Genomic DNA, 144,179 nt, shown 5'->3' with positions numbered 1-144,179 from the left:
AACAACTATTTCGAATGCCTCATACGGTTAGTTTGTATGTATCTCTTCAATATTGAAGTTATTTCATGTAAATAGTAATGCCAATACCACATGAAAAAGAAATGGGTCCTTTTCGAACACTTTTTGCTGAAATTGAATCAAATAGTTGTTTCATCAATGAAGAATACTGTGAAACCTGTGTAAGTTGACCACTCGCGGTGCAGTACTTTGGTGGTCAACTTAGACAGGTGGTCAATTTATAAGGGGCGGTAATGATTTTTTTTTTTTTTTTTTTTTTTTGTCATTTCTTGCACCATGTATTCATTTTTTGAGTTATTCACCCTTATTCTTTCTGTTCAACTCACTTTCACTGTTTAACATTATTGAAAGTGAAACAATAATTAAAAATACTATTCAAATAATTTTGTTATTTTTTCCTTGTTTTCAACTATATTAGACACTGTAGTTTTAGAAATTCCATATGTGCCGGGTAATTTTCTCTGGCTATCTCCATTTTCAATTAATTTTAATATAATATTTCATAATTTTTATTAATCTGAAGTTCAACTAACTTTCTTTTTCAAGCCTTTTTTGTACAACTTGTAGGACAAAACATAATAAGCGCGACTCTCCCGATTCGTAAAGGCAAAATTAAAATGTTCTATCTCTTAATCCAGCAGAACCATCTTGCACCAGAAGCATATAACTTTACTCATTAGCAGGCCCAGATCTGCGTACCCGCAGTGCGAGGGGCCCGCGTCCTCAAAGAAGGGTCTAACGGCCCTAGAAATTGAAGAAAAAGTAGAAAAAAAAACTAGCACTAAGACTTATTCACTTTACAAATAGACACTGCTGGTCACTAGGGAGAGGTCCTACATATTTTGTTGCAGGGGGCCCCAAAATGTATAGATCTAGGCCTGCTCTTTTTAGCACAATTCCTGTGTTGCCACCTTATATTGCAACTGAAAGAAAAGTCTTTGAACTTTTCTACTGACTCCTATTTTCATTGAACAAAGTACAAAAAGCTATCTCAAATAGAACAACAAATGAAAAACAAGTTTGGAGAATAAAGAGCAGCATAAGCTTTATGCTGCTGTTAAGTTAGTAAAATGCTAGTTTGTCATCAAAGCATTAAAAAACATTTTTGGAAAGCTATCAAAAAAAGAAATAATAATAAATAAATAAATAAATAATAAAATAAAATAATTTGCTGAAGGAAGTTTAAAAAAATAAACCAAGTGGTCAACTTACAAAGGGTTTTTTAAAATACTCCAAACCAAATTTGGCATACATTAGTGGTCAAGATAGACAGGTGGTCAAGATAGAGAGGTGATCAAGTTACAGAGGTTTTCCTTCATTATATGAGAGAGGACTAATTCCATTCCTGAGACAAAAGCGGTCAACATAGACAGGTGGTCAACTTACAAGGATGGTCAACTTTACAGTTTTTACTATATGGAGCTAAAGTTTTTTTTAGAAGAGAAATTCTTCGATCATGAAAATTTCAGCAAATATGATACAGAATTTAAAAAGGATGGAAATACTTGAAATAAAGTGAATAACTGTGATTTTTAATTGAAAAATATGATGTATAGTGGAGTATCGTGAGACGAGATTGCCTTGAATGTAGCGATTTTTTTTTCATAGTTTTTATAAAAAATGAAACATTTTTAGCATCAATTCTACAAGTTTCTGCATCGAAAATACCTATAGTAACATTATACTTGTTAAAGTTTGTAAAACTCACATAAAGCGATATTATTCGCTGTGTGTCTGAACTTGGTTTAAAGAACAAATGTAGAAATGCTTTTGTTATAAGTGCTATGTAAAGCTTATTTATAAACCGCAATCAATGTCTAAAATTCAATTTTAATGTCGAAAAATATAAGACGTTATGATTTTAACAGTAAACAATTCGAACTAGTATGTTGTGGCCATTACGAAACTTTCTTCTGTATTTTTCTTTTTCTTTTTTTTTTTTCTGATCCCTCCCCATGCTTGACGAGGAAGCAATATTCCCAACAAAAACAAAATTACACATGCAAAAACTTGACGACTATCCCAATGTCTGAATTATTGCAAAAGCAAAGCAAAGAGCGAAAATTGAAAGTTATTTTAAAAGCCTTGCTTGAATTAATTATAAATATTTTATTTGTTAGCAAACATAAGATGGCAACAGTTAAAAATTTTAAATCATTGAGATAATGTTTCCTATCATTTCCATACAATTAAAATCACGAGAAATACGCAGACGACAATCTATTACGATTTATCTTTCTTATTGTTGCATTAATAAAAATATTTTTATTCGCAAAAAAAAAAAAAAAAATCAACACCTCTTGGAGCGATCGGCGTCAAAATTGAACCAAAGAATGTTTACATATGGATTCACATATATTCCAAATTTCAACCAGAACGTAGCATTACTTCTTGAGATAGGGCACTCAAAATGGAAAAAAAGAACGGGTGATTGCGCTACCCCCTTTTTAGCTGTTGACACAAAAATAAAATCAGTTCTTATACCCACTAAGGGCTACTTGCCGATAAATTTTTCTTTCATTCCGTTCATTATTTCTTGAGATACAGTAGTCACAATTGACGACAAAAAACGTTCTATAGCTCAACCCCCGTTTGAGTTATTGACACCAAAATTGAATCAGCACCTGTTCCTGTTAGTACCAACATATGGACCAAATTTTGTGTGATTCCGCCAGTTACTTCCTGAGAAATAGCAAGCACGCGTAACTCAAAAAACGTCCCATTGCTCCACCCCCCTTGGAGGAATTCGCGCCAAAAACTAATGGGCACAAGTTCACATAGGGGCACATATGTGTACTAAATTTCGTTCGATTTCATTCGGTAGTTTTTGTTGTAGAGCGGCCACAAAAAACTGGTCACACACAGACGTGACACACATACATACACACACACACACATACATACATACACACACACACACATACACACACATACACACACACACACAGACAGACAGACATTTTCCAAAAATGGTCGAAATGGACTCAGCACACCTCAAAACGTTCGAATCCGTCAAAATTCGAAATTCGAAAATTTGCACGAATCCAATACTTTCTTCTATATATTAGATATAGAAGAAAGTAATGATGTTTTTACTTTCTTCTATATCTCATATATAGAAGAAAGTATTGGATTCGTGCAAATTTTCGAATTTCGAATTTTGACGGATTCGAACGTTTTGAGGTGTGCTGAGTCCATTTCGACCATTTTTGGAAAATGTCTGTCTGTCTGTGTGTGTGTGTATGTATGTGTGTGTGTGTGTGTGTGTGTGTGTGTTTGTATGTGTGTCACGTCTGTGTGTGACCAGTTTTTTGTGGCCGCTCTACAACAAAAACTACCGCATGAAATCGAACGAAATTTAGTACACATATGTGCCCCTATGTGAACTTGTGCCCATTGGTTTTTGGCGCGAATTCCTCCAAGGGGGGTGGAGCAATGGGACGTTTTTTGAGTTACGCGTGATTGCCATTCCTCAGGAAGTTACTGGCGGAATCAAACAAAATTTGGTCCATATGTTGGTATTAACAGGAACAGGTGCTGATTCAATTTTGGTGTCAATAACTCAAACGGGGGTTGAGCTATAGAACGTTTTTTGTCGTCAATTGTGACTGCTGTATCTCAAGAAATAATGAACGGAATGAAAGAAAAATTTATCGGCAAGTAGCCCTTAGTGGGTATAAAAGCTGATTTTATTTTGGTGTCAATAGCTAACTAGTATGTTGTGGCCATCACGAAACTTTCTTCTATATTTTTCCTTTTTCTGATCCCTCCCCATGCTTGACGAGGAAGCAATATTCCTAACAAGAACAAAATTACACATGCAAAAACTTGACGATCATCCCAATGTCTGAATTATTGTAAAAACAAAACAAAGTGCGAAAATTGAAAGTTACTTTAAAAGCCTTACTTGAATTAATTACAAATATTTTATTTATTAACAAACATAAGACGGCAACAGTTAAAAATTTTAAATCATTGAGATAATATTTCTGATCATTTCCATACAATTAAAATCACGAGAAATACGCAGACGAGAATCTATTACGATTTATCTTTCTTATTGTTGCATTAATAAAACTATTTTTATTCGCAAAAAAAAAAAAAAAAAAAAAAAAATCAACACCTCTTGGAGCGATTGGCGTCAAAATTGAACCAAAGCCTGTTTACATATGGATTCACATATATTCCAAATTTCAACCAGAACGTAGCATTACTTCTTGAGATAGGGCACTCAAAATGGAAAAAAAGAACGGGTGATTGCGCTACCCCCTTTTTAGCTGTTGACACAAAAATAAAATCAGTTCTTATACCCACTAAGGGCTACTTGCCGATAAATTTTTCTTTCATTCCGTTCATTATTTCTTGAGATACAGCAGTCACAATTGACGACAAAAAACGTTCTATAGCTCAACCCCCGTTTGAGTTGTTGACACCAAAATTGAATCAGCACCTGTTCCTGTTAATACCAACATATGGACCAAATTTGTTTGATTCCGCCAGTTACTTCCTGAGGAATAGCAAGCACGCGTAACTCGAAAAACGTCCCATTGCTCCACCCCCCTTGGAGGAATTCGCGCCAAAAACTAATGGGCACAAGTTCACATAGGGGCACATACGTGTACTAAATTTCGTTCGATTTCATGCGGTAGTTTTTGTTGTAGAGCGGCCACAAAAAACTGGTCACACACAGACGTGACACACATACACACACACACACACACATACACACACACATACAGACAGACAGACATTTTCCAAAAATGGTCGAAATGGACTCATCACACCTCAAAACGTTCGAATCCGTCAAAATTCGAAATTCGAAAATTTGCACGAATCCAATACTTTCTTCTATATATTAGATATAGAAGAAAGTAAAAAAGGGGTAGCGCTATCGCCCGTTTTTTTTTTTTCCATTGTGAGTGCCCTATCTCAAGAAGTAATGCTACGTTCTGGTTGAAATTTGGAATATATGTGAATCCATATGTAAACAGGCTTTGGTTCAATTTTGACGCCGATCGCTCCAAGAGGTGTTGATTTTTTTTTTTTTTTTTTTGCGAATAAAAATATTTTTATTAATGCAACAATAAGAAAGATAAATCGTAATAGATTGTCGTCTGCGTATTTCTCGTGATTTTAATTGTATGGAAATGATCGGAAATATTATCTCAATGATTTAAAATTTTTAACTGTTGCCATCTTATGTTTGTTAACAAATAAAATATTTGTAATTAATTCAAGCAAGGCTTTTAAAATAACTTTCAGTTTTTGCATGTGTAATTTTGTTTTTGTTGGGAATATTGCTTCCTCGTCAAGCATGGGGAAGGATCAGAAAAAAAAAGAAAAATATAGAAGAAAGTTTCGTAATGGCCACAACATACTAGTTTTTATTAGCGTAAGACTGGGTTTTGATCTAGGGTCATGCGATGACCCCCAAGCGTCCTAACGTAAGCTTAGGAAGCGCGCGTTCTCCCGGGTACTTAAAAGCATGAAAGAAAATAAGTATATGATTTCTCGATTACAACACTCAAAAACTGCAGTTAATCTTAATATCTGTATATTTACGTTAACTCTAAAGCAGCCAATAAAATTTAAATGAAAAATTTCAGGGAAAAAGAAATAGTATATGCGGTATAGTGTGTAAAAGCTGTTTGTACAAAGCTGTATCCCACCCATTTCTTCTCTCCAATTTTTAACTTAAATTTAATTGGCTGATTCAGAACTAATCTCAATTTAAAGGTATTAAGATTATTTACAATTTGTGAATTGTAATCAAGAAATTATATACTAATTTTATTTCATATTTTTAATGCGAAGCGAGCTAACAGAAATAGTACTTAGAATTTAAAAAACAGTTTCGTACATTTTATTTTAGTTTTTAATATAACTGTAAGTTTGCTTGATTCCACAAACTTTTCCCATCTCCATCAAAAAAAAAGAGAATTTCGTTGAGTTAAGAAATGTTTTTTGTAGTTTGCGTGGTTTCTATTTGATCCTTCCCTGGTTTTCAGATACTCTTAGGGACTTTCTTTCTTCTTTTTATTGCAAAAATATTATCAGTGAATTTAGCAAAGGGCATTAATAACGTGAGAAAAGGTTTAATTTCACTTAATGTTAGTTTTCGTTGAGAATAATTACATTGAAAAAAAAATCTTCTGTCTTCTCTTACAGATGCATAAAGTTAGAGACACTCTTGCAAATCCCTGCTTCTATCGATGGATATTTTTCAACTGGTTTGGCGTGAATACAGAACCTTTGCATAGATATAAATCTTCTACAGTGTGTTGGAGAACCATTTTCGTAAAACAAAAAACCGAGCAAGTATGATTGCATTTCCAAATCACTTCAACTTTTTAACTTCTGATGATATAGTTTTAATTTATAAGTGTTATAAAAGATTTTTTTTCTTCTTTACCAGTATTATATTTCATTATAATCATTCTAAACCAGCGTTGGAAACGGCGATTCTGTACCTCAATCAGTTCACCATATTCACACGAATTTTTACCACGAATTGATTATCTAGCCCACAAAGTAATATAATTCTATGAAAGAAATATTTGACAAGATTATTAATTTTTTATGTATACCTTTTTGAAAAAAAAAAAAAAAAACTAGTACAGATACAGCAAAGAAATTTATTGCATAACAGTCTACCACCATTGCGCTATTTTTCGACATTGCTCCCTGATTTTCCAAGCATTTGTCATAGCGTGGTACAGATTCTTGTATATCTATTTGTAGATGAGGTATACAAAATAGTAGAACGCCTGTGGGTAACCATAGGGTAACATGTTCTTAGAGCTCATCATTGAGGCTGTGCCATCGACGGCCAAGGAACGATTGTTCAAAATCGTCCCAGGCCAAAGCCCTGGAATAGTTCTCATTGTTGTCTACCCAGGGGGCAACTTTCTACGTATAGGTCGTCGCTAAAAAGAAGAATGGGCGTATCTCACTTTTAAGCATTTTGCAGAAAACCGATTTAAAGATTTTCAGTTTATTATATCGCTTGAGAACCGCCACCAGTGTGAGGGACTGTAACTTTTTTACTGTTTATTGTAGAGATACTCCCATTGGACATATAATAAAATCGACTTTGGATACTTCGGTGGTGGTTTGGACATTTCAGTTTCGGTTCGGCAAAAAAAATTTCGATTTTTTTGAGTTACGCCCATTTGTTATTTTAGCAAACGAGGTATACAAAAACCTGTACCACGCTATGACAAATGCTTGGAAAATCACGGGAACAATGTCGAAAAATAGCATAAGGGTGGTAGATTTTTGTCTAATAAATTTCTTTACTCCGTCTGTAGGATTCTTTTTTTACAGTGAACTAACTCTCTCTATTCTGAACACTCATGGGACCGAACAAAAGTGTTTAGATTATAGGGGTGTTCATTATAGAGGGAGGCTGGATAATGCATGTACATGTATTAAATATTGAGTCAATAAACTATGTTCAGTACTCTGCCTGGTGAGATATACCAGTTACAGATTTAGAGGAATTTTGGATTGTTGGTTAGTGCAATGTCTAATTCAACTCAGTAGGACCTCTTGCATTTATTTATTTCATTGTAATTTGGAAAGTTTTACACAACATTCAACCATAAAACATTGCAGCATAGCTATCGGTGCAATACCTGGGGGAAAAGTGGTATTTTAATCTTTTTTTGCACTTTGTATTTAAATGAAAATGTTTCCGGGTGATTCTCAGCCCCATTTTGCTTGCAGGTAATCATACTTCAAAGGTCTTGAATACTACTTGATACAATGGTTGGATTCTTGAAAAATATGTTATTGGCAGAAACTTCAGGCTCCTCTCTCTCTCTCTCTCTCACACACACACACACATATTACTAAGCTGAATGATTTTATGTGATGCAGTAAATATCCAGGAAAATATTTTTTATTATCGGGAATGTATTTCGGGCTTTCCAATTTTATTCATAGGAATTCTCGAGCACCGATTGTGAACTTGTTCAGTACATAGAGAGGTAATAACTGAAGGGGGTTAAAAATAGCATTCATAATACTGGGGTGTTCATATTATAGGGCGTTCAGAGTACAGGGAGGTCAGCCTATGGAGTTTCGCCGGGACTATCAAAATGTGTTCAGAATATTGGGGTGTTCACATTAGGGAGTGTTCAGATAGAGAGTGTCCGCTGTATTTCAAAACGGTACTTACTTTTAAAACTTGCCTCATATAGATAAAAAGCATTACGGTAAGATATTTAACTCTTACATTGTTATTTCGTTGTGATGTTAACGATCGTCTCAAGCTCAATTTCTTAAACTTGAGGAGACCGTTTCTAAGCCACGTACGCCTTTATTACATGAAAAATATAAGAAACACTCTTTAAACAGAAACAAGCAAATTCAATTTTTGTAAAGTCTTTTTCATCCAAGTCTTTGAACGAGTTACATAGCTGATTTATATACGGACTCTTTTAATGCTTAGTTTTTAAGTAATTGTTTTTAAATTGTCTTTTATTAGGGCAGCCGTAACAGTACCCTGTCTCTCATTGGTCCCTCCGTCACGAGTGATGGTGGCTGCTATATTGATGAGTATTTGGGCGACTGGTCTTCTTCAACATCTGTTACAGATTTGCGCCCTCCAGAAAGACTCATTGAAAATTTCAAGAATGGTCTTTTCAAAGTTTCCTTATTAAATGTAAATAGAAAGAAATTTTTTGTAAAAAAATAATTTTTAATGAAAAAAAGTAGCTCATTAGTTTATATCTTCAATTTAAGTGTTTAATATGTAATATGGTGAACTTCTCGCTGGTTTGGAAGAATACTTTTTAGCTACTGGCGTGAAGATGTACTCGGTTACACGTGTGCGTTTACTGTATATATTTTTTTTGGGGGGGGGGGGGGTAAGGGGGTAGATTTTGCGGCGTTTGATTCAATGGGGAAAATATTAAGTGAAGTTTGAACAAAAGATAAATGAAAAGCAAAGTGAATAAATGTTTTAGACATGTGCTTCGTTGGCAATAAGAACGCAGTTTACGATGCATCAGTTGAAAGCTGAGCTGTATCAGAAATCTGAGTCGTCACCAGGTTATTTGCATTTGTGCTACGTTACGAATCTTCAGTAAATCATTTAACTCTTCATTAATTTCTCATCTTGCCTGGAGATATTAATGCACTGTCACGAAATTTACCAAATGGCCAACTTGGCCACTAATTTTGTCACCAGCCTTTCGTATGTAAATGCTCAATAAAAATAAATGGACTGTATAAATTTAATTTTTCTGACAGCATTGATTGAAATGCCAGAAAAATGATCTGTTTTCACAGTAGAGAGTGCCCGAGTCAATGCAAATAAAAGCGTACCATTCAAGCTAGCTTTTGTGGAAGCGGTCATGAGCAGTTCCACCAAACATCAGGGGCGCTCCGATGGGAGGTCGCTGTGAAATCTTAAAATTTCCCTATTCGTTTTTTTTTTAGATGATTCAGCAAATTGGAGACATAACTGCAATATTGGAATTATTGAATGCCCAGTAGTACCTATTCGTTAGATATGTGTTCATACCCGTATTTTATCATTCGGCAAAATTTGGAATTCCATTCGACGAGTTGAGAATGTCCGCCCTTACAAAAATTTACTTTTGGGGCTCCTTTGACACAGGCACCTCCCGAAAAATTTCCTTATTTAACAAGTTTTTTCAGATGATTCGGAAAATTTGGAAACATAATTGCTACATTGGAATTTTTAAATGCCCAATGGCACCTATTCATTAGATGTACTCATGTGTTCATACCCGTATTTTATCGTTCGGCAAAATTTGGAGTTCCATTCGACAAGTTGAGACTTTCATCCCTAACAAAAATGTAAGTCCTGGCCGCTATTGTGTATGCATGCATGAGTTAAACCCGCATATAATTTCAAACATACACTACTAGTTGACGGGCTCCTACAATTAGCACAGAACTTTAGCAAATAAAAATTAGTCATTGAAATGATGCATTCTTGTTCTTATTAAACGGAGGAGTCGTTATTATTGTTATTTTTTTAACTATGAACTCATCGCATGTTTTTAGGAACAACCATTTTATGCGCCACTAGAAGATGGCAGCGCAGAAGGCTTGGAGTATGAGCTCATCAATACGCTAACAGAAAAGCTTAACTTCAGGTTTGTTAATAAAATTATAAGCATTTATTTGTCCTTTTTTGAAGTTTATCAAACTTGAACCGTGATCCCTCTCGACCCTCTTACGCTTGCACGAGATTAATGTTGCCAATATTGGCAGATTAAAAAAATTATATCACATGAAAGTTGGCGACCAGTTCTAACTTTTCAATGGGGTTGTTTCCTTCAGTCAAAAGTAGTACTTTTAGTCACTGAAATTGATAGAATAAGCAAAAAAAAAAAAAAAAAAAACCATGAACCCAGAAAATTCTTTCATTTTCCCAACAGTAATTTTTTAATTATTTTTTTAAAATGTTCGATTTTTCAAACAAGGCGTGGTCTTGATGACGTCACAAATGATGCTCTTTGGCGCATCTTTATACCGCGTTTCCACGTTATGATAATCAAGAAGCGAATTAAAATTGCGCTCTATGCTTGCTATCAACCATATCGTTGCCAATACGTGAGTAAAGATGCGAATTAAATATTTTGCTCTGTGAATGGCAACACAGAATGGCATTTCATCATTTGTGATGTCATCGGCATGAAATGTAAACAATAAAAACGCACCGATTTAAGTAATTTTTTAAAAATGTTAAACTTAAGCAAATTATTTAAAAAAATAGCTAGATCGTATGTTTTTAAGCATGTTCTTTCAGAAAAAAATACTTTTAAAATTTCGGAAATGTTTCCGGAGAATAACGCCCCCCCCCCCCCGCAATCCCAACAATAGCACTGCTTAAGTAGTAACGAAAATAGTGAAGAATAAAGAAATTATAAAGATTACAAAAAAAAAACTGGGTCAAAGAAATCGTATGAAATACCGTTACAAGGAATACCAATGCAATGATATAAATTTTTAGTCTCGATTTAATTTCTATTACATTGCTTGAGTTCAGTTCAAGAGAAATTTCCCTTTACAACAAACAAAATTTGCGGTCTCATGAAGCTCATTGTAACGTGTTTTCACTATTTCTTTGCTCGGGTTTTCTAAAATGTTAATGGTTCATGTGCCTTAATATAAAGTATTTTCAAATTGTACTCATTTGTCTTTGAATACTATTTCAGAATTCAAGTCGCAGAAAATGTTGATGAAGAATTTGGAAGAAAACTGCCTAATGGTACTTGGACTGGATTCATCGGCCTTATAACTTCAGGGGTACTTTCTTTTAAATAGTGCATTCTACGCATATCAAGTTTTTATTATACTCGTTTAATATCAACGATTCAACGTATTACTTGTGTTCACTTAATTTTTATTCAGGTTTTGAAAATCTGTAGTTTTTATTTGATAAATTTCATGTAAAAAAGTTTTACAAGCCTTATGTATTATTCTTATTATATGATTCAAACTCATAACATTTTATTATGCTAGGAGTCTCAGCTTGTTAGCTCTCACCAAACTCTTAAGATTGTTTCGCAATTTTATTTGATTACCCTAGTGCTTCTTAATCATCGGCCTATTTAGTTACATGCGAGCTATGAAGCTGACCCATGTGGTCCGTTTCTTTGTGCACTGTTACAAAACGAGAATCACAATTAGTCACAATGTAGCAAATTTGAACCCCACTGTTCAGAAATTAGTTTCTAGAAAATGAATGTAGCTTCGTGTTAATACCATAAGTATCAAGTAAGTATTACGAAAATTATTGATTTGTAATTTTATTTCCTTTTCCTAACAATGTAGAAAAATTTAAATAATAAAAAATATATGTATGTTCTTCGGGGCCAGCGTGAGTTTCTACCCTTTACCCGCTACCCTAAAAATTTTGAAATGACGGGTCTGGTACGGTCTTCGAGAAAAAAGGGGTTGGGCAATGGGCACCACTGCCGGGACTGACTTAGCCAATGGAACTTTGTCTTGCTCATTGTATTGCTTTCAAGGCACGGATTGGAGTCAATTAAGTAACGCATCATAAAAGTTTTCCAAATTCATTCTTCGAGTAAACTTCGAAGTAAAAAGTTCATTCCTACCAAATAATAAAGTTACATACGTGTAGCTTCGTTTTCTTTCCAGAAAACCATCTTCAGCATTGCAACCCTTTCCATCAGCAACAGAAGGATGCAAGCAGTCGACTTCAGCTCCCCCTACCTTTTCGGTAAGATGGCATTCGCGGTTTTAAATCCCGCCTTGGAAAGCAGAAAGTACGTCCTCATAAAGCCCTTGTCTCCACCGGTAAGTGAGAAGAATTTTTAACCTTTACGCAAATGGCTGTACAGACTACTGTAAGAGGAACATTGATTTCAGGCCGTGGTAGCCTGATCGGTAGGGCATTGGACTCGGGGCCGGAGGGGCTCGGGTTCGATCCCCGCTGGTCGAAGACCCACCGTCGTCATTAAAGGGGACTGGGCGACGTTAAATATGCTCGTGGTCTCAATGTCCTCCAAGTGAAACGATACCTCTGGGGGTGCTAGTACCAGGTAGCTATTAGCTCTTGGACTAGTTCTAAATTCTCATTAACTGTTCGATCCGGTGATGGTGCTGCCATCTATCGGTATATAAAATAATTGGAGGCAAGGCACTTAGTATGCAGTCCTCGACATAAATACAGTTGTAGTCAGTTGTGACTCTTGAATAGAATAGAATAGAACATTGATTTCAAACACTCTGGGAATCAAATCTTCTATTAAAGAAATAACAACAGTGTAAAATACGGTATCTACTTTTCTGGTGGTGAAGGTGTTTAGTGCTAGTTAAGGAATTGGATTTCGTTTGAATTACGATTGGAAACAAAATTTCAGCTTAAACTTTTATGAAACTTTTCTAAAGGTCTTTGCAAAGAAGCGTTGCTGTGGCTGATCAATTGTACTTAAGCCAACGCAAAAAATGTTAAACTGTTAAAAAATAAATAAAATCTGCACTCTAGACGTACATGGGTCGTAACTAGCATGTATTGCTTTAATCGGAGTCTCAATTATTCAATTTTTTTTTTTTTAATGTTTTTAATTTTTGCTGGAATATAAGTACAAAAGCTAGGTGTAAACAAGTTATAAGTTACTTAAACACAGCTTTTGTAGTTCAGCCGGCGAAAACACAATGTTAAAAAAATTCGATCGAGATCCTGTAATCCTGACCAGTTCAGTGTTTGCTAATCAGGTACAGTTCTTTAGCTGTGGGACAAGAAGAAGCAAGCAAAGCACCTTTACTATTCTATTCGTTTCAAAACGTCTATCTAAAAATCTCAAAGATTTGTCATGAATTAACTTTACATAACATTCTTGAGGGGAATTCATTTCATGTGCCATTGTAAACATTGTTGTGTCCAGGATGTAATTCATTTCAAGTTCCATTGAAAACTATAATGTTTGCAAAATTTCATTCATTTCAATAATAATTATAGACTCCTTGAAGTTTCCGAGGCGTCATTATATCGCACCCTGGCAAGGATACCAACACAAAAAATTTTGGGGAAACGTTAATTATTGATTTAAAATCTAAATGTAATGACCTTTCTTGCCACAAAACTCGCACAAAGTTAGATTTCATAACTGGTGCGTGGTGGCGTCAAAACGATATGACCAATAGAGACGCATTATGAAAATTTAAATATCTAGAAGTAATTTTTTTGAACTTTAAGTATGCATTACTAATCTAGACAGAAGAAAATAACCAATGAACATCTCGTCATAGTGGTTTTGAGCGTATTGTAATGTTTGAGACTAAATTGTTTAAAACAACTGTTGAGACCTTGCCGGGGTACGATATGTCAACAAGTCAAAAGTTGTAATGAATGCACCTATTTTATATCATACAGTTCTGACCTAATCACCTAATGTAGCGTTTTTTAAACCGCTGATCTAGTGGAACAACCTTTAGAAAACCTTGACCGATCCTACGACTTTTACCTATCCACATTCTTAAGATGTGCTTTTTTAGTAGTAATAAAATGTATAGTAATCCCCTGATAAAAATCGTAATAATAACAAATTAGACAAAATTTTGTAAGATCTTTTTCTACGTTAATGAAATAGTTTTAGTATATAGAACCAATAATTTTGTTTTTGATCGTTGAATGCAGTCAGTTCTGATTTCATTTGTCACAAGGTAATTTTTTTTGTAACACTAAACTGAATCATGTGATTATGTTTTTATAATTTTCAGCGGTTTTCTCAATCGTTTATTTGCTTATGTTGTTATCTCAGTAATTACTTATCTTGAGATTTCAATGTTAGATGATTTTTTTTTTAATTTTACAATACTTATGGTCTATGCAGTTTTTCAGGGCGTAGAATGAAGTATTCTGTGACCACCTTCCACAATGCACACACACACAACTATCCATGAAAGAGATTTAGAACTATTATATTTATATTTGGTTTATTAGTCGCTGCTAAAATATTTGCAACATTATTAAGTAGGTACAAGAAATGTTTAACGTTATTTTCACTTGTATTTCTTGTCTTAACTGAAAGTTTAATAGTTTCAAGAATACTTGTTAGGCTGTAGCCTTTTATCTTATGATTACATCCAGAAATATCAAGCAAAGCTTTGCTCAAATTATCTATGTTGCAGAAATCTTCTTGAAACATTTGTCTCTTTTCTGCATATGTCAATACATATACCTCAAGGGGATACAACACTGTCCATTTTTTCCAAAATGACATTACAGTGTTAAAATCAGCTTTACTCATATTTCCTAGAGGCATAGAGCTTTATGTCCAAAACTAGTTTCTAATTAATGGATATATAGAGTATTTTAAAAGAACACCAAGTCCACTTTCACTTAGAGGGATACAAAACCATGTGGTTAAAACAACTATTCCTGTTAAGATATGAAAATGGATATAGTGTTGTATCCCTCCGAGGTACAGATTTAAAATTCCAATTTCTTAAACTACTACTTTCTAAACTAATGGCTTGTTGAATTCACACATTTGTAGGTATGGACTGGTCTAGTATCGACTTTTTTAGCATGTACTTGTACACTGTACTTGATAACTCATTCGCTTCCTTGCAAAAGTGGTGTCCGTAGATCCTACAATGTCTGGTTCCTGTTTCGGACACTCGGACAACAAGGTAAACCATTTTCTGATGTTTTCAGTTCTTTTAATCACTTAAAGCATTTGCCTATGTCTAAAGCAGACGAACGTTATACTCGCGTGCCGGCAAGTTTGCAGATGCCCGTATCTGAGACGGGCATTCTTGTATCTCGCGTTACTTATTTCTAACGCCCGTCCGATTTCCGTTGTAGTAAAAATTACAGTTGACTTTATATAGTGGACTAGATCAACACCGCAAGTCAACCTCTGCGACATGGCTATCACGCGAATTTTTCACGAGTAACTTATTTTAGGGCTGACGCGAATTCAAGGCCCGCAACATGAAAATTTTCAGAAGAGAATCGCGGACCTTTGTTATTGGAAACAGGAGCGTGAACAAGAGGGGGGGGGGGACATTATTCTTGATCTTAACGTCACAGGCTGCCATGCGTTTGCTAATACATTGTATCGATGTCAACAGCATGCGTACTAGAGACTTCAGGGTGATCGGAAACAGTAAGATGGATGTTTTCTAAATGACAGAACTTCCACATGTGTTTGATGGCATAGCTGAATTTCTCTATCCGCTTTTTTACAGGGTCTTAAGCAAAATATTTCTAAATAAGCCACATCATCTGCTGAAAAGTCTTTTGCCGGAATATTTGTCCTCATTTGAGCTTTGTAGAAAGGAGCACCAAGCATTGGTAACATCTCTGTTTCTAATTACCTCGTCCTTTTAGGAACACCAAGTCCTGCTCCAGCAAGATTAAGCATTCGTATCTTCATCGGCAGTTGGTGGTTCTTTATCATGGTGATCCTGTGGAGTTACGCGGGTACTTTGACTTCCTTCATGACTTATCCTGGCCGAAGGCAGACTGTCGACACGGTCTCCAAACTTCAGAGGTCTCTGAATTCACGTACCTTTCGTTATGGCACCATCAAAGGGACTACCTACGAAAACTTTCTAATGGTAAATTTCTTTTTCACCTGTGTTATTGATAACAAGACGCCTTAACCAGGAATGAAACTCAGTACTTAAATACAAGAGTTCATTTATTCATTTGTGAAACCTTTTTGATTTATATTCTGTTTATAACGAAGCAAAACCAGTTTCATGGTTCGTTAAATATATTAAACTTGATTTTCTTATTTTGATCTTGTGCAAACATAATAATACTCTTGTAAACTAAGAAAAATATTGTCGACTGTTTTGGACTAAATGTTGGAGGTATATGAAAGCACAAAATGTACATCAAAAATTTGCATTCGGAAGAAAACTTTGGACGGTCCGCCGTCTTGTATGACTAGAATCTATCAAGAAATTTTTATGACGACCAACTGTCCAACTGTTGTGAAAGTTTCCTCCTGCGATGCAAATACTTTGGATCCGTTCGAGTTTAGCAATCGCGTATTGCACTAGCTCATATTATTATTTGTAATATTATGTCTAAATTCATAGTACCCACGTTTGTGCGGAACAATTCAAGTGTAATACGTTTGAGCATAAATGAAAGGAATGCAGTAGACACTTGATTCAAGAACACATTCATCAACATTATAAATTTGCAAGTTACAAGAGAAGAATAATCTGACTGAAAATTTAAGTGTTGATACAGTGCCGAATTCACACAAATGCGAGCACATCACAATGAATTTTTAGTTTTTCTTTGTGTCAGGGGGGCTCCTAGCAATAGTGACATTTGCTATATGGTAAATCCTGATCTGCACTGATAAAAAGTTTTTTTTTTTTTTTTTTAGCTCCGAAAACGCGTATGAAACATTTTTCAATGTTCGCTATAACAATGTACGTTTTTCTAGCACATTGAAATGTAAGTTCAAAATTGATATTTGTCTTTCCTCAGGGAGAAATGTCAGAGATGGATCCAGTGTTCGGAAAGAGACTCTTGGAGAATCCCGAATACCTGGTCCACGGCGTACCCGAGGGCATGGATCTCGTGCTGAAGGGGGGATACGCTTTCGTCTATTTGAGATTCGTGCTCAAGTGGTACGCTGCCGTCATGGGCGTGGAGCGCTTTCGACAGTCAAAGAATGTATTCCTCACCGAAGCCATTGGCATCGCACTCCAGAAATGCCATCCTTGCAAGATGAGTTTTGACCACATGTAAGTTATTAATTTTTTGTGTTTTTGTGTTGCAAAGTATTTACTTCTGATTATGTGTAGTAATTTATGTCTACGATATTGCCGTCTTGTCATCTAACTTTTTTTGAAAAGTAACGGGGATATCAGAAAATAGATGGGCGGAAGAGGGAAAGTTGTAGCTATTTTGTACGAAGGAATAGAAATTATCTGATCCAGGCAGAAAAGCTGTAAATAATAGCTACTATTTGTGCGTGTATTTATGAAGTTTAGGGAATTATCCTTCAGCTCTCTCCCTGCCCCCAGCCACCCGTCAAAAGACAAAAGTAGTACAAATATATGAGATCAGTCTTAGTGGTACAAAAGTTGAAACCAGGGTATAGAGAGTGTAAATCTTGATTTTACAGCTTTACTTTTATTTTTACCTTAAAATTGCCTGATCCTGCATTCGATTTTGTTTTTTGAAACGGAAGGCGGATTTCCATTTGGCATTTATTTTTTATATGCCATGAAATTGATAGCCATTTGTAAAGGAATACCTAATAAGTAGGTTCGAAACACTTAAGCCTTAAAACTATGAAAAATAATATACTTGACGTTTTCGCTTTACAAAGCTGAAAACTCCTTTTAAAGAGGGCACAAACATGCCATCGTAGTCTGTAAGACATATCATAGTTGTTACAATATCCTATCATAACTGACTTAACCTTCGAGGGATGGCTTCACTAGCAGTCTCCACTTCCACCATTCGGAAACGAAAACGGAGAAGATGGAAATTGTCTCGAGTTTCTAATACCTATGGAAAACTGCTTTACAACTACTGTGCAAAGTTTGAAGAAAAAAATCCATCCACAGAACGCAAAGTAAATTAGCAAGAAGGTTTTTAAAAGGATCTTTGACAAAAAAAAAAAAAAAAAAAAAAAATCAGGCTTAACAACGGTTCTGCGATTCTTTATGATTTCGTTCTTCTATCTCATACAAAAAAAAAAGAAGTAGCAGGCTAAAAACAACGGTTTTGCCATTCTTTATAATTTGGTTCCTCTATCTCATACAAAAAAAAATCAGGCTATAAACAACGGTTATGCCATTCTTTATAATTTCGTTCCTCTATCTCGTACAAAAAAAAAAAAAAAAAAAATCAGGCTAAAAACAACGTTTTGCCATTCTTTATTATTTGTTTCCTTTATCTCATACAAAAAAAATCAGGTTAAAACAACGGTTCTGCCATTCTTTATGATTTGGTTCCTCTATCTCTATCTCATACAAAAAAAAAAACTTTTACGATCAGCAGTGTAGACAATGTACTGCAAAGAAATGAAGAAAATAATAAAATCTACAAATTACACGAGTCTTTTCTTTACAATCTTAAAATACCGTTCTCTGTAGAAATATAATGCTATTGATAGAATGGTCTTTGCTAGGGATACTAAAGATGTTCTTTTTGATTAGTCAAAACTGATGCAAGTTTTAGGATGATGTTTTTCTTTTTGATAAGTCCCGCATACTAAAAGGCTATATTTTACCTCCGTGGTAAAAAGCTTTTTTAAAATTTAGTGCAACAAAAGAATTTGTATTAGTTTCTTCTTTTTCTTGGATTTTATCTTCAGGAAAGTAAAAGCGAATAGGACGGCAATGTTTTTCCGTCCACTCTATTATTGAAAGTATTTTTGATTGATGAAACTTTCTGAAAATACACGCTGTCTTTCAGTTGCTCTTTTTTCTGTTGTTCAATTGCAATATTTTTCTCGTATTTTTACTCTGAAATATGAAAGACATAGGCCAATTTTAACAATTTAGCGTGAAATTTCTCTTTGAAAAAAACTATTTTAAAATGAAAACCTTTGTGCACAATTTAATTCGTGCTTAATATTTATACTGATTCGCTGCTTGCTTTTTTAAATCGCAATATGCCACTGTGAATGACCATGTCCAACTCTTTTGTTTCTTCTGTGACCTGTCTAGCATTTTATACACTTCACTCAGCGGTTCCCAACCTTTTTAGTTGTGCGGACCAGTATTTTCGTAGAAAACACTGTTGCGGCCCACTAACTACTATATATTACTTGCACAGCCTAAATGTACTTTCTGGTAGGGGTGGGGAGAGGGTATCATCTGCTCATAACTGTCTTGCCAGTTCAACAACAGAGAAGCACTTTTAACTTGAAGCTAATACTAGTTTCTTCGGCAATTTTTTCAACGAAGTTTCCTATTCATTAGGTTCATCTTCAATTATAGGGGAAAGTTTCTAAGAAGTACCAAAAACCTTAAAGTTCCTTATTGGCTATATGAGACAGGGAGAGCTTTTAAGTGACATTACATCTAACAAGTGAATTTTCCCAAAAAAAAGGAAATTAAGACCCAAAGATTTTTTTCAATTTAGATTCTTGACCAGTGTCTACGGCCCAGTTACACGCTGTTTGCGGCTCACTTCTGGGCCGCGGCCCATGGGTTGGGAATTGCTGTGTTATTTTATATCGGGATTTTATAGATGTTTTTATTCATAACTGTTGCACACTCCATAATGCACAAAACGTGACAGAATCAGAGTGCATAGTGCGGTTCTGATAAGTTATGCTATGACCTTGAAAATGTTTACCTCTTTTCTTGGTAATGGGAAGAGTAATTATTGCTGAGTTGAGTTTGGTTACTTTCGCAGGAGTTTTGCAAACGTTTTCCAACTCAAATCTGCGCCAATAATATACTTCCCTTTTTCACTAAACATCGCAAAAGCAAGTAGAGTTAACTGGGGTAACAATGGCCAACAAAGAGATTGTCTATACTGTGGTGCTTTTTGATTGTGGATTAACATGGAATTAATATGAAAAGCCACAATCAAGAAGCAAAACACGCTACTTCCCCAAGACAGACAGAGCAAAAAAGCATCGTTTAGCACCAAGATGGCGAACATGTCGACGGTTCAGGGCTTTATCTCCGACTACTCACCACTTTTTTATTTTTAAGACTTAGGTTTCACCCTTAGAGCAGGAATTAGTAAATGGATGGAGCCAGTCCAATCATTGGCTTAGAAAAAGCTGAGATGAAGACTCCAAGTCACGTGACTTAACGGAGACGAATAGCTGACACGGTTTGCGTGAAACTAGCGAAAGAAAGCCGATTTCTTCCAATGCTTTGGTTTATAATCTATCGCGTGACTTGGGGTCTATATGTTTCAAAAAAGAAAGTCTTCACTCCCTCTATTTTATCTCTTCTCAATGGGTTCACCGTTTCCCCCTGCGGACGTCCGCATGACTGGGAGTGGAGGTCGAAAGTAGTCCGCGATTGAGGGGTTTTACGTCGGGGAAGGCCCTGCTCTTGGCATTATTAGACTCAATGGGTACCGGACCCTAGGGTGGTTTAAAAATACATGTAAAAAAAGTTTCCTCTAGATAACAGGAAACCCCTCAATATTTTTAGACTTGTGGATAGAAATACACTGGAAGAATTTTAGCTCCTATTTCAACGAAAATCCCCACCCCGGAACTTCATCGGTGTGGGGAGAGGGGTTAAAAAATTCATTGAACTGAAAAAAAAATGCTATATATTATAATATACACAAGTAATATGAATATATACATTGCAACAAAATAATTATTTGCAAAAAAAAAAAAAAAACTGGGGAAATGAAATGTTTCTAAATTTGTGACATTTTCTATGCTACGCTAATGTTAAATTGAGGGATCATTGAAAACCCTCTTAAAAATTGAGTAAGAAGCTAAAACTTTTACAGCACAATACTATTAGTAAGTCTAAAGTAAATAGAGGGTGTCCTGGACTCTAGCTGAAAAAAATTTTTTTTGAACCACCCTACCGGATTCCGTTCGAATAATCAAAAATTTAGATAATTGGATTTTTCCGGAAAAAAAGGTTTATTTATTAAAAACTGCATATATATATATATATATATATATATATATATATATATATATATATATATATATATATATATATATATATATATATATATATATATAGATATATATATATAGATATACTGAGAATGGTAGAGAAAACTGTTTAAAGGAGCTGAGTTGTGAACTTATGTATTGAAAGCGCCTGACGACGGAAGGCAGCCAGTAAATAGAACTGCATCATGGGCAGTGGCGGATTTACTAGGGGAGCAGTGGGGGCGACCGCCCCCTGCGTGACCGTTATTTTCTAAAACCAATAATATAGAATTGAAGGAATTACTAGCAATCACTACTAATTTCAATCAAGTACATTCCACAAATTTGCTTTAAATTATAGACAGTTAGTGTAGTCGAGGATGGACAGCGTTACCCACTTTTTTGTTTGAACCTAAGCTCGCTCGTCCCCCCTTTTTTGAACGTTAAAAATTTTCGTATTTTTGTATGTGTCTTCCAACATTTTTCATCCATGGACTACACTATACTGGTATGATAATACATTGCTATGACTTAGAACAGTGGTTTCCAACCCTGGAGTAATAGCCCCACAGGGGAGATTTGACACTTTAAGGGGCGATATGATCGTGAGGGGCGATTTGTATTTAAAAGACAGGATAAAGGGGGGACAGTTAACTCCCTGCCCCTCTACATGACGGGTATGGGGGAGGAATGTCTTTTACGGTTTTCAACCGCCACCCCCTTTAATAGACTGTAAATCCTCAACTGACTGAGATGCAAACCAATATTGAGCTATGGAAACACACGAGTTAGTGCTTCCAGGATGATGTCAGAATCAGTCGTTTTCCCCACGTTTCAGCCAAGACGCAGCAAAACTAAAAGAGCAAAGAGATGGTCCAACCATCGCCACTTCTTAAGACCCTGGCCTACACCAGTATCGCGGAGGGAAGGACAATAGCGCTCCTGACAGAATCATTGTTTTGCGTATCGCAGTACGCCTCTATCTTATATGTTTTTTCTGAAATCCTGAAAGCAATTCGGATAATCAGTGATTCGGATAGTCGGATTCAGATTATTGGAGTTATACTGTACTACGACATTCCCACAATTTAACTCAGTGCCAATTGAGTTTCTTTATTAAAGCTTGACCACGGAGAGATGGCGCGTGAACGAACCACTTCATTTTGCAATAGGTAGGATCCACGAGAGCTCGAAGCTTTACTGCTTGTGCGTTCTTGCCGATTCTACCTTTTACAAAATGAAGTGCTCTAGTTTCGCTTCCAGCTCATCCGCCTTCTCTCCGTGGTCAAGCTTTACCCCAAAAAGAAGTAAACATTGCCAAGATCATGGCTTTTGCCTATTAGAGCCACGCTATACATTTTACAACTAAGTGCAGTTTTGTGATTTTCTTTTTCCTCCTTCAAGTGTAAATCGGCTGGAGGAAGCCGGGGTGTTTGGCAAGTGGTATGACGATGCCATCATCAAAGCAAGGATCCGCGCTGCGCCATCTCACTTGCTGAGAGTCAGACCGCTGTCCTTGAATGACCTCCAAGGAGCATTTTACTTTCTGGGCATCTGCCTCAGCGCAGCGGCTGTCATTTTAGGAGTGGAAATAGTTTCCTATGTTGTCTTTTGTTTTAGAAAGAAATATTCTAAGAAGAAGAAACACAGTGATAAAACATGGAAACATCATCCGAAAAATAAGTTTTTTAGAACAACTGCCATGCGTTAAAGAAATCTCCAGTTGTATAGCATATCGATAACATAAAGGTATTTATTTATTATCAAAGATGGTTGAAATCAAAGAGGTTCTTGCAAACAAAATCACTTTTATGGCTAAAGCCTTCACAAGGGGACATTGTGAACTAGCATTCATGTTCAACAAATTAAAAATATATATATGCATGTATTTTCTTACGTATTATCCGCGGCGGCGTATAATCCGCAGGTCCTAAAATCCGGTCTGAAGAAAAAAAAATCTTCGTATAATCCGCGGAGGAGTATAATTCGCGTGTAATACGATGTTAAAAAATATATAGTTTTGATTTAACATACAATTTCAGCAACTAAATTAAAAATGTGAAGCAGTTATAACTTTTTAGGAAAATCTAAATTAATCTAAAAAATAATGATGTCTTCTTGAAATTATTCTGATTACAGTACCCTAATTAATTAAAGACAAAGTCAAGACAAAAGTGCAAACGGTCTAACCTTGTGCAAATGCAGGCTTCGGCCTTAACTGTATGTTGTTTATTCTACAAAGCCTGAATCGCCTTAGAGGAATATTCAAGTTATGTAAAATAAACAACGTATAGGCAGCGAAAGAAAATTCAAGCTATGTAAAATAAACAGCACACAAGCAGCGAACCGGTCTCTATTGAGGTTCAATGCGCTGTTGTTGAGAAAAAAAATAGATGATCCGCGGCAGGTTATAACCCGCACCTCATTAACTTTACACTAAAATAATCCACGTTATGCACGCAGAAAAATACGGTTTAACTATATCGCCAGGTAAATTATTTAAAATTATACCCCAAAAAAAGTATGAAACACGTGAAACAATGTACAGGTGTGTGAAAATAATAACATTAATTTCAGCTTAATGTGATCACTTTGTGACTCAATTGTTGGGGTAATCCACGTTATGCACGCAGAAAAATACGGTTTAACTACATCGCCAGGTAAATTATTTAAAATTATACCCACGCGCGAAAAAAAGTATGAAACACGTGAAACAGTGTACAGGTGTGTTAAAATAATATTAATTTCAGCTTAATGTGATCACTTTGTGACTCAATTGTTGGGGGTAACAATAAGCGAATCACGTAATTAGATATTCCTGTTTAAGCCAGACATACTGATTTTCAAAATAAAATTGCACAAAAACTCATTTTTATACACTGCTTACTGCTCTTTTTGTCTTATTTCCATCATTGTAAAATATTGTATAAAGTATTTATGATATTAAAAAAACATCAATTGTGAGTTGTCTCAAACACAACTTTTTTAAAAGCTCATTAATAAATGTTTCGTGATTAATGTACCTCTTTTTTGGGTTTACCGAAGTGGTTTTGTACTCCACATTTCAACACTTTGAATGCTTTTTCCATTTCAGCATTTCAGCATTTATAGGAAAGGGCTTAGCATCAAGGCTTCTAGCTTGAAGTTCAGAATGTTTTCCCGAAATTAAAAGACCGTTCTCATTAATGATTCAAGATAAAATATAAAGAGCATAATTTTCTGGTTTTCCAACAATCAGGCTCCCGGTAACAGTACTTACCCCTAATTATCAAAGCAAACAGTTCAAGCTGATGGAAGCCTTGCTTTTTTTATTGTTTACAAAATACCTGTCATAAAAGAATTAATTACTTTGAAAAGTTGAATCAACTTGCAAGCTTTAAAGTGGCATAGTTTTATTTTCAACTTGCTTTCATCAGAAACTCCTAAATATTTAATCAATGCTAAGAAATGTACTATACGTTATTCAGGAATACTTTTATTCTTGAACGTACCCTGATAAGAATTACAAGCATTTCATCAAGCACAACAGCATTTGAAAATAGTATTTTTTTTAAATACTTTTTTAATTGTTCCTCTTACAATGATTTAAAATCTTGACATTTTAGTGAAATGTATTTGTAGACATCGTCACAGGAGCGTCCTGGTGGGAGATCATGGAAGTTTACCCTGACCTCTCAAGAATGTTCTTATTTAGCAACTTTTGTCTGACGATTTGGCAAAATAATATCATTACGTATTCAACGGATTTTGTCAGACAGACGATTCGGCAAAATTATCATCATTCGGGAAAACTTAGAGTTCCATTCGTCAAACTGGCAGTTTCTACCCTCCAAAAAATTTTACTGAGGGTCGTCCCTGTTCCTTACGTCAGTAAAATATGTCCACGTGAAGGTTTAAGTTTTTCATTTAAATTTCAAAACACTTTCATCACCTAATAGCTACATTTTATTTTTCATATCGATGTATTTTTTTTCTGGTGATGGAGACGGAAAAAAACAGCTCGACTCGTGCGGATTTTCAGCCGTCACTAACCTACTAAAAAACCATCATCTGTAAAACTTCTTGTTTCTGCTCTTTTTCACTAACTTCTTCGAGTGCTTTCGTAGCCCGAAAATCCTTCTCGCTATTTTCTTTTGGTAGTTATATTTCTTGTGTTTCTTGATAGCAAACAAAATGGTGGTGAAAACAATTTCTAGCAACTCATACACTGTTAGAAGGGAGAATCCCAACCAGACGCCGCTGTAACCGCCTAGATAACTAAATAACTCCATCGTCTAGAAAAAAACAGAAAGAAATGCGTTAAGAAAGTAGTTGAATGTAATATGAACGTTTAAAGCAATTACATTTTCTCTGCGCATGCGCAAAAGATAGCAATTTATAACTTTCATAATCTAAACTCCAACTAGATTTTCCAACTCACAATAAAATTTCAGTTAAATATCTTAAAAACTCAAAACATTATCAGCGTTCTAATAAGCTGTATTTGAATACCTCTTGGGCAGACTATGAATCGTGAGGGATCGCTCACAAATAATCCGTTTTTATCATGAATCACACTGAGCGATTGCAAGAAATTGTTGCAAACTTGCGAACGACCCCTAACGAGTCGTCGCCTATCCAAGATCTCTTCAAATTCGGCTCATTATATCGCTGATAACTTTCTGAATTTTAAAGATATTGAACTGGAATTTTATTATGAGTTGGAGAATCTAGTTTGGGTTTGGATTATAAAAATTATAAATTGCTATCTTTCGGGCATGCGCAGAGAAAAGACAGTTGCTTTAAATGTTATATTTTTATCAGGTTTTCAATATTTTACTTTCAAATTTCAATATTATGCTTCTTTTGTGTGCTATCAAGTTTTCTGAAAGTTTCGTAAGCTTTGACGGAAAATTTTATGTGTTATAAGCCATAACACTTCAAATAAAATTCGTAGTTCCGTGAGAAATTCTTATATCTTCATGAATATCAGTGATAATTCTCGAAAGAACGTAAAATAATTGTACATAGTAAGGTAACTATTTTTTGAAATTTACAGCTTATTCTGAGCTATTTACGATGAACGATGATTAAAAAACCTTTTTGTTTTCCTCAATTTGTTGCTGGTCCCCTAAATGCGTGAGTGATACAACTTTTAATGAAAAAAAAAACGGCTGGAACATACGTTTTATGTGACAAAAGTTACAAAGCAATTGGTTTTTTATTTCTCTAGAAATCTTTAAAAATGTGAGTTTTTGAAAGTGTACCAATACTTTTGGTTACATAGTGTATAATACATTTTCGTTTGTCAAAATTGTCTTCAGATGTCTTTAATTGCATACCAAAACTTTAAGAACTCAGTTTAGAAATATCAGCCATTTCTTAAATAGTTATTGTCAAAGAAAAACATGAGACAAAAAGATTTCGTAACCGTGGAACGTTTTTACTCCATAACAATTACTTTAATAGCAGACGATAAATAACCTTGAATTTAAACAAAACATTCTGTCAAAATCGTTTGGTTTTTATTAATATTTATTAATGTTTGTACACTTTTTAGTTACTAGATTATTAAACAACAAACGTCAAAGATATCTCCACGTAAAAATTGTATAAATAGTCAAGTCGCTTTTATGAAGTAATTATATTACATTAATTGACTTCCTAAACCCCAAAAACTGCAGCTCAAAACTAAAAATAAATTTGTACGCACGCCCGTTGCGAAAAACGTAGTGTGAAACAAAATGGCCGTTATTTTTGATGACCTGTAAAATTATTTCTCGTTGGATTCAACATGTCTACCCGAGATATTCTCACATTAGAACACCTAGAGATCAAGATTCTGAAGAGAAAATCTCTGGACCTAAAAAATTTTACGGGATTACATTTGGGGGCCTGGAATATAACATGGAACCACAACATGGGAGATCAAATGAACATAGCAAATTGGAGAGAAATTCATTATCCATTACTTGAAAATATACAGGCGAACCAAATGACCTTTTAATTTTCTAATACGGGCAAGACCGTGCGGGTACCGCTAGTATAAAATATAACACCTGCTTAAAATATCGCGACTGGGCATTGCGGTAATGATGGTTTGGTATGTAAAAAGAGGAGGAAAGGAACTAAGAGATCCACTGATGCTTGATCAGACCCTGATAATATGAGCAAAGTTTTAAAACGATTTGATTATTAAAAATGTTTTTCGTTTTGTAAAGGGGTCGTTTCCGAAATTTGAAAAGTTTCTTTTTTTTTTTTTTTCTAAAAGAGCATGCTTAAAAACATAGGATTTAACCATTTTTTAAGTAATTCGACGAAGTTTAAGATTTTTAACAATTGAACGGTGCAGTTTTATTGTTTACGCTTCTGCACATGATATCACAAATGATGAAATGCCGCTCATTGATGCCATTAGCACAGAGCTCAATATTTAATTCGCATCTTTACTCATGTGTACTGGCAACGATATGGTTGATAGCAATCGTAGAGCGTAATAGTATTTAATTCGCTTCTAGATTAGTATAACGTGGAAACACGGTAGACAGCAAGCGTAAGCATTCATCGCGTCAGTGGAGATGCGCCAAAGTACATCATTTGTGACATAAAGATCACGCCTTATTTTCAAAATCGGGCATTTAAAAAAAATAGTTAACATTTAAGCGTTGGAAAAATGAAAATTTTTCTCGCTCCTTTTTTTCTTTTTTTGCTTTTAAAGTGATAGAACTTGAAGAGATTTTATTATGAACTAGCTGCGTTGCCCGGCTTTGCTCGGTCCACCTTGAAAATAAAAATTGTGTCAAGTGACGTATATTCAACAATCAGGTGCAAAAAATAAGTAAAAAAAAAACATCATGATTTCCTTTCTAAACAATGAAGACTGATATTAAAATACTTTTAAGAAATTAAATCCAGAAAGATGGATTCAAAATTCCGTAACCATGGAAACACAAAATAAAATAAGTTTGAGGAATTAAAATGCGAAAGAAAATGGTTCACAATTTGAATGGAATCGAGATTTCTGAAACTTGATTTAAAAAGGCTTGTAACTTTTTTTTCCTTTTGAGATAAAAGCTTATTTTCGACCATAGATCAAGCTAATTCTGGAGTAAAAAAAGTCGCTTTTTCCAATGGCGTCAAAAAGAAAGCTGTGGGACAACTCCTTCACTTTTTATTGATTTATTTAATGAAGAAAGTAGTACCTAAATTTCAGCTAAGCCTAAAAAAATTCGAGCTAAAAACGCAAATAACTCCCGCTGTGATAAAGTTAGAGCATTGAAACAAATAGCGTAGAACGCGAAAATTCTACCCTTTCGAACGATATGTAATATTAATATGTGAAAGTAATTTTTACCCCCATATTCGGGAATTTATGTGAAAATTGGGCCTAAATTGGAATAAAAAAAGAATTACTCATTGAATTTTTTTCGAACCGGTCTGCAAACCTTCTCAGGACTTAAAGAAACAAACTGTGAAAATTTCAGCAAAATCGGCCGGGTAGTTCTCGAGTTTTGCGAGTTCAAACAAACAGACGCTTTTTGGAGACTTCATTTTATACTATGTAGAGAAGTGCTAGTAACTTTTCTTTTTGTGTGTGTGTTCAGTATGGGGATTACTTTTGTGATATTGGAAATTAATTTTGTGATACACCTTGAGAAAATAATATAGCAAAAGAAAAATATATTAGATTCTTTTTTCTATATTTTTTGAAATCATTAACCAATTTCAAAATATTTATTGAATGGATTTTATTCGGATTTGTGGTTTCTAATGACTGATTTTCTAATTCCAAAATGTTCAGCAAGTGTATATATTTTTTAATTATTGTGTTTTGAGTTGTGTTTATTGTAGTAAACTACCGAAATCATAGCAGTATAACTGTCATAATATCATCGTTTGAAATTTTCAGTCTTTTTTCATTCTAGAATTTTTGTAGAAATTTTAGCGAGGAAAGAGCTAAACCGATCTCATTGGCTTATAAATGAACGTATGTTGTTATTAATGCGTGAACATCAATTTGATTTATAAAAATGAACACAAGACTCATTCAAGAATATACTAAGATTGTCTTACATCATACTTCGGAATGTGCCTGTATATCTTGTGCTCCAGTGTTGAATAGTAGACTCGTAGCAAAGCTAAGTTGTGCCTAAGGAAGAAAATGTATTCAATAAATCTCTAAACTTATTTATCGGGAAAAAAATTAAAGTTCTGAACAACTTACATTTTGTCTTTCCAACTTCTACTTGGGTTTGTATGTATATTGTGCTGGAACTGAAAAACATTACGAACATTAAGGCGGCGAGAAAAAAAGTTTTTTTTTAATATGCAGGTTGTAACAGTACAGCGTTTACAGACTTTCAGGGCAGATCGAGTACACCTAGGCGATGGAAAATCACATAGCAATGCATGGTCGGAAACGCTTTCCTGACGCGATAGTGACGACACAAAGCACAAGAAACAGGGCACGAATAAGAGCAGAAAACATGTTATTATTTAAAAAACAGAAAAAATGCTGGTGCACACAATTGTAGATGTTGTTACGTAAACCGAAGCATCAGATGACGATGCATGCGCACACGCGGTTTTTGTTGCCGCGCTTGCTTTGACGTTCGATCTTCAATGCGCCGGAGATGTGGGGCATGCTTCACGGTCCGGGGTCGTAATTTCGAACACCTACTTTGATGACGATACCTGTCTCCTTCACGATCTTTTTTCTCAGTTTTTTGCTGTATTAAGAATAAAAATCATGTTTTCTTCTCCTATTCGTGTCGTCTTTTTGGTGATTTGTGTCGTCCCTATCGCGTAATTAAAGCGTTTCCGACCATGCATTGCTATGTGATTTCCCATCGTCTAAGTGCACTCTATCTGCCCTGAAAGTCTATAAATGCTGTACTGTTACACCCTGTATACTTTTTTATGTAAGCGTTCTTTTTTACAAATAATCTTTTAGAGTTTTCTCATATCTTTTGCACGTAGTTTACGTACCATTGCGCGACTATTCCACATTAGGGCACAGTAAAAAAAATAATAATAATGTATAGGGTCTGGTGGGGGAAAGTGGTCAATGGGGTAAAGTGGTCATACGTTAAATAAATGGCTATAGCTTGGAAATAAATGTTCGAATGAATGTGAAAATTTTATTTTACGATAAGGCAGTTAGAAACTACATTTTGAATACAAAATTTCACAGCTGGCAAAATTTTATTTGATAAAATAAAATATTTTTTGTGAATATGAAAAATTTCAAAATCTAAACACCTCTATTAACTTTCTTGGAAAAATTTGTTTGTTTGAATTATGAACAGATTGACTGCACAGGAAGCTTCCTACATGTCTCAAGAACTCTTACTCATTAGCAGTTATCTGAATCTATATTGGTTATTTTTTTAGAACAATTTAAGTAAAATGGGGTAAAGTGGTCATAAAATTAGGCTTAACGAATATTGTCCTTCCAACGTCACTTAATCTTTAAGTATGAGGCAGACATGAATTAAATATTAATTTCACTTAATATGTATTGTTTTTACAGTAAATAGGGTTAAATATACGAGTATATGCGTATGCATACGCATATACTCGTGTAGGCACGTATAATATACGTATTCACATAAATGCACCAATAAACGCGTAGTATATGGGTATTTGCAAGTATTTTTTGTCTATAAAGATATACATTCGACTATACACGTACTATATACTCGCTTATAGTCGTATATATACGAACACTTATATACTCAGGTGGACACGTGTATGCGCGTACGTACTCGAAACTAGAGTAGACACTTACACACAAGCATATGATATACATGTATACAGGGTGAGTTTAAATACTTGAGCAAATTCTTAAAAGATGTAAGAGGGGAGTAGAAGAAGCAAGAATCATAAGAAACATATGGTTACAAACACAACGCTGAAGCGCTACATGCACGCAAAGTCAGAACCTGATGGATGCAAAAAAGGTCACAAATTTATTACACCAAGACAATTTACACAGCATTTTAGGTGTTAAGAAAGTGTTAAAGAGATTGATGAAATTTATGGCCGGCTGCTGTAATACATGCGTCGCAATCACAAAGCACTCTCTGTTGCAATAATGAGACCTTTTGAAAAACTTTCATCAGTCGCTGTGCCTTTGTTGCAATGCGTGTATTAGAGCTACTACAGGGTCGTAACTTTAACATCTGCTCTAAATATTTCTTAAAAACTGAAATGTTGGTTAAAATCATCCTTTTTTTTTTCCAATGGGGCTGTATAAGAGTCCCACCTGAAGAGGCGTCTGGACCATAAGCAGACCTAGTGCGCTCCCTTACAATGCATCAGTATTTCATGTGCCACCATTAAGGCGCTGATGCATGACACAGTAGTTTTTTTGATGCCCAGTTTCCACCAGGGGGAGGCACCTGGGCTCTTTTTGATGCGAAATTGCACTAGGAATTTAATTTTGCTTAGGGAACTCCAAGCCAAACGAATACCCTAGGGATCTTTTACATGCCGCATAATCATACGACATGGGCGCTGATGATTTTCCGCATCTCGAAAATCCACCGACCAGCATCCTGAGGTCAGAACCCGGGTTCACAGACGTACAAGGCCAGCGCCTAACCATCACGCCACCAGCCGGTCAGGTAAAATCATCTTTGTGTAACAAATTTGTAACCTGTTTTAACAATCCATCAGTTTCTGACTTACTGTGCATGTAGCGCGTTAGCGACCGTAAGTTCATTATGATCCTTTGCTTCGTATCGTCCCTTCTCACACCCCTTTGATTTTTGCCCCAGAGCTTGCATTCACTCTGTAAACATACATGTGTATTAGAGGGGAAAAACCCGTTGTATGCATACATGTACTGATATACACCCAAATGTACGTATATACGTCTATACTGGTACATAATCGTGTTTACACGTAAACATATGTGTATACTCGTTGCTCCCATAATGTATGTACGTGAGTAGGGATGTACAAACATGCACTGGATGTATTCTCGAAATAACTCGTGTGTACCCGTATGTATACTTATATATGCGGATATATGTCTACTATACACGCATATACTTAGGTATGCATCTATATACTCGAGATACAAGTGCATACACGCATATGATGTTTGTTTATACGCGTATAAACACGTGTAGACACGTATACTGTAGGTAATCACGTATACATGCTTATATATACCCGCGTATACTCGTGCATATACTTGTAATTATAAAAATAACCGAAATAAACAAATATTACGGTTATTTGTAATAGTTATGCATCTATTTTTAACAATGACCACTTTACCCCATGCTATGACCATTTCCCCCCCCCCTGGGGTAAAGTGGTCATAAGTACATAGGGAAATGAAATTGTTATAAAACTACTTAAATCAATATTTTTTTTCCTGAAATTCTATGTATTGTGCCTCTTTAATAATGCAATGTAAAATAACTACAAAAAAAGTTGAAGTGCTAAAGAAGTTATTGTATTTAATATCCACCTAAGTTGAAAACCTACGATTTTATGACCACTTTACCCCACCAGACCCCTACTCAATGAATATTTCATTGAAAAACATCGAAAACCACTCCATATTCGTAAAATACATTAAATTTCCTCAAAAGTTAGGATGAAGAATTTCCTTCTCTTGCCCCCCCCCCCCCTTGTCTCCAATAGGGTCGTTTCCATAACTTTAAAAGAGTTTTTTTTTTCTGAAAGCGCATTCTTGAAAACATAGGATTTGACCATTTTAAAAATAACTTGACAAAGTTTTATTATCTTTTAACAATTATTTTAATCGGGGCACAGATTCAATTTCATTTTTTCGCTTCGCACATGGCATCAGAAGTGATGAAATACCATTCACTGATGCCATTAGCGAAGGGAGCAATATTTAGTCCGCTTCTTTACTCACATGTAGTGGGCAACGATATGGTTGATAGCAAGCGTGGCAACGATATGCTTGATAGCAAGCGTGGCAACGATATGGTTGATAATGGGCAAGTCATCTCGGTGATAGGAACAGGGATCCCTTGGAGAGTGATATGGTTGATAACAAGCGTAGAGCGCAATATTTAATTCGCTTCTTAATTATCATAATCTGGAAACGCTGTAGACAGGAAGCGTAAGCATTCAGCTCACCAGCGGAGTAGCGCGCAAAAGTTCATTACTTGTGACGCGCCTTATTTGAAAAATCGGACACTTAAAAAAGTTAATTATAAATTAAACGTTTTGAAAATAAAAGTTTTTTCTCGCTCCATTTTTTCCCCATTTTTTTTTTTCTTTTTTCTTTCTTTTTTTTTTTTTTTTTTTTTTGCTCATTCTTTCAACTACAGTGACTAAAAGTAGTTATTTTGACTGATGGAAACAACCCCTTTGACCTGCCTTGAATAAACCACCGATGGAAATATGAGGATAGTCTGATACCAGAACTGAGAAAAATTTGAAATCAAGAGAAAAAGACTTCCAAACCGAAATGTCTGACAAGTTTCAAATATCGGTAAAATATTATGATTTGACTATTTGTTTTTTTTTTAATTAATGATTGAGTGTTAACCCCCCCCCCCCCCCACCTTCCCCTCCATTGATAGCATATGGCGTTAATGAACACTGCCTGTGGTACCGTAGTTTGAGATAATAAGCATATAAAAATGTTTGCATTGAAAGGACAAAATGGGTCGTTTCTAAAAATTTAAAAGTAATTTTTTTTTCTGAAAGAGCATGCTTAAAAACATAGGATTTGACCATGTTTTAAATAATTTGACAAAGTTTAATATTTTTATCAATCTTTTTTAATTGGTGCGCACATTGAAAATCATTTTTACACTTCTGCACATGACATCCCAAGTGATGAAATGCCGTTCACTGATGACATTAGCGCACAGCGCAAATTATTATAAACTGGCAACGCGGCTGACAGCAAAGCGTAAACATTTAGCGCGGCAATGCAGTATCGCGCCAAAGTACATCACTTGTAACGTCATAAAGACCAAACTGCAGTCCTCGGATGGAATGACTGAACTGGCGGTGTATTTCATGTACAGTAGAACCTCCCTTAAGGGACACCTCTATTTAAGGGACATTTTTTCAGGTCCCAGTCCATTTGAATTGGGACCTCCGTGTATTTGCTTCTAATTAAGGGACACTCTATTTAAGGGACAATCACAGAGAAAAAAATTATGTACAAGTGCGTAAGAATTCCAGTAAATGAATTTACTGGAGTTCAAGTTTCACTTTTCCTCTAAAAATTAATTGAGGAGAGTTTAACATATGTAAACGAAGCAAGTATATATTGTAAAAGTCTTGCTGAAAGTTTCATGCACAATTTGCGCATCAAGATATTTATTCAGGTAAGCTCAGGGCCAAAGGAGAAGGCATAGAAACTGACTAGTTTTTTTTATAAATACTGAAATGTGAACACTAATTGTAATTCACAATGTCTTGCATTGTAATTTACATGACATGATGAAGCAAATTCATGCAATGAATCATTTCAAAATAAATGCTTTATGCTGCAAAACTTAGGACTTACCAAATTTTTGACACAATAATAAGTAATAAGATCTTAAAAGCTCAAAAAATTCAATAATTGTGAATTTTACTTAGTTGTGTATGAAAAATACATAGTATTTAATCTTAAATAGTAATAGGTTAATAGTTTAAGTTCATAAAAAAAATTATGCTGAGTTAACACATTGCATGTATAAACTAAAATACCTCCGAAGAAGGGACACCTTTATTTATGGGACAAAATGTTTGGTCCCATTAGTGTCCCTTATTGAGAGGTTCTACTGTATTACCTTGCCTTACTTACAAAATCGGACTTTTAAAAAATTAAATTAAGAAAAATAACTGTTGGGGAAAAGAAGTGTTTCTGTCTCCATAGTTTTTTTTTTTTTTTGCTTATTCTGTCAATTTCAGTGACTAAAAGTACTAGTACTTTTGACTGAAGGAAATAACCTCGTTACCGAGATCTATATGATCTCCGCTTTCTCTATATATTTTCCTTTGTACTTGAAATAAAATAAATCCTAACTTTTTATATGGTCTCTAGATCCCTAAAGTTGCATTCAAAAAAAGCACAATTATTAAAAAACGATTACAAAAAAAAAAAAAAAAAACATTTGGAGAAACCAGCTCAATTTTTTAGGGTTTTGCTGAAAATGAAGTGAGAATATATCGCCCTACAAAAGAAAGCACGGATTATAATGTAAAGCAAAAAATAAATAAATAAATAATTAAATGAATAAGTAAATAAATAAAACAGTATACATTTTTTTTTCTTAGCGGTTGAAAAGTGTTACTCTTTGATGAGTAAAAACACTCTACAAAAGCTCCTAAAATTCGAGAAAAAAAAATTAATATAGTAAGCCGTTTTATGGCCCCTGAAAATCAGGAGTGTAAAGTGGTACGAGTCATCGACCTTGATTTCCATTTTAATCACCCCCGAATGAATGTTGAGGTTTTTTTTTTTTTTTTTTTCGACTCAACCACACGTGGATAAGTGCCTAAGAACGTATAGTTACGCGAAATATCCATTTTGACGATTCCCGAGTTAATTACAACGAGTTTTCTCGTGACATCTGTATGTACGTATGTATGTATGTCGCATAACTCAAGAATGGTATGTCCTAGAGAGTTGAAATTGTTACGCAGACTCCTAGTGGGGTCTAGTTGTGCACCTTCCTTTTTGGTTGCATTCCGGTGTTTCTAAAGGGGTCTTTTACCCTCTTTTGGGGATAAATCATCGTTAATTTCGATGTAAACTCAAGTATTGTTATAATTTGGCGGACACTTGGCAATATATAGCCACTCTTTAGGTCGCCAAGTTTTGTCGCCAACTTGGCGACAAATTTGGCGATTTTTTTAAAAAAAAAATCTGATTTTAATTTGGCTACTGTTGGTGATATTTAGAGAATAAACTATTGAATCACATTAAAATTGCCAGTAATGGGGAAATGGCATTAAATTAGGGTAAAAGGAAGTCATGTGACTCCCACATCAGCTCGATTTTTTATCGCTTCAAAGCTTTGATATCGTAAATCTGCATCTTATTTGACCATTTTTGCTAATGAATAGGACTAACGGTTGAGAAGATAGAGATGTTGCTGCTTAAACAGGGCCACACTCTTCTTCAATTAAAATTCATTTGATAATGAAGAAAGGTTAAAAAAAAGTATAAAATACAAACAAATTTAACTTACAAGTTCTCTTTCAATCAGAATATTGCTGCCAATGGATGCCGTAAAAGTTGTATCCCTAAAAATAATCACATTGTAACCGTCAATGATTCAGAAAAACTGAAAGAGAGGGAAAAAATTTTGAGATTTGAACCAATTTTAAACGTGTGACGTGATTCAAGATAATGTCCTAGGTAGGCTTGCATTAAATTTTTTTTTCTAAATCATGCTATACAGCAGCACCTACCAGGGCTTCTAGTACTGTCTCTTGCTCCAAAACAGAGGAGAGGTTCCCCTACCATGTGTACTGGTTATATCCAAATTTTTAATTTTGCCCCTTACATCCCCTTTGCTTCTCAGTGCCTCATTTGTATCAGTTGTAATAGGTAGAATCAACCAGAAAGCACCGAGTGGTAAGATGCGGGATCTCGCAGATCCTATCTTTTACAACAAACAACCTACAGAGAAATCTCGCTTATACACCGCCTCTTTTATGTGTCTTTTTCACTAATATACGATGATTTTCTGTGGTCCCAGCACATTTTATAGGTAAATACTGATAGTTTTATTCGTTTACTAGTGGTACCCGCACGGCTTTGCCCGTAGTAGAAAATTAAAAAGTCATTTGGCTCGCTTGTATATTTACAAATAATGGATGATGAATTTCTCGCCAATTTGCTACATTCATTTTCTTGCCCATGTTACGGTTCCACGTTATGACAGTTCCGTAATTTATTTGTCCACGTTGTGAAAATTTGCTCAGTAAGTTTTTTTTAAAAATTGGTATAGAAAAAAAACAAAATCAAATTTTCAAAAAATCGCTTCGAGGTGCACACCTCATGCTACAAACTAACTTTGTGCCAAATTTCATGAAAATCGGCCAAACGGTCTAGGCGATATGCGCGTCACAGACATCCAGACAGACAGGCAGAAATCCAGATATCTCCCGACAGACTTTCAGCTTTATTATTAGTAACTAGTGACACCCGCATGGCTTTGCCCGTAGTAGAAAATTAAAAGGTTTGGTTCGCCTGTATATTTACAAATAATGTATGATGAATTTCTCTCCAATTTGCTTGCCCATGTTACGGTTCTACGTTATGATAACTTGGTAATTTACTCGTCCATCTTATGATAATTTTGCTCATGAAAATGTTCTTAAAATTGGAATAGAAAAAGAACAAAATCGAATTTTCGAAAAATCGCTTCGAGGTGCACACCCCCATACTACAAACTAATTATGTGCCAAATTTCATGAAAATCGGTCGAACGGTCTAGGCGCTATGCGCGTCACAGAGATCCTGATACACAGACAGATATTCGGACAGAGAGACTTTTAGCTTTATGATTTCACTTATGAGTTGATATTTTTATCATAACATAAAATATTTTCTCTCTTTTTTGTAAACGTTTTTAGAATAAAATTTTACCAAATAAACCACCTTCGCCGCATAGAATGGAAAGTTTCTTTATGATGCAAGTAAAACTCTTCACGCTTACGCCATTTCTTTTTTCTACATTTCTTATTCTTCCAGGTTTTTACAGTTTAGCCGTTCAGTTAGCAACCTTTTACGAAAGCGTTATTCAAGTTCTGTTTCTCAACTGGGAAAATATGTAGTACTGTTTACGATGAAGAAATTTGAAGGAAACCTTTAACGACTAAAAAAATATCGTCAAATCATATGAAAGCTTAAAAAACCTTAAAGATTATATTTGCAATTTTATTGAGCTAATAAAATTATAAACCAATAAAGAACCATTAGGAATGCTCTTTCCCTTTGTTTGCATTCATATTGGTTCTTTATTGGTTTTTAATTTTCCCATTGGTGTTTGGTTAATCCTGTTTTGAATTTTTAAGCTGTTTGCTTATCACGCTCATGGCGTTTGTCAGATGTCTTTTCATCCATGATCATTTCTTTTGCACTGAAAAAGGCGTTCCTTGTAACGCCGAAACACGTGTCTGCAATAATCTGCAATTTGTGCTTTTTGATGTTGTTTTCCTTTATTTTACTTTTCATGTACAAAAGTATTTTTTAACTTATCAATCTAAAGGTTTTTTTTTTTTTTTGGTTGAACATTACAATAAAATTCTTTTACCTGCAGGGCAACCCACAAATACTTCTGCAATAATCCTTCGTATTCGCTTCTTCTCTCTCAGCACAGTCTTTGTTCTCTGTTAAGTGAAATTAGAAGCATTATTTCAAAATACATGGTGTTGATTTTGTTGAAGAAAATGTCTCTACTTTTAACTGGACGTAGTTTCACAAAAATACAAGCTTTCTTCTGTCCTTCAGTATTTTAATTTTGAAATAATATCTAAAAAGCTTGAAAAATTGAAAAAATAATAATAATGTACCTTTTGTAATTAATTCTGGTTTGTAAGGAAGCTCATCGAAAAACAAACTCAAATTTTTGGTGATGAAGCTGCAGCGCTGCTGTTGGTAATATTGAGAGCAACCCACTGTACACATCTAAAATGTAAAAAAAAAATAATAATAATTAATTTGAATTTTGACATCTTGAATTCAAATTATGTTTTTCGCAATCACGAGTGTGTGTATGTAGGCGTGTGTCTTTGTGTGTGGGGGGTATGTGTGTTTGTGTGTAGGGGTATGTGTATGCGTGTGTAGGCCTGTGTGTTCTTGTCTGTGCGCTAGCATAAGTGTGTGGGTAGTTGTGTGTATGAATGTGTGTGTGTGGGGGGTTATGTGTAGGCATATGTGTTTGTGTCTGTGTGCAGGCATGAATGTGTGGGTAGTTGTGTGTATGTGTTTGTGTGTGCGTGCGTGTGTGTGTGTGTAGTTGTGTGTGTATGCGCGTGTGCGTAGGACATGGATGCAACCTGGAGACGGCTTTCGCTCTAGGAGCAGCATCGTGAGGAGCCCGTCGACGGTAATGGTGCGGAGGGTGGCGGTGGGAAAAATCAAAAGACGCCAAAAACATTCAAGTGAAAACAATAAGCAATCGTGATTGCTGAAAAAAAAAGGAGATAAGCTAAAAATCTATATTGTCAGAGACATTAAGTTTTTCATGAAATGATTTTAAAAAATGAGGAAACATGTAAATATATTGGACAGGTATAAAAAGTACTTTGCTGTGGTTTCTATCCTCTTAAACTCTTCTTAAAATTATTGGGAAAAAATACTGTTGTAAAATAATATTCGCCGTAAAAATACATTGTTTTATAACGAATGACCAATGAAGGTCAAATTAAAATTTTCGTGAAATTTAGAAACATAAATGTAGCACAATAATATCTCAACTTCGGATACCGATGGGGAAAACACTCATTATTTCAGAGCAGTGAAAAGTGCTCTTTTGCGAAGAAATGATGAGTCAATAAACAAATAAATAAATCAATAAATTAATTAATGCATGAGAACAAATAAATGAGTGAATTAAAAAGTTAATGAAAAAGTTAGTGATTTAGGAAAACAGTTAAGATCCAATCATAAATAATAATATTAACTAAAGTACTGCACTGAACATCGTAGTCTTAATACGTATATGAAAAGTTTATTGATAATGCACGTTTATTAGTATTAGCGAGTTTTTGTGGCACTAACTCATAACATTTTTATTCCTTTATTCTATGCCTGCAAAGAAATTTTAAAATAGGGAAAGATTTCAGTTTCCAGTAATTAAAAAAAAAAAACATTTTTAATTTATTGGAAAATATATGTTTTATTTAACAGACGCGCAAAAAATCTCAATGTGATTGTAATATAAATTTTTAATTGTTTAAATTTCTAAATAAGTTTTACATTGATAAATTATCTTTAGAGTCATTTATTTTTAACTGCAATCAGCTATTTTTGAGAGCGTAGTTGAAGTATGGCTAGATAGGGGGAGCTGAAAACTAAAAATATATTTCTATGTCACTTTGCTCCATTATTTCACTTTACCTCAGATTTCCTTAGATATATTTTTATTTATTTATTCATTCTATTTTTTTCAACAAAAAATTTTGCAATATGCAATTCCGTTTCCGTTTTGATAGGGCAAAAATGAAAAAAATTCCAAGCATTATAAAGAAACCATAATGAAGTCATACTTCTTGTTGAACACATTTTAACTTTATTTGGTCCCTTTATTTATTTTTCGATTACTTTATTTTGAAAAATGTTATTGCTTCTGGAGAAATAAATTTTTTTAAAACGAAAGTATTGAAACGCACTCTCACCCTCGAAGTGAGCCTTCTCTTATATCTTGCCTGCCATGGCAGTTTGAAGTAGTCTGTACAGTTGGTATTATACGGAAGAGGTAACAGCAGCACAGTGGACTGTAAATAAATCAACAGATTGGTTTAATTCCTTCGCGTTAAGTTTCGTAGACTGTAATGGCACTTAGTTTCACGAAAGTGAAGAAATTTTGCGAATTTTACATGCACAGAACAGACAAAAATCGCGAAGTTTAAATTTTCGCGGTTACGACGGGCTTGCGAAAATTAAAGCCCCTCGAAAACAAGTGATTTTACAGTACATAGGGACTGTCCATAAAGGATGCCATACTTTTTTTCACCTTTTCCCGTTGTTCCAAAGCCTCACACTTTTCCATACCCCTTCCCCTTGTCACATGTCACGCTATTTTTTATTAACCTATTCTGATAAAAAAATGCGTGATGTCCCATTTCTTGTTACCCCCTCCATCCCCCTTGTCACAAACTGTCACAATTTCAGAAACCCCTTCCCTCCCCCTCAAAATAAGGCATCATTTGAAAATAGCCCCATCTTTGACCAAAGACATGATTTCTTCCAATACGTTTGATTGTAAGTTTGTTTTCAATCTACTTTTTAAAAGTACAGAAGTACAGCATGTTTATAAAACCTTGCACTGATAAATAAAATGTAAATAAAAATGCTACTTCTGATTTAAATATAAACCTTTTCTTTTATTAGTTTGACTCTTAGAGAAGGAATTAGTAGTGGAGGGAGTAAGTTCATTCATTGACTTAGCAAAAGCTGTGGCGAAGACGTAAAGTCATGTGACTCAACAACAACGAATAGCTGACATGTTTTGCGAGAAACTAGCGAACGAAACCTGATTTCTTCCAATGCTCTGCTTTGAAATCTGTCACGTGACTTAGGCCGTTTGTTTCACGAATGAAAGTCTTCACTTCCTTCATTTTATCTCTTCTCAATGATTTGATCCTTGTTTCCAAAGGATTTTTTCAAGCGAGGTAAGAATTAAAATAAAAATTAATCACGTATATCCCCCCTTCCAAAGTCTTATGTATTTCTCTCAGCTCATAGGGCCTGTGAATGTTTGCATGAAATTGCAAAGCTGAAGGGATCTCCTTCAGCTTTACAATTTCAGATCCAGTTTGCAGGAAAATAAAACATGAATAAAAAATCAGAAATACATCAAGACTAAAACAGATCCAGGAGATATATATACCTTCTGGTGCATCTAAATTTTATATATTTAATGATTTATTTCATCTTTTTTTGGGTTTTTTTTTCATTTTAATATAATTATTAGTTTTGTTTAATAAGTTGCTTTATTCAAACACTAGCTTTTACCCGCGGCTTCGCTCACGTTGATGTAGTTTTTTTTTTCAATTGATTCAAGTTAATGGTCATTACAGGCAGAGGTCAAATAGTTACCAAAACATTGTTTGTCTCTAGTTTCGCCGACATTTCAAATTCCCTGCCCCCTTAAATGTATCAAAAGGTATGATTAAAACTGAAAATTATGGGGAAAAGGAGTAAATGAAATGTTGGCAAAACTGAGAAGAAACCCAAAAATCACAAAAAATAAATCACGAAAACGTTCAGGAAAAAAGAAGTCAGTTTGGGTAATTCCGAAAAAATCCAATTCGAGTGAGGCCAACTATTCTTAAATAAAGTGAAACAGTTCCCTTATAATCCCGATCTCCATCAAATACATAATATCCAGCGCTACACTGGCAATCTAAATTATTGTATAATGTGTAACTTCTTACCGTAGAAATCGTCCCAAAATAGGGTCAACAATGATGCTACCTGAAATGTTTCCAATAAACAGTGAAATTTTGGTAATTGTTTGAAATTGTGTGCAAGGACAAAGTAATGGAAGTTTTTGCGCTGTTTATGAATTTGCGAGTTAGTTGGCGAATTATTTTACGTGTTAACAAATTTAAAGAAAGAAATATTAAAGAAATGGCGATATTTGGTTACATGGTGAAAACCGAGAAACAGTATTGCGTAGTCTTTAGCTTCAAAAACAGCGACAGTTGAAAAAAATGCCAAATGCCTTAGCTATTGAAATGATTCCACAAAAAAAGTTTGGCTAGATTCCAGCTGATAGATTAAATACTCAGGCAATACAAATAAATAAAAAAAAACCATTAATTCGCCTCAAAGTTGCATTAAAATGGAAAAAAATCAGCCAAATCCATGTATTATTTGCCAATCTTGTGCACAAGTCTTACTTCAAGATTTGACTTGAGAAAAGCCTTGAACAGTCACGAAAAGCAAAGATAGTCAACAATACAACAATAGTCGTTATCGACAGGGAGTTGAGATGATACACTAAATATTGTATTGACTTAAGGAAAGCCTTCGAACATGGAACCAAAAAGCTCATAACTCGTTTTTTATTCTACTTAGAAATTTCGAACAGGTGCCATCTTCAGCAGAAAAATCAGAGCTTTCGATGGACATATAATGTTAATATGTGCAAGTATTTTTTCATCCCCATATTAGAGAATTTATACGAAAATTGTGTTTTATTGCCCCTAAGGGGGTTTTTGCCCCCATAATGGGACGAAAACTACCCTATGTGTTATTCTGATGCATAAGCTATATTATTGTAAAGTTTCATCAAAATCCGTTCAGTAGTTTTTGCGTGAAAGAGTAACAAACATCCATACATCCATACAGACAAACTTTGGCATATATAATAGTAGTAAGATTAAACATTAAATTTCAAATTTTAGAAATTCTGACTTTGGCAGCGTTTGGCAACCAGAAAGCTCTTTGTTTTGACCTAATTGGCGAATAATATTGAAAAAAATGAGCCTTGACATCCCTATAACGATATTTGCAAAATCATAAATTCGTAAACATTTACCTGATTAGATAGATACATTAAGACTTTGGGTTGTAAAAGTTTTTTTTTTTTTTAACCCTTAAATGCATGATGTTTTAAAAACACTTGAAAATATGTTCGTTGGCTTTAAACTTCCAATATCAGATCATGAGAAAAATGTATTAAAACGTAGTTTAATTGATATGGTTTATGGTTGAACAACACTTGGCGACATCAAGCTTTAACAGAACAAACAACAAATAATGTTCCATTAAATGTTCGAAAACATTGATAAAAATTGTGAAAATGCCTTACTATTTAAGTTATAGTAAATTTTATTCGTTGAAGAGCGAAAAGAAGTAGACTTTTTCCCAAGTGCCCTAAACTAAAATAAATGTCCTACATTTGAGAAATCCGAAAAAGGATACAGTCGGACTCCGATTTAACGAATTCATTGGGACCGAAACCTTTATATGTTAAATAAGGGTTATTCGTAATATCGGGATGTGAAAAAAATATAAAAAAACTGCACTTACCTTATCTAAAAGCGTTAAAAAACAACTGCTCAAAAATATCCATAATGGAGTCGTTTCCAAAATTTTAAAAGTATTTTTATCTGAAAGAGCATGCTTAAAAACATAGGATCTGACCATTTTTCAAATAATTTATTTAAGTTTAATATTTTTAAAAAATTACTTAAATCGGTGAGTTTTTATTGTTTACACTTCTGTCGTGTGACATCACAAATGATGAAATGCCATTCACAGAACAAAATACTTAATTTGCATCTTTACTCGCGTGCATTGACAACGATATGGCTGATAGCAAGCGTAGAGAGCAATTTTAATTCGCTGCTTGATCATCATAACGTGGAAACGTAGTAGAAAGATGCGGCAAATTTCATCATTTCTGGCGTTATCAAGACAATGCGTTGTTTGAAACATCGGACATTTTAAAAAAATTAATTAAAAAAAACTGTTGGGAAAATGAAGTTTCATCCATTCAATCCATTCAATGACTAAAAGTAGAACTTTTGACTGAAGGAAACCACCCCATTAGAAAGTGTACACTTTTTATTCAGCATTCCACGACTTTACACACTAGTTAATTTGAATTTCCAAAGTACCAAGTAATAGATGTTTGACAATTTCCTTGATACTTGTCTCGAAATACTCTCTTTTGACTTCATGGAGAAAAGAAAATACTCTTGTCATTTACAGCCTGCTGCATGAGATGTTTTTAGTTTCCAGGGCATGTAAAGCATTTGAAAAAAGTAAGTTTTGATGGAAGTATTATCGCTTTCTGCATCAGAATTGCTATTCATCGGTTGTCCTATCGGCCGTCAAAAATTGCAGTTTCCAAGAAAAGTCTTTTTCTGCTTCGTACAATATGGATATATCATTTGGAAAACAATCCAATATTTCCTAACTCAAATTAACAAAAAAAGGATATATTAATTTGAATTTTTGGCATATTGAATTCAAATTATATTTTTCGCAATCACAAGCGTGTGTGTATGTATGCGCGTGTTTGTTTGTGTAGGCGCATGTGTGTGGGTGCGTGTGTGTGAGTGTATGTATGCTTGTGTATGCAGTGCTGTGCGTGTAGGCGTTCGTGTGTGTATGTATGCGCGTGTGTGTTTGTGTAGGCGCATGTGTGTGGGTGCGTGTGTGTGAGTGTATGTATGCTTGTGTATGCAGTGCTGTGCGTGTAGGCGTTCGTGCGTGTGTGTGTGTGTAAGCGTGTGTGTGTGTAGGCATGTGTGTTTGTGTCTGTGTGCAGGCATGAGTGTATGTGTGTGTGTAGGTGTGTGAGTTTGTAGGTGTGTGTAGGATATGGACGCAACCTGGAGACAGTTCTTGCAAGAGGAGCAGCATCGTGAGGCGGCCGGTCCATGGTGATGCTGCAAAGGGTACTGGCGGGAAAATAACCGTAACATCAAAAACAGTCAAATAAGAACAATAAGCGATCGTGATTGTTCAAAAAATTCCTTTCTGCTGCTAAAATAATTCGTTAATTCGAGGTTTATTATTCGGTAAATATGGGTTTTTACTTTCATTGTAGTCGGGGGAAAAACAAAATTCGCTAAATCGCGAAATTCGTTAAATAGAGTTTTGTTAAATCGGGGTCCAACTGTATCTATTTTTGTTTTCCATCAGATTGGTGCGCTTATAAGTTTAAAAGTGATTTAAATCGTGACCACGGAGAGAATGGCGGTGGTGTTTGAAGCGGAAACATCATTTGTATCATTTGAGGCACTGAGAAGCAAAGGGATGTCAGTGCCTAAATTAAAAATTTGGCGATAACCAGTACAAATGATAGGTGAACCTGTTCTCTGTTTTGGGACAAGAGATAGTACTAGTAGCTCTAATAGGTGTTGTTATGCAGCATGATTAAGGACAAAAATTTCAATGAAAGGCTACCGAGGACCTTGTCTTTAAACGCATTTTTCTCAAAACTTGAAAATGTTCACTTACATCCCTTTACTTCTCACTGCCTTGTTTGTAAACGGCAGAATTAGCCAGAAATTGCCGAGTCGTAAGAAGGGTTCTCGCTGAACCTGATCTATTGCAAATCAATAACAAACAACCTATAACGAAAGATACGAGGGCAAATCAGAAAGTCTTTGCGCCTATTTTTTTTTTCGCCTAAAAGAGGTACATACGGGTATTTACAAATATACGTAGTGTACTACGTACCTTACATTATTTCTCCACAAAGTCACCACACCGGTTCAGACATTTGTCCTATCGCAGCACTAATTAGAGATCTCCCTGTGGTAAATTCTTCCGGCTGCCTGTGGAACCATCGTCAGACCGCATTCTTTGCTTCCTCGTCACATGTGAATATCTGTCCTGCCAGAAACTTCTTCAGTGGAGTGAAAACCACCAGGGCAAGGTCTGGACTGTAGGTGCCCGTGTGAATTGCTATGGGCTTTTGTCCGTTTCTCCATACAAAAAGAATAACATTTCGCTGCTCATAAGTTGTGGACGTCTGAAGAACAACTGTCATCTTAAATGACTGATAGCAGCTCCGCTCTTCGGAGCAAAAAGGCTTGTACTGTTCAAGGAACTGTCACTGCAGGGAATGTGCATGTTTGCTTTGTATTCACAGCCATATTTTGGCTGAAAAAATAGGTGTAAAGACTTTGATTTGCCCTCGTACACTTGATGTTTTCGCTTCAAAGTCATGCGCCATCTCTCCGTGATCAAGATGCAACAATAACTTCAGTATTTTCTTGGTTATTTGGCGCCTACAGAGTTTCAGTTTGTTCTTTTAGTACTATTTTAGATTAGTAATTGGGTACGTTGTTAAATAGCTTATTTTAATTCATTTTCTTTATCAGTGTAAGACTGAATAAACACCCTTTACCTTAAAGGGCAAGAAACGAACCTTTTGTACCGCCAGAGAGTATGAGAGTCCGGGTTCGATCATGAGTCCGTCTGTATGCACATCGGGCATGTTTTCTTCGTCGTGAATAGTTAGGAGCAATCCAGGGTGCCTCCGCGTTTCCATGTTTTCGTCAGTCTCGATATCTATCAATACAGACATATCTGCGAGAAAAAGGTAACAAAGTATACCCATTAGGATCTTCAAAGGAAATAACGTAGGTTTTTTCAGGGAAACGTAGAATAATTTTATTTTAAGGAAAATAGACAAAATTTTCAATCTTGATTCAGTAAGCCATTTTATCGACAAGGGGTGGGATCCGTTGATACAAGAAATATTCTATGAAATTCAAGTCGTTTAACCGTAACTAAATAATGACTTTCAAGGCAAATTATGAGACATGTTTTTCAGGCTTGGGGTATTCGGTACATCTGTATAGCTGCTGTAAGTAACAGTCGAAGACCATTGATTACTAAAATTAATTTAAGACCAGGTTGTGCTTCGCCCCCACACGAAGTTGATTTGATGGATTCTTTTGCAACACAGCATCTCGTTCATGTGCGTATGTACGTAACTTTAAAACAGTTAATCGTAGTCAGTGTTGATTTTAATTTGGGTTTCGTGTATATTTTCGTCAGGGTTTTGTACAGCTCTTCTGTATAGTTTCGCGCCTTTTAACGAGTTTTTATGACACTAACTTATAACATTTTTATTCCTTTATTGTATGTACGCCTGTAAAGAAATTATAAGTAGCGAAAGATTTCAGTTTCCAATAATCAAAAAAAAAAAAAAAAAACATAAATAAATTTTTTAAAGTTATTGTATAAGTTATGTTTTATGTAATAGACGTATTGTCCGTTTTTCACAAGAAGGCACTTGACTCTTTCCTCGTCACGTGGTATCCGATGATTCTTTCTCGCTGCTTTCGGCAGAAGGTGTACTCGGATCATAGCATTTTGCGGCAAAAGCAACAGTTTTTAAAATGTAAGAATAACTAAAATGCCAACAAACAAGTGAAGCAAGTTATGTAAAGGACACAAAGACTTTTTTGCACATTAAAATGCACGCCCAAGTTAAGTTTTTCTGGTTGTCTCATTTAGAAGCGCGTGGATAGCGTACCGATCACCCCCGCGTAAAATGGAACTCTGCGTTCGAGTGGGTGTGGCGAAGCGCCTTCTTCTGAAAAACGGACAATACAAGGAATCAATGTGATGAATATATAAACTTTTTAATTATTTAAATTTCAGAATAACTTTATTACATTGATAAATCATGCCGTACCCGTACCTCTTCTGCTGACTTCACACAACGCGCGCGCGCGCGGCTTGTAAAGTCCTTACTCCTTCACTATCGTACTATGGAATAAAAAAAAAGTTTTAATTCTTCAAATTACAGAATAATTCTGGCATTGATAAACTATGTCGTATCCGGACCTCTTCTGCTGACTTCACACCGACTAGTAAATCACTTTCTTATTTTTTTATTCTACTATGGGAGAAAAAGCTGTCGTCAAGTCAAAGCAACAACCTATTGCAATAGCAAAGACAGCAACGCATTTTGTGGCTGTCATGCAACCAGCATTGTGCTCTTATGAGTAAATCAGAGAACGTAAATTTATTTTTCTATAGGGTCATTCCATATAGTGACTAACGTAACATTCGCAGCTGATTTTCAAACTCTTTTTACTTACATCGGGAGTAAAAATAAATGTGTTTTCGTTTAATATACAGATTTAAAATGTACAAGGTGACTATTTTTCATTTCTACCAAGAATTTGAAGCAAAATAAGCGCTGGCAGGTGTTTTTTCACCAAAAAAGGCATCGTGACTAACGTAACATTTTTGCAACCCTGAGAAACAATGCTTATGTTACGAGGCAAATTTTTCTGAAACTTACGCAGACATTTAAAATTGGTCGATATATTTGTAAGAGGTAATAAATCTATTTTTTAAATCGTACTACAGATTTGTTACAGACGAATCTTTTTTGGCCCTAAATGGTACTTTTCCGAAAAACTGTGTGTGACTAACGTAACGTGACTAACGTAACCATCGAATAGCAAGCAATGAATGCATATAAAAAACTTTTTATAATTAATTTCTTGCTCTTATATTACTTTTATACTTTTTAGGAACCTTCTTTGTGTTGTATTATGGTTCTTTCTTTACTTTTTTTCTATATTAGTGTAAAAAATGGAATGGAAGGATTCAGTTTAATTAACTCAATTTGAATGTGCAAAAAAAAATAAACAAATAAAAAAAAATAATTTTATAAACTAAATAACATCATTCTTGGACTAATTAAATACTAAATATCTATCTTTTAAAAAATTAACTTTTTGCAAGTTGGTAGTTTCACTGAATTCTAGTTTTCTGCTGATGTACTAGTTATCGTTATAAGAAACTCCGTAGTACTTTTCAATGGCATATTATTTTTTAAGGTTTACTGATTCATCGAACGAATAGTGTTGTGCATCCTTTTGAATTAAAATGTAATATTGAGAAAAAAATATTCGAACGTTTTTGCAGAATGCATTTTAATTCCAGATATCACCGCAAATGTTTGAATTTTTAAATGATCATTCTTGTATTTTCTGAAATATATGGCAGCAGCGCTTATCTGTCTCGTCACTGTATCATGTAACATCTTTAAATGTTTTCCAACGAGTAGCCGTTACTTCATTTTAATAATAGGTGGAGATGTATTTTCTAAAAAATAGAGACGTTCTCCTTTGTTAAGACTGTATTTCTATTATCTTACTTCTTAAACTTGGATTCTTGTGTTGAGTGCACATTCAGCAGAGTACTCATTTTGCTTTACTCACATTTTTTCTTTTTAAATAATTCTTTAAATTGGAAGCATCTTTATAAAGACCTTTAAAAAAGTATTTTTCTAAGTAAACAGAAGGTCTAGAATGTAATATTACTGGTATTTTTCACCCTTTATATTTTTAATCAATATAGAATGCCTACATATTCAAAATTGCTCATGAAAATTTACATTAAATTAAATAAGTTTTAAATATTGGCAGTCATTTTTAAAATGTTACATTAGTCACAGGCAAACTGTTACGTTAGTCACAGCTGAAATGTTACGTTAGTCACACTAATTATTTTATATCTACTGATACTAAAATAAATATTTTGCACTTTTTAAGTAGATATGACACAGATGTAAGAAAATAAAAAGTTCTGTTTGGTTCAATCATCTGGTTTAGTTTTTAAGCAGAAATTAGTAAATTTTCGTGACTAACGTAACGTAAATATTTTCATTGAAAAAACAAAACTAATTAAAAGACTTATCTTATAATGTATGCAAAAAGAACTGTCAATTTTATTGGGCCAACATCTATTCATTTAGAATAAACATAGTTCTTTTAAAAATTTGCAAAATATTTTACATTACACAAGAAAACGTAGACGCATGTTTTTTGCACATGCTAAGCCTTTTCTACAACCTCGCACGTTTAGAGCCAGAAGAAAAACACCGAATGAAATTTTTGCAAACTGTTATTGGATTTATGTACTAGAAAGTATGCTGAATGAAATGATAGGTCACAATTAAGGCTTTGTGGGAAAAAAATTTCGGAGGTTGAGGTTGACATTTCTATGCAATGACCCTATATCTGGATCGAGTTTTGGAATAGTTGTCTAAATAATAGCTTATTATCAGTTCGATACCATTAGTCATTTGGTTTTAAAATTCGTGGAAGGACTAATGAGAGAAACTAAAAAGAAGGTAATACCGAAAGTGACTGAAAGAGCTCATTATTCAATAAGCTTTCATGAGATTTCGCTCATCAGAGTTCGTTAACATGAGCTAATGGAGTTACAGAACTGTATATTGTTCAATCTCAACTAATAAATCTGAGGATATTCTTAAGTCATATCTTAAATTATTCTTCACATCGTTTTATCTATCAGTAATTGAAATGAAAAATTCCAACTTATTGATAGTTGCACAATGTACAGTACTAGTAATTTGTCTGAGTTGATTCTCCTAAACATCGTGGATCTGGTGATCCAAAGAAACGACTACTATACCAATTTGGAGGATTGAATGATGAAAAACAATTGAATCAAAATGAAAAACAATTGAATCAGAGAAAGGCATACGAGACAAAAGATTAGGTAGGCGTGGATTTATAAGAGCAACGTTATACCTATGATCACACAATGCCAAAACTTCATCATAAGTACAACTTCATACCCTGATCCAAAAATTGACATTTGTTTAAAATCGTACAGTAAGAGTAAATGTGTGTCTTGTAATGGCTGTTCTTCTTGGTTGGGTGGATGGAAGAGTAGAGTGGAGCTTGAAGTGCAACCACCTCCTTGTGGTGGGTTGTCGATTGTTAATGCAATAAAATACATTTGCATTTCCAACAAAGAGATGCACAGTGCACCTTTATTGCGAAAAAAAAAACTGGAATATAAAAGGAAAAATATTGCTATGCACAAAAATGGTTTTCAATATCGATTTTTGGTTAATTTCATGAAAAGGCTCGGTTTGTCCGCGCACTAAAAATTGGAAAGGAATGTAGTTAATCATAAAGACATGTGAAAGTACTGTTAAAAGGAAGCATTTGTGAATGGTTTTAAAACAAGAATTATAAACTTTTGTACTTTCTAAAACTTTCTGGAAATTGATCATTTTTTTTTTTTTTTTTTTTTTTTTTTTTGCTTTTTTTACACGTTCAAGCTCGTTTCCCGGTAGCTAAACCTTTATATTTTTCAAAAATAAAACTAGAAATGAACTTTCCGGGTGCAAATTCATTGCATTCCAAATGTGCAAGTCAAAGTTAAAAAATAATTTTTTTAATGACATACTCTATTGCGGAGTCGGATGATTTTGGCATAAAAGTAATTTGAAGTTATAAGATTCTAACTCCCCACTTCAGTAGATTTTTGTTACAGAGCTCTATTACTTGTATTTTTTTAAAGACATCTTTAACTCGGTATTTCAAAAAAATTGTACATAATTTGAGGTAAAAACTTTTATTTGCCAGTTAGAGTTGCATTATTTGCATTTAACTCGTTATAGGGCCGTCCCATATTTGAAATATTTTTCTACAGTTCGATCTCCGAAACAGAACTACGCGAACAATTAAATCAATACTGATAACTTCATTTTATTTACATTAAAATTTCGAAGAAATGTATGTAAAATCTCATGAATTTTTGACGGCAAGATCAAGGTCACATTTATTTCCTGTATTACCTTGACAATATCTATCAAGTTCAATTGATGATAACCCAAAAACTGTTGAAAATTTATCGACATTTCAACAAATGTTCCCCTTTCACACTCGGGCTGCTGACAGGGTTAAGAAACTGGTTAAAGAGTAGGTAGATTGGTATTGAGAGAAGATGAAAGATATGGATTTATAAAAAAAATGAAAAAAAAAAAAACACACTATACTCGTGAGCATCAATGCTAAAACTGATTCAAAGTCCAACTTCAAACCTGCACTCAAAAGTAGAAACGAGTTAAAGTCATATAGTAATCGTAAATAAGGAAAATAACTTGGCTGGGTGGATGGGAAGGGCAGGATGGAACTCAAAATGCATCCACCTCCTTGAGGTGGTGGAGTTGTTGATGTACTTGAAATGTAATTGCATTTCCAACAAAGAGCTGCGTAGTACACATTCGGCGAAAAAAATGTCACTGAACTATAAAAAAAAAAACGAGCTGATCATCATATGACTTCCTTTTACTCCAATTTAATGTCATTTTCTCATTAGTGGCAGTTTTAATGTGATTCAATAGTTTACTCTCTAAATGTCACCAACAGTGGCCAAATTGAAACCAGATTTTTAAAAAATAATACAAAAAATAATTTTTAATTTTTTTTTAAATCGCCAAATTTGTCGCTAAGTTGGCGATAAAACTTGGCGACCAAAAGACTGGCGATATATCGCCAAGTGTTCACCAAATTATAACACAACTTGAGTTTACATCGAAATTAACAATGATTTCCTCCTATTTTAAAATGGTTCAGTGGGTAAACCTTGCCACATCAACTTCAAAAATCGACAAACACTTATTGAAGGTTAGAAAAACAATTTAATTAAGAACTGTTAATTGAAACGTATATACAGTGCACATAAATTATATATATCGAAGATTGGGAGCACAAATCCCATCAAAAGGGGGTGACTTTCGTCACATCAAAGCATCGAATTTCTACATTCATCGAAGGTGATTCAGTGGCGACTGAACGCTTGATTCGAGTTCATGCTAGGAAACGTTGAATGGCTGTTGCCATTCCAAATCAAGTAATTTTCCACACCCCAAAAAAGGGGCAAGAGACCTCCTTTGGAGCATCCGAATGCAACCAAAAAGAAAGGTGCACAACTAGACCCTACTAGGAGTCTAGGTACCAAGTTTCAACTTTCTAGGACATTCCGTTCTTGAGTTATGCGACATACATACGCACATACATACGTACATACAGACGTCACGAGAAAACTCTTTTTTTTTTTTTTTTTAATCGGGAATCGTCAAAATGATTATTTCGCGTGTCTATACGTTCTTAGGCACTTATCCGCGTGTGTCGAGTCGAAAAAAAAACTCAACATTCATTCGGGGGTGAGCAAAATGGAAATTAAGGTCGATTTTTGAGTGAAAATTTTTTTGCGAATACAATACTTCCTTTTTTGTAAAAGAAAGTAATAATAGTGCGATGTGTAGAAAAAGCAAAAAAGAAATCAGTTTTTGATTTGTTTCAATAAACTTTTCGGCTTATGCGCGAACTAAAAACTAAAGGAATGCAAATAATCATAAAGACATGCCAAAAGAGTTTTATAAGGAAGCATTTGAATGGGGTTAGAACAAAAATTTTATGCATTTGTATTTTATCTATTTCTTTTTGGACTTTCTGAAAGAAAACCCAGAAGTATATGTAAATTATGTTTTCCTAGTAGCTAAAATTGCTCTTCCCAAAACGTTTTTCTTTTTTTGTTTTGGTACTCATCAAGTCGAAACGAATTAATGCGCAGTAAAATGGACGTTCCAAGTCGAAAATAAACACGCATACCTTACGGCAGTTAAAATTTAAAGGAGTTTAAATAGAGAAATGCATTAGATTAGAGACAAACGACGCAAGAGATGGATTTGTAAGAACAACTTTATACTTATGATCACAAAATGCCAAAACTGAATCTTTAGTACAACTTCATACCCTGATCCAAACATTGAAATTCGTTTAAAATCGTACAGTAGTCTGTACTAGTAAATGTAAGTCTTTTAATGACTATCCTTCTTGGTTGGATGAATGGGAAGAGCAGAGTGGAGCTTGAAGGGCATCGACCTCCTTGTGGTGGGTTCTCGGTTGTTAATGCAATAAAATATATTTTCATTTTCAACAAAGCGATGCACAGTGCACATTTATTGCGAAAAAATATAGGTCCGGACCACAAAAGGAGAAAACATTGCTACGTACAAAAAATGGTTTAAACAAAATCGATTTTTGATTAATTTCATGAAAATGCACGGTTTGTTCGCGCACTAAAAACTGTAAAGGAATGTAGCTAATCGTAAAGACATGTGAAAATAATGTTAAAAGGAAGCATTTGAATGGTTTTAGAACAAGAATTATAAACTTTTGTATTTTGTAAAAATTTCTGGAGATTGACCATTTTTTGCCTTTTTTTTTCAAACTTTCAAGCTCGTTGCTCGTTTCTCGGTATAGCTATATCTTAATATTTTTCAAAAATAATACTTAAAATGAATTTCTCGAGTGCAAATATATTGTATCCCAACTGTGCAAGTCAAAGTTAAAAAAAAAAGAGAAAAAGAAAAAAAAAACATACTCCGCGACCCTGTCAACGGAATATAAGCAAGAGAAAAATATTTTCAAAGAGAGCCTGCTTTTCTGTGCAAGGAATAATTGCTGTTGTGATTAATATCGGCATTACTTGTTATTGTCAGGGCTGTAGAGTCGCAATCGCAATGATTTCGGGGTAAAGGAGTCGGAAGTCAAAACTTTAAAGTTTCAGGAGTCGTAGTCGGAATTATTTTGGGGGTAAAGGAGTCGGAAGTCAAAACTTTAAAGTTTCAGGAGTCGTAGTCGGAATTATTTTGGGGGTAAAGGAGTCGGAAGTCAAAACTTTAAAGTTTCAGGAGTCGTAGTCGGAATTATTTTGGGGGTAAAGGAGTCGGAAGTCAAAACTTTAAAGTTTTAGGAGTCGTAGTCGGAATTATTTTGGGGATAAAGGAGTCGGAGTTCGAGTTGAAGGTTCTAGAATTTCCGGAGTCGGTCATTTTTCCCTCCGACTCCGCAGCTCTGGTAATTGTGTTCCAACTGAGAGAGAAAATTATTGAATTTGAATGTGTAAAATTTAGAAAGAAACTTCTGGAAGTATTATGCTTGAAAGAAATGACTCGTCATCATTTTTCAGAATTGATGTTCCGGTGAGCTCCGGAGCCCAATATTGATCAACTCCGCTGCTTGCCACTTTATTTGTCTAAATTCGTTGCAGAAAAGGAAGTACAGGAGCAGGGCTCCTATGAAAATTTATGCTTTATCATAACAGGCACTTGAGCACCAGTGATTTAAATCAATAAATACTTTCAATGTTATTGAAAAAAGTGTCTTCCCAAACATATTTCCTTAAATATTTATTTTCACTCCATTTGCTAATAAGAAACTATTGCAAAACTTTTATGCGAGCTTATTTTCATGAAATGCTGAATGACTGTAAAATAGATTTGCTTTTTACAAATTTGCAGAAAAGGTGTTCAAGTTATTATAATAATTGACTTTTCATGATTTTTTTTTTCGAGAACTCAAAACTGTCATAAATAAATCCTATACCACAAACACTTAAAAAGTATGCAATAAAATGTAATTATTTATTCGCAAATATACTTTTCATCGACTCACAGCCTATTCTTGTTGACCAACAGTTTCATTATTTGCTGTAAGTTCAATTAGCTCATTTATATTTACACTGAGTGGTTTTCAATTACTAAAATGGTGTCATTTTATACATGAAATATTGATGAATATTTTGATTTAATTACCGGTAAGAAATCTTAAACCTCCCTTCCCCGCTCCCCCCCCCCCCCACCCCTATACGCACAGGTGAAAAGTTTGGATATTTTTCATGATTGTTTTTAAAAAAATATACGACTCTTTTTTATTGTCTTTTCAAGTACCTATAACATATTGATACATTTTCAAAGATGAGGCTCCTGGAAAAACCCGTACAGAACATAGAATTTCATGAATCTTTAAAAAATGACGGGTCTAGTTCATTATTATATTTTTTAAGTTAATTGTAGGTTATTTTTCACCATATTTTAACTATAATTTTACAGTTGCTTAGTCCTCAGTGGATGAAAATTTTGGTGTCACTGACAACCCAACTGTAAATTCCTCAGTTTAATATTTTTCTGCTTCACAAATCCCTCATTTTTCCTTCAGAATTTTGAAATGTAAGCATGAATTGCTGTTTAAGTTTGCTTCATTTTTTAACAAAATTTCGTTCCAGTGTCAGTGATCTGTCAAACATCTTGAAATTGGTTAGATCTTGTCACATTACTAGATTTATTGTAAGAAATTCTGAAAGCGAAAAACAACTCCTTGTAAAAATTATCTTTTTTAAACGGAGAATGCTCTTCCGGTGACATATTTTAAAGATGTCTCCTAAACGTATTCTTTCACAAGCCCCCCCCCCCTTAAGCCTATGATTCGATAATACGTGATTATTGAGAAATTAAATGTGGTGCCATGAGTTCGAATATGGCATTGGTTTTTGCCTAGGAACTCCAATTTTTACGATTTTTAGTGATCATTTTAGTGAAATGTACGTGACATGGGTTTTACGTTAAATTCTTTGATCAAACAAAGAACAAAACATTATGGAAATTTTATTAGTGTACCAATTATTCATTCAGAGCAACACGGCCGTATGCTTAGATCCCTGATTTTTTAAGTGTCACAAAATGGTTAAATAGTTCTAGTCTATTAAGAAAATGAAATTAAAGTTTTCTCTTATATTAATTTATCTCACTTGTGCGAGCTTAAAGTATGGCATTATTTTCACCACAACAAGTATTTTGAACGAGTACTTGAGCACTTCAACAGCCCTGAAATCGCCACTCATAGTTCTCCGTGAAGTTTGTGCTTATTAACATAGACTACAGAGCGCCCTGAAAAGGTTTGTACTCGGGCTGCCTAATATCTTAACCAGACCCTGAAAGTATTACATACAAAGATCCAATTCAGGCGCCTACCTGATATGATTTTGAAACCTGCGTAAAACGAAACGTAAACCAGAAATTTACCTACATTATCTTTAAAATAAATAAAAAGCTCTCTGGTTCATAAAATCAGTTTTATTGCGTTCTGAAATAAGTTTAAAAACATTACCGGACCCAGAAGAAAATATTTAATTCTAAAGTCAGTTTTACTTTCTTGATTAAGTCGTTTTGGGTCACTTGGTGACTGTGAAACACTCACGGTGAACCTATTGATTAAAAAAAAAGGATATACTCGTAATGGCTGAGTTTCTCTTTCACAAATATAAGGCTCGTTTTACATAAACTTTTGATGATGTTGCTAGAAAACTGAAGAGAGTTTTAGCAAACGTTTCAATTATCTTTCCAGTACACTTCAATTGAGCTAAAATGGATCATAATTTGTATTACATTTCACACGTTATAATAATTAAAATGTTTATACCATTCGCTTCTTGCCAAAAATCCGCTTCACTTGCCTCGAGTACTTGTCCCCTTTCGTTTTTTGGTGGAATTGTGTAGCAGTTTCCCAAATCTGGATCATAAAAATGTTCTACAACTCTAAAAATGAAACAAAAAGAGAGAGAAAAAGGAAGTGCGTAAAACTCTTGTTTTATTTTGTTTACTTAGGGATTCTCATAGTATAGTAATTTTAACAAAGTAGTAAATTTTAAATAGCTCAAAAATTTTATATACCTTGTGTCGTTGGCTTAATGACGTTAATGCAGTGAATGGATTTAAATGTAGCCTGAGTTTCTTAAACTAGTAATTTTAATATCGATCGGGATTTTTCCATAACCTAATAGTTTTAATATAACCGATGAACCTTTTTATAGCCTCGTGAATGTAATGTAACGATAATTTCAACATGGTCTAACAATTTTTTTGTGGCCTAGTGATTTTAAAAGTGAAATTTTTTCAGTGCTCAGTTGCTGCTGCTAAAAATAAAAAATATATTAGTAATTAAATGAAACTTAACTCCAAGTTTTTCCTTTTCTCCAAGCAGTTCCTATCGTTTAAGCTTTCGAATTGATAATATCACGAGAGAAAGAATAAGATTTCTTCTAATTACTCATCACGAGGATTGAAGCAGTGTTTTCTTGTTGAAAGACGGCAGGTCTAACCACTAGACCACATGGGACACAACTCATAGAACCGGTGGTTTTGAACAGAGATAAGTCTATGTCATTAAAGTGATTGGGGACAGTCTTATGAAATTAATGCAAACACGTGGCAAGAGTTGTCATTGTTGTTCTGTCGAAGAAAGACTTTCTTATGCAATGAATCTACAATCATTGCCGCTTAACTGTTATGTTATCGTTAACAAGATTGAATAATTTACTGAACGTAATTGCATAAAAAGTTGCGAAAGTAATAGCAGACGAGTTTCATTCCACAGTTTAAATGTTTCAATTTATTTCATTATAATAAAACAAAAGGGCTTGGATCACTACAAAATAAAGTGCATTTCTAAAACTGTAGAAATGTAGTTTATTACTTTGTTAGGAAAAGCTTTTTTACTTGTTTCGGAAAAAAGAAACGAAACGAAACAAAGAGAATAAAAGACGTAACCATGATAACAAAATAAAAAGCTAATTTCCATTGCAAAAATAAATTCCATTCATCTTTAATTTTTGATTTTATTCTCGAACTTAATGCTTAAGAATCGTCTGTCTTACTTAAGGTAATAAAGCAAAAAACTATTCGAACTTCAACGAACTATAGGGAGCACTGTAGTCACTTCCTAATGGCGGACGAAAAAGGTAAAACAAACGCACGTTGTAACGAAGAAAATGCTAATAAGCCTGGTAAATTTTGTTCGTATGCATGATTTTTTTCGCTTTATTCTTTTTAAATTAATTTTCAAAGTCTTGTTGATATTCCGGCCCACGTAGAAAGAAATGAGAATTCAAGAAGCATTAATAAACATCAAATATTAAAGCAAGTTACGTAGTTCGTAGTTCAAAGCAGCCAGTTCCACGATGTTGAATTCGATATTTATCAATTCTTAATAAAAACTAAATAATAGTTGTGGCCTGACAAGAATAACAATTGATGCTAGATAATTTAATTATATAAAATCACGAATTATTATCAAAAGAAGATGATATTTCTTTGCCTTGCTTAACTAGCGCTAATTGTTTTGCTTTTGTAGCTGAGCTATTTTTCTCAAATTGCCGAATCGGTTAATTTTAATTTTTTCTGTTTCGTATTTTTCTAATTACTGCGTTATGATTTAATTATGTCATGCCATGTAAATCAACAACAAAATTCTCACGGATATATGGTGGTAGTTTTCTTTTCAATTGATTTAACATTATTTCTTTAAACTTATCGAATTCTGTTAATCTTTCTACCATTTTATTCCACTCATGATAAAAAATAAATATGGTTTAACTAACATGCGGAATCTCGCCAAGGGTACTTTGCTCGCACAATACTAAAACTATACCCTAAACAAATTTGGCGAAACCCTTCAGCTGAGAATAAAAGCAATAAAGTAAATTCTTTCTCGGTTAAACATTTTTCATTTTGTTCTACGATAATATATTCAAGAAAGTATTTTGCATACTGTCCATTCCAACTAAATGCTGCTGTAAAATATGGTAAGTTAAATTAATTTAAGATTAAAAAAACTACTCATATTCTTACAGATTCACACAAAACAATAAACCTTTTTACCAGGTATAACCTTATCCAAGTTTGTTAATCCAGAGTTTTCTTGTGTTAACAACTTTCACTTTTTCTCAATCAACTCACGTTTTAGAAGGAAACTAGCAAAAATACCCGGCGTTGCCTGGGTCAGTAATAATTATGAGAAACAGTTGTTACTTGCCCTTGTTTTCTGTTTTAAGCGCAAGAATTTAAAACAAACCTTTTTGACGTGATTAAAAATCGAGCTTCTTCCTTACTCATTAAACTAAAATAGCAATAAGTATAAAGAACAAAATAGTATTTAATTAGAAACGAAAGCACGACATTTAAGCATATACAAATTTGAAGAATTTCCGAAATATGAAGTTAAACTTTACATGTTTAAAAAGATTTATCTGTCAGTACTTTTTTTTTAATCTAAAACCTTCTCTGTATGGCTATTGATGTACGAACTGTTTTAAAAAATGTAGCCTCCCGTGTTCCCCTTACACTTGCTTTAGTTATTTTGGGAAATTTCAATTTTTGTGCGCACTTGATGTGGTTTAAAACCTTACCAAATTTGCGAGAATCATTTTGGGACACTTTCGATAATACTCTCCCTTCTTACTAATTTTTATTATAGAAATATTGTTTCCAGATGCTGAGATACTTTTGGTCAAAAAAAAATGGCGCTAAACGGTTTCATCCGAAATGTTTCAAAAATAAGAAGTAAAATTTGGCGATTGTTTGAAATCGTGCAAAAAAAAAAAAATTAATGGAAGTTTTTGTGCGGTTTATGGATTTGCCTAATTTAGTTGTTGAATTATTTTACACAGTTTTTTTTTTTTTTTTTTTTTTAAGTATTTTTGATTGGCGATATTTTGTTTATATGGTGAAAGCTGAGAAACATTATTACGTAGTCTTTGGGCTCAAAAACTGCGACAGTGGAAAAAACTGCCAAACGCATCAGCTACTGAAATCTTTCTGAAACAATTCTGGCGATATTTCTGCTGGTTGGTTGGATATAGTGAGCAAGTGTCGAATCAGCATAAATAATAATAATAAACCATTAACTACATAAGTTCCGTGGAAAAACGTTACTTTAAGATTTGACTTGAGAAAAGCCTCAAAAAGTCAGACGAAACGCAAAAATATTCAACAATACAACAATGCTTGGGAGTTGAGATGACACACTAAATAATGACTTTGGTTGATTAAAGCCTTCGAACAAGGAACAAAAAAGCTCATAACTCGTTTTTTATACAACTTAGAAACTTCGAACAGATGCTATCTTCAGCAGAAAAATTGGGCTTTCGATGGACATATAATGTTAATACGTGCACATTTTTTTCTACCCCAATATTGGGGCATTTATGCGAAAATTGGGACTAAAATTGGAATAAAAAAGGAACTATCAATCGGATTTTTTTTCGAACTGGTCTATAAACCTTCCCAGTACCAAACTGAACAAACGGTGAAAGTTTCAGCCAAATCTGCCGGGTAGTTTCTGAGATCTTAGGGAACAAATTTACCAAACTCCATTTTTATATATATAGATAAGGAAAACTGACATTGTTTTGAGAAGCTCGAAAATACTACTAAGAGACGTAACAATTTCTATAGCTGAAATCAATCTAAGACACATCGATTGCGTTAATAAATACTCAGAACAAACTGCCTGTGTTTACGTCAACAGACACACGTGGAACGCAATGTGGCAATGTTTTAGTTTTTCCGGCAGTTTTGTAAATCACCGCAAGGTAGCGTATTCGAGCGCTGGAGTTGCGAATTCATCGTTTTCTTTTTTTTTTTTTTTTTCAAAATGGGCTATCTATGGTTTGTTTAAGTAACCTCCCTAGAAGTAACCTATACAAACTGTGAAAATTGCAACTAAATCGGTCCGGTAGTTTCCGAGTTTGACCTGACATACAAATTTTGCAGTTAGTGTTCTATTAACATAGAGATGGTATGCGTTTTCCGTATTGAATCTAGTATTAAATTCCCTTCAAAATGATTAATACGAGTTTGCTTTCGGTAAGACTAAACATTTTCTAAAGAATACGAAGTTAACAAATTTCTAAGAGTGTCCACAGCTTTGACCACTATTGGAGGGTTACCAAACAAACATTCTCACCTGAAGCATTCTTCTTCGGAAAGTTTAGGTTTTCCATTGAAGATGCAGCTCTGAATCATTCCAGTCTTTTGATGCCCCAAATTTCTCTTCAGAGTTGTATTCCCTTGTTGCAAGATATCATAAATTAAGTCTCCGATCTCTTGCTCAGTCATGGTCTGAGTGAAACAATCAAATATATTGAATCAAAAATTATATGTTTTGCAATAATACAAATGATTAATAGTAAAAATCATAAATCTCACCGCTTTCGGTGTCGCGTTACAGATTTGTGGGTAGTTGTAGCAATATTCACTTCTTCTAACTCTAATAAATAAGAAAATAAATATGCTGACTTTAGTGAAGGTCAAAATAAATTGTTAATGTAAACATTTACTCATCTGAAATGCATGTCCTTCTTTTGAAATAATTTTTAAATACATTTAAAATGAGTTATTAGTCTGGGTAATAAATGAATTATTAGGCCTTTTTTAATTTCAATTTTATTTAATTTTACAGGTGTCTCTCGTATAACACGGTTAATTCTTTCCGTGTAGAATCGAAACCGTGTTATACGAGACTTTTTTTTAAATAACATTTTTACTTATTTTAATACTAATTATGTATTTGCATGAGAACAATCAGGTTAAGATGTATCGTGTTATATTGAAACCGTGTTATACGAGACTTAAAAAAAATAATGTAAATCAAGGGATGTGTACCGTGTTATATCGAAACCAAGTCTCATAAAAACAAAGCAAAAACGAACTAGAGTTATCAACCATTAAAAGAATGTATTAAACAAAAATGAAATTCCATATTTTATAAGTACAACATTCATGTTATATCAAAACCATGAAGTATTAAATTTAAGTTTCGTACCGGTGTAATATCGAAACCGTGTTATAATAATCGCAAATTTGGTTCCGTGTAATATCGAAGCCGTGTTGTAGAAGTACCGTGTTATACGAGGGACGCCTGTATATATTTATTTTTTAATTTGCTTGAAAGCATTTCTTTTCATGCAGGCGTATTTACTTGTTCACTGTAAGCGTTGAGTTGCTTTGTACAATAGAGTCCCGAAAACCCGGCACTCTATAACCCAACCGAATCCAGAAAACTTGGCTAGATTCTATCATGACGAAATGCACTCCGCGAGAAAAACCTGTAGCGCTAGCATTCCTGATTACTCGGCATTTCCCAAGATTTGGCCATTATTCGGTCCACTCTGGACTAAGTTTTCGGGAATCGACAGTACTTTTAATTATTTCCAATCTTTTTCTGCCTTTATTTTACGCTACATATTGTAGTTAAATGAGATATTCTATTAGCAGGTAACTCATTAAACGATCTACGTTATTTTTTTTATTTCATAAGGCATTATGTAATTACTTGATCACTGAATTTTGAATATTTTAGCGCTTTTCTTAAAATTCCAAAAAAAAAAAAATGATTAATTTCTGCTTTTTTAACAAAAACCATTTAGAAGCTCTACTTTGTACGTAAATTTCAGAACTAACTATTCCAAACAACAGTTTATTTAGAAGAACTAGTGCTTTTACGACCGGTGTTAGCAGAAGATTACTGCAGTTACAGTCATGAAATATCCAGGATTTTCGTTGTTTATCTGATACTTATGCAAGTTTTTTCAGAGCAGGAATGAGACCAAATTAGAAGCTGACGCAACGTTTTCTCTCAGTGCAAGAAGCTTCTAACTTTTCACGAAAAAAATTGACTGGAAAACCTTGTATATCTATCTCAATGGGCCATTAGTAATGCATTTCTCCAACGTTGTAATTTTATTTCAGTTAAATCTACTATAGTTGGGACAAACCTAACTTGGCAGCGCCGTAATTCTACAATTAGGATCAACGTAGCCTTCACAATGCTGCCAGGTTAGGTTTGTCCCAACTACAGTAAAATGCCTCTAATTCGGACACTAACGGGACAAAATTTTTTGTCCGCAATAGAGAGGTGTCCGCAGGACAGAGGTTTAATAATGTTTGCATTGGAACTGGGGAATTAAAAATTGTCCGCATAAGAGGGGTGTTTGAGGGGTGTCCTTTAGGAGGGGTTTTACTGTATATTCCATTATTCCATTACATCTCTAGTTCTCTAGTCCCCAGTTTCATGAACTGATATATTTTTATTCATTTTGCTACATGAAATTAATAAAGTATTCAACAGAAAAGTTAAGCTGTAATTTTTAAAAAATAATTAAATCCGTATCTATATAAAGCGTTCTAATGGTCTAATTAGTTAGTTCTTCTGGAAAAGGATCCACTGAAATATTGCATTTAAATTATTAATATCACTTGTGCCACTCTGAAATAAATATCCAAAGCAGTCGATCACCTGCAATGCCAATAATTCTGACCATGGCCCCACTAAATTTTACTTACGCTAAAAGGGCGTGACAATCGCTGAAAGTCATGGCAACAGAGGGCGCTACAGAGAATCTCTGTTTTCCATTACGTTGTCATTGATTGGTGGATGTACAGGATTCCGTTCAGCGCCTTTTTAGGTCAAAATGGGCGACGTCCAATCAAAAATAAACCAACTTTGAAACTTGTCATTGATTAGTGGATGCACAGGATTTCGTTCAATTTCAAGAGCAGACTATAGTTGTATCAAATTATCACAGAAAGTCATAAATTGTCAAGGCCCGAAAGCGTCATTGCTATATGTAGCGGGGTCATGTTCTGACACATAGCAAACGAATACGAGAAATACGGAATGAGCTCTTACCTATTTGTATTACAAAGCGTGATGGCAGGAAACTCGGCAAGACCATCATTTTCCACTTCTATTTGCACGACGGACGGCTTGCTCATGTACATCTGCGAAAAGTGGTACGTTTGGTACGCGAATCCGATGAGACATAAAGAAAGTACCACAGCCCAGAGAATCCTCCTGAGGACATTCGTCGCTGCTGTGACTCCGGTCACCCCGCTGATGGAAGACTTGGAAAGTGCGGTTACGAAATACTGGAACACCGTCAGGTTTTCGTTTGGCTCTGGGTCCGGCGACTTGAGTCCCTTCAGCTTTGATGAGGGCAAGTGGGATGCGATGTACCATGACCAGTCCAAAGTTTTATCTTTGTCTAAGCTTCTTAAATGGATTGGATACCCTCCGTACTCGCGATTTGGTTCTGCAAAGCGTACTGGAACTATTTTTCGTGGATCCGGCTCTCTTGGGTACCTTCCGCAAACACATTCCCTCATTCCTAATAAATAGCTCTAAAAGAATGTAAATTAGTAAGAAATTAGATAATTAGATAGGTTCCATTGTGTTTCTCAATATATAACTTTCTTTTGATGCATAAGGAGGATTATATAACCTTGATTATTTAAAAGATTAAATAGATAAAAATAAAGTATTTTGCGCATTTAAATATGCATAATTTAATGCTACTAATTTAATTTGGGGAGTATTAATGTAAAATTTTCAAATAATTTAAGTAGATTTGTGAAAAAAGTGCTTAACCAGCCGATAAAGGCACTGAACCAGCGATTCTCAACCACTGGTCAGGCGGACCGGAATTAGTCCTCAGAATAATTTGACTGCTCCTCAGATATTTTTGTCGACCACGTTAAAGAAATTTTCTTATTCAAAAAGAAAAAAAAACGTAATAAAGATATAAGCATCCTATAAAACATTTTTCCCGGGAATTTGATAGTCCGGTCAATTTAGACAATGGAAATAACAAAAATTCCGGGAAAGCTAAATTTTTGTAGAGACCTTGGGTTTAGCATTACAAATAAAGTGCCAAAAGTCCCTGTCGATCCCATGTGCGCTAAAAAAGTTATTTGGGGTCAAAGGTCAAAATTTTAGGTTTTTTGGATTTTTCTCAAAAACGGTAAGTTTTATCGAAAAGTACCTCCGACCAAAGTTGTAGATCTCAAAATTCTCTATAAAAATGGTCCTCATGATTTTTCCTCCAAGACCAAACCATTTCCCAGATATTGCCTACTCTCAAAAGACAGCCAGTCATTTACAGAATCCCCTGTACTCGCATGTCCTTGAATAACATCTGGCTATTCTAGTCCGTGTGATGTCGTTCACATACCCAGGGTGCCCAACCCACTAAGGGCAAAGGTGCACCCCCTCATCATCGCAGAGATCCCCCCAAAAGCAAGCCCCAAATGAAAAAATACCCCCCAAAACAATCTCCCTAAAAATTTCGATGTCGCAATCTGGGCCATGACCCCTCCTAGGTGGGCACCCCTGACGTATCTGCTTCTTTTTGAGTTAAACGTGCAGTTCGAGTGAATAAACTTATTTATTACAAGCGTCTACTGTTGTTTGTGCTGATCAATATTTAAGAAAAATGTCACAATTTTGCTTTATTTGCAATAAACTTTGGACTGAAGGTGAAACTGTTGTGCTGGGCAGTCGTGGAATGCGAACTTTAATCGATGCAAATTTTGGGAGAAGTTATAAGAATGCTGATTATTTAAAAAGTCAAAAGTCCGTTACAAGTCGCGTTAATTGCAGAAAATTATACACCCGGAAAAGTTCAATCTCTGCAGCAACGTGAGAATGAACAGGACAGCACTTCAAAAGTAAGTCCTCCTCGTACTGTAGCGCGATTAAGTGAATTTGAATCCAAGCTTTTGTTTTTAAAAACACTGCTTATTTTGTGGCTGCACTGTTAAAACCAGGAGTGCCACAGGGGTAAAGAATTTCACCCTAGGGTGAAAAAACAGTGCCGCGGGGTGAAACGGAGGCTAGGAAGTGTCGTCAAGGTGCTTTTGGTTCCTCAGTGGGTGAACGACGTTAACAAAAGTGATTCAATAGGAGAGCGACTCACTGCGCATGCGCTCTGACTTATCGTCCAACGACGACTTCAGTTTGAATGGCGAACGAAGGAAGTTGCAACGAAATTTGCTTTCACATTGAATGAAGTACAAAACTGAAAATTTCGTGGATTAATCTTCGAAATATCGCGTAAGTAAAGGCATTTGATCATATTGTAGCACTTAGAGCTTTCGAACATATTTAAAGTGTTTAAAGTATGTTGATAACTGCTTATTGTTCCGTTTACCTTATTAAATATTTAATATCTTGCTATTTATATCCTGCAAAACTGTTACCTAAAACTATTTATCAGTACTATCTTGAACAACAACTACATTAAAAATAAAAACGTTTAAATCAGCTGATAATTGAATTGCTAATTCCGGAATAAAAATGCATCGACGTGAGCAGCCAATATACCAATATCTATTTCTTCTCAAATGAAATACCACGAACAAAGCAGCAAAGGCGGAGGAAAAAAAAAAACGCCTGAAAAGAAATCTTTCTCACTCAGCGTTTGACTCATGAGTTTCACATCGTGTTTTGGTTAACGTATCTTTCTTAGGCGTTATTGCATGAAGCGAATGTAGTTATCTACTCGTTTTTATTTTTAATTTGACGGAAAACTTGACATTGGAAAGAAGGGCTTTTATATCAGTATTTATCTTGTACGCATAAGGATACTCAAATATCGAATCTTATACTAAGTATTGATATGTTACGCTTGATTAAAATTTTAAACGTTTATGAACGCCTTTATTTTCCCATGATTCTAATCTAATGTTACCTAATATTTCTGGTTGTTCCGACAAATGATTGATAACTACCTTCCCTATTCATTTCCAGTACGGATCATGGAGTAAAAGTTGTCAACAACATATTCATTGCTGAGCAATCCAAGTGTGAATATAAGAAAGTTAGTGCACGAACAGACAAATTAAAGTCATGAACACTTCTAAACTATGTTCGAAAGTTGAAATGTGATCAAATGCCTTCGTATATATAAATCAAAATAAATAAAACACAATTGTATTAAAAAACGCAAACACGGGGAGGGGGGGAGGATCTCTCTAGGAAGCAATAAAGGTGCCATTTTTCTCACCTAGAGTACCATCTTTCACCTACGGTGCACGTTGGGTGAAGGGAGCCAGTTTTTCACCCTTGCTAAAGGTGCAATTTCGGCTCTCTATCGGGTGTCGCTGGTGAACAAGCGTTTCACCACTGAAAGGTGCCAAACGCAACCTGTAGTTTTAACAGTGTGTGAAGTGGATGAGGAGGCTGAGAAGAAGAAAGCGCAGAATTATCGCAGAAAAATTCATAAAGCATTGACTAAATCATACTCAAAATTAAAACGTGCCAGGGCAGCTTTTGACACACATCAGAATGATCTTTAGCTAATTGTAAAAGGGATTCTTTGAATGCAAGTGTAGAAAATTTATGAATTTTTCTGCGATAATTCTGCGTTTTGTTTTTCTCAGCCTCTACATCTGCTTTCTCGCCACAAAATAAGCAGTGTTTTTTACAACAAAAGCTGGATTCAGATTCACTTAATTCCGCTCTGTACGAGGTGAACTTACTTTTGAAATACTGGCCATGTTCATTAGGGTGGATTGAAGAAAATCAAAATCTGATAAACGCTAAGTAATAGCCCGGAAAAGTTGCCTTTTGTAGAGATATTTGGTTATGCACAAGGATTTTGACCGCAAAAATATCTTGAGGTGTCGCTTGCGCCTTGAAGTTGACAATAAATACTTAAAAACTGGAAAAAGTTACAATAATTTCATCAAATATCAAAATTTGATAAATTTGATGTTATCGTTCTTAAGAGCAGACTTTTTGTGTGGATTACACATTGCATAAGATCATTTCAATAATAAACTGTATTTTAAAGTTCCACACATGTGTTGAATCTTGAATTTGACCAATATAGTGTCAGAATTGAATAACATCGTGTTGCTCCGTACTAAGAGAAAAAATATTAGAAGTTATGATTTATAAAAGTTTGCTTTCATATTAATTAATTTTTACATAGATAAGGAAAAAATAAGTAATAAAAGCATTTCTTATCTAGTAAAAAAAAAATGTTAATTCTCCTCTTAGCCCATAACTTTGGCTCAAAATGTCAAATTTACCTATGATAGAGAACAAAGGTTAGCTATAAAAATTTTAAAAAAAAAATATGGCTTGCAACAGCCCACATAAGTCACCCTTTGAAACAAAAGACGTTAAGAAATTTTAATGGGTTTTGAGCCCTCAAACTGTAACCAAATTGATTACAATAAAATATAAGTTTGGCGTGCGAGTTGAACTATAACACTTCTCATAATTTTCATTATTGATTGAAATTATGGCTTGATGGTACTGTGGCTTAATATTTCTAGATTCTAATCGGACTCTAATAAATCCATCCCTTTTGGTTAGACAACAAACTGTACCTGGCACTTCTTTCTCTTATTTTACCTATCGTCTCACTGCTTTAGTATGACATGTGAGGTTTTGAAAACCATACTACTCAAGTAGGTACACCATCAAGCAATTTCTTTCAAAGTTTTATCGGAAATCCTCTTTTTGAAAGAGGGAGATGCCGAGTTTTACTAGTTCTGCTTATCGATGAGCTCCATAGTAGACACTCAGCTTCAAAATTGTAATCTGGAATTATAAATGTTCATTGTCCATCTTCGAACTGGTCGTCGTAATCCGTCTCAAAACAAGTTCTCTGAAGATGGTCATCCGCAATACCTAGTGTTATATTTTTTAGATTCTCAAAGTAACCAATTTGCAGAACAAGAGCTGATGATCGAAACATAGTACGATGGCAAGTTTGAAGAATTCGATTGTACAGCGAAAATTTACAATTCCAGATTTCAACTTGAGTTCTTTGATTAAGCAGGAGTGGGAAAACTCGGATCATCTTCTTAAAAAAGGAATATCAGATAAAATTTAAAAGCAATGGTGCTTGAGGGCATAACTACTGAATTATATGAATTCCAATACGTCACGTTATACTAAAGCGCAAAATTAGATGAAGAAGCGTCATCCGCGGTTTGTTGTCTAACCAAGAGAGATAGATTACTTAGAGTCATATTAGAATCCAGAAATCTTACCCACAATGTATCACTAAGGCCAAACATTGTCAAAATCAAGATAATAATGCGACTCACCAGCCAAACTATGTTTTATTGTATGAAATGTGGTTACAGTTTGGGAGCTCAAAAAACATTTAAGGGGGGGCTGTTTTGAGGAGTATTTTTCTCAGTTTTTGGAGGGGGGCTGTTGCTTTTGAAGGGGGGGGGCTCCGAGATATTGAGGGGTGCTCCCATGAACTTAGAGGGTTGGGCATCCCTGGGTATGTGAACGACGCCACACGGATTAGAATAGTCAGATGTTATTCAAGGCCATGCGAGTAGAGGGAATTCTGTAAATGACTGGCTGTCTTTTGAGAGTACGCAATATCTGGGAAATGGTTTGGTCTTGGAGAAAAAATCATGAGGACCATTTTTATAGAGAATTTTGAGATCTACAACTTTGGTCTGAGGTACTTTTCGATCAAACTTACCGTTTTTGAGAAAAATCCAAAAAACCTAAAATTTTGACCTTTGACCCCAAATAACTTTTTTAGCGCACATGGGATCGACGGGGACTTTTGGCATTTTATTTGTAATGCTAAACCCAAGGTCTCTACAAAAATTTAGCTTTCCCGGAATTTTTGTTATTTTATCACTATTTTTATGTCTAAATTGACCGGGCTATGACTAAACTTCGTAATTTTCTATGATTTTTTTTTCTCAAATGTTAATGTTCTTATTTTTACGTTTAAATATTTTTTGTGACAGTTTTTTAATACCAAAGTTTTTTTATGAAAACGAAAAAGAAAATAAAAAACTTACTTCGTGCACAAAACTTTTTACAAGTTTTTAACGGTCCACAAGCCAATTTTTTTCATTTTTGTTGACAATAAAAGGGAAAGAAAGAAAGAAACGAAAGAAACAACAAACGATCATCGGTCCGTGAAGCTGTTTCAGAAGTTTTTACCGGTCCACGGGGCCAAAAAGGTTGAGAAACGTTGGCATAAACGGCACGCCTTTTGTACTTTTTGCACTCCATATTTTTATAATACTGATGTCACTCATGTTTTGAGCATTCGCCACATTAGTATTAGTGCAGATTTTTCAGAATCTACTATTACCTTTAAAAAGAATAATTTTGCAGATCAGGAATACACATAAGAATCGAAATCTGCGTAGATAATGAAAAAGCGTCACTATGATTAACCGATGACACATTCTACCCACTTTATAATCACTAATACAGCAAAACGAGGCAACTGTAAACACAAGCTAGCGTCATTCCCTCCGATTACCGAAAACCCCTAGCTTTTCAGTCACGTAGTTTCAGTCTAGACAAATATGACGACTTTTGAGCAAAACACGATCAATCAAAATCCTTCAATACACTTTTCTGGGAGTCTTACATTCAGCAAAATCAATTAGAAATTATCTATCTTGAACGGAGATCACATCTGTCCAGTTCCAACCTTTAAAATCTGTATGAATAGGCCTCTCGAATGATTCATTGAGGCTCATTTTACGGTTACTTTACAAAATCCTTTAACGCCTAATTTGTTTTTCAAGAAAGATGAAAGGGGCAATTTGCGATGATTTCATTTCTAGCATAGAAAATGATCACCTAATTTTTATTTAAAAGGATAAAACTTGCATGAAAAATGGAACCCTAGAACACTTGATTTCAGTATGACAACCTTTACTCAATTGTAATACTGTCGGCTCCGCTTAATCGAATATTGTCGGTTCCAAGATATATTATTCGATAAAGCGGGGTATTTGATTAAGCGGGGATCTTTCTAAATTGACAACATTTGTCTTTAAACGTAATACTAATAATAAATCGATAGCTATATAACGGAAATAGTCTATGTCATTGATAAAAAGTTATTGAAATAAACTAAACTTCAATAACTAATACGATACATTACAAGAACGTATGGAAAATATAAAAAGTAACCTACAACTTGAGCTATGAAATCTTTGTTTTTTCACCTTTTTACAGTACGTTATTTTTAGAAAAATACTATAATAGGGGATTGCTTACTCAAAATGTTTTGAGAACCCTCTTTCCCCTCCTCGTCTGCCGCATCTTACATTTATTATATATGAATTTATCATCGTCTAAAATGTGTATGCTTTGTGTTATTTCATTTAATCATCGACTGCACTTCTTTTTTTTTTGTAATGACAAAGGCGAAAGAAATTTAAAATAACAATGGAAACGTTTTGATGGAATAAGAATGTCGTTTTTCTCGCCTTCAATAACAAGAATTGTTCTCGCCTAATTTATTTCTAATATATTCAAAGATTTTCTCAACAAAAATATTTGCTAAAGCTAATTAATATTATTCGATTATCCGGGGAAATTAATCGATTGAGGTTGGATCTTTAACATTGTGTCTATGGGGAAATATTCGGTTTCAGATTTTATTCGTTTAAGCGGGGTATTCGTATATCCGTTAACCGATTAAGCTGGGCGAGCAGTATGCGATTTAGCTAATAGTTTTTTTTTTTTTTTTTTCTGAAACTGCTTACTAAAATTTTATTTCACAGATCGGTTTAAAATATGCAGTACGTTGCCGCTGTTCCCCAAAATTATTATTGTACAAATAAAGCAAATGGGATGCAAGTTGATTTGACCTTTACTTCTGTTGTGTTTCCCCAAACCCCAAGACGAATTCCCCCAAATATTTTTTTCGATATCATTACTGCAAATATGCATTATTTACAAAACTTTCATTCCCACTTTTAAACCTCAATTAATTGTGTTACTTTTTGTTACATTTATTTAAAAAATAGTGTTAACTTTGTGTTTCCACATCACCTGTAAACATTAAAACTAATCACAGTAAGGTATGTCAAACGTTGCACCGGTACAGATGGAAAAGTTATTGATCACTGGGATAATTGTAGACCATGGTCATTTCTCATTGTAAATACAACTATAAAACGATAATGATACATAATTTTAGTTCTTTTAAGTACAGTTAATAATTATTAACTACGAATACTATAAAAACACTTGGAATAAGAAAGATAAAGGAAATAAAGAAAATTTTAATGAACGTTATTCAAAAATGTTTGTATATTTTAGTGTTCAGGTTTTTTTTTTTTTTTCTTTTTTTTTTCTTTTTTCAGAAAAAAAAATGATCTGCCGCTTAACTATAACAGTTGTGGATCTATTTATTTAAATTATTAATTATAAATTACTGTTGTATAACCAAGATAAAAATCCTAGATGATCTGTTACAAATCCTGTAAATAGTAATTATTGTAGTAACGTAACCTGTAAATAATTTCCCGTAATGAATATACAACCCCTTAACATATGGCTAAAGTATACAACCCCCTATTCTTTTTATTTTCATTGATAAAATTTGATAACGGTCTACGCATTTCTCGAAGCAGAAAGAATGTTGTAGAAAATTCTTGGATGTTTATAAAAGCCGTTAGCGATGGATAAACGGAGAGTTTCGATTGAGGATTTCGAACTGAGAGTGTGTATTTTGCTCTGTTTATAGCGAGGCATTTCGCTGTGTTCTTTTCGTATTTGGAAGTAAATACGTGTGTAAACGTTGAGTTTACGGTGTTGTGTGATAATTGCTTAGTTGCTGATGAATAATTTAGCAGTTGTTGAAGATCTTTCCTGTACATAGTGTGAATAAATTTTCTGTGTTTTTATCAAGAACTGTGTTTTCATTTCAAGAAAGTGGAAGTCGCACCGAATCCGTTACGATTTGGCGCCCAACGTGGGCTTCTTCTGGACTTTCTTGGAGTAAGTGTGACTTTGGACATTTTTTCATAAAGACTGTTTGAATTTATAGACTTTGTTTTTATGGTGATTACTCGCGCAATGGATAACCAATTAAAACAACTTCTGGAAGCAATTAATGCTGCGAAAAGTGACTTGGCTGAAAGTATGGCGGCTAATCAAGAACAATTAAAAAGTGATTTGACTGCAAGTTTTACTGCAAATCAAGAACAATTAAAAAATGATATGGCGGCTAATCAAGAACAATTAAAAAGTGATTTGACTGCAAGTTTTACTGCAAATCAAGAACAATTAAAAAATGACATTGCGGCTAATCAAGAACAATTGAAAAGTGATTTAATGGTACTGAAAAATGATTTAGCTTCTAACCAAGAGGAAATTAAAAACGACCTTACTTCGGTAAAGACTGTAATGGAAAACAAATTTAATGAGATAGAGCATCGAGTTGATGCTTTTGATGAAAAATTTGAAACAGTAGAAAACCGTATCGCAACAGTTGAAAATCATGTGGATGAGAAAATTAAAAACATGGAAAGGAGATTGGCGATCGCGGAAAGCAGCTCTGTACAGTTTGGCGCTCCCACATCGGTTGCTCGACCGTCCATTAAACTTGCCACATTTGATGGGAAAACTTCGTGGCAGGTTTACAAAACTCAATTCATGATAGTGGCGGAAGCGAACGGATGGGACTCTGCTACCAAGGCCTGCCATCTTGCAGCATCCCTGAGAGGTGACGCAGCGGACATTCTTCAGACCCTTCCGGACAGCCAGCGCCTGGATTGCGCCGCCCTCACATCTGCGTCGGAGCTTCGCTTCGGTGAGAAGTGCCAGAAAGACTTCAGCCGACTCCAGTTGAAGTCCCGTTTCCAGAAAACCGGGGAAACCCTGCAAGAGCTAGCGGCGGACGTCGAGAGACTGTCTCATCTTGCTTTTTGCGACTGTCCTGCGGATGTTCGAGACAACCTGGCACTCAACTACTACATCGACGGGGTTCGAGATCCGGAAATCCAGAAAGCTCTACGGATGGCGGATGTCAAAGACCTGAATTCTGCTGTTGTGTATGCGATGAAGTTGGAGGCCGCCCAGCAAGCAACCCGTGTGGATCGCCATCCCATCCGAACTCTGGAAGCTGATGAGTCTGATTCCAAGTCGTCCCACCTCGCTGAACTCGAGAGACAACTCGGTGACTTGGCAAGACATCTGAGCAGCATAACAGCCCAAAAGAAACAAGAGCAGAAGTGCTGGAAATGCGGTAGTGAAGGACACCTGCGAAGGAGTTGTCCGGCTCGCCAAGCTACGCGAGGGAAGGAAGTCACCACCACCAGAGCTCTGCAGATTTCCTCTTCTAGTAGTGGCAGTGATGGACTTTTCATTTACGCCCATGTAAATGGGAATCCTTGCAAACTGATTGTCGACACTGGAGCCAATGTGACAATCGTTAGGACAGATGTGGCTCGTGAACTTGGATTGAAACTGCTGTGGACATCGCCACGCGTAAGTCCCCAGACTGTGACAGGTGACAAAATCGAGATTGACGGTAAAGTGGACTTGGAAATAGTGTTTGGGAATGCCACCTACCATCATACGGCATTCGTTGCTGATATCACGGACCCTTTCATTCTCGGATTGGACTTTTTAAAGAAGTATGATTTCAACCTCGACTTCAAGACTAATGAGCTGCACTCGATGAGAGAAGACATAGCCGTTTTCCCCGCAGAAAGTGATGTAAAATCCGCTCATCAAATAATAGCCCAAACAGATTTATCGATTCCCTCAAGGTCAGAATCATTAATACCTAGCTCCATTGAAGAAAGCAATAGTTTTCGATTTGGACTCATTGAATACCCCAACTTAAGCAATAGCCCAAAAGGAGTGCTGGTAGCATCTACGCTTGTGGACCTTTCTAAGGGTGTAATTCCTGTGAGAGTCGCCAACGTGAGTGAAAGGCCCAGGAATATCCGAAAAGGTGATGTGTTGGCAACTTGTACTCCAGTAAACTGCATCATTAGAAGAATCAATTCCCCTGAGACTGTGTCTTCCGAGTCCTTGACATCGAAGTTAATTGGGAGTGCGCCGTTATCGAATGATCAAAGAACTGCTGCGGAACAATTGGTGGACGACTTCAAGCATCTGTTATCATCTACATCGGAGGATGTGGGCCGGACGGATTTAACGCAGCATAGGATCTATACTGGAGAACACCCCCCTATTAAACAGCATCCAAGACGACTACCGTTTGCCAAGAAGGAAGAGGTTGAAACCCTTCTGAAAGAGATGAAGGAGAATGATGTAATCGAACCTTCATCCAGTCCTTGGGCCTCTCCCATCGTCTTGGTCCGAAAGAAAGATGGCTCCACCAGATTTTGTGTCGATTACCGACGACTGAATGAAATCACCAAGAAAGACAGTTACCCTCTTCCACGGATAGACGACACCTTGGACACTCTTTCCGGACACAACTGGTTTTCGACCCTGGACTTGAAGAGCGGCTACTGGCAGGTTGAGATACACCCTGATGACCGAGAGAAGACAGCGTTTACAACTGGACAAGGCTTATGGCAGTTCAAAGTGATGCCCTTCGGCCTCTGCAATGCACCAGCTACGTTCGAGCGTCTTATGGAGACAGTGTTAAGAGGACTTTCCTACGAATCCTGTCTGGTCTACTTAGACGATATTATCATCGTGGGACGCAGCTTCGAAGAACATCTGGCAAATCTTAGGAAGGTGCTGCAAAAGCTTAAGGAAGCCAATCTGAAGTTAAGCCCGTCCAAATGTAATTTGTTCCGCCGGGAAGTGAACTACCTTGGTCACATCATCTCTTCTGAGGGTGTACAAACCGATCCAGAGAAGGTATCTGCGGTCAGGAGTTGGAGTCGTCCCGAAAATATCCATCAGTTGCGAAGTTTCCTGGGGCTCTGCACGTACTACAGGAAGTTTGTGAAGGGTTTTTCCAACATTGCACGACCTTTGCATAAGCTGACGGAGAGCAAGCAAAAGTTTGAATGGTCCAAAGAATGCGAAGATGCATTTCTACGACTGAAGGAGGCTTTAACATCAACGCCTATCCTCGCCTATCCTCAGCCTGAAAAATCCTTCATCCTGGACACTGATGCGAGCAACGAGGGAATTGGAGCTGTTTTATCCCAAGAAATTGACGGAAATGAACATGTCATCGCTTACTGGAGCAAATGCTTATCAAAGTCGGAGCGAAATTACTGCGTCACCAGAAAGGAGTTACTGGCCATAGTGAAAGCTGTAGAACACTTCCATCATTACCTCTACGGCCGAAAATTTCTGCTTCGGACAGATCATGCCTCGTTAACTTGGCTTTTGAACTTCAAGAATCCAGAAGGCCAGATAGCCAGGTGGATACAGCGGCTCCAGGAATATGACATGGAGATCAAGCACCGAAAAGGGTTGTCTCACGGTAATGCAGACGCTTTATCAAGGAGACCCTGTCCTGAGAACTGCAATTATTGTTCCCGAATCGAGAAACAGTATGGAACGACTAGCCCTATCGCCTATCAGGTGACAGTGACTCCAATATCATCAGAACCTGATCCATGGAGTGACGACCAAGTTCGAAAAGATCAACTTGAAGACCCCGACATAAAACCAATTTTGGAGTTCATGGAAAGTGACAGTCGACGCCCTAGCTGGCAGGACGTTTCCATCTTCAGTCCTGCAACAAAAAGATACTGGGCTTTATGGAACTCACTCCATTTACGGAACGGCGTGCTACACCGGAAATGGGAATCTGACGACGGTAAAACATCTAGGTGGCAGTTACTACTTCCCCGATCAAGGATTTCAGATGTTTTGAAAGAAATACATAGTAGTGCGACTGGAGGACATTTTGGTGTCTTGAAAACCCTCAATAAAGTTCGGGAGCGCTTCTTCTGGAGCAAGGCGAAGGATGACGTGGAGAAGTGGTGCCATTCTTGTGACGCCTGTGCTGCTCGTAAAGGACCGAAGAAGAGAAGCAGAGGGAAGCTACATCTGTACAACGTTGGAGCTCCTTTCGAACGAATTGGGATCGACATCCTGGGTCCTCTACCAAGAACTGCTGATGGGAACAAATACATTCTTGTTTCCATCGACTACTTCACCAAATGGCCGGAAGCATATCCCATTCCAGATCAAGAGGCTACCACCGTAGCAGAGACTCTAGTCCAACATTGGATCTCGAGATATGGAACACCTTTGCAGATTCATTCCGATCAAGGGAGGAATTTCATCTCTGCTGTGTTTAAGGGCCTATGTCAAATTCTCGGAATTGAGAAAACTAGGACAACACCACTACACCCACAATCGGACGGCATGGTGGAGAGATTTAACCGCACAATCCTGAACAATCTCTCGCTTATGGTATCCAGAAATCAACAGGATTGGGACAAGAAGCTACCTTTGTTCCTGCTGGCCTACCGCAGTGCTGTCCACGAGACTACCGGATTTGCCCCATCTCAGATGCTCTTCGGACGAGAGCTTCGGCTACCTTGTGATCTCGTCTTCGGTCGTCCTCCGGATGCGCCTGCATCGCCTGAGGAGTACATCCAGGATCTCCAGGCCCGGTTGGAAGACGTTCATAACTTCGCACGAGAGCGAATCAACATCACGGCGGAGAAGATGAAGACCCGATACGACACAAGGTCTACTGGACATGAATTCAACGAAGGCGACAAGGTTTGGTTATGGAATCCCATCCGACGGAAAGGTCTGTCACCCAAATTGCAGTCGCATTGGGATGGACCCTACAAAGTCCTTAACCGACTAAATGACGTCGTAGTGAGGATCCAAAAATCACCTAATGCAAAACCTAGGGTTGTACATTATGATCGGTTAGCCCCATACTATGGCCATAGTTCATGAGTATTATGTAAACAACCATGGTTGATAACATAAAAGTTGTAGATAATTTTTGCTTTTAATGTTTAGTAATATTTCTTGTTATTATTGTGTTTCCTTTGCACTATTGGTTATTATTTAATGTGTGTAATTGTGAACTTGTGATAGAAGTTTGGCACCCTTTCTGGGGATTGTACTGCCCGGGACGTGCAGTCCTTAGAAAGGGGGCAATGTTACAAATCCTGTAAATAGTAATTATTGTAGTAACGTAACCTGTAAATAATTTCCCGTAATGAATATACAACCCCTTAACATATGGCTAAAGTATACAACCCCCTATTCTTTTTATTTTCATTGATAAAATTTGATAACGGTCTACGCATTTCTCGAAGCAGAAAGAATGTTGTAGAAAATTCTTGAATGTTTATAAAAGCCGTTAGCGATGGATAAACGGAGAGTTTCGATTGAGGATTTCGAACTGAGAGTGTGTATTTTGCTCTGTTTATAGCGAGGCATTTCGCTGTGTTGTTTTCGTATTTGGAAGTAAATACGTGTGTAAACGTTGAGTTTACGGTGTTGTGTGATAATTGTTTAATTGCTGATGAATAATTTAGCAGTTGTTGAAGATCTTTCCTGTACATAGTGTAAATAAATTTTCTGTGTTTTTATCAAGAACTGTGTTTTCATTTCAAGAAAATGGAAGTCGCACCGAATCCGTTACAGATCATTAATCACCCCTGAAGTGATCAGAAAATGCCCGACCCACGGGAAATTCCTGATCACCGAAAAATTAAAATAGTTAAAATTCTAGTTTAATTTTCTAGGAAAAGAAAGTAACATAGAAATTGCCTCATAAGCGAACAAACATCAGCCAAAAATTTTAATTCTTCCTTGAGTACTTTTTTTTTTTTTTTTTTACAAAATGTGTACTTGGTAGAATCCATATCAATTTAACAAGGCGGTTGATTACCTTGATGGTCTCAGATTTTTTTTTTTTTTTTTTTTGAATTAACATATGTTAATAAAATAAAAAAGTAATAATTACGTGTTTTTTTTGGTTTTGCTCAAAAACATTCCTGGGCCGAGATACAGGCCGCCAAAGATGGCGACGCAGTTATTTCTCACTTGTGATTTTCGACAAAATCTTTAAAGTTCTTCATTTCTCAAGAATGGAAAAATATATTTTGTTGCGGCTTGTTTTATTTAAAAGTTTTTCTTTTTTTTTTTTTGAAGTATGCAATGTTTTGAAATACGCGTTTCAATGTTCTTTCTACAGTCTTTTTTAAAAAAAGTTTAAATCTTTTTTTTTTCTCTCAAAAATGCAAAATTCAAAGATTTAATTTTTTTTTACTGTTTATAAGTACCACTGAGCACCACTACATTCCCTGAGAAGGAGAGTTTCCACGTTTTCGTTCAACAGATTTTAGAGGCATTTGAAAAAATGAGGGTTTTTAATAAGCTCTTTACGTAAAGGTACATCTAAAAATTCAGAAGTTTTTTCAACAGCAAATAGCCAGAAAATCCTTTTTAATTTAGTTTCATCACGAAACTTTCATTTTGAGTCGCCACTTTATCCAGGAATTTTTATATGAAAACAAGAACTCCAGCCGATTCGTTGCATTTCCCCACTCAACCTTTCAACGAAGCGTCAAAAGAATCATTTAGCGCAGGTGCCATCTTATTCGCATTGAATTCAATATCCTGAATGAAATGGCGACTAAAAATAAAAATTTCGCCGTATAATTAAATTCAAAGTAATTTCTGGCCGCTTGCTGCAAAATAAAATTTTGAATTTCCGCTCTTCCTTTATGTTAAGTGTTCCTTACAAAAACCTTCCATTTTTCAAATCCTTCTAAAACCTGTTAAATGAACAAGTGAAAGGTCTCCTTTTCAAGAAATATAGTGATCAGTGGTACTAGTATACAGTAAAAATAAAAAAATAAAATAAAATTGGCATTTTTGAGAAAAAAAAATATTATTTTTTTTTAAAGACTGGAAAGAAAACTGAAATGCATATTTCAAAATGCTACATAGTATTTTAAACAGGAAAACGAAACCTTTTAAATAAAACAAACCGCAACAAAATATGTTGTACCGTTCCTCAGATAATGTATTTTAAAAATTTTGTCGAAAATGGCAAGTGAAACATGATGACAGGTGGCTAGGCCGAATTACAGGCTGTATCTACATGTACAGGCCTTTGGCGGCTTGTATCTCGGTCCAGAAATTTGGGGGGGGGGGGGGGGGGACCAAAAAACACGTATTCCTTTCTTTTTTTCTTAATGAATTTTAACGTTTGTTAAACTCAAAACATTCTGAGACCATTAAGATTACCCCCTGGTGGAATTGACTTGAACCATTTGTATTTTTTGATCAAGGATTACCCCGGGTCTGTCTCTAAATTGTTAAATGATATTTTTTAGCTGCTGTACCATAATAGGTGTCTTCTTTCACCATGCTAATAAAATCACTCGCAGTAGGATAACTACCCCAGTAACTGGCACTTTAAGAGTTTATCCTTGAACTTACCTCTGTTTTTAGTTTTTAGAAAAGTAATATTTACTTGTAAATATTTTTCTATCAAAAAATATACATCTGTGCATCTATTCAGTTCACTAAAAGCAAAAATATTTGAATAGAAATTTTTATAAAAATACAGTGGCTCCCAAGTGTTCGTACACCTTGAAATTTTGTAGTAAAAGCAAAATAACGCAAAACTGATATCGAATATGAAGTCCATTTTTTTTTCACACCATTCCTATGCCATTCTGAATAAAACCCAGTAGTATTTTCAAAATTTTGTCAGATTTTATTTTTGAAATTTATCAAAAAACGAAGAGACAAGAGAAAAGATACGCTACAAAAGTCATCGTACACTGAAATATTTTCGAATAAATTTATAATTAAACCTATCATATGTGGTTTTTTTATTATTTTTGCATTGTAATGATACTATAAAATCATTTGCCTTTAATTTTTTGTGTATTTGTTTTTTAATATTCTGCTTATTATTTTAAAATAGCAAGTATGCGTAGAAAACAACAAACACGATTCAAAGTTTGATTTTTTCCCCCACAGCAGCCGTAAATTGGTTTGAAATGTCTCTAAATTGGTTAATTTATACCATTCTATAGTAAAGTGCTTGATAAAATGCTTTTAAGGCAAGAATCGGATCGAAAACAAGGTAAGAAAAGGTCAACTGGCAAAGTTAACAAAGCGTATTCGGAGGTTTACAGTTAAAAAAAAAAAAAAAAAAAAAAAAAAACATGAAAAATACACATTTCAGAACTGAAAAAGTTTCTGCAGAATTGAATGAAACATTTTACGTTTAATTTTTACCTAAAATTGTTCGCCAAGGTAAATTAGCTGATTAAATGGGACCTCTTCCCACAGAAATTTTCTTGTTCGTGCGAAAAACAGTAAGCTTACGCTTTCCGTCGTAAAATCAATGATAAATAAGCTCAAAACGTTTTGGAACAACGTCTTACTTATAGATGAAAATAAATTCAACATTTTGGGTTAAATTGTTGTATAATTGTAAATGGAAGAAAAAAAATGAGGAATTTAATCTTAAGAACTTAGTTGGATCAGTTAATCAGGACGGTGAAGGTGTTCTTGTGTGAGGGTGCGACTCAGCATGAGGACTTGGAAATTTGGAATTTTTTGGTGAAATAATGAATTATGCTGTTCATTTAAATATTTTTAAAAACAATTTTAAACTATTAGCCGAAAATTTGGTAATCGAAAACAACTTTGTTTTTTATCAAGATAACGATAAGAAACACACGTTCGCGTTTGGTGCCTCAAAATTTGTCCTTAAGCTTAGAAATATCTCCTCAATCACCAGATTTAAACTTAATGGAACATATTTGGAGATATCTGGTGGCTAGATTATGAAAATACACCATTGAAACTAAAAGTGAACTAGAAACACTAAGACTCGTATTGCGGCTGAACATTTACTCAGAAACTGCACAAAAAAAGGAAGAAAAAACAATGAAATCTATTCCCAGACGTTTAAAAGCTGTTGTTGTTACTGCATGATATTCTACTAAATAAAAACTTAGTAAAAAGTTAAATTATTTACTAATTTTTTGACATTTTTTTCAAAGTGTACGAAGACTTTTGTGAGATAAAATTTCCGGCACTTTTTGGATTTTGATTTTTAGAAAATTTAGTTTTAATGTTTTATTAAAAATTTTCATGTAGTTTGTTTTGTTAAAAGTAGATCATAGATCTTATAATAAAATACCTATTCCGAAATATTAATTCAAACAATGGATAAGGGCCTATTTCATTGAAAGTCGTAGGTGTACGAACACTTTTGGGAGCCACTGTATATGTATAAAAAGTTACCCAAATCACCAGTAACTGGTACCTGATACCCTAGTGTATGACACCTTGTGATCCAGTGATTGGCACATGTTAATAGAACTGGAAAATCACTTCATTTTTCACTTTCTGATTACATACAAATTTCATCATCATATGGTAATTAATTAATGTTAATTCAAAGCAGATAATTTTCCATAAATTAATGTTTAATCACACATCTTGACGTTAAACACGCATTTTATAGAAATAAAAATTTGGAATGTTACATGAAAAAAAATATCGAGATTATTGCTGTTTCATCAGTCGGCATGCAGTTTTGATTTTAAGAATTACAACTGTTTTCACATAAAAAGGAACATTAAACCGATGATTCAAAGGGACCACAAAAAAAAAAATAGAACAATTCTCTACAGTCGCAATAGCCGACAGTGATGGCCAAACACATTTGTTTTTTATTTATTTATTTATTTATTTTTTTAAATTTAATAGTAGATTCTGGAGGATCTAAATCAATAGTCGAACCCGCATAATATTTTTGCTGCAAATGTATCAGAAATCAAACTATTGACACATTGCACAACACATTAGAGTCATTAAGCACATGTGCCAATTACTGGGGACTGGCAAAACTGAAGCACCACTAAATGGCATCCATCATTCCTTCGAAAACCCAAAAATAGACAAAAATTTACTTCTACCCACTCAAAGTAACATCTTTCATCTAAACGAAACTTTTGACGATCAAAATTTAAAATAAATTTTAAGTCAGATTTTAATGGATTGATGTGAATGCTTCCCTTAAGCCAGAGAAGAAGCATTTGCAACAAAAATGGCTGATTTGACACAAGCCGCAATTGTTTCTCTTTCCTATGCGCTGCTACCATTTAATAACATGAATTAAAGTTATAATCTTTAAAGTAAATGTACATTATGTTGATATATAGCCTTCTACTTTTACAATATTGGTTATGAATCTTATTTTAGGACATTTTTGTTGGAAGTGCCAATCACTGGTGACCTGCCAATTACTGGGGGTGTTACCCTATGTCAATAATTTCTCAGTAACTTTTCAACCTTTGACATAAGATCACGTCTAGGGGGGGGGGCTACGTCATCATGTGCCATTGTAATCCAGTAATCATTGATATTTCTGAGACGTGATTCATTTTCACGTGATAGTGCAGATTTGCATGTCTCCTAGACGCCACTTAATAACACGAATTTTGAAGAGATATAATAGTAAAAGAGAGAAAGTTAGTCTTTATCGTCGAGTATATCGTGGGATTACAAGTGAAACCCACTAAGTCAAATGTAATATATTTTCGGATTTTTAGCTTTTCTCAATCACAGAAGTTATTAAGTGTATTAAGTTATAGCTTATATTTTTCTTTTATATTTCAAAGGTTTGCAATCACATAGTCATACAATTCACGAAAATTACTCCTAGCCGTATCGATCGTTAGTGTAATATAAAAAATAAACCTATGAGAACCAAGACTGTTCCATCATTTTGAAGAAAATGTCAGTGCTTTAACTTTTTTGATGAAATAATAGCAGTACCAAAGTAGACAAAGCAAAAAAAATCTTTAATCGGCGTTGACTCAAAACCATGTTTTTTGATTTAGTGTGTTTCACTTGTAACCCCACGATATATTAGTGCTGCAGAGTCGGAGAAAAAACGATAGATTCCGGCTTTGACTCCGGAAATTTTAGAGTCTTTGATTCCAACTCCTTTACCCTAAAATCATTCTGACTCTGCAAGCACTGGCAGAGTTGCGGACTTTAGGGGAAAATGATCAACTCCGACTCTTGAAGTTTTAAACCTCTGACTCCCGACTCCTTTACCCCAAAATCACTCCGACTCCACAGCCCTGCTATATATTGATAATCGAAATTTAAAAAGCAACTGTTGAAACCAATTGATGCAGTGAGAAACCAAGGAATGTAAGTGGACATTTTCAAGTTTTGAGTAAAACGCGTTTAAAGATAAGGTCCTAGGTAGACTTTCATTGAGAAGAAGTTTTTCTAATTCATGCTGTACTACAACACCTACCAGGGCTACTAGTACTATCTTTTGCCCCAAGACAGAGGAGAGGTTCACCAATCATTTGTACTGGTTGTGGATTATTTTCCTGCTGCTTACTTCTGGAGTAAATGCGGAGTTTTACCCAGAATTCATTACGCGAAACAAGTTCGTCCACTTGCTGGGTATAACCGCAAAGGATGTTGAGTAAAAACCGCTTTCTCTGATACAATGAACAGCCTCTTTTTACATGTGAACGGGGAAATTTTCAGCCGATTTTTTTCGAAGCCGGATCGAGAATTTACGAGTACAAAGGTGTGTTGTGAACGCAGCTGTTATCTCCAAATTTTTAATTTTGTCATTTACATCGCTTTGCTTCTCACTGCTCCAATTGTAGTTCGTTTCTCGCCCGAAATGCCACCGACAAAAGGATCCTTCATTGCAGAAGAGTTAAATGATATTAAATGACTTCATGAAAATGAAAATAAAAATATATTTTTTTGCAATTTGTTGTGTATTTTGAATGTTTTTCATTTATTTGTTTTTTTCCAATTTGTTGTGTATTTCGAATGTTTTTTATTTTTATTTTTTCATAACATTATAAACGTTTAAATTTTTAGCTTTTGGGAGACCATTTTTGGGTTAGTTCGCCTGGATTTACCATAAAGCGAGTAGGATCCTTCAGACTAAGTTTGAGTCACAATTTCTCTATTTTAAACTTCTCCACTCATATTTTAATAGTTTTATTGTATTTGCCGGGTATAAAAGAGAAGACAAGCTCCTAAAATATTGTATATTTATCCTCAACTAGGAAATAATAATTATTAAATCCTTTATAGGTGAGTTATTAACCTGATTTAAATAAAGCTGTTCCGCCATTTAGAGTTTTTTGTGCTACATCAGAAATGGAATGCAGAGTAAGTTATTTTTTATAAAGCGGTGCAACTGTAACGCAGCAAAATGAAAAATTCTCAATGGTTAAAAGCTCTCCCTTCCATACTTCCCAACATCAGGAGATTTCTATCATTCGTAAAATTGTATACAGCGAAATTTCAACAGATTCAAAAATAGCTTTCTAATAATAACTTTGAAATGTTTCTTTTTTATTAAGCACTTTTATTATACTTGGCCTGATTGTGACGGATAAATCTGAGGCCTGGTTTTGCTTATATCTCTGCAACTAGACCACTTATAGACTTCAGAATTTCACTAAATAATTGCTTAATCTGAAGGTCCAACTTACCGCTGAAAAATTAAAGCTCTAAAATAAAATCATTATTTCAGTTAGGATGGAAAACAAGAAAATTTCGTGTAATTTCCCTATTAAATGTTTAAGTATAAAACCCATTGTTACAAATTTTGTTGCCTTGCAGCAGTAACGTTAAAAGCAATCATAATGAAAATTTTGAATCAATGCGTCTCTGAAGCAAACATGAAATTAGCAAGCATTAATCCTAGACAGGAACAAGGATTAAATTTTAGTGCCAATTGCTTAAAGTTTTATATACGTATATAGGTTTTTTTTTTCCCCTTTTAGTAAAGAGCATTTATATGAAAAGAATAAGGTGAAGTTTCGTGAGGGTAAAATTATTCTACTTCTGAAATACATTTACACTAAAAAGAATAAAATAAGAGAATTTTTTTAAAAAAAATACCAAGCATTTTTCATAATGCACTCAAAAGGACAAAATAACTTTTTTCTGGGTCAGAAAGGGCAATTTAAGAATTCCTGTAGTTTTTGAAAATTCCAAGAAAATGACACCACAAACGAAGAAAAGGGCGGTTCCAGTCATTTCAAACCAAACTTTCCCAATAAGAAAAATATGCATGTTTCAACACTCAAATTTATAATTGAAAGCTAGATAATGATAGGAAATTCTCTACATGACTTGAGCCGCACTTTTCTTTGTTTGTTGTGTCATTTTCTTGGAATTTTCGAAAACTACAGGAATTTTTAATTTGTCCTTTCTGACCCAGAAAGAAGTTATTTTGTCTTTTGAGTGCATTATGAAAAGTGCTTGGTATTTTTTAAAAAATTCTGTTATTTATTTATTTATTTTTTTCAATAAAAGATTAGAAAGTTATTTCGTAAATTCGATTACTAAGGTTCATTATAATTTTTCTAAAAAGCAAAAACTAAAATGTTTCAACATGTTTACTTTCTTGCATATAAGCTTGGGGGGAAAAAAAGCATTTGTTGCTAAAACCCATTGATATCTAATTAAATTGTTACATTTTCTTTTTTATTATTTAAAGTATTTTAAAGAATTTTTGTTACAGTATACTTACTTTCAAGTTGCTTGAAAAAAAATCCGCTTGCTTTGACCCCCCTAAATATTCTTCCAAAGTACATCACCTTTGCACTTAAATAACTTTATACAAAGTGAGTCTATGAAATAGATCGCACAAGAAACTCCAATAACGGAGCTGAGTATTTCTGAAAACCATATTCATAAACAACATCCACTTAGAGTTTTCACTAAATGTTCGCCTTCGTATCGCCTGCGCATTTTAGTGCCGAAAGGCAGGTAGACAGACCCTTTTCTCTTAATGCACGTACGTTTTAAGCTTCGCACGCAAGGTAATTTCCAAGATGTTAGGAAAAGCATTGGTTTAAATGGAAAATCATTCCCATGTAGGGGAATGTGGGGCAAAGTGAAATAGTTAAGATAACTTGCTTTTTTCAAAATGAACAGATTGGAAATGTTTTGAAAATGACAGTAATACATAAAGAGAGAATAACTGACTAGAAGCTTTCACTGGAATATTATTTTTCCTTTTTGTCAATCAATTTGTATCTTTTAAAAATAGTGGAAACTTTTCACTTTACTCTATGTATGGGGCTAATGTAATTAAAAAATGAAGGCATGTAATTAAATTGATTAATGAAAAAATAATCACTAAACTCAGCCCATGGGGGTCAAGGCCAGCTGTGCTCATTACAGTTTTCTTGACTGATGGCTATGGGTTACAAGGAAGATGTTCCACCTAGACGGTGAGCCAAACGTAGAGCCCCTAGTGTTTAGTTTCCAATCACGATTGGTACTCAGCATTTTATTGACCGCTGAAGAAATGAAAGGCTGGGTCAACCTACAATGAATGAAAACATAAGAAATTTAATAAATGACTTCTTTACTAATAATAAAGCGGAAAGTCTCTCTGTCTGGATGGTCTGAATGTCTGTAGGATGCTGTGACGCGCGTAGCGCCTAGACCGTTCGGCCGATTATCATGAAATTTGGCACGAAGTTAGTTTGTAGCATGGGGGTGTGCACCTAGAAGCGATTTTTCGAAAATTCGATTTTATTATTTTTTTTTCTATTTCAATTTTAAGAACATTTTCCGGAGCAAAATTATCATAAGATGGACGAGTAAATTACGAAATTATCATGACTTGGAATGGGAGAGCGAGTGAACATAGCCAATCGGCGAGAAATTCGTCATCCATTATTTATAAATATACAGGCGAACCAAATGACCTTTTAATTTTCAACTACGGGCAAAGCCGTGCGACTTCCACTAGTAATAAATAAACGAAATGAACTATTTCTCTTTGCCCTGAGTGAACTTGACACATTGTTTTAACATTGAAAAATCAAAACAAGCCAAATACTAACTAAATAATCACGGCACTGGACATCAATTAATAGTTTTGTTAAAAGCAAAAACTTTATTTTTTAATAATAACAAAAATTAGTTTGGATAAACCATACAATATTATATTTGAAGGGCTCGGGGCAAGAATGATAAGTTACATGATGTGAATTTTCTGCTAGGTAAATGTATAACTTATAAAAAATATTTAGTAGAGTTTTTCAAAGGTGTTATACATTCTGTATTCTGCAATACTAAAACCAGATATGTTTTTTTCCAAATGACATAATCCAGTGTCATGTTTATTTCAATTTTTTATGAGAAGCAAAAATTTTGATTGAAAAGTTACTCCTTGTGTCTTGTTGCATTTTTGCCCCGAGCCTTTCTTTTGAAAATGAAATTTGTATTTATATTATCCTTGATGTATAGAGCTATTTATGACTGGAATCAGCCATATGTTTAAGAACACAGTAATGATATTGCAAGAGAGATATGTAGCACTGCGAACTGTGAACATTTTTTATACAGTAGAACTCCGATTTTCCAAACTCTAACTATCCGCATTGCTGATTATCCGAATCGAGTTCAAGATGACAGAAAAACAAAATTAAGACGAAAACATATTGCGATTCTTAAAATTATGATTTTGTCTACGTAAGAAGCAGTCGAACAGTTTACTCTCAGCCTGAGCTGTACAGCAAGCAATAACTTTCATTTTAAATACGGTACATACATACTGTACTAATGTAAAGCACTTGAAAGTACGTTTAACATGTATAAGTGTTGCTTTTTTAGCCTACTTTCCCAGTAAAAGTCAGAAAAAGAAGAAAAAAGCATGAAAGAAGGCTTAATGCATCTTAAAAATATCGCAAAAAACAAAAAAAAGTCAAAAAGAAATAAAATAATTAAATAAATATTGAAAAATTAAAAATTTGAAAGTAGGGTATTGAGATGGGGGAAAATGTCTGTCGGTCTGTCTGTCTGCCCCCCCCCCCCCTAATAACTTTTGAATGAATAGTCCGATTCGAACAAACTCTTTTTTGTTCGAAAGATCTCGGCGAGGACACCTCATTCCCATATTTCACTTTTTGATTTGAACTATTTTTTGTTCAATTTTGAACAGTTTAAAAAAACTTAACAGCGCCTACGAGGAAATTCAAGGCAATTCCGAACTGTGAGGCGAATTTACTTCAAACAAACTTTGTAGGAAAAAGTTTTTGATGAAAAACTTGTATATAAAATATCTTTTTGATTTGAAAAAATTTTCGTTCAATTTTGAACAGTTCAAATCCCTTAACATTAGCGCCTACGGTAAAGCTGAAAGTCAATGTAGATTCCGTACTTGAAGGCGGATTTTTTTCAAACAAATTTTGTTGGAAATAGTTCTTGACGCCAAACTACAGACTTCGACCCCGAGAATTTAGGGGCACTTGACTCCGACTCCTATGCCCGACAATTAATCAGACTCCTACTCACCGACTTCGTAGCTTCGGCAAAAATTTATACACTGAGGACAAATGACTGACTCCGATATTTAGATATTCCACTCCGACTCTTTTACCCCAAAATGAGATGGACTCCGACGCTATGGTTTTGACTGTGAAATAATTATTGTTGATCTGACTTGTTTTTATTTTTACGCTGAAGTTTTAATTTAGGTATTCAGTTTTCGGCGAATAAACTCGAAGTCATTTATGTTTCTACATAAAGATATGCAGATATTCGCAGACGATTTTTTTTTTTTTTTTTTTTTTTGACAATGAAAATTATTTTTTTAAGTTGACGTTTTATTGTTTTTATTTATTTTGGTAAGTGCATTAATTCATTTAAAAAATTGTTTTTGGCAACAGGGGAAAAATGAAACGATTTTTTTTTTTTTTTTGATGTGATGTATTTATTTTAATGAGCTTATTAATTTTAATTATCAGTTTTTCGTTTTGAAAGCTGTTAAAGATTTTTTTGATGTGATTTATTTATTTTAATGAGCTTATTAATTTTAATTATCAGTTTTTCGTTTTGAAAGCTATTAAAGATTTTTTTAATGGAAAAAAGTGTATTAGCTGCTTTGTTTAAAAGTTGCTGCTTTTTTTTACGCATTTAATTTTTTTTAGATGAGTGAGGAATATTTTATTCCTAGAAATCAGCTTAAAGTATTTTAAAAATATGTTTGAAAAAATTTGCGATTTTAGCTATTTTTGAGAATATTGATCAGGTACTAGAAAGTAGTATGGGTATACGGGAAAGTAGGCTCATCTAGTTCTAGACAGAACTCCTTGTCATTTAAATAATTAGAAGCTCGTTTTCTTAAAAAAAAGTTTTTTCTCTCGTTTCCAGCACACATGCAGTTATTAATTAAAATAGACACTTCAGAAAAATCTAATTATCCGATTTTTTTTTTTTTTTTTTTTTTTTTTTTTTTTTTTTTGTTCGAATGAGGTTTTTTATTAATGCAGACGGCAAATCGTCGGCAAGAAATTAGTTCCTTCAACTTCTCGCCAAGTCTTTAAATTTGGCGTTTTTCTTGAAATTTCGAGAGACTGTAAGTCCATCTGAATAACGGAGGAAACAAGAGCAAATACTTCTTGTAACCAAAAAAAAAAAAACCGTCTCACTATGCTCCTTCGAGATTGCTGCCTGTTTCAACTTTTTTCATCATTACACTATTCGTGTGACTTTCGGTTGAGGGTTGATCGACTTTTAAAAAGAAAGTTAAAACCAAACACTGGCAGTTAAAGTGAATCATTAGAATGTAATGCAGTATGAGACCCCAATTTCGGAATCCCAAAATCCGGAACTTTTTCCTTTCAGTATTATAAAAATAAAATTTCTCAAAAAAAAAAAAAAAAAAAAAAAACTTTTTTTTTTCAGTTTTAAAAGTTAGCAAAATTGCTAACGTTCGGCAATAACTTGTTCAAAACATAGTACTTTCATTTCACTTTTTTTTGAGCAATCACGATTGATTATTGTTCTCATTGACTGTTTTTGGCGTTACGCTGATTTTATTTTCCCACCAGCACCCTCTACAGCATCACCGTCGACCGGTTCTTCACGATGCTGCTCCTCTCGCGAAAACCGTCTCCAGGTTGCGTCCATATCCTACACACACACGCATACATACACACACCTACAAACTCACACACCTATACACACGCACACTTACAAACTCACACACCTACACACACGCATACCTACACATACACTCCTACACACACATACACAAACACAAATGCCTACATACACACACACACGAACGCCTACACGCACGGCATTGCATACACAACACGCACACACATGCATACATGCACTCACACACGCACCCACACACATGCGCCTACACAAACACACACGCGAATGCATACACACACACGCTCATGATTGCGAAAAACATAATTTGAATTCAAGATGCCAAAAATTCAAATTAATATAATTTTATTAAACATTTTTTCAATGCCACCTGTTATGCGTAAATATGCGTTTTGCTGTAATTGTGCAGCACTCTTTTAACATACACTTTTGTTTAACGATAATTCTGTTTTTCTTTTTATAGCAATACAAAGTTTACTGAACAAAAGTATAAAATTAGTTTTAGTTAAAATATTATTTATTTATTATATAGCATTGCATAATAATAAAAAGCAGCATCCGCTGTTTATACGCCGCTGCAAATTATCTTCTAATTTGTTTTAGCAGAGTGAAGTATACTTATATTAAGATTGATCAAAAAATAAAAGAAGTTATGCGCGAACATTAGTGAAACCAGAAAAAAAGGTGACAAATACCGCACGACAGGAGAGTTTACAATTTTTTGAGTCAAAATCCAAAATCCGGAAAATTTTGAAGTCCGGAAAGGTTGTGCTCCCAAGCATTTTGGATTTGGGGTCCCATATCTTTAATAACACAGCAGGCTTTTATTTACTTTTTCTTGGAAAAGCAGACATCAAAGAAATAATTAAATATTGTTTCAACAGCATTTACTCTTTCAACCAGTAGATAAACTACAATTTAGATGTACGGCTCTGATAAATTGAACTATGAACTTGACGATAGTTACTTCTTTTCATGTAGTTCAGTGAAAGAGTCCTTGCTATTGGCGCGGATTTGAGTTAGAATACCTCCGAAAAACTGCAGTGAAAATTTCCCAACTCAACTCAGAGCCACTTACCCTTTCTCACTACCCCAAAAGAGGTTGACATTGTCAAAGTCATGGCTCAATTTGTCAGAGCTACAATAACTCAGGGGTTCTGGAACTTTTTCGACTCACGGCACCGAAATAGAATTTTCTCGCGGTACTCTAGTCCATCTCTGTTATGAGGTAAATGCGCTAAATAAAGCCATCCTAAAGTTCATAACCAAATATCAGGCTCATTAATGACTGAATTGGTACCAGCTTTTGCATAATCATCAGATGGCCTTATTTGGGAGGCTACAATCTACTTTTCCAGGATATCAAATCTGTAGAATATATTACCGCTAATAGCGTTTATAACTTACATCCACCATGAAAATAACAATTTCCGTCTGTTGAGATCAGAAGACACTTATTTAAAAGCAAATCTTTTATTGAAGATATTATAACATACATGAATTTCATATCTACGATCTTTTTTGCTAACCAAATTAACGGCATAACCTTCTAAAAGCAAAAACATCTTGTTTCCTTAACTTATAAGGACAGAACATTTGCATAATTCAGTTCACGGTTTGCAGTGATACTTTTCACTTTAAAAATATACAAGTAAATATGCAAATGTGCTTTCAAATGTACGTACGAAAAACAATCAAATTAAAAAAATTCTAACAATCGGCCCCATCGGGCGTACATTCATTCTTTCTTAGTTCAAAAATAATATTTACAATATACTGAAGTTTTTCCTTTGATAAAGGTTTTGTTAAGAAATCTGCTAAATTATTTTTACTACTGATATAACTTAAACTAAATAAGTTTTCTTTGATCAGATCTCTTATGAATTGATATTTTATATCCATATGCTTAGTTTTAACATTTTCTGGTTAATTTTTAGAAAAATATATAGCAGATTGATTATCACAAAATTGTATAGGAATATTTAAGTTTTTAACGACATTAATTTCTTTTAATACTCTCGAAAACCATACAAGTTCTTTAACACTTTCTGTTAGAGATACAAATTCAGATTCCATTGAACTAAAAGCGATTGATTTCTGTTTATTCGATTTCCAGTTAAATGGAATACCGGCAAAATAAATAATATGCCCACTTGTAGAATACCTATTCGTTAACTTATAACCCCAGTTTGCATCAGAATACGCAATTAAACTAGAATTGTTAACATTCGACAAATTAATTTTTAAACTTTTAGTATTAAACACATAATTCATGATATCTACAGTAACAGTCCAATGTTTAAATAAATAACCATTGCAAAATTGAGACATGACATTTACTGCAAAAGAAATATCTGGTCTGCTTCTCGCAGCTAGAAATGATAAACACCCAATCAAAGTTCTATACGGGTATTTTTTTCATTACATCATTTTCCACAATTTCTTTCTCGTGAACCCTTTGAGGTAATTCAACACTGTTTTTGAAAGGTAAATTAACATGATTTCTTGGCAAATCTTTAAATTTTTCCATTAGTTTATTTATATAAGTTTCTTGATGCAAATAAATTTTATTGCCAATCTTTTCAAAATTTACACCCAGTAAAAATTTACGACGTCAAACTTACTTTTTAGTAATGCTATAATTTCATCAATTTTACTTTTACTTTTTCCAAATAATATTAAATCATCTACGTAAACCAACAAAACTATTTCATCTTTAAGTTTATAAGTACAATTACACCATTTCATTTTTTCAAACCCAAGTTTGAGTAAATTAGAGTCTAACTCCAAATTCCATTGTCTTCCGCTTTGATGAAGCCCATACAGTGCTTTATTAAGCAACCAAACCTTATGTTCTTCACCTTTAACTTCATGTCCAACAGGTTGGGTCATGTATACCTTCTCATTTAGACTTCCATACAAATAGGCAGATTTTATGTCTAAATGTACATGAGACCAACATAGCACGGATACAAATAAAATGAAAAACAATCGAACAATTGAAAAACAAATGACTGGCGAGAACACCAAATTGTAATCAATGTTTGCCCGCTGTTTCCAACCAAGAGCTACTAATCTTGCACGGAATTTTTTAATTTTATTCTTATCATCCCTTTTTATGCTATATACCCAACGGTTTCCTATGATTCTAGAATTTTTGGGGAGTTCAACTAAAGTAAATACTTTTCTTTCATTGAATATTTTTAATTCTTCATTCATTGCTCGATCCCATTCAAGTTTTTCTGGAACATTTTGACTTTCCTGGAAGGTTCTAGGTAACTCTACGTTATTTACTTCGTCCTGAAATAAAGCGAAATCTATTTCGTCACAAGTAAAATTATTTTCGTTTTCCGAATTAGACTCGTCACTATTTTCATTTTTTGACTCCGGTGTTTGATCATTTTTCGGCTTAAACAAAAATGCATCAGGTTTAAATTCGATTTGTTGCTCCTCACAATATTCTTTTACTTTTTTTAAAGATCTTAACCTAGGTTTTCCCTCAGGTGGATAGTAATAGACGTCAACTCTATTGCTCTTTTTTCGCGGTCGTTCTTTTCTTTCCCACTCAGAAATGTTTAAAGGTTTTAGTTTTCTATCAGCGTCAGATTTTTGTTCCTCAATAATTTCATGTTCCTCTTCAATCGGCCAATTTAGCGTACCAATTTTAAAGTTTGCGTACTCATTTTTACGACCTTCACCGAAAAGACTTTCTACCCCGTTTTTACGCTCGTCTATACTAACATGAATAGTTTCTTCTATAGTTTTTTCTTTCGGTAACCAAATTCTATACCCTTTTCTATTTGTTGCATATCCGACAAGTATGCCAATTTTAGCTCTGTCGTTTAATTTATGCCTTTTAACTTTAGGAATATGTACATATGCTAGCGATCCAAATAATCTGAAATGTTGTACTGAAGGTTTATGACCACTCCAAATTTCAATTGGTGTTTTACCTTTTGTAAGTTTATGCTCACAACGATTGTAAATGTGAACGAAAGTATGCAGGGCTTCAGCCCAAAACCTTTCTTGCAATCCACTTTCATGCAATAATGCTCTAACTCCATCTAAAGCTGTACGGTTAAATCTTTCTGCTACGCCTACTTGTTGAGGTGTATAAACAGAAGATCGTTCAATTTTTATCCCACATTCATTTAGAAATTTTTCGAATTGCTTATGGCAAAACTCTAAGCCATTATCAGTTCTAACTGATTTTAATTTACAATTTAATGTACGTTCAGATCCAGTGGCGCCGACTCCATGGGGTTTGAGGGGGCCCGAGCCCCCCCAATAAATCACGAAAATTCTAAGTTACATTATGCTTTCTAAGCTCATAAATTTATCTTTTATTTTCCTTGTTTGAAGATAGTTTACCTTGTAAAATATATTCAGTAATGAGTTAAAACAAATAATTATTACGGTTGTGTAAGCAGGTTAACTGAAAACGAGTGGTGCGAATGATGATAGTGTTACAGTGCTGCGAGTACTGTAAAAATTTGTCCCAGTGCGCGAACTTACGGGTCAAGTCTGTTGCCGGTGGGCAGCGCTGCGGCGCGCTTGCTGATCTGGAAAAATATATATGAGAGTTTGATTTGTATATAAAATGGGAGGCGTGATAGTTTTGAATACTTTTGGGAATCGTGTTTAAAAGAAAACCTTCACAAAATGATGATCCTTCCCTTCCTCGGAATCGACGTGTACCAAAGAAGTATGAAAACAATGAAGGCAGCTCGCCGCACACTTTCAAAATCCCAAAGGAAAACATTTGACTCGCGCTACTTATGCGAAATAGCTATAAACCCGATTTTTTCTCCAGTATTCAGACCTAACGCGAATTCCTCACCGCAACACGAAAATTCTCGGAAGGGAATCGTGGTGTGTTCGTATCAGCTTTGTTATTGGTTACTAAAAAATTTTTTTTCATGAATGTATCTTTATCCTTTTACCATCGCTGAGAGTAGAAGTTCCCTTTTCATTTTAAATGCGAAAGTTAATGAAATATAATGACACCTAAGAGCGCTGTTTCATCTAAAGTTTGTGAAGATAAAAAGAGAAAGTTTCATGACAATTAAAGAAAAGCTAGAGCTTCTTGAAAAGCTGATGGTCAACTAAAAAATGCGTTGAAGGTAGCACGAGAATTAGGTATGAGTGATTCTTCCGTACATACAATTACAAGTCAAGAAAAGGAAATCCGTAAAAATTCACCGTCTTGCAAAAATTTATGAAAATGGAAACTGCTCATGTATTGTGTGCGAATATCATTAATTGATCGACTGTACAGTACAACTAAAGATGCATTTGCTTTTCTTACTATATACTGTGTCTACCGTATACCGGTTTATTTTTTCTTTCTTTCCCATTAACCTTTTAAACGCCGTAATTCAATTTTTTAATTTTTACTTTTAATTTTTTGTTTAAATGTCTCAATTTACCTCTAGTATAGCTAACCTAAACATGTTTTGGCGAAAAAAAAATTCTAAAAAGGGTTTTCAGGATGTTCCCATTTGGGAACATCGGCGTTTGGAATGAAGTAAACGGGAGGATTGATCTCGAAACTTTATTACTTCGAAATGGATGAAAAAATATGAATATTTTTGTTTATTTTACATAATATTATACTTTTCTCTTCTGAATGACACTTTTTCTTCATTATTGTCCATGGTATTGAGGGAAGCGAGATGAACGGAGTCTCTTTTCACATTCAATGCCCGTTTTCGCACGTTCTTGTGACAAACCGTACAACGTCACTGAGTGAAGGGGACAAGATAATGGTTATCTGTGTTTCTATTTAGAACAGGAAGATGTGATTTAGGTTCAGGTCTGCTTGACACCTTCACTGAGAGTTAATATGATATCAGCTAGATGTTGCATATAATCCAGATGAAGTATTTTGAAAAATAACTGCAGAAGATCCATTGCCTGAAGCTCGGGGAATTTTTCAGTCGATTTTTCTAGTTTTTTTCCCGGAAGATTTTTTTCAACCTTAGCATATTTTTTCCACCTGGGCTAGGGTTTTTGTTTCAGCTTCTTTGCTTTTGGAGTCTAGCATGAGGTTGTGCTTCCCTTTTGATATTCTGAATTGTGAAGCTGATCATCTGAACTATTTGAACCTGTATCTTCATCGCTAAGCATCAAGTCAACCTGGCCGCAGACATCTTTAGGATAAACTTCATTTAAGGCTTCATCGTTTATGTGTTCTTTATCACTCAGACTCGCGTCTTTATCAGGTAGAAAATACAAAGATCATGCTCGTGTTAGTCATCAAGTTCGCTGTCGGATAAGCTGTGGAAATTATCTAGCGCAGCTTCTAACGTTAAAGACTTGCGAGGCACCTCTAGACGGCTGCTTATACGGAATCACAGTTCAAAAACACTAAATAGATTAAAACTACATTATTCTGAGTCTAAAAACAAACTCGTTGGTACGTATGAGACTCAGTAAAAGAAACATAACACACGTGAGCCGAGTAATGAAATGATGAAATGAGACTGGTCAAAGTTCATAAAAGGCCCTTATCTTTACCTACCCGTCAGTCACAAGATACATTTCAAAAGTGTGAAACACATACAATTCTTAGAAAGTGAATAGGGTAGAAAACAAGAATTCCAACCCTGAAAACGCGATTCACTTATAATAGAGAGAATGCATGAAGGCGGGTGTGAAGGTCATATTTACAATAGAATAGTGGTGTGAAGGGCTAGCTGGTTGATAAAAAATGCATGTTCGTGAATGAAGGAACTGAACACGTGTAATCAACACAAAACATATTGTCCACAACAAAATATTTGAAATAAAGAGGAATCACACTCAAATTCCGCGATTGACAAAAATCCCCCGCAAATACTATACTCTAAACGCCGATGTTCCCAAATGGGAACGTGTCGGTTCTTATGTAAATAACTCACGAGAAATAATAATTGGAAATATTTTGTTTAGTTGAAATAAAATATATGTCCTCTGGCTACTAAATAACGCCAATAAAATATTTTTTACATTTTTTTCTTTAAAAGCAGAGACAGAAAAACTTAGACAAATTCTAAGTTCAAAAATTCAGTAAATTTGACTTTAATTTCAAGATAAAGATTAAACGTACTTTAAAAATTAAGAACACCTAAAATAAATTCATACTGTTATGTATCATTTCAGAAAATATGAAGAGTGTAAACAAATAATTAGGTTACTAAAACAATTCACAAAAAAATGTTCCCATTTGGGAACATCGGCAGGTAAAAGGTTAATCATTGATTTTGTACATCGTAGCAGTATTTTATGTTGAATAAAACGTTTTTTTTTTAAATACAAGTAAACATTCAGTTCTTTATGTAAGAGACAGTAATGTACAGTTAGTTAAGAGATGGTTTTTAACAGTTTGAGGGGGTGTTTACAAGTGTCTAAAATAATTGGGTACGTTTATAAAAAATTTTACACATACCCTTTTCCACAACGCGAAAATTCGACCTACGCGAGAGGTCTTGGAATACATCCCTCGCGTAAGACGGGAGTTGACTGTACTACAAGGCAATATACATTGAGGTTTGTAAAATGGTGCAATTTTGCATTATTGGGCGATTTACATCGACTGGACGCACACAGGTCATTGCAGTTGAACAAGAGTGCTTGCTTTTATTAAACAGAGGTGAAAGAGAAGAGAACATTTTGAAAAATCAACTGAGTTTTTCAAAAATGACCTAGACATTGAAAGACTGCGTTTACACTTTAATATGTTAGCCGATGTCACTAATATAAAAACAACTGGTCTTAAAAAGCATGCGTAAATTAAATTTCCTTTTTACAAAAATACTGTGTGTGTTTGTATTTATTTCTTCCGTTTTTCGAAGCCAAAAAATATGTGTCGGGCTTGTCGAGTTTTCGAGGTTCTAATGTTGATTATATGATTTTAAAAAAACTTTAAAATTCACTATTTTTCATCTCAAATTTAGAAAATGTCCTGCGGCATGCCCCCTTTCCCCCGATATTTTTTAAGTCGGCGTCTCTGGCAGTGCCCTTCAATGCAAGTCAAGCGCCCTACCTTTTCCATGCCTAGCTACGGCACTGCATGACTCCCCATAAAATAGAACAAAAAAATGTCTCTTACTAAGACAAGTGACATGATCTAGTTGAACCAGAAAAATTTGTATACCAATTTTTGGATTGTTTTACTTTGAAAACGCCATGCCACATACTGTTTGTTTTTTAAATTATACACATCAGAAAATATGTAAATTGGCATTTTCAAGGCACAACAATCGACCTTTATTTGGGGGGGGGGAACCTCCATGGGATTACATAACTCCCTAAATTTCGGTGATGACTGGGCCAGCCCCCCCCCCCCCCCCCCAATGATTTTTGCAAGTCGGCGCCCCTGTTCAGATCTGGCTAGATAGGATTTAAAACAATCAAATACTTCACTTTTGTTTTTTATCGTAAATACATCTACTTTTCTAGAATAGTCGTCTATTATCGATAAAAAATACAAACTACCTCCCAGCGAACGAACTGGAGTGGGACCCCACAAATCCATATAACATTTATCCAACACATTATTAGTTAATGTTCCGTAATTTCTGTTTAAAGAAACTCTAGTAGATTTAGCAATTTTACAAGTCACACAAGAATCAAAATTTCCCGTTACGTTTTCAATACCTTTGACACTATTGTTAACACTCATATTTTTTAGTAAATTAGCATTAACATGACCAAATCATTTATGCAGATCATTTATGTTAATGGAAACATATGCATTCACATTTAATATTTCAGATTTCCTATAGTTAGGTATACCGTAAATAACATACAATTTCCCTACTCTATGAGCTGTTAAGAAATATTCATCATCTTTAGTAAAAATTCTCATTTTATTATTACACCAAATTATTTTGTACCCTCTTAAATCAATATTTGCACCTCCAATTAAATTCCTACGCATATTAGGTGTATAATAAACATTTTTAAGAATTAATTTCACAAAATTTCCATTATCTTTTACATAAAACACTATATCACCTATGCCCTTTATTTCACTAGTGCAATTTTTATCCCCAATTAAAACTTCACGTTTAGATACAGGATAAATGAATTCAAACCATTCTTTGTTGTTGCAAAAATTTCCTGTTGCTGCACTGTCTATCAAAAATTCCCCGAGTTCTATCGTATCTTCATTACTTGAGACTGACGAATTCTGCACTTCCATATGTTCCGTGTAAAAAATGCGGCTGTCTGGTTGAGACGATTTACTTTTGACATCCGATTTTCTTCTGTTCTTGAAATGACAGTTTTTAGATAAATGATTGTTCTTTCCACAAAATGTGCACGGCCCCAGAAGATTTCGTCTTTCATGCGATGTTTGCCTCAGCTTGCTTCCACTGTTAACGCTCGATAACTGACTTTTCTTCCATTTAGGGGTTGTATTCAAGTTCGAACAGTCTTCCAATTTGGAAATGTGTGCGTTATTTACGGGTAGATTTCCCTCGTCTTTCATCTTTAACTGAATTCTTCCCGATTCGCTTATCAACTGCTTTTCCACATTGTTGTAAGTGAATTCATTATCATCCAGGCGATATAATATTTGAACAAGGTTTTCAAACTCTTTGGGTAGTTTTCTAATTAACTGAAATGTTACTAACAGTTCAGGTATTTCAAATCCAGCATCTTTGATTTGAAGTTGCTTTTCCTTTACTCTTTGGCAGAAGATTCCAATTGTTTCTTCATCTGGATAATATCTCAGTTCATAAAATTCATAGATTAAAGTTGCTATACGAGCGCGGGAACAAGGTTCGAAGTTTTCCTTTAAAATAGTCCAAGCTTCTTTTCCATCTTCGGTACACTGAATCAATTTTAAATATTGCCGTTCAACACTTGTGTAAATTGTTGTGTAAGCTCTGGCTTTCCTCTGCTCGAAATTTCTTATCAGTGCTTCCGGGGATGTTTCTGCTGGTTGTTTTGGTTCCCCGACGATGAATTCCCAACATCCTCTGTCAATTAGAACAACTTTTACATCACACTTCCATGAACTATAGTTGAACGAATTCAGCTTTGGAAAGTTAATACTACTGTAATTTTCTTCTACGCTGTTCTCCATTCTTTTCTGATATATCAAGTCCAACAATATGACGAAAAGTCTATAGTTATTTATCAGGGTTTTTAAGGCCCCATAACCAATGTAGAATATATTACCGCTAATAGCGTTTATAACTTACATCCACCATGAAAATAACAATTTCCGTCTGTTGAGATCAGAAGACACTTATTTAAAAGCAAATCTTTTATTGAAGATATTATAACATACATGAATTTCATATCTACGATCTTTTTTGCTAACCAAATTAACGGCATAACCTTCTAAAAGCAAAAACATCTTGTTTCCTTAACTTATAAGGACAGAACATTTGCATAATTCAGTTCACGGTTTGCAGTGATACTTTTCACTTTAAAAATATACAAGGAAATATGCAAATGTGCTTTCAAATGTACGTACGAAAAACAATCAAATTAAAAAAATTCTAACAAAATCAAAGGAAAAAAAGACGGTACACAAAGACATTTTTCTCTTTGAATTAGTCTACTGCATAAATTAGGCTTCAAGAACAATAAACAACTTTTTTTTTGCTAGTAAACTACAGTTAACCATGTAGAAACAAAACCCACCGTAAAATGAGGTTATATAGTTTTTACATTTCTTTTCTGTAATAACTTTCGCTGCATTGTTGCCTGGTAATCAAATACTGCTTGTTGAAAAGTCTTAATCATCAGTCAGGCTTTATGATGACGATGAAGACACGACACAGCGAACTTTTATTATGTTACATCAAAACTAGGGGGATTGCGTTATTGGTCTGCATGGCCTCATTTGGCGCATCAACCTAACATGTAGATAGATATCATGGACACTTCGCGGAACCCCATGCCTCTTCCTACGGCACCTCAGGGTGCGCGGCACCCAGTTTGAAAACCCCTGCTATACCCTTGACAACACATTATACAATCACAGTCAAAATTTTACAGTTCTGAAGTGCTAAAAAAGTTAACTAGAACTATTTCAATCAACTTCAATGTTCGTGAATTCAAGATTTGTAGCTTTTCCTTCCTTTTTTGCTCTTGAAAAACGACGTCTTCGGGAAGACTTCTGCGATGACTCTCACTGAATTGGAGTTTCGGAAAAGCTTCCCAACAGGTATGGGAGATGGTTTGCTTCTAGAAAAAGCAAATTTCACTGTCGCGAAGAGAACTTCAAAGACCTCGCACAGATTCAGCAATGAGAAGCCAAGCCACACACCGCTGTATCCTCCTAAATAGCTGAATAGTTCCAAATGCTGAAAATAGAGTTATTGTTCAATTTTCGCACCGTAAAAATAAATACATTTGTAATTATATAAGTTAGAAAAAAGAAACGTTCCGTTGCTCCAGCACCCTTAGAAGAATTCGCGTCAAAACCAATGGGCACAATTTCACATAGGGGCACATATGTGTACCAAAGTTCGTTGGATTTCATGCGGTAGTTTTTGCTGTAGAGCGGTCACAAAAACTGGTCACACGCATACAGGGCACAAGCACACAAATAGGCAGACAGACATTTTTCAGAAATTGATGAAATGGATTCAGCACACCTCAAAACGTTTGAATCCGTCGAAATTCGAAAATTTGCACGAAATTAATACTTTCTTCTATACACATTAGATATAGAAGTAAAAAAATTAATTAATTATGAGATTTAAATAGAAACTCATTAACGAACTGTGCAATACCTTGGCGATAGGATCAGGAGCGTACTCGCTCCCCTAATAGAATGCTGACCTTAACTTTCTAGAGGGAGCGCAAGACGAGTCAAGTGGTATGACCTCCCCCTCCCACTCCTCCAAGGAAAAAACAGGCGGAAGGAGGGATTCGACAGCAACCATGGAAAAATATCTGATAGTAACTACTTAAAGGGACTAAAAAAAGAGGTCAAAAAAAAAAAAACTTTCGAATTTTCAAAATTAATTTGAATTCTGAAATTTTGAATTCAAATTATGTTTTTCGCAATCACGAGTTGCGACAGGACCCTACTCATTGGTTACTACCCCATTCGCTTGTTTCTAGAAAGGGTTCCTGTCCCTCCTCTTAGGCGGTTACGTGTGCATTGTGCATAGTTGTGTATGTGTAGGCTTGTGTATGTGCGTAGACCTGTGTGTATGCACGTTGGCGTGTATGTATGTGTGTGAGTGTGTTTGAGCGTTCGTGTGTGTGGGACATGGACGCCACCGACCAGGAGCAGCGGTTCCCGGGAGGATTCACGCCTGCAGAGGACGGTGGGGTTGAAAAAGAAACCAAACATCAAAGACGGTCGAATAAAAACAATTAGCAATCGTGATTGCTCAAAAAAAAAGAGAGAGGTATTGTTTTAAGTAAAATTTTCCATAGTCTATAAAGTCAAAATTATGAAAGATTTTTTGGTTAATTAAATTTTCATATACTACAGACTTCAAGTAAACAAACTGCCAGTGTACTCTTTTCATTAGCCATTGATAAGCTGTACAGTGTGAGTTTATTTCTTTTACCAAAGTACGTATTAAATAAGCTAATAATTAAAATAAATAAAAAAATTAAGATACTTAAGCGAACAGCCTGTAAAAAATATAAAATTTCAGTTTTGCCTTATGTAAGATACTTGCTGTAATTAAGACTATTGCATGTTGATAAAATGAAGTTTTAAATACTTAGCTCTATTACATGATACATTGGAGTGTGTTTATAAATCTTCTTCTCGATCGTTTGGTAAAATATCCGAATAGCTGTCAAGTTGTCCCTGTAAAATAAACAAATCAATAGTTAGAAGCCTCCATATGCTGTTTTCAGTTGACTGGTATGAAGTACCGTAAAGTGGGGCTACTTGGATGAGAATTTCATACTTTTTGCGAGTTTTACTCCGAATGCTTTGTTAAAGCCATAATGTGAACTGATAACCTTGTTTTTACCACTTTTCAGACTATCTGCTACCATCTAATGAATTTTTTAAACAACAATTTTAACTATTTATATTTTTTCCCTGTTTTCAAAAATTAGGTTCAAGTAGCCCCGCGCTGAGGCTACTTGGTCCTACTCAGCAAATGTATTAGGAAAAGCTGTAATACAGGTGGTGGTATCAAGAAGGACCAATGATTTTGAAAAACAGAAAAAACTCAAAACGTACATTCTAGTGAGCAAACTATTTATATAAATTAATATAAAATCAACTTATACATAAAAACATATTTTTAGGTAAACATAATTTCTCAAACAGAAATATAATCTAACTACAGCTAAAACCAATTGAAATGCTCATTATTTAAACTTTAGAAAGAATGAAAACTCCTCAATTTAATGGTTTGGGTGGATTTTTTTTCTCTGATATCATTTAATACCTGCTCTTCCTCCCTACTAAATACAACTACTAAATACAATTCTCAGTAGGTTGGAGGGAAAAAATTAAATTTTCCAATTTTGAAATGCCTGGGGTCTCAAAAGTTGCCTTTTAGCATCAATAAGGTACCCTTAAAATATTAGCCTCCTAGAATAATATCTTTAGGTTCCAAAATCGCCCCAAAAAAGTCCAAAATTGCAAAAAATCGACCTTTTTTGAACTTTTTTACGAGATTTCAAATGTATAATTTTGAAAATGCTAGGAGGTGTAAATGTTAACTCTGCGTAGGGTTAATATCTCTAAGAAGTTTTAGCTCAATAAAGTAATTTCTTCAAATTTTCTAAAAATCGCAAAATAAACCAAAAATTGACTTTTTTCTTACATTTTTACGCGACCTTGCAAAACAAAACTAGATCAAGTGCACACAATATAAATAAATTTAGCAGAATCTAAACTTATTTATCAGTTATATATTTAAATTCTAATTCAGATAACTAATTACATTACATTTAAGAACTTTTGCTTTACATTTTTGTAGCTTTTATACAATAAAACGGGAACTTTTTTTTTTTTTTGCAAGTTAAACTTTTTCGATTATAAAGATCTTTGTTACCGAATTTTCCTTATTCGCGAGTTCGAATTAACTCGAATCAACTTGCGAAAACGACCGCCAACTTTTCAAGACGGAGAGAAAAAAATGAATTTACAAAATTCGAAGCGTACAAATGAATTTCTTTGCAGGTGAAAAAGAGTTAAAAACATTACAATTCCTGTCGAATATCATCATACTCTGATACAAGAACCCAGATTAAAATACACACGACATGTAACAATTCCGGGCAGAGAACCTGAAGTTATAGAGTATAACATTATTAATTTCTTAACATGTAATGAACAGCCACTTGACAACTTTGTTGTTGTTGGTTGCGACAGAACCAACACCAATACTGACGAGCCAGGAGGTGTCATTCGTCATCTAAAGCTAAAACTAAACTAACCCATTCAGTGGTTGATTTTGTCTGCTGTATGCAAATGAACTTACATTCTTTGATACATTTGATGCAACGTTTGAACGGAAAACCGAAAGGACCCACGAGTCTTTTTGATACGAGGGTCAGTCAGAAAGTTAGTTGCACTGCTGAAGAAATAAAAAAAAAAGGATTGAAATTTTACAATAATTTTATTGCTATCCTTAAATTTCATTCAAAATCTACTTTTTAACGCAACCACGGCATTTATCGAGCCGTGGTACAAACTTTCCGATGCCTTCAGCAAGGAAATCCCGTCCAATGTCCGAAAACCATTGTTGGGTTGCAGCTTTCCTTTCGTCATTCGAATGGTATCATCGCATTGAAAGTTCTTGTTTCATGGGACCAAAAACATGAAAGTCAAGAGATGAAAGGTTTAGGTGGCTAGGAAGGGTGATCCCACACTTTCGTCCTAAACTTGGTCTTCCCTCACGCTCAGCGTCGTCAATATCAGTGCGTCCATTTTCAAACATGTTGCACCATTTCACGATAGCTTGACGTAATATTGCATTTTTACCATACACTTCATGCTACTGCCCATAAATTTCAGTCCAGTTGCATTTTTTTTTGCTCAAAAAAACGAATCACTGCACGCTTTTCCAATTTGGACGCTACTTGAAGCTGTCGAGACATGTTTGCGACTGATTACCAGAAAACCTCAACTCGCCTCGGGGAATGCTATGTCACACGATAAAGGTACATGTCTGAAGTGTTGCCACAGAGTTTCATCAAAATTGTCTCAGACGGAACATACTTACAAAGTAGTGCAACTAACTTTCTAACTGACCTACGTAATTATTAGAAAAGTTATCAAAACCTGCGAAAATTTACCACTAGTGTAGTTAAAAACTATATTCTTAAAAGTGTCCCTTCAACTTTGACTGAAACAAATCTTATCTCACATGAACAATATATACGTATGAAATTGCTAAGATGTTTCATCTAGGGATTGTTCATAGAGCAATATACACTGTATACTATACACAGAGTGCCCCCCCCCCCACACACACACACACATTTTCACTCTGATTCTCCGAAATGTATAACTTTAAAAGACGGGCGGCAATGGTTATTTACCTGGAATTACCACAGGACGAAGTTTTTCAGTAGCAAGATTGCTTGATGGGGAGCTAAGATCTGTTCCAGTCAAAGTAAAAGGGACATTCTCAAAGAATATACTTATGTTGCATTAAGTGTCTCAATCAATGAAAGTTCATTTGCATACCGCAGACGAAATCGACAACCGTATGGGTCTGTTTAGTTTTAACTCTAGACGACGATAACACCTCCTGTCACACCAGTATTGGTGTTGTTACTGTCGCAACCAATAAAAACCAAGTTGTCAAGTGGTTGCTCATTACATGTTAAGAAATTATAATGTTACACTGTATAATTTCAGCTTCTCCGCGCAGAACTGTTTTATGTCTTGTTTCCTTTGAGCCGGGTTTTTGAATTGGAGTATAATGATATTTGACAGGAGTTGTAATACAATGCTTTTTGCTCTTTTTTGCTTGCGAAGAAAATTATTTATACCTACGTTTCGAAATTCGGAATTTTTTTTTTTTTTTTTGCTTTACCCTAAAAAAAGGCGACTCTGTTCACAAGTTCAGTAGAGTTAATTCGGACTCGCATAAACTACAATTTGGTAACAAAGATTTTTATATTCAAAAAACTTAAACGGCTAAAAAATATATATATTTGATCTTGTTGGGTGCTTGTTAGTTGGATTGCACCAATATTGTATAAAAACTTCGAAATTGATGAATAGACAAAGTTCTTAAATGTAATGTAGCTATCTGAATAAGAAATTGAATATATAACTGATAAATAAGTTTAGATTCTGTTAAAAATATTTATATTGTGTGCACTTGATCTAACGTTGTTTTGCAAGATCGTATAAAAATGGAAGAAAAAAGTCAATTTTTGGCTTATTTTGAGGTTTTTAGAAAATTTGAAAAAATTACTCTATTGAGGTAAAATTTCTTGGAGATATTAACCTTACATAGAGTTAACATTTACACCTCCAAGCATTTTCAAAGTTATATAGTAATTTAAATTTCATTAAAAAAAGTTCATAAAAGGTCGATTTTTTGCAATTTTGGTCTTTTTTGGGTCGATTTTGGAATCTAAAGATATTATCCTAGGAGGTTAATATTTTAAGGGTACTTTATTGATGCTAAAAGGCAACTATTGAGACCCCAGGCATTTCGAAATTCGAAAATTTATTTATTTTTCACTCCACCCTAATTCCCAGGCTTGTTTTGTGAACGATCTTTTAATTTCCGTTTTAGAGTTTATATACTTAAGTCAAAGTGGGCTGATACCACCCTCTAAGACATTTCTCCTGAATTAGTTGAACCTGGACACAATTGTAATTTTTCCTCTTAATAATGCTCATTATTTCCTACTTCAAAGGGTTCTCTTTTACTTTCTGACCCTTTTAATCCCCCGATCTGCAAATAAACGGGTATTAATAGTGACTAACCTCTTCATTTTAAAAGATTACAAACCTTACTTAACATAATTTAGTGCTGAAATGTAGTTTGCGGCTGTTTGAACGCTGGGTTCAAGTAGCTCCATTTTAGGGCAACCAGTGCACTTTAACTAACTTATATTAGCTACTGTGTTCATTATGTAGCTATACGCTTAAAACACTATTATTTAACTAAGAAATAGAATGCAAACATAAAACTATCTTGACCTTGATGATATCAGATGTTTCCATGAACTTACATGTGAAAGTTTACAGACACTAAAAACAACTGCTTAGACAACTTGCAATCAATCAGAAAAAGGCGGGAATAGCAGAAACTTTGTTTCATGCTCTAGCCTCTACCTAGTACTGCTTCCTGTCATGGACAAAGTGTTTTAAGTCTATACATTGAGATTTATAGGACCAGGACGGATTTAAAACACTTTTTTCTCATGGGTTCAAGTTGCCCCTGGAGGCTCAAGTAGCCCTACTTTATGGTGAAAAATTCCTCGTGAAAAAATATTTTGCGAAGCTTAAAATTTCGCGATTAGGACGAGTTCGCGAAAATCGCAAAAACTAATGCTTCACGAAAATAAGTGATTTTACAGTACATAATTTTATGATTTGGGTTTCAAAAAAATATAAGAAGATCGTAATTTACACAGCTCTCTAAGTCTTACCTTATACTTTTGATATCCTTTATTTTTTCACCGCGGTATGCTGCCTGTAATGAAATACATTATTACTACTATGAACTACACAAAAAAACTACTTTTTTTCAGTTTTTCAAAAGTTTAAATATTATAAATAAAAGTAATGTAATATATTTAATAAATACAAGTGTTTCCATACCTATTCCACGAGGTTCAATGGCTCAAACCCTCAATTGCCATGGAGAACCCTCCCCGAAACGGAAGTTCCCCCTAAAAATAAAATTAAAAACCCGATCACTTCCCCCCACTCCCACCTTAAAGTTTTCAATTGCTCAGTCTGCGCCCTAAAAATAAGATTAAAAACCTATTCAATTCCCCCCTCCCCCCTTAAAGTTTTCAGTTGCTCAATCTGCGCCCTAAAAATAAGATTAAAAACCCCATTCACGTCTCCCCACTCCCCTCTTAAAGTTTTGAGTTGTTCAGTCTGCGCCCTAAAAATAAGATTAAAAACCCATTCAATTCCCCCCTCCCCCCTTAAAGTTTTCATTTGCTCAGTCTGCGCCTCGGAACCCCTGGAAAATATTAAGAGATTTAGAGTTTTGCTGTTACGTAATTTCCATATTTTGAGGAAATTTTGAAACTACCATGTTGTTTAATCAAATGTAAGTACAAGCCTCAGAATAAGATGGATGCTTAAAAAAAGTAGAGAAAAAAAGATTTAAAACCATTAAAAAGATATAATGAGGTGATTAGAAAAATTTTCGATCCAAGGAGAAAAATAGATGTTTTTTCTGCAAAATGGTAAAGCAAAATAAATCAAAAAAATTAAAAATATGTAGGTTATTTTAGTTTTGATTGATCTAAAGTATCAGTTCAAAAAACAGTAAAATGTTTCTGAAAAAAAAAAAAAAACGTAACTGCCAATAATTTATTAGTAAGTAAAATAAGAGAAGTAGATTTTAATATATCGTGTATCTGTAACCATTTTTGCTATTGAATTTCAAGCGACCTGTTAAGACGATTCTGAGGGAACGAAGAGGAGGAAGAGACATTTTAATGCGCTAGTTTCATTCATTTCAATGGCAACTATGGTTAATTTAGAGGCTAACGAAAACCTATAACGGGAAATTGGCATTCCTGCAAGCTAATAGATGCCCCCATTTCTACCTGTGAACCAGATGTACACTTGCCCACCGTCAAACAGTGTCTAGATCATCAATTAATTTTACTTTCAGCTTTGCAGCAATTTTCTAGGAGTCAAGTTTAAGTCATCACCTTAAAATTTAACTTACCACTTTATTTTCCTGCAAATCATACTTTTCAACAGAAACTTCAAACCTCACATCTCTGGAAAAAAAAAATCATCATTGTATTTGAAAACTGAGCATGGTCTCGAACTCTGCACTTGTGATCATATAAAGGTTTGTTCACCATAAAATACGAAATAGGGAAGTTGCAACTTATTAAATATTCCAACTTTGACTATTGGATATTGTTAATTGACCCTCCAAACTAAAAAATTCACCATCGCTGAATTTTAAAACACCATGATTGATTTTTAATAAATTTTTAAAAACCCACGCGCAAAAGTGCGCTCTTCTGAAACGTCACGAGCTCACGTCACAGGGCTCTGGGGGGGGGGGCAGCCTTCCGCGGGAAGATCCCCTGTTGTTGCTACGGACATTTTGAGCGCGCCGATATTTTTATTTTTAAGAAATTTAATAATTCTTTTCAACACACTATGGAGGCCGAATTCGTTAAAGCACAGTCGAATTAATCTTCCTCAAGTAACGTCAATGATGGTGTTCGAATATTTCCGAGAGGATGACTGATTTAATGTTCCAGAAACACGATGCAAAGTGCGTCTTAAAGGAAGCCAACTGCACTTTTGTCGGCTTCCTTTGTCCGGAAGCGCGGCTGAAGAGCGGATGACGTCATTTCCTGAGCTAGTTGACGTCACACGCTTGAATTTTAAAAATTATTTTAAAAAAAGCTACTAATCGTATCGCCAAAAAGTTTTTTACCGATGATGATGTTCATACATGTTACTCTATCATATAGAAATAAAATTGAAAAATTGAAAACTTTCCTATTGGACAAAATTGCAGATTATTTCATACATGTGTTTCGTGGTTACGAGGAACTCGTTTTTCAATGCAAAATACGTGAGCGTATAGACGAAAAGACATCTGAGAGTTTTTATCGGATCCATCCTCTTGTCGGATATGTTTTCATTCATAAGCTCACTTATTTTGCATTGAAAAAGGGATTTCTTGTAACCCCCCAAACACGTGTATGCAAAAATCTGGCATTTTGACCAATTAAACTTAAAATAAGTGAGCTTATGGATGAAAGGACATCCAACAACCTTTGTCCGATCCATCCTTTTGTTGGTATCTTTTTATCCATAAGCTCACTTATTTTGCATTGAAAAAGGGGTTCCTTGTAATATTTAAACACGTGTATACAAAAATCTGCAATTTTGTGCAATTAAACTTAAAATAACTAGCTCATGGATGAAAAGACATCCCGCAACCTTTGTCGGATCCATCCTTTTATTGGTTATCTTTTTATCCCTAAGCTCCTTTATCTTGCATTGGAAAAAGTTCATTGTAGCCCCGAAACACGTGTATGCAGTAATCTGCAATTTTGTGCAATTAAACGTTGTTATTTCTTAGTTTACGTTCAAGCACACAGATTCAACTTCATTCATTCCCCGATTACTTAATTTATAATTTTCTACATGACTGCAGTGTTAGAGTTGTAGTAGTGGAGTCGGAGTCGGACTGATTTTCGTGTAAAGGGGTCGGAACTCGAGTTGAAGATCTTAAATTTAAACAATCGAAGTCGGTCATTTTGTCCGCAACTCTTCTTGGGCTACCGAGTCGGAGTCGAAATGATTTTGGGTTAAAGGAGTCGGAGATGAAGGTTCTAAAATCCGAGGAGTCGGAGTCGGCCATTTTGCCTCCGACTCTGCAAACCCGATTGGCTGCATTGATAAATGAATCTATCTATAATAATATAGGAAAACGTCCTGAGATAGTTAAAAACTCACAATGCTTATTCCCTTTTTCGTTCATTTACGTACGAATCGTTATCAACGACTCCGAACGAACGATTACGATAAATCGTTCGTTTATCGTATGTATAAGTATCGTTATACATACAAATGTATAACGATAGTTTTTAGCTAATTTAAAAACACATACTCACATGCAAGGCAAACCACATAAAGATCTGCAGTAGCTTTTCGTATTTTCTTCTGTTTCTTTGGCACATTTCTTCTGTTCTGAAGTGGGGATCACTCATTAGTTTTACTCATTTATTCAGTAATTCATTTATTTTTTATTTATTCAGTCATTTATTTACCAATGTTCATTTATTATTTATTCTAAATATTGTCTTAAATGATCTGATAGTAACGAATTCAAGTACGAATAACGAATTCAACCCTATAGCTTGCGTATTTTTTTCTTGTTTTTTGTTGTGATAAGATCACCGGTGACGTATTGTATTTTGTTGACTGGTTAAAAATATTCTTCGGCAAACTTGACGGCGTAACTGTAATACAGTCAACGATCCTTAGAACGACCCCTATTACTGCGACCCTTCCGTTTTAGCGGCCGATGCAAGAAGTCCCGTTCTGTGTTCCGTAGATGCAATGTTACTTTGTCGTCCATTTCAGTGTCCTAACTAAACCGTTCATTCCAATAAAATGTTCAAAATTAAATTTCTTTTCTTTTCTTTTTCGTTATAATAAGAACTAACTCTTCGAGAACTAATATTTAAACATTTTATGTCTTTAAATTTAAAATATTTCAATGGGGTCGTTTCCAATATTTTAAAAGTATTTTTTTCTGAAAGAACTTGCTTAAAAACATAAGATCTAAAAATTTTTTAAATAATTTGTTCAAGTTTAATATTTTTAAAAAATTACTTAAATCGGTGCGCTTTCATTGTTTACATTTCTTGCCGATGACATGACGTCCCAAATGATGAAATGCCATTCTGTGTTGCCATTCTAAGAGCAAAATATTTAATTCGCATTTTACTCACGTGCTGGTAGCGATATGGGTGATAGCAAGCGTAGAGCGCAATTTTAATTCGCTTCTTGATTATCATAACGTGGAAACGCGGTACAAAGATGCGCCAAAAAGCGTCATTTGTGACGTCATCTAGACAACGCCTTGTTTGAAAAATCGGACATTTTAAAAAATTAAGTAAAAAACAACTGCTGGGAAAATGAAAGAATTTTCTGGGTCCATGGTATTTATTTATTTATTTATTTATTTATTTTATTTTATTTTTTTGCTTATTTAATCAATTTCAGTGACTAAAAGTAGTACTTTTAACTGAAGAAAACAACCCCATGGAAATCAATTACAGGTACGTAGGATGAAAGAAAAATAAATGATGAAACTCGCACACAAAGAGTAAACATTACGAATTATATTTTTTTGGAAAACGTCAAGAAAGTGGAAAGCTTCTATGATTTCTATTTAATAAAAGAAGATATACTTGGAAAAATCTCAAAAAATAAATAAATAAATAAATTAATTAATTAATAATAATAAGAAGAAGAAGAAGAAGAAGAAAGAAAAGAATCTTACTAATATTATATATGCGAAAGTTTGTCTGTATGGATGGATGTATGGATGGATGTATGGATGTTTGTTACTCTTTCACGCAAAAACTACTGAACGGATTTTGATGAAACTTTACAATGTATGGATGTATGGATGGATGTATGGATGTTTGTTACTCTTTCACGCAAAAACTACTGAACGGATTTTGATGAAACTTTACAATAATATAGCTTATGCATCAGAATAACACATAGGGTAGTTTTCGTCCCGTTATGGGGGGCAAAACCCCCTTAGGGGGGCAATAAAACACAATTTTTGTATAAATTCTCTAATATTGGGATGAAAAAATACTTGCACATATTTACATTATATGTCCATCGAAAGCTCTGATTTTTCTGCTGAAGATGGCACCTGTTCGAAATTTCTAAGTAGAATAAAAAACGAGTTATGAGCTTTTTAGATCCATGTTCGAAGGCTTTCCTCAACTCAATACAGTATTTAGTGTATCATCTCAACTCCCTGTCGATAGCGACAATTGTTGTATTGTTGACTTTCTTTGCTTTTCGTGATTGTTCAAGGCTTTTCTCAAGTCAAATCTTGAAGTAAGATTTTTGCACAAGATTGGCAAATAATACATGATTTGGCTGATGATTTTCCATTTAAACGGAACTTTAATGTAATTAATGGTTTTTATTATTATTTATGCTGATTGAACACTTACTCATTATCCAAACAACCAGCAGATCGCCAAAATTTTTGCAGAAAGATTTCCGTAGCTGATGCATTTGGCAGTTTTTTCAACGTTGCTGTTTTTGAAGCCGAAGACTACGTCATAATGTTTCTCAGCTTTCACCATGTAAACAAAATATCGCCAATCAAAGAATTTTCAAAAGACTTTTTTTACTGTGTTAAATAATCCAGCAACTAAATTAGGCAAATCCATAAACAGCACAAAAACTTCCATTAATTTTCCTTTTTGCACAATTTCAAACAATCACCAAATTTTATTACTTATTTTGGTAACATTTCGGATGAAACTGTTTAGCGCCATTTTATGGTGACCGAAAATATCTCAGCATCTGGCGACGATATCTCTGTAACGAAAATTAATATCATATCGTTTTACAAAGTAAGGAAAGAATGGGGGAGCATCATCGAAGGTACCTCGAAACGACTTTCGCAAATTCGGTAAAATTGCACCAAGAGCCACAATGATTGAAATTTCCCGAAATAACTAAAGCAAGTAAAAGGGGATTACGAGCGCAGCTACTTTTTTTTAATCACTTCGTACTTCATTAGCCGTACAGAGAAGGTTTTTGACTCCATGTTAAAAAAAAGAAAGTATCAACAGATTAATCTTTTTAAACATGAGAAGATTAATTTCATGTTTTTTAAATTTGTATATGCTTAAATATAGTGCTTTCGTTTCTAAATCAATACTACTTTGTTTTTATACTTATTGCTATTTTAGTTTTATGGGTAAGGAAGAAACTCGATTTTTAATCACGTCAAAAAGATGTGTTTTAAATTCTTTTACTTAAAACAGAAAACAAAAGCAAGTAACGATTTTTTCTAATAATTATTACTGGATGTAAGGTAATATGGATGTAAGGAAGCCTCGCGAATTTTTTTCAACTGTTGCATATATGATAAACTTTCGGTTCTGTTCAAACAAAATTTTACGAAATTTTCCGCTCACAAATCTAGAAACCAGCGTTATTTTCATTTTTGCGAAAATTACGGTTTGTGAGAATAAGTGCTTTTACAGTATTCCTCCCGTCATCTCAAGTGATGAAAATGTTGCATCAAATCAAATCAAAGTGATGAATTTATTGAAAAAATGATAATATATTTACTTCAATGTTTTCCAGGGTACCTTAACACCAACTCGTGAATTAGTATTCCATGGATGTATGGATGTATGGATGGATGTATGGATGTTTGTTACTCTTTCACGCAAAAACTACTGAACGGATTTTGATGAAACTTTACAATAATATAGCTTATGCATCAGAATAACACATAGGGTAGTTTTCGTCCCGTTATGGGGAGCAAAACCCCCTTAGGGGGCAATAAAACACAATTTTTGTATAAATTCTCTAATATTGGGATGAAAAAATACTTGCACATGTTTACATTATATGTCCATCGAAAGCTCTGATTTTTCTGCTGAAGATGGCACCTGTTCGAAATTTCTAAGTAGAATAAAAAACGAGTTATGAGCTTTTTAGATCCATGTTCGAAGGCTTTCCTCAACTCAATACAGTATTTAGTGTATCATCTCAACTCCCTGTCGATAGCGACAATTGTTGTATTGTTGACTTTCTTTGCTTTTCGTGATTGTTCAAGGCTTTTCTCAAGTCAAATCTTGAAGTAAGATTTTTGCACAAGATTGGCAAATAATACATGATTTGGCTGATGATTTTCCATTTAAACGGAACTTTAATGTAATTAATGGTTTTTATTATTATTTATGCTGATTGAACACTAACTCATTATCCAAACAACCAGCAGATCGCCAAAATTTTTGCAGAAAGATTTCCGTAGCTGATGCATTTGGCAGTTTTTTCAACGTTGCTGTTTTTGAAGCCGAAGACTACGTCATAATGTTTCTCAGCTTTCATCATGTAAACAAAATATCGCCAATCAAAGAATTTTCAAAAGACTTTTTTTACTGTGTTAAATAATCCAGCAAATAAATTAGGCAAATCCATAAACAGCACAAAAGCTTCCATTAATTTTCCTTTTTGCACAATTTCAAACAATCACCTAATTTTATTACTTATTTTGGTAACATTTCGGATGAAACTGTTTAGCGCCATTTTATGGTGACCAAAAATACCTCAGCATCTGGCGACGATATCTCTGTAACGAAAATTAATATCATATCGTTTTACAAAGTAAGGAAAGAATGGGGGAGCATCATCGAAGGTACCCCGAAACGACTTTCGCAAATTCGGTAAAATCGCACCAAGAGCCACAATGATTAAAATTTCCCGAAGTAACTAAAGCAAGTATAAGGGGATTACGAGCGCAGCTACTTTTTTTAATCACTTCGTACTTCATTAGACATACAGAGAAGGTTTTAGACTCCATGTTAAAAAAAGTATCAACAGATTAATCTTTTTAAACATGAGAAGATTAATTTCATGTTTTTTAAATTTGTATATGCTTAAATATAGTGCTTTCGTTTCTAAATCAATACTACTTTGTTCTTTATACTTATTGCTATTTTAGTTTTATGGGTAAGGAAGAAACTCGATTTTTAATCACGTCAAAAAGATGTGTTTTAAATTCTTTCACTTAAAACAGAAAACAAAAGCAAGTAACGATTTTTTCTAATAATTATTACTGACCCAGGCAACGCCGGGTATTTTTGCTAGTTTAAAATAATGTTCCCCTGGCAACAGGGGAAAAAGAAACGATTTTTTTTTTTGACATCATGTATTCATTTTAATGAGCTTATTAATTTTAATTATTATTCTTTCGTGTTGAAAGCTGTTAAAGATTTTTTTTAATGGAAAAAAGTGTATTAGCTGCTTTGTTTAAAAGTTGCTGCGATTTTATTTGTTCGTTTTTTTTTTTACGCATGTAATTTTTTTAGATGAGTGAGGAATACTTTATTCCTAGAAATCAGCTTAAAGTATTTTAAAAATATGTTTGAAAAAATTTGCGATTTTAGCTATTTTTGAGATTATTGATCAGGTACTAGAAAGTAGTATGGGTATACGGGAAAGTAGGCTCGTCTAGTTCTAGACAGAACTTCTTGTTCGTTTTTACTTGATGATATTTTTTCTGCAAATGCTCAACTTTCTGTGCTATTTACAGTCTTGAAAATTTGACTCTAGAGTGGTGTGAATGCAGGTTTTTACTGTCATTTAGACAGAATTCCTCCATTTAATTATCTGAAAGATATGTTGCATTGAGAAGCACCCGGGCAACGCCGGGTATTAAGCTAGTTAATAATATTTATCTAATTTTTTAAAAAAAACTGATTTTCAGTGTATTTTGTCGTTAAACGTACTATTTTAAGGGCCATTCCACCGTCACGTGCAGGACAAAAATACGCTTTAGTTTCATTAACATTTCGTCATATTTCTTAATATTTTAATGAAACAGGGGTAAATTTTTTAATCTTTACATTTTGTAAATCTTTACATTTGATACAAAGATACTTCTGACACAATTATATATTTATTAAACAATTGTTTTATTTCAAATAAAATTTATTTACATGCGTCACGTGCGGGACATCCAAAGTCAACCTCTGGTAACTTGCTTATGAATAAGCTCATATTTTTGCTCTATTAATACAGCAATGACGAAACAAATTGTAGATTTCGAAAACTATGGTTCCAACGTAAAAGAAAAATATCTCATTAGTTTAGAAATAATAATTAAAACCATTGAAAAAAATATGTAAATTCCCATTCCATTGAAAATGGTCGTTTTGTCCCGCACGTAACAGTTCCTATATTTCATAAAAAAGAAATAATTTTTGAAGAAAGTTTTTGCTTAAGAAGTCACACATGCGTTTGTGATTTCTTTAGCAACAAAATTTTGTTCATCATCCTTTTAAATTATTATTTTTGATGAAATATAGGAAGCGTCACGTGCGGAACAAAATTACCGTTTTCCGTGGAATGGCCTTTAAGTTATATGGGTCATTTATGGATTGTATTTCAGCATAAAATTTAAAATGAGAAAGAAACTAGGAAAATATTTTTTTTTAATGTTAACTATTTTATATTTTGTTACTTTCTTGATTATCTTTTGAGACGAAGCATAACTTCGAAAAACTATTCCTACATTTACAAAAATGACTAAATTATATGCAATACGTTATAACAACCTGCCACCGATTTCGTTTGGACGACAGGGGTCGTTACAAGGAGCGTCGACTGTATTTCAATTCTAATGGATAATTAAAGACTGCTGATGACCCTAGTAACCTCTACAACAGCACTTCTCTACCTTTTTTACTTCACGACACACTCGATTGTTGCGGCACACTAAGCCAAATTTCATATGTCAATATGGACAATGTTTTCATCATTCACTAATCGAAGCAAGGAAGGGAAAAAAACATCGTTTCCATGTGGATTTAACGTTTCATCTTTTAAATATTTCAGTTTCTTTAGATATTGAATTAAAATTCATCATGAATTTTGGTGATTATTATGACCAGCAAGTACCAAAGTTTCACTTAACACGACTGAGAAAGTTATGTCTGCCTTGAGGGAAAGTGGCGCTTTTTATACAGCTCTATTATGAGAAGAGCTGCGGGAAGTTTTTTAATCGAGGATCTAGCTACAATAGTTTGTTGTTCTTGAAAAGTGCCAATACTAGGATAAGTGGCAACAGTAACACCTCATGAATAACGTGATCAAAGATTTTTAGGTATTCTGTTTTTACTAACAGCCAATATTATAACTGGGGTTTAGTGTCTAAAGGCACTAAACCCCAGTTTTAAGGAGTGGTCGCTCCTAAGATCAGTAAATTTTTCTTATGAAGAAAGTTCCTTTCTGATGCGTCAACGGATCACGAACCCAGTCATATTGTTATATGCAAGTCAACTTGAAGTAGTGCTTAAGCTTTGTTTTAAATCGTGGCCAAATATTCTACTTCCATTTTAAACTTTTCTTTCATGGTGTATATATAGTTGGGGCAAACCTAACCTGGCAACATCGTAATGCTGTAATTTGTATCTGCGTAGCCTTCATAATGCTGCCAGGCTGTTTGCCCCAATTATAGTTGGTTCGTTTAAACATATCCAATGGGCCACGATCGAATTCCTCTGTCTAATGCTGAATTTTTGGTTTGAATCCTTTTAACTGTGCATACATATGAACACGATACCCACCGCGTCCATGAGTTCTTTGATTCAGTTCGTTCCAACCCAAAAATTATTGGCTGGATCTTTCTTTTCAAAAAACAGCGAATCAACGTGTTAAGAAGCAGGAAGTAATGACCTGCCTATCTACGTCTTCCGAAAGCACAATGGAAATATGAGAATTTAGTGGCCTTAATTGTATGAAGTTGGCGGTTTTTACTGCCTCAACCGTGGCTAACTTCAGCTCATTTGTCATACTGTTTGCCAGGAGAGTTTCACGATGGAGAAAACCGATTTGAACACCTAGATTTTAATTTTTCGCATTCAGCATGAATCCTTCGATATTTCCCACCTTTACAACTGCTCCATGACTGCATGCGCATGTGCAGTTGTAACACTGAATCCCGTTGCTTTTTATTAATTAAACTGTAACGCAGAATATTTCATCACAAGTTGCATGATGAGAAAGTTCTTTGCAGAAAATAAAATGATCTTGAATTTCGTCCTCATCAGCAAGAATAGTGCACATTTTATATTTGTTGATTCATCAACTTGAAAATATTTTTTAAAAAAATCAACTACTTGAAGTTTATCAACCACAATAAGCAATCTTGATAGCTTAAAAAGTTTGTTTGACGAAACATACTGAGTTTTCTCTAATTGCAATTACGCAAAATAAAGCCTGTTTCGAAATTTATGATTTACAACCTCTAAGGATAAAGTTCAATGCATAGTCCTGTAACATTAACGTAGATGAAATATTAATCAAAGTTACCCCTCTGTTCTTCGAAATAGTCACTTTTCATAACCATGCACTGCTGCGATCTGCTATACTTGTCCTAGAAACTTTGCAAGAACTCTTCCTTTGGAATGGAGTTTATAAGTTTCGTCACGTTTCGTTGGATGTCAGGAATATCGTCATATCTCTTTCCTTTCAAAGCGAGTTTGAGTAGTGGGAATAGGAAGCAGTCTGTAGGATTTCGATTTCGTGAGTGCGGTGGATATTCAATTTGCACCACTTCTTTTTTTGTCAGATAAATGTTTAGACATTCTCTAAATTGATCTTTTGTTCATTCATGTTCCTGTTCTCAGTTAAGAATCAACGCATTAAACAAGCACCGAGTAAAACCAATCTTACATGAAACACAAACGAGGCTTAACTGAATAGGTTTGGGGCAGATACTGTCTGACCATCGATTAGATGGAAAGGTTCCATGGTTAATAGGCGGAAATGGACGTATCTATTAGTTTATAGGGATGTTTGTTTGTTTTAGATGTGCACTTTTGCCTCTCTATTATTTAGCCTTAGTTTTGTAAAAATGAAAATTTGCTCGCAGCAACATTTTTTAAATCTAAAGTATATTCGATCTATATTCTCACGCCAAAAATTAATTGATTTATTTATTCATAACAAAATGTTGAGCTTTCCATTTTTCTTTTACATTCCTGAACGAAATGAAGATATTTTCTTTTCTTTTTGTTGTTTCAATGGTAACTAAATTGTTTCCCCTTGTTTTATTTTTGAGAATGCAATAAATAAATAAGGCACTAGTGATATTATAAATGCATGCATCAAAACCCCATCATTAATTTCCCCTCTCCCCTGCTAGATTCATTCAGATGGAATCGTCTTGGCAGATTGCCAAATTATATACAATCCGTGGTCAAACAGTAGCCAACATCTGCCGCTGTGCATTTGCAGCGTTTTGTTTCGCCAGTGTTGCCAAATAAGCCACTTAGACTTCATTCATTGAATTTTATTGTCAGAAGTTGCATTACTTTTCCAACTGAAATAAACTTTACGTGTTTCATCATTTTTTTTTTCATTTATGCATACTTCAGATTAAAAAATCATCGCGATAAAGTACTTGAAATTTTTAAAAAGCAAAATCGAATAAGAAACTCACCTAAAGTGATTTTGGCTGGATCCCAAGGTAATTCGTTATAAAACACAGAAAGATTTTTAGTAACGTAATCGCACTTCGACAGCTGAAACTGCTGAGAGCATCGAACTGTACACATCTGAAAGAAACATTTCATGGATAGAAAAAATCTACACTATTAATTATCTGTCATCCATTTACTTTTTGGTTCTTTGTTATGGATTGCACAATGTTAATTTTTGTAAAAGTTTTTCGGAAAAGTTTTCCAAGGAACTTTGTTTGCCTGCTGGGCACATGAGATTGTGCGTTTAAAATGAGTTTTTCTATTTATTCCTTGTATTTTTATAGTGAAATTTAAATATTTATTTTACCAAAATTTCACTGTTGATTTCTTTTTCGTGCCTTCATTTTTCGTTATATATTTGCTATATTTTTGCTTTTACCGGTCAATCTAAAAGTCATGCAACCTGTAAAAAAATATTTCTTTTTAAAAATTCTTTTAACTTAAAATACAAATTATGTGACTGATTGGCTACACTACATTGTTCGAAATGACACACCGTTTTTTCATGGATACTGATACTCTCAGTAGAGTTCGTAGTGTGACCATGGTTATTTTTTGACAAGATTAAAGAATTTTCATTACTGAACGATATTTTAAAATACATGCATTTGAAGCCATTGTTTAAACTTTTAATAATAAGCTGCCGGATGTTTCTGCACCAAATTAAACAATTCTTTCGATTAATATCTCGCTTGCGAGCTGGATATGTTGGGAACCTGAGAAGTAACCTCCTGTTTTTATTGTACCATCACTATATGGAAAATACGAAGAGCAAAATAGCGAATTTCTTTTTAGAGAGTCTGAAATTCGGTTTCACAAATGGATTTATCGCGTATGGAACTATTTTACTTTCTTTACTCTTATGGAACCACTTCTTTACATCTTATGGGGTTACTGACGGAATCACTTACAGATCACCTACTTTCCACATAGGAGACTACATCTTACTTTACATCTTTTGGGACCAGTAGCGTAACTTCGACTGATTTAAAAAATATTTTTTTTTTTTTTTTGATCATTTGAGGCAGTGAGAAGCAAAGGGATGCAAGTGAACTATTTTAAGTTTCGAATAAAACGCGTTTCAAGATCAGATCCTAGGTAAACTTTCATTGAATTTTTTTTCTAAATCATGCTACACAGCAGCACCTACCAGGGCTACTAGTACCATCTCTTGCCCAAAAACAGAAGAGAGGTTCACCTACCCTTTGTACTGGTTATCTCCAAATTTTTACTTTTGCCACTTGCATTCCTTTGCTTCTCACTACCTCATTTGATCTTAGAATTTAAAAAATGCTTTAAAAAACTTTAAAAAAACTCGCAAGAAAAAGAGCTAGAGGGGATATATATATATATATATATATATATATATATATATATATATATATATATATATATATATATATATATATATATATATATATATATATATATATATATATATATATATATATATATATATATATATATATACGAACCTGTAGTCAATGTATAAAGCATTGGTTTTTGAACACTGATAAAATCGTATACAAAAACTTTTCTTTTGGGCACAAAAGAAGTTTTTTTTTTCTTTTTCTCAAAAATAACAAACAGAAGAATGAAAATTTGATAAGACTTCCCTGGGCAGCACGAACTGCGCCCCACCCTATATCCAGTAGCGTACCAAGGGGTTGGAAGGAGTGGTTATCGCCAATACCGCAGCAGTATTTCGACTGATTTTTTTTTAAATTGATCACATAAGTATAAAAATGTTTCATAAATAAAATTTAAAAAAAAAATTAAAAATTAATTTGAATTTTGACATTTGGAATTCAAATTATGTTTTTCGCAAACACGAGTGTGTGTGTACGTAGGCGTGTGTGTTTGTGTCTTTGTGCAGGTATGAATGTGTGGGTAGTTGTGTGTATGAGTGTTTGTGTGAGGGGGGGGGAATGTGTATGTGTGTGTAGGCACATGTGTTTGTGACTGTGTGCAGGCATGAGTGTGTGGGAATTAGGTGTGTGTGTAGGTGTCTGTATGTATACGTGTGTGTGTTTGTGTAGATGTATGTATACGTGTGTGTGTTTGTGTAGGTGTATGTATGTGTGTGTGTAGAGTTGTGCATGTATGCGCGTGTGTGTGGGATATGGATGCAACCCGGAGACGGTTTTCGCTGTAGGAGCAGCATCGTGAGGAGCCGGTCGACGGTGATGCTGCAGAGGGTGCTGGCGGAAAAATAAAATGATAGCACATCAAAACAGTCAAGTGAGAACAATAAGCAATCGTGATTGCTCAATAAAACTCGAGAGAAAAAGAACTAGAGGGAAAAACGAGAAAATCCTTTTCTCATTAAAAAGAAGGGGGGAAGGGGATTTTACCCGTTGCGTGAAATTCTATTTCGATTCATAGAGTTAGCTAAAATTTTTAGCTAAGCACACAATTTGTATGCCAGGGAGCGGTAGTGGAGGGCGTTCTATGCCAGATAATTCCCTTTTTTTCCGGAAGGTGCGACATTTTGTCGTGTATAGCTTGAAGTGTATAGTTTTTATTAAGCTAAGTATTTACTCTCATTATATTAAATAATCTAAGCATAAAAAGTCTTATTTGAACAAAATATTGGGGGGGGGGGCCTTAATTAGCGAATATATAGTGCTTTTATTTTGTCTGTGTGTAAATGGTTGTGTTTTTTGGTCAATTTCAGATTAGCAATGCTTTTTGTATTTGCTTTGCTTTCCTAGTTATAATAGAATTTTTTAAATGCTTGGAGTTTTAAATGAAAACAAAATTCTTTAATAAAATTCTTAATTAAATAAATTATGTTTATTATACATTTTCCTATTGGTTTGAAATAAGTTCTATTAAAAGTTTAAGCTGTTTTGAAAAAAATAATAAATACGTTGCTATAAACGTAACTGAGAAAATGGTTTGTTCTCATTTTGTTCAAGAACGTTCATTTTTTAATTTATTAACGAACTGCAAATACTATTAGTTTTATTGAATTCATGTGAAATGGTGGGGGGAGAACTAAAATTTTTGTGATGGGGAAAATTCTCAATTCGCCGAATGAAATCTCAATTTTACCGAATGATAAAATTCGAGCATGCACACATACGTACATTTTCATCTACTGTGAAAGAGCATTGGGCATCATTGAAAACTATTCAAAAAAAAAAAAAAAATAGAACATTTAAAGTCCAATAGTGTCTCCTAATTTTTCGAATCAATTGGTCAATGCCCCCTCCCCCAAAATGGGGGGAACGCAATTTCTTAACTTTGCCAGGGGCGCCAACCCCGTAGGTACGCTACTGTTTGGGACAACTTACAAAATTTCCATTCAAAGAGTTTGAAATTTGTCTTAGCTTTATCTGAATTTCGAAATACATCTTGAGGGACTACTTATAGATTATTTTATGGGACTGCTTACACTTTTGAAAATTCATGAATTGAACTAGTCCTGATACTAAACAACTCATTTATTTCATCAGTTCTTTATAACTTCACTTTCGCTGAAGGTTTGCTGCTTTGTGTTCGATGTTTAACGTGTTTGTTTCGTAATAAAGTGTTAAAAATATTTGCGTTGTTTTTCCTTACATCATTTGCTACTACTCAAAACTTGCTTTGCATATTGAAACAAAGGGTATTTTTTCTCGATTGCTTTCTTTTTTAAAGTTTCGGCTAAGTGGGTAGATAATCACCCTTGAAGTCAGCTGACCAAGTTCAGATGTCCAAGGTAAAGTTAAAAAATCTGTGCAATTAGTTTTGTACGGCAGGGGCAGCAGCATTGTGATGCTCTGAAAGAGAAAAGAGAGTTTGTTTTCGTTTAAAATCATTCAATTAATTACCAGAAGAGAAAAAAGTCTATAATTAAAGAATTTAATAAAGAAAGAACAGAAATATCGTAAAATATAGGTAAAAATAATTTTGAGCCAGTTTTTTAACAATAAAATAATTTAGAATTACGTAGAAAAGATTTTTCAAATTTGCTTAAATAATCTGCAACAAAAAACACTTCCCGTCAACAAACGGTTTGTCATGTTGTGTTATTTTTGCAGAAATTTTAGCCTAAAATCTATACTAATACTTATAAAAATTAATATTCACACTCTGTCATTATTTCTATTATTCCTAAATCCAACTTAAGTTTGAAAACATTGTGAGAAGATACCTAACCATTAATATACCCAAATCCCCCATTCATGGGTTAATGTGCGAATAGTGAAACTTATGTTTGCCATTTATACGCGGATGTATTTAATAAAGTGAAATTTGTAGAAAACTATTCTAGAAAGTCGCGGTGCTAAGTTAAAACAAGAAAAAGGAAGAAAAAAAGTGAATTTTTTATAGGACAAGAACTTTTGACGGAGATCTTATTACTCAAATGGGGTCGTTTCCAAAATTTTAAAAGTATTTTTTCTGAAAGAGCATGCTTAAAAGCATAGGATCTGACCATTTTTTAACCGACTTCAAAAAGGAGGCGGTTATCAGTTCATACCGTATGTATGTTTTTTTTTTTTTTTTTTTTTTTTTGTCCACTCACAGCGTCTCACCTATTGAACCGATTTTGATGATTCTTTTTTTAATGGATAGGGGACGGCTCAACTTAGGTCCCATTACTTTTTTTGGAAATATTTGTTCTTTAGAAAAAAAGTTATGGTCAAAAAACAGTAAATTTCATGCAATTTCCCTATTAAATGATTAAATACATAATCCATTGTTTCAAAAGTTTGGTGCCATACAACAGTAACATTAATAATAATTGTAGTGATATTTTTGAATGAAGGCTTCTCTGAAGCAAGCAAATCAAGTTTCTTCAGTGTCATTGCTCTATAGTGGGGGTAAACCTAACGTGGAAGCGAGGCTTATGCAGTGATTAAGATCTGCGTAGCCTTCACAATGCTACTGAGTTAGGTTTACTTCATATATATATATATAGTAGTATTTTTATCTATGCCAATAACAGATGATCTGGGCTAAGTAAGGAGATGCAGGATTGCATAAAAAGCAAATATGCTGTGAAATGTAAATTAGTTAGGGAAAACGTAATATTTAAATGATTATAATTAAATTAACACACAAATGAATTCCAGGGAGGAACAAAGATAATTTTTAGTGTCAGTCGCTTAAAGTTTAAAGCATGTTTTTAGTTTTTTTTTTTTTTTAGTATGGAGCAGTTTTATGAAAAAAAATAAGGTGAAGTTTCTTTATAGTAACTTCTTAATATTTCGGAAATACATTTACACTAAAAAGAATGAAATAAAAAAATTTTGAAAAAAAAAATAGAACCGACTTCAAAATTGCTCTAAAAAGTGAAAAATAATTTTATTTTTCAAACACCATCGATAATACTTTTAAACATATTTTTTGAAGTTGGCACAAAAACGATAGATAAAATCATTCACAGCCATAACTCAACTACAGTTATAAATTTAACTAGGCCCAGTTTTTTCATTACCACATACATTATGTATTGATAACAGATATTTGAGTAACGATATAAATGTTTCGTTCCTAACTTAGGATGATTTTCTGAAACAAATATTAACGAAGCATGGTTACACTAGATTTTACTTTTTGTTTTTGTGCCAACTTCAAAAATTATGTTTAAAAGTATTATCGATGGTGTTTAAAGAATAAAATTATTTTTCACTTTTTAGAGCAATTTTGAAGTCGGTTCTTTTTTTTTTTTTTTTTTTCAAAATTTTTTTTTAAATAATTTGTTTACGTTTAATATTTTGAAAACATTACTTAAATTGGAGCGCTTTCATTGTTTACGGCTTCTGCCGATGACATCACAAATGATGAAATGCCATTCAGTGTTGCCATTCACAGCGCAAAATATTTAATTCGCATCTTTACTCACGTGTATTGGCAACGATTGGGTTGATAGCAAGCGTAGAGCGCAATTTTAATTCGCTTCTTGATTATCATAACGTGGAAACGTAGTAGAAAGATGCGGAAAAGTGCACCATTTGTGACGTCATCAAGACCATTCCTTGTTTGAAAAATCGGACATTTAAAAAAAATAATAATAATTTTTAAAAAACTGTTAGGAAAATAAAAGTATTTCCTGGGACCATGTTTTTTTTTTTTTTGCTTATTCTATCCATTTCAATAACTAAAAGTAGTACTTTTGACTGAAGGAAATCCCCCCATTGCCCCAACAGATCCTATTTGTTATCATTTTCTCTTTGTTTACAATTAAAATAATAGAAAGGCAAACCTTTTTTTCACGGATTTTCAACAGTCCATTTTGATTCTGCTTTTGTGATTAGCCAAACTGAGTAGCTTGCCGTGTTTTCCCATGTTATAACGAAATTCCTTAAATTTGTTATCCGAGTTTCTGTCCTCCATTCTTCATTGTGTAGCCGTATTAAGTTTGCGGACCTCTCACAGGTGTTCTAAAATATCTTTAGCTACCAGTGTGAAGACATACTCAGCTCTTACATGATGTTATTAAATTTTTTCTGCAGCTAATTGGTGCACTCTTCATATTGTTGAAATCACAGTTTCGTATAGTTTTAAGAAATTATTGTTGAGGGAAAAATTAAATGTGAAAACCACGGACTACAGCTTTTACTTAATGTAATAACGAGATGTTTTACGACAAAGCATGCTGTAGTAACGTGTTCGAAACACTAAAGCGTTTGCAATGAATGGTATTGAACGGTATAAATTTCTTATGCATGAAATTTATAATTCAAAATAGCCCGTTATTATAAATATTAATTTGCAATATACCGCTGTGCTATACACAAAAGTCACATCTGCACGTTTTAACAAAGATGAGTTATTGTCACCAGGTTGTTCTTTGAGACATATTTTACCCTAGTGGCACTCGCACGGCTTTGCCCGTGATAGAAAATTAAAAGGTCTTTTGGTTCGCCTGTTTATTTACAAATAATGTTTGGTGAATTTCTCGCCAATTGGCTTGCTCATGTTACGGTTCCACTTTATGATAACTTGGTAATTTACTCGTCCATCTTATGATAATTTTGCTCGGGAAAATGTTCTTAAAATTAGAATAAAAAAAGTACAAAATAGAATTTTCGAAAAATCGCTTCGAATTGCACACCCCCATGCTACAAACTAATTCTGTGCCAAATGTCATGAAAATCGGCTGGACGATCTAGGCGCTATGCGCGTCACAGAGATCCAGACATCCTGACACAGACTTGCAGCTTTATTATTAGTAAAGATAAATATAATGTTTTATGGAAGGGATTTTATTTATTTATTCATTTTATTTTTATTTATTTATTTATTTACTTATTTTTGTTGAAAAAGTGGTATCCGTGTCAAGAGTGTGAAGGCGTAAAATTTTAAAGAACTCTATCTCATTTTTAGCTCAGCTGCAGATATCACTTTTGCTTTTAGCACGGCAGTGCACTCATTTAGATAAGCAATATGACCAAAGATTTACTTACCTGTTGTATAGCCATTTCATACTCATATCCAGTTTCAATTATCAATCCATCGGTATGAACATCCGGTAACGAACGATCCCAGTGAATCGTAATCGTTAAACCCGGGTGTTTCCACGATTCAGTAAATTCTTCTGTCTCGGCATCCAGTAAGATTGTCAAATCTGCAGAAAACAAAACAGTAATGTTGCAAGTAATCTACCACTCCAGTTATCTAATTACTCAGTAGATGGCGCGCTTAAACTATAGATATAGAGAAAGTGACTTCAATGACACCATTTATTGAGTATTTAAATATCTAAAGTGATAAACCGCCTGCTACGAAGGTTGGAACTTTAATAGTGGCAACTGTTTACTTTCGTCTTCTGCAAAAGTTATATACACCACCAAATTTTGCCGTCTTTTAATATACAGGGTGTCCTGAAATAGACTGACTGTTTTCAAAAATGCACAACAGTAAAACGGTTAATGATAAAAATCAAATTCCTGCAGAACATTCATGTGATGGGCCGTAAATGTTTTCTACCAGAAATCCAAATTTTTAGTTAAAAAACTTTTCAATAGATGACACTGCAGATAGTAAGCCTGTAAATCAAAAAGTCACCGATTTTTCCTCCGATTGCGACATGTGATTACAGCCGACGGTAGACATTTTGAAAATATTGTTATGTAATTTTGTTCATTAGAAACATTTTTCGAAAAATTATGATGTTATTTTCTATCTTTCTTTGATTTACGCGCTTACTATCTGCAGCGCCATCTATTGGAACATTTTTGAACTAAAATTTGAAACTTTGGAGGGAGAAAATTTATACCCCCCCCCCCCCCCCCACACACACAAATGAATTTTCTGCAAGATTTTTTTTTTTTCATTAACCGTTTCCCTGCTATAAATTTTTGAAAACAGTCAGTTTATTTCAGAACCCTCAGTAGTTACTATTATTGTGCGCAGTAAAACCCCTTTCTAACAATGTGAAACTCTTAAAACACCTAAAACAGCGCCTGTTCAGCTAATTGTCTCAATGGAGCGACCTACTGCCACAAGAGTCTCTAGAAAGGTGCTGAAGCGAACTGTACAAAATGGTTCCTTCAGCTTAGGAGTAAAGACTAATGTCACAAGCGGTTATGTATTTGGTAGTTTGACTTAATTCCGGAGAAAAAGAAACTATTTCGTGGCACTCGTCTCAAAACTGTTCCAAGAGATTCGTGCGGCAGTAGATCGCACCATTAGAACTATCAACAGTACAGGCGTTACTACAGGTGTCCTACGACTTCTACATCGTTGGAAACGGGTTGTACTGTGCTCGGTAGCAGAAACAGCGCGACGCCGGTCGTAGATTCTGGAAGAGATCTGAAGACTATTTCTGAATAGGAAAGTTTTTTTTCGTTTCTGCTGGAATCTTGTAGAATTTGAAATAGAGAAATACAGTTTAGAATGAAGAAGAAAGAAAAAGTAAAAACAAAAATTGCGCTAAAATCCATGAAGGAGTCCTCCGTGGATGAGAGATCAGTAGCTTTTACTCTAGCAGCTGCCTGCGTCCCCCATTACTTCATTTCATTTTCAATACTTTTAGCTTATGTTTCACTTGTAATTTTAAAATCTAGTATTTTATTTTCAAACATTCCCTGCTGACTATTTAAAATAGGTGTTACGACTAATCTAATGCTTGTTTACCTTGCATGCCATTTATTAGTTTTAATCTGCTGAGACTGCTGAGAAAATTTTTGCTCACGACATTTAGAATGAAACAAGGGCACATTTTAATACACCGGGTACTGTATTTAATGCTGATGACTATATTAAAGGGCTGTAAAACCTGGTGGCACATATCACTTTTGTACTAAATGTAGTTAAACAGTTGGCACGATTAAAATTTCAACCCTCGTACATTTGTACCGAATGTTTCATTATTATGTCTAACGTTAATTTATTTGTTTTCAGAATAATTAATATCATCCAAAAAATGAATGTATTGATTTTTAGGATGCATAGATTCATTAAAAGTGCTTAACTCTTGCAGACGCTTTCAAAAGCGTGGCAACACTTAAATTCAACTTTCTAGATAGCAGACTAAACTATTATATCGCAACCGAAAATTTTCAGTTGCTGACCTCGAATCGAGTTCCTTGCTAACACTTGTTTATTTTTTCAACCACTTGTCAAGTTTAATCCTTTGTTATCAAGTTCTTTCAAGTATTATGTCTAAATGTGTTAAAAATTAAATTCATAATATAAACTTCTAGTGAATTCTTTCTTATTTCACAAATAACGTTTGTGGGCTTTCTACAAGAGTTTGCCTCACTCAGAACTGATATTTCAGTTGAACTTTGTAAACCTTTGCTAGGAAATGACTCAAATGTGCTTCAAATTAATTCTAGCAGTGAGGTGTTTTTTTTTTCCTTTCTTTTTAACATTCAGGCTGCTAGAAAATGAGCTTACCTTGCTGATCCTGCCAGAAATCGGCCTCCATGACGGTCAGATACTCCCCGGTCGTCGTATCTCTTGACGAGAAAGTATAACAATTTCCAAAATCAGGATCGAAGAATTCCACAAAATGACTGAACAGAAAAAAAAAGTGAAAGGTAATTGATCTTATTTGTAGAATTAAATTAGCTTAATTAGTGGCGAATTTATCGGTTTGGGGGATAGTCGCAAATTGTTTTGGGGTTCGTTTTGCCTATTACAGAACTGTATGAGATATTTATAATGCGCATTTTTAAATCTCCAATTGTCGTGGGAGTTCCTCATTTTTGCAACAATGGGGTTGTTTCCTTCAGTCAAAAATAGTACTTTTTGTCACTGAAATTGATAGAATGAGTAAAAAAAATAACATGGACCCAGAAAATACTTTCATTTACCCAAAACAGTTATTTTTTAATTAATTTTTTTAAATGCCGATTTTTTAAACAAGGCGTGATCTTGATGACGTCACAAATGATGCTCTTTGGCCTTTGGCGCATCTTTTTACCACGTTTCCACGTTATGATAATCAACAAGCGAATTAAATTTGCGCTCTACGCTTGCTATCAACCATATCGTCGCCAATACACGTGAGTGAAGATGCGAATTAAATATTTTGCTCTGTAAAAATGGCAACATTGAATGGCATTTCATCATTTGTGATGTCATCGACGGAAGCGTAAACAATGAAAGCGCACCGATTTAAGTAATTTTTTTTAAATATTAAGCTTAAACAAGTTATTTAAAAAATGGTCAGATCCTATGTTTTTAAGCATGCTCTTTCAGAAAAAAATACTTTGAAAATTTTGGAAACGACCCCATTGCGACGTGGCACATTCACCAGTGTTTAATCTGTGTTAAATGTTTCCAATTCTATCAAGCAACCATGTATTATTTAATTAATTAACTTGCTGTTAGTAACAGAGGTGTGGGGGGAGGTGAAATGATATACTGTTATTTTTTTACTGGACGGAACGCCGTTCCGGGGGAATAAAACTGTATGTAGCGCTTATTTTTATTTTATTTTGAAATCTCAATTTTTCTTCGGACCAATTTGACTCAGTTCTAACGTGAATCTTTCCGAAAATGAACTTTTTAAACCTTTTTAAAGTCATCATATAAAATTGCACTTTATTTTCAGATACTGAAGCCCAAAATTAGCTCTAGATGAAAGGATTCGCGCCACGTATCAAATTTATTTGAATTTTTTTTTTTATCCGTTATAGTAACCAATAAATAACGTATAATTTTTTAATGCAGCAATGTCAAAAGTATTGTTAATGTATAATAATTTAGTACAATTATGCTATACAAAATTCGATTCTTTTTCTCCCCTCCCTTCCCCCGCAATGTAGGGGGCCACGACACACGCCGGTAAGACTTTCCGACTCTTCTACCAGACGACACAACGTTCTAAAGTGTATTTTAAGTGATAATTATCGGATTCTGTTTTAAAATTACAAACTCTTCTACAAAACAGACTAAACTAGGAGTTATTTTGGGATTTGCGATAGAGATTAAATTTTTAAGGAGAATTTTTTCCATATTTGATATTTTCATATTGCTATATTGAAATATAAAATGAGTTCAATTAGAACTTTACCTACAGATTTGGTGCCCTCAAATGTAGGGGCTCTGGCAGTAGCGTACCAAGGGGTTGGCAGGAGTGACTCTCGCCAGGGGAGCAGCAGATAGGGGGCGGCATTTCGACTGAATCAAAAAAAAAAGGATTTTTTTCCCCTTTTTTTTAATTTGTTTTAAAAATTGATTATATTAGTAAATAATGCTTTTATAGAAAAAAAAAACCTCGCTAGAAAAAGAGCTAGAGGGGAAAGTGAAACAATCCTTAATTCTGAAAAAGAAAAAAGAAAGGGAGGGGGGATTTTACCTGAGGCGTGAAATTTTATTCCGTTTCATTGAGTTAGCAGAAGACTAAAACACATAATTTGTATACCAGGGAGCGGTGGTGGAGGGCATTTTATGCCGGATAATTCCGTTTTTTTTGGAGGGGGGGGGCGACATTTTGTTGTGTATAGTTTGAAGTGTATAGTTTTTCCTAAGTATTTATTCTGATTATTATAATAAATAATACAAGTGTAAAAAGCCTTATTTGAACAAAATATTGGAAGGCCTTAATTAGCGAAAAAACATAATATTTTTATTTGGCCTCTATGTATTTTTTAGTCAATTTTAAATTAGCAATGCTTTTTGTATTTGCTCTACGTTCCTAATTATAATAGAATTTTTTAAAAGCTTTCATTTTTATTTTTATAAAAAATAAGGTTTCTTTATTTTAGTAAGTGTGTAAATTATGTTAATTATATATTCTCCAAGTGGTTTGAAACAAATTTTATTAAAAGTTAAAGTTGTTTTTGAAAAAAAATAATAAATACATTAGTACAAACGGAACAGAAAAATGTTTACCCTCATTTGGTTCAAGAAAGTATATTATTTATACTTATTAACGAATTGCAAATATTATTGGTTTTATTGAATTTATGTGAAATGTTGGGGCGAGAACTAAAATTTTTGGGAAGGGGAAAATTTTCAATTTGCCGAATGAAATCCCAATTTTACTGAATGATAAAATTCGAGTATGCACACATATACATACATAACATCGACTGTGAAGGAATATTGGGCATCATTGGAAACAATTTTAAGAAAAGAAAAAAAGAACACTTTCTCCTAATTTGTGAAATTAATTAGTCAAATGTTCTCCCCAAAAAAATTTAGGAGGTCGCAGTGACCTCCGGTGACTTCCTATCGGGCCGACTCGGGGGGGGGGGGCGCAATTTCTTAAGTTCGCCAGGGCGCCAGACCCCATAGGTACGCTACTGAGCTCTGGGCCCGTGCCAAATGTGTCCATGCCTTAATCTAGCTTGGCGCCAAATAAGTAAAATTGATAAAATCAGCTTGATTGTTATTGTAACCTGAGACATTCTTCGTTATTCAGCTCCTGCTTCCCTTTAAAAAAGCACGCTCTGATCATGTTGCGCGAATGGCCCAACTGAGCCTTCCCTTCCGAAGACCCGTTCACCAATACATCCAAATATATCTTCTGAATCCTATCTTCGGATAATTCCTGAAACCAGAAAATGCAGTTAGGCTTCATTTTAACACACACATACGGGTCATTTTCTCAAAACAGCGCAATTCGGACAAGGCAAGGAATGGAATTCACTGTGACAGGGGAATGACACTTAGAGGAAATAGTGTATTTTACTAACGGTATTATAATTTCTGTGGGAAAAGGACACTATTTTTATGAAATTAAAAAAGATACAATGTTGTGAGGTGCAAAAAATAGTTATTGTGGTCATTTGTTTCTCTTACATGTGACAGGGGAATGACGATAGGGAGAGTGACAGAAAATAAAGTTAGCTTATATATTGTCATAATTGCAAAAAGTCAGGTGGAAAAACTATGTAAACAAGAGTCAATCACTCATTGAGTGATTATTACAAAATTAAATTAATTATCAGAGACAGGGTAATGACAGTCATTAAAAATACTTAACAAGATTTTAGTGAAAACCACCCAATTATACTTGACTCCGTGTATTTTTGCAAAAAGAACCAATTGAGATTATTTCTATGATGAGACCACAATTCAAAGACTAAATTATGGGTTAATACAACTATTAACAAATGTGAGAAACATTAATTCCATTCTTCGATAGGGGAATGACAAAAAAATTAAAGGACATTTTTTAACTTTTTTTTTTCAAAACCTTGAAAAGTCTTTATTTTTCTATTTTACAGTGCATAACATTTGTTAATAGGTTAAACAACAATTTCTTGACAAATATGCATGCTTATTCTGAATTTTTCAGAACTAATTTTATTTTAAGGTGGAGGTAGGGACACACAGGGGAATGACATTTATCGTGTAAAAAAGTTATTTAAACATATAACAATAATAGAGAGTTTTTTTTAGCTTATTTTGCAATCATAAAAACATGTTGTTCAAAGATTCTAGCGTCAGTTTTATTTCTATACAAGTTAATTTGTTGTTTTTGGAGCAAGGACAAGAATTTAGCAGTTTATAGAAAATGATCCATACGCGCCTGCGCGCGCACACACACAGACACTCGTGATTGCGAAAAACATAATTTGAGCTCAAGATGTAAAACTTTTTTTTTTTAATTATTATTATTACACACACTAAATTTTTCCAAACTTTTATCAAATTCTATTACTTGTTCGGAATTAAAACTTATTTTAGTGCTAGAAAATTTTATCTCCTATTATTAGACTTAACAGAAAACGACGCGAATGTATCAACTCAGACGACATTTTTTTTTTTCTAGCCCCTACAAACGTATTTCACGCATTGAAAATGGAAAATGCGTCTCAAAATTTTAATCAAGCGTTTTGCATGCTTTGTATTTTAAATAAAAATTTGGCAACATGGAGAATGATAAGAGCTATTGGAATATTAAAAATATAATGTTTGAATTTTTTAGATTTTTTTTATGTGTTAAATCTAAATGTTAAACAATCTAGAGGTTAAAAAATTCAAAATCATATGCATGCTTTCTTTCCTTGCCAGCTTAAATTTCATCCAGGGAATTAGTTTTATGCCAAATTGATTAGTATTATGTTCTTTAGTGCTTTCGTACATTACACTCTTTCAGAAGGAACGTTACTCCTGTAAAAAATGTCAAGGAGTATTTTCATTCCTTGTGGAAAAAAAATAAGAAGAAAATAACATAGTAGTAAGTCCGGTTGAGGCCGCTTTATGTACATTGTTGTGAAAATGCTTTTATTTTAAACATATTTTAACTTACTATTTTTGTTGATGTCTCACATTCGTCTGGATACAGCTTACAGAACTCACTTTTCCGAATCCTAAAAAAGATAAGCATAAATAGAAAAAATGGTCGTGTCCTGTTTGATTCTTCATGCCCAAATAAAAGCTTCGTTTAATTTCAATAACCAATAGAGTTCGTATACTATTAGTGTTTTCCATATTAACGAGCTGATGTGTGCATCACATGACTTCCTTTTACGCCAATTTAATGATAATAGCGCTTTGGAGTAAGCAAGAAAACACTAAATATTTTCACCCCTAGTTTCTTGCGAACGGAAGCAAAAAAACATTTTACTCAGATTTATTTTCCCGTTATTGGCAATTTTAATGTGATTCAGTGGTTAACTCTTAATATCACCAACATTGGCCAAATTAAAACCAGACTTACACATTTAAAAAAAAAAAAAAATCACCAAATTTTTCGCCAAGTTGGCGACAAAACTTGGCGGCCAAAAGCTTGGGGATATATCGCAAAGTGTTTGACAAATTACAACACCACTTGAGTTAGCATTGAAATTAACAATGATTTCCCCCAAAAAAGGCGTAAAAGATCCCCTTAGGAACATCCAAATGCAACCAAAAGGGAAGATGCACAACTAGACCCCACTAGGAGTCTACGTACCAAATTTCACCTTTCTAGGACATACCGTTTTTGAGTTATGCGAGATACATACATACGCACATACCTACATGCATACGGACGTCACTCGTTGTAACTAACTCGGGGATCGTCAAAATGATATTTCGGGTGTCTGTACGTTCCTAGGCATGTATCCACGTGTGGTCGGGTCGAAAATAAAACTCAACATTTATTCGGGGGTGAGCAAAATGGAAATCAAGGCCGATTTTTAATTGAAAATTTTTTTCGCGAATACAATACAGTCGAACCTCGTTATCACGACACCCTGGGGACTTTCCACAAAGCGTCGTCATAAGCGGAGCGACGTCATAACCGGAATAGCTATAAAATGCATACTCATTCGATAATTATAATACAAGTACGGATTTCATAAATAAATTAATTGGATATTGTATTTAATTAACGCAATTTTGAACTATGTAATTAAGACAAGGCAAAAATCACAGGAAAATAATCACTTACTTTTTATTTGTCACTTTTAAAATACTTTTCAATAACCGTTTGTTTGCTCCTTGAAGTACAATTAAAAATTTTTTTTTGTACTTTATCAAGAAAGTCAAAATCTGCTTGTTCAGCTTCTTCAATAGAAGAAAGGTATTTCTCCAAAACATCAATGCAATGTAAAGCTTCCGATTTTGTGGGAAGTTTTTCTTCTGTTTCAGTTTCAGCATCACTTTCACTTTCCGAAGATAAAACAATGTCACGTTCCCGTACTTCAGCCACAATATCGGAAATTGTTGCTTCAGCTGAAGTAGACACAGTTTCATCAACTTTAAGATACGCTTGCAAATCTTCTAAGGTGCAACTTTCTCTATTTTGAATTTCTCCGAAAAGAACAGCAAGTGGAATGTCATCTTCATCTAACTCATATGATAAATCTTCAATAGGTTCAGCGTCATTATAAAAGAAACCTGCTTTTTTATAACAGTTCACAATTGTTCTTTCAGTTACGTCGTTCCAGCTTTTATGAATTAACTTCAGGGCATCAAACAAAGTTGGACGAAAGTTACGACCTTGGTCTATTTCAGCAATCCAATTCCGGACTAGGCGTTTTCTATAATTTGTCTTGAAACTTAAAATTACTCCTTGATCAAGAGGCTGTAAAACTGAGGTAGCGTTTGGTGGTAAAAACATCAGCTCTATAGCTTTCAATCCTTTCACGTCAGTGTGAGCGGCGCAGTTGTCTATAACAAAGACGACTTTCCTATTAACGGAATGAAATTTTGCATCGAAAGATTTAATCGTTTCTTCCCAAATTCCTGATGTCATCCAGGATTTTGAATTTGCTTTATACGTGACTGGCAGAACTTTTACGTTTTTGAAACAGCGAGGTTTGCTGCTTTTGCCAATTACCAAAGGTCTTAATTTTTCGGTACCAGTCATGTTCGCTCCCAGCAAAACAGTTACCCTCTCTTTACTTTTTTTCCCTCCAGAGCAAGGGTCAGATTGAAAACATAGAGTTTTTTCTGGAAGCATTCGAAAAAAGAGCCCGGTCTCATCTAAATTAAAAATGTCACACGGGGCGTATCGCTGTAACATATTTTTTAGTGATGAGTTTTTCCAGGAATCGACTTCTGTTGAATTTACTGCGGCAGCTTCCCCACAAACTTTTTTAAATGATAAATTGTAGCGGTCTTTGAATCGTTCGATCCATCCATTACTAGCAGAAAAATTTTCTTCTTCAAATTCTTTTGCTATTTCCAACGCCTTTTCTTTTAAAATCAGTCCTGATATCGGAACGTTATTTGTTCTTGCAAAGCGAAACCATTTTAGCAGCGCGTCTTCAATATCTTGAAAATTAGACTTCCGAAGTTTCTTTCTTTTGTTTCCGTCTTGTTCTGATAGAGAACTTTTAATTTTTTCTCTTGCGGAAAGAATTGTTAGGAAAGTAGTTCGCGGAATACCTTTACTTCGCGCGAAAGCTGCTTTAGACATCTGCAACTTATCATATTCGTCGATTAAAATCTTTTTTTCTTCTAACGAAAAGGAAGAAATTTTGATCTTAGCCATTTCAATCAAACCTCCACTACTTTATTCTTAATCTAAAACCAGACACCTCATCTAAGATTAGTCTTTTAACATGTGCACTCTCTCTCTCTCTCTGAATCAGGAATGGGAAAAAATAAAAGGTCCGCAGCTTACGCGTGCATTTGGCGTACTGAATGATTAACACTAACCAACAAGTTGATTTTCAGTTGAAAAATAAAATGGAGTGATCTACTGTAGCGCATTATCAGCGATAAATTTCCAGTTGAAGGAATTTTCACTTTTGACCAGTCTGGCTTGGTCCTCTTTCCTGACAGCCAATTTCCACCTTTTGTACTTTAAGAAACACTTTCTAATTCTTCTGAGAAACTCTTCCCGTGTCAATTTGAAGGGTGCAATTTTCTTTTTGTCACTAAAGTTAAAAGCTTACTATGATCATTCACAACTTCAGCTCAATAACTATGGTATTTCTCCTTTCGTGGTGCTTCCACAGTCGAATTTCAATACCCATATGGCCATATGCATTCTTCTATTTTTGTCTTTGTTCTGTATGTGTACAGCAGATTTCTAATCCTGTGAGCAATTCCAGGGAAGCTTATCTCTCCTTTCTGGTGTCCATCTAAAGCTGTATTCAAACAATGCTACTAGGTAGCTTTACCTTCCTTTCTACTGTCCCAAATGTCAAAGGCTTTCAAGTCTCCCGGGGATTTCAAGACAAGCACCCTGCTGGTTCGCGATTTCCGCTTCTTGAGGGGGTAGGGGGATAGCCTTGAGTGCATGGGTGTAAAAGAATGTGTCTTATCGCTTTGTAGAAAAGGATACAATAAACCTTTCCATATGTTTTCAGTATTTAATTGCAAGAATTTCATTTATAAAGAAAGATTCCATCCTATCTGAATGGCATAAAGCGTTGTGATAACCGGAGTTTCAAAGTGTGACCCCGTCGTGAAATCCGGAGTTAACTAACATTAAAACTATGTGTCCTAAGTTTGGGACTTTAGGCAGGGGCGGATCCAGACTATGGATTTGGGAGGGGAACTTTTTTAGCAGTTATGTTTTATGTGGGAGGGGGGAGGAGGGTATATGAAAGTACTCATTCAAAAAAATAACCATCAAAACTGATTTTTAAAAACTTACCCTCTGCATCTTAACGCTTCTTATAAAAAAAAATTGTGTTACAAATTCTGCAAGTATAATTTTCAGAAAATAATTTTTAAAACTTTTTTTTTTCATTTGTTTATTTTCATTGTTTTATTTATATTTTAATCCTAAAATGTTTGCCAACTGATAAGGAGGGTCCGGGGATTCCTCCACGGATTTTTTTTTGAAATTATAGCCCTAAGAACGCAGTTTTAGACAGTCTCTGATGATGTTACGGGCAGGAAAGGTTCGAGGGCCTTTTTGCGGAAATTTTTAGAAATTGAAGTTTTAAAAACGCGATTATACGCGATATTTGTTGACGGTAAGATAAGAGAAAGGACTTTTGGGATCTTCCCCAGATCGATTTTCACCCCTCCGCCCAATCCTTAGAAATTGAAGTTCCTAAAACGCAGGTACTAACTTAGATGTTGTTACAAGCAATGGGGTTCTGGGGCTCTTCCCAAAAAATGTTTCGAAAATGAAGTCCTAGGAAACGAAGTTTTTAAGTGATATTCTGTGACGAAGGATTTAAATGCTCTCCCCCTGAAATTTTTCAAAAAATTGTAATTTTTTCATTTTTAGATTTCCTACGAGAGCATTCGGGCCCTTTTCCAGAAATTTTTCGCAATTTCCGTCTTAAAAACGTGACTGTAGACCATATTTGATAACGTTAGGGTTTCGGAAATTTTTAAAATTTGAAGCTCCTAAATAGCAATATTAAACGATTCTCGATGTTTTTAGAATGCAAGGTGTTAGGTAGTTCTCTGGAATTGTTTCGAATTTCAAGCCCTGAAAATGAGTTTCAAGCACTCTTCAAAGGTTTCGGCGGGGAAAGGAGGCTTCCAAAGTGTAGCATTATGAAGACTTTCTTATTTTTAAACCGACAAGTGGAAAAAATTGGAGGCGATGTAATTAACTGATCAATAAACCGCCACGATTGAAAGTTTTTATTTCAAGGTTCTTTTCAAAAAAAATTTAGATTTTTCGCAACATTCTTTTTTTTAACTCATTAAAATAACTTTGTTTTTCCAAGGTCCGTTCGATTATTCTCTTTAATTATAAAAAATGTTTTTAAGAAACATTCTAATCAGAATTCTGGGGTGAGGCGCACGGGCCCTGTGCCCTCTCCTCCCCTAATTTCGATGGCGCAAATCTCCCCCCCCCCCCATTTTCTCATGCCTTTTACACTGTTTTATTTTTTACTTTTAGCCCTTTCTATTTTATTCATTTTTAAAAAAATGTTTTTTAATCATTTATTTCTATTTATTTATTTTAAATTATTTCCATTATTATTTTTATTTTGTTAGAACATTTTCGTGCTACATCAATAACACACACACACATACACTTACACACAAAATAATTAAATAAAATTTAATTAAAATAAAAATAAGATGAAATAAATAGTTTTCACTTAAAATAAAATAAGTAAACTTGAATAATTAATTTAAAAAATTAAAAAGTCCCCTCCCCCAAATCTTGATGGCGCAACTTGCGCCATAATCCCCCCTGTGGGCACCCCTGCCCCCACCTCCTCTAGTTGCGCCACTGAATTGTAGAAGCTTTAAATTTTATGATCAACTCTACACCAAATGAATACAAAAGACGGTTTAAACAGGTTTGTGTTCAAAAAGACTTATTTTGAAAGATTACTGGAAAACAGATGCAAAAAGCAAGTACAAAATTTGGAGACTGAAAATGGAAGTAAAGTGGATAAATTTAACTACTACTGGGAAGCTGTATTGTGCCATATCGATGAACCGTTTAGTACGATGAAAAATATTTACTTAGTCCCCGAACTCGAATTTTTATGTAAACTTCTCATAGTCTTAGCATAACTTGTAACCTACGACGGAAGCACTTAATTTTTTTATTTTCTCTAACTATCTTTACATTCCTGCATGGCCGGATCTTTGATTTTTCTGAAAAGGAACAAAACCTAAAAATCCCTCACCCTTATCCACCTTCCTTGAAATTTTATACCAAGGTTCAGCGAAAAAACAACAGAAATAGTGTTAAGTTGCATCTTCCTAGAAGTTGCTACCCGGGCAACTAGAGGGGGGCAAAGGGTATCGACTATGTACAAAAGGTAAGCACGGGTATTGGCTTGCTGCTGCCTAGATCCGGCAGTGCGCTTCCTGTATTCATACAAGTAGGCAAGAATTCATTTATTAAGGAATTCCTGTTTTTCTATATCAAAGCATGCATCAACCACAAAAAATAAAGTGTGTCAACAATTAGATGTTCTCGTTTTAGGTTAGTGTCAACTTCAACCCAATTTCTTTTTTTATTTAAAAAAATGTGCATTCATTTTATAAATCTAATTATTTTGTTGCATTTTAATAGGGGATTAGTTGGTACAGTTATCACTTATTAAAAGTTTGCCCTAGGATGAATTCCCTCCAAGCTATGTTAACAAACAGAAAAAAAGAATCTTTAAAGTGTCAACTACTGTTGATTTTTCCTTACCCTGTTTTCTGAACAGTTTTTGGTTTATTTGGGATTTTGTGCTTTGAAGATTCCCCAGTTCCCCTCTTTGAATCCGCTTTTGCAATTCTCTCCTCGCTTTTCCTTGCGCCATTCTTCAAGATTAAGTTCTATAAAACAGGAAAAATTTTCTGTTGTGAATATTTTTAGGTACACATGAGATTTTGGGGGAAGAGGAACATTCCCCTAATTCCCTCCATGGATTCTCCTCTGCTATTGTTTGATCGCTTTTCCCGAAGCTTTTCTTCAAGTTCAACTTCTATAAAACAAAACTCTGTTGTACTCTGTAGTGAAAATTTTTAGATACACATCAGATTTTTGGAGGGGGGAGGGAGGGGAACATTCTCAGGGGTTCCCCTCCATGGATTCGCCTCTGCTATTGTTTGATCACTTTGCCTGGAGCCTTTCTTCAAGTTCTAAAAAACAGAAAAAAAAATCCTGTACTCTGTTTTCTGAACTGTTTTAGGATGGATCACTTGGGGTTTTTTTTTTTTTTTTTTTTTTTTTTGAGCGGAGAGGAGAACATTCTCCAGTTCGCCTCCTTGGATATGCTTTTGCAATTCTCTCTTCGCTTTTCCTTGCACCTTTCTTCGAGTTAAAGTTCTATAAAACAGAATTTTCCTGATCTCTTCTAAAACTTTTTAGATACACATGAGATTTGTGGGGCGGGGGACATTTCTCCAGTTCTCCTCCGTGGATCCGCTTCCGCTGTTGTCTAATCGCTTTTCCTGGAGCCTTTCGTCAAGTTATAAAAAACAGAAAAGAAATTAAGAAATTCCTGTACTTTGTTTTCTGAACAGTTTTAGGTTCACTTGGGATTTTTTTTTTTTTTTTTTTTTTGAGGAGTGAAGAGAAAATTTCCGAGTTCCCCCCGTTAGATCCGCTCCGCTTTTGCAATTCTCTCTTCGCTTTTCCTTGTGCCTAATGCGTTCAAGTTTTATAAAACAAGAGTTTTCCTGCTCTCTGTTCTAAAACGTTTTAGGTACACATGAGATTTTGGGGGGGAGGAGAACATTCCTCCAGTGGATCCGCTTCTGCTATTTTCTAATCGCTTTTCCTGGAGCTTTTCTTCAAGTTCAAGTTCTATAAAATAGAATTTTTCTGCACTCTGCTGTGAAAATTTTTAGGTACATATGGGTTTGTGGGGGGGGGGGGGGGGAATTCCCTCAGTTCCCCTCCGTGGATCTGCTTCTGCTGTTGTCTAATTGCTTTTCTCGATGTCTTAGTTCACGTTCTAAAAAACGGAAAATTTTTCCTGTACTCCTATTTTCTCAACAGTTTTAAGCACACTTGGGGATTTTTTTTTTTTTTTTTTTTTGAGGGGAGGAGACATTCCCACAGTTATCCTCTTTGGATCTGCTTTTGCAATTCTCTCCTCGCTTTTCCTGGCGCCTCTCTTGAATTTCAAGTTTTATAAAACGGAAGAATTTAGCTGTATTCTGTTCTGAAAATTTTTTAGGTACACTTGGGATTTTGGGAGGGGAACGTTCCCCCAGTTCCCCTCCCGTGGATCCGCGCCTGACTTTAGGAAGGTGACGTGACATCCGGAGTGTCGTGAAATCCAGGTGTCGCGATATCGAGGTTTGACTGTACTTCCTTTTTTGGTAAAAGGAAGTAAAAATTAGAGTCTGAATCAATCTGTCAAAATCAATTTGAATCCATTTCGTTTGTAATTTCTTATTTAAAGAGAATAATTCAGAATAATTCTGAATTATCTTCTATCATTACTTTTAGATTTTGTTTGTAGGGGCAAGGTCTTGGAAACTTTTAGTTTCGGAAAATTAGTAAACTTCAATTTTAAAGAGATTTTCAGAGAGAATATTAGCCGAGCATGCTTACTTTCATTTAATTTTTCTATAATTTTAAAAAGTGTATTGTTTTTTTCTGTTATTATAGGCAATTCTTTTTAACAAACTCGATTTCCCTGGCGCTGGTGTAGGAAATAGGAAATCACAATCAGTTTTGTACATTATCTGGGGTGCAAAAAAAAAATGCGTACGAAAAGATCTTTTCTTATGATTGCAACTGAAAATAAAGATATAGATGAAACAGTTTTGATATTAAATTTCCCTATTGTAAATTATTAAAAAAATCTTCGGTAGACACTAGTTTATTCATATTTTCGCCGAAAACAAATAGTAAATTAAATAATATTCTAAAATAAATGTATTAGAATTTCTTTAAAAATATCTACCATGAGG

The 144,179-nt window shown here is 34.5% G+C and overlaps 3 protein-coding genes across 3 annotated transcripts; 2 read left to right on the top strand and 1 right to left on the bottom strand.

Annotated features, from left to right (window-relative positions):
• The first annotated feature begins 11,269 nt into the window (after positions 1 to 11,269).
• Positions 11,270 to 16,143, top strand: LOC129216722 (glutamate receptor ionotropic, kainate 3-like). Its single transcript, XM_054850939.1, has 4 exons — positions 11,270 to 11,307; positions 12,166 to 12,324; positions 15,030 to 15,165; positions 15,869 to 16,143. Exons 2-4 carry the CDS (start codon positions 12,211 to 12,213, stop codon positions 16,141 to 16,143), a joined length of 525 nt encoding a protein of 174 aa, XP_054706914.1. The 5' UTR covers positions 11,270 to 11,307; positions 12,166 to 12,210.
• An 853-nt stretch (positions 16,144 to 16,996) lies between these two features.
• Positions 16,997 to 22,821, top strand: LOC129216721 (uncharacterized). Its single transcript, XM_054850938.1, has 2 exons — positions 16,997 to 17,250; positions 22,515 to 22,821. The coding sequence occupies exons 1-2, from the start codon at positions 16,997 to 16,999 to the stop codon at positions 22,819 to 22,821; spliced, it is 561 nt and encodes a 186-aa protein (XP_054706913.1).
• Positions 22,822 to 25,156: 2,335 nt separating this feature from the next.
• Positions 25,157 to 130,920, bottom strand: LOC129216720 (acid-sensing ion channel 4-A-like). Its single transcript, XM_054850936.1, has 14 exons — positions 130,890 to 130,920; positions 128,453 to 128,613; positions 64,392 to 64,882; positions 61,910 to 61,970; positions 61,668 to 61,822; positions 57,345 to 57,460; positions 46,658 to 46,818; positions 40,437 to 40,535; positions 38,610 to 38,724; positions 38,351 to 38,426; positions 36,278 to 36,332; positions 29,314 to 29,363; positions 29,163 to 29,238; positions 25,157 to 25,384 (listed from the first exon to the last, which is right to left on the bottom strand). Exons 1-14 carry the CDS (start codon positions 130,918 to 130,920, stop codon positions 25,157 to 25,159), a joined length of 1,875 nt encoding a protein of 624 aa, XP_054706911.1.
• Between the last annotated feature and the right edge of the window lie 13,259 nt (positions 130,921 to 144,179).

This window comes from Uloborus diversus, chromosome 2 (genome assembly GCF_026930045.1).
Source record: "Uloborus diversus isolate 005 chromosome 2, Udiv.v.3.1, whole genome shotgun sequence".
Taxonomy (NCBI): Eukaryota; Metazoa; Arthropoda; class Arachnida; order Araneae; family Uloboridae; genus Uloborus; species Uloborus diversus.
Note: the sequence above shows the minus strand (reverse complement) of the source record. Positions and strands in the feature narration are given on the sequence as shown.

Excerpts from the sequence above, each read along its gene's own strand:
- LOC129216721 (XM_054850938.1), top strand. The coding sequence starts at position 16,997 with ATGTCAGAGATGGATCCAGTGTTCGGAAAGAGACTCTTGGAGAATCCC. Across the intron at positions 17,251-22,514 it reads AAGATGAGTTTTGACCACAT|TGTAAATCGGCTGGAGGAAG; the intron begins GTAAGTTATTAA and ends TCCTCCTTCAAG.
- LOC129216720 (XM_054850936.1), bottom strand. The coding sequence starts at position 130,920 with ATGGAGGCCGATTTCTGGCAGGATCAGCAAG. Across the intron at positions 64,883-128,452 it reads ATGAAATGGCTATACAACAG|AGCTATTTATTAGGAATGAG; the intron begins GTAAGTAAATCT and ends ACATTCTTTTAG. Across the intron at positions 38,725-40,436 it reads AGAGAAGGCTCACTTCGAGG|ATGTGTACAGTGGGTTGCTC; the intron begins GTGAGAGTGCGT and ends TTTACATTTTAG.
- LOC129216722 (XM_054850939.1), top strand. The coding sequence starts at position 12,211 with ATGCAAGCAGTCGACTTCAGCTCCCCCTACCTTTTCGGTAAGATGGCA. Across the intron at positions 12,325-15,029 it reads TAAAGCCCTTGTCTCCACCG|GTATGGACTGGTCTAGTATC; the intron begins GTAAGTGAGAAG and ends ACACATTTGTAG. Across the intron at positions 15,166-15,868 it reads TCGGACACTCGGACAACAAG|GAACACCAAGTCCTGCTCCA; the intron begins GTAAACCATTTT and ends TCGTCCTTTTAG.